The sequence below is a fragment of the Oryzias latipes genome, chromosome 4, assembly GCF_053564925.1.
Source record: "Oryzias latipes strain Hd-rR chromosome 4, Olatipes_Hd-rR_3.1".
NCBI lineage: Eukaryota > Metazoa > Chordata > Actinopteri > Beloniformes > Adrianichthyidae > Oryzias > Oryzias latipes.
This window is the reverse complement of record NC_136240.1, coordinates 12,597,901-12,738,404: the sequence shown is the minus strand read 5'-3', so window position 1 is coordinate 12,738,404 and position 140,504 is coordinate 12,597,901. Positions and strand designations below refer to the sequence as shown.

At 43.1% G+C, this 140,504-nt stretch overlaps 8 protein-coding genes across 14 annotated transcripts; 2 read left to right on the top strand and 6 right to left on the bottom strand.

The window, feature by feature from the left end:
• Positions 1 to 46,465: 46,465 nt before the first annotated feature.
• On the top strand, positions 46,466 to 49,740 carry LOC105353911 (uncharacterized). The gene has a single exon (XM_020702316.3). The coding sequence runs from the start codon at positions 46,601 to 46,603 to the stop codon at positions 49,373 to 49,375; it is 2,775 nt and encodes a 924-aa protein (XP_020557975.2). The 5' UTR covers positions 46,466 to 46,600; the 3' UTR covers positions 49,376 to 49,740.
• Positions 49,741 to 55,042: 5,302 nt separating this feature from the next.
• kcnn1b (potassium intermediate/small conductance calcium-activated channel, subfamily N, member 1b) lies at positions 55,043 to 64,412 on the bottom strand. 2 transcript variants are annotated; one of them, XM_020702315.3, is made up of 11 exons: positions 63,571 to 64,191; positions 61,437 to 62,460; positions 59,887 to 60,315; positions 59,708 to 59,803; positions 59,363 to 59,475; positions 59,057 to 59,227; positions 58,727 to 58,889; positions 56,916 to 57,026; positions 56,646 to 56,773; positions 56,480 to 56,549; positions 55,043 to 56,132 (listed from the first exon to the last, which is right to left on the bottom strand). In XM_020702315.3, exons 2-11 carry the CDS (start codon positions 62,451 to 62,453, stop codon positions 55,848 to 55,850), a joined length of 2,583 nt encoding a protein of 860 aa, XP_020557974.1. In that variant the 5' UTR covers positions 62,454 to 62,460; positions 63,571 to 64,191; the 3' UTR covers positions 55,043 to 55,847. The 2 variants fall into 2 exon arrangements, with proteins under 2 accessions (XP_020557974.1, XP_011472204.1); XM_011473902.4 differs by having other exon boundaries at positions 59,057 to 59,475; positions 63,571 to 64,412.
• Positions 64,413 to 65,574: 1,162 nt separating this feature from the next.
• Positions 65,575 to 68,325, bottom strand: ccdc124 (coiled-coil domain containing 124). Of its 3 annotated transcripts, none has more exons than XM_011473898.3 (5): positions 68,205 to 68,325; positions 67,533 to 67,699; positions 66,777 to 66,969; positions 66,200 to 66,305; positions 65,575 to 66,123 (listed from the first exon to the last, which is right to left on the bottom strand). In XM_011473898.3, exons 2-5 carry the CDS (start codon positions 67,689 to 67,691, stop codon positions 65,919 to 65,921), a joined length of 663 nt encoding a protein of 220 aa, XP_011472200.1. In that variant the 5' UTR covers positions 67,692 to 67,699; positions 68,205 to 68,325; the 3' UTR covers positions 65,575 to 65,918. The 3 variants fall into 3 exon arrangements, with proteins under 3 accessions (XP_011472200.1, XP_011472201.1, XP_011472202.1); XM_011473899.4 differs by having other exon boundaries at positions 67,533 to 67,702; positions 68,205 to 68,304; XM_011473900.4 differs by having other exon boundaries at positions 66,777 to 67,032; positions 68,205 to 68,295.
• An 864-nt stretch (positions 68,326 to 69,189) lies between these two features.
• On the bottom strand, positions 69,190 to 75,024 carry cluap1 (clusterin associated protein 1). The gene is made up of 13 exons (XM_004067742.5): positions 74,872 to 75,024; positions 74,519 to 74,596; positions 74,281 to 74,392; positions 74,032 to 74,116; positions 73,769 to 73,945; positions 72,850 to 72,945; positions 72,552 to 72,635; positions 72,299 to 72,432; positions 72,045 to 72,186; positions 71,694 to 71,766; positions 71,498 to 71,608; positions 70,397 to 70,446; positions 69,190 to 69,651 (listed from the first exon to the last, which is right to left on the bottom strand). The coding sequence occupies exons 2-13, from the start codon at positions 74,538 to 74,540 to the stop codon at positions 69,475 to 69,477; spliced, it is 1,263 nt and encodes a 420-aa protein (XP_004067790.1). The 5' UTR covers positions 74,541 to 74,596; positions 74,872 to 75,024; the 3' UTR covers positions 69,190 to 69,474.
• A 2,108-nt stretch (positions 75,025 to 77,132) lies between these two features.
• slc5a5 (solute carrier family 5 member 5) lies at positions 77,133 to 91,642 on the bottom strand. 4 transcript variants are annotated; one of them, XM_011473897.4, is made up of 18 exons: positions 91,520 to 91,642; positions 90,898 to 90,970; positions 89,780 to 90,196; positions 88,177 to 88,242; positions 87,955 to 88,006; positions 87,246 to 87,313; positions 86,963 to 87,117; positions 86,668 to 86,808; positions 83,091 to 83,220; positions 82,771 to 82,859; positions 81,430 to 81,542; positions 81,121 to 81,191; positions 80,596 to 80,682; positions 79,836 to 80,038; positions 79,619 to 79,716; positions 78,147 to 78,232; positions 77,969 to 78,061; positions 77,133 to 77,844 (listed from the first exon to the last, which is right to left on the bottom strand). In XM_011473897.4, the coding sequence occupies exons 3-18, from the start codon at positions 90,143 to 90,145 to the stop codon at positions 77,776 to 77,778; spliced, it is 1,887 nt and encodes a 628-aa protein (XP_011472199.1). In that variant the 5' UTR covers positions 90,146 to 90,196; positions 90,898 to 90,970; positions 91,520 to 91,642; the 3' UTR covers positions 77,133 to 77,775. The 4 variants fall into 4 exon arrangements, with proteins under 4 accessions (XP_011472199.1, XP_011472198.1, XP_020557972.1 ...); XM_011473896.4 differs by having other exon boundaries at positions 77,969 to 78,064; positions 91,520 to 91,641; XM_020702313.3 differs by having other exon boundaries at positions 77,969 to 78,064; positions 90,932 to 90,970; positions 91,520 to 91,637.
• A 2,540-nt stretch (positions 91,643 to 94,182) lies between these two features.
• Positions 94,183 to 113,206, top strand: jak3 (Janus kinase 3 (a protein tyrosine kinase, leukocyte)). Its single transcript, XM_023954186.2, has 24 exons — positions 94,183 to 94,327; positions 98,008 to 98,226; positions 98,337 to 98,454; positions 99,441 to 99,558; positions 101,276 to 101,421; positions 101,732 to 102,035; positions 103,158 to 103,280; positions 103,380 to 103,537; positions 103,612 to 103,723; positions 104,280 to 104,460; positions 104,714 to 104,838; positions 106,206 to 106,337; positions 106,430 to 106,517; positions 106,861 to 106,985; positions 107,107 to 107,239; positions 108,972 to 109,123; positions 110,161 to 110,311; positions 110,437 to 110,564; positions 110,630 to 110,819; positions 110,905 to 111,029; positions 111,202 to 111,374; positions 111,880 to 111,997; positions 112,073 to 112,186; positions 112,259 to 113,206. The coding sequence occupies exons 2-24, from the start codon at positions 98,022 to 98,024 to the stop codon at positions 112,376 to 112,378; spliced, it is 3,339 nt and encodes a 1,112-aa protein (XP_023809954.1). The 5' UTR covers positions 94,183 to 94,327; positions 98,008 to 98,021; the 3' UTR covers positions 112,379 to 113,206.
• Positions 113,207 to 124,719: 11,513 nt separating this feature from the next.
• On the bottom strand, positions 124,720 to 130,992 carry LOC101175309 (N-acetyllactosaminide beta-1,3-N-acetylglucosaminyltransferase 3). The gene is made up of 2 exons (XM_004067873.5): positions 130,854 to 130,992; positions 124,720 to 126,906 (listed from the first exon to the last, which is right to left on the bottom strand). The coding sequence occupies exons 1-2, from the start codon at positions 130,859 to 130,861 to the stop codon at positions 125,784 to 125,786; spliced, it is 1,131 nt and encodes a 376-aa protein (XP_004067921.1). The 5' UTR covers positions 130,862 to 130,992; the 3' UTR covers positions 124,720 to 125,783.
• A 3,382-nt stretch (positions 130,993 to 134,374) lies between these two features.
• zranb2 (zinc finger, RAN-binding domain containing 2) lies at positions 134,375 to 139,873 on the bottom strand. The gene is made up of 10 exons (XM_023954185.2): positions 139,711 to 139,873; positions 139,092 to 139,144; positions 138,866 to 138,974; positions 138,697 to 138,779; positions 138,538 to 138,614; positions 138,252 to 138,407; positions 137,877 to 138,031; positions 137,313 to 137,372; positions 135,265 to 135,414; positions 134,375 to 135,056 (listed from the first exon to the last, which is right to left on the bottom strand). Exons 1-10 carry the CDS (start codon positions 139,818 to 139,820, stop codon positions 134,999 to 135,001), a joined length of 1,011 nt encoding a protein of 336 aa, XP_023809953.1. The 5' UTR covers positions 139,821 to 139,873; the 3' UTR covers positions 134,375 to 134,998.
• Between the last annotated feature and the right edge of the window lie 631 nt (positions 139,874 to 140,504).

Genomic DNA, 140,504 nt, shown 5'->3' with positions numbered 1-140,504 from the left:
AATAAAAAAAGTCATCACACAAAAGAAAATTTCTGTGTTCTTTTGGGTTTTCTGTCCCGTTTTTATTTCGTTTTTATTTTTATTTCACAGCCAGCAAAATCCTCACAGAACACTCTAGACAGCTTCGGGCAAAGAGCTCGGTGGCAAACTTTCTCTTCACTCCGCTGAGCTCCGGGCCCTTTCGGTTCACTCCCAGAGCTGGCCCTGCACTTAATTCTGACCGCTCGAGTGAGAAAACAAATCTTTCCCAACACCAGCCACGCTCCGCAGAAACCTGTGTCAGGCAGGGTCGGCTCAGAAGAAGGCTGCGGTCTTTCGCACCACGAGTCACAAAGCACAGGGCTCCGCTTCTGTAGGGAAGTCCCCACTCGCTGGAAGGCTGCAGCTCGAGCCTCTATACGGAGGATCTCTACAGAGGCTCAGGCCGCACCCTCAGAGGCATGCCGAGCCTTTCGCGTCTGAGAAACAAAGGCAGCCCCCGCCCGCGAGTGAGCGGACCGAGAGACAGGCAGGATGCCACGAGTCACACGGCAGAGCGGTGTGTCAGGCAGGGCCGATTCATAAGCAGGCTGAGAGGGCATTCAGATGTGCTGCTGGAAGGGGAATTCCGCTGACAGACTCATAGTCAGACCGGAGCCTTTCGCAACGCGAGCCACGCTCCACAGGGCTCTATATCAGCCGGGGGCGGTTCAGAAGCAGGCTGCTGCGTTCCCAACGCGAACCACGCTCCACAGGGCTCCTTGTCTGTTTGAGAGGTGCACACTCCTAAGCAGGCTGCGATAGCTGAAGATGTGGTCCTGGAAGGCCAACTTTTTCTCCGTTTGGCTGAACTGCGGACCGTTTCTGTTCCACCCCTGGGTTCGATACCCAGGTCGTGTTGTAATAAAAAAAGTCATCACACAAAAGAAATTTTCTGTGTTCTTTTGGGTTTTCTGTCCCGTTTTTATTTCGTTTTTATTTTTATTTCACAGCCAGCAAAATCCTCACAGAACACTCTAGACAGCTTCGGGCAAAGAGCTGAGTGGCAAACTTTCTCTTCACCCCGCTTAGTTCCGGGCCCTTTCGGTTCACTCCCAGAGCTGGCCCTGCACTTAATTCTGATCGCTCGAGTGAGAATACAAGTCTTTCCCAACACTAGCCACGCTCTGCAGAAATCCGTGTCAAGCAAGCTGCAGAAGCAGAAGCAGGCTGCGGTCTTTCGAAACAGATGTCACAAGGCACAGGGCTCCGCTTCTGTCGGGAAGTCCCCACTCGCAGGCAGGCTCTCTACGGAGGCTCTCTACAGAGGCTCAGGGTGCACTCTCAGAGGCAGGCCGGAGCCTTTCGCGTCTGAGAAACACACGCAGCCCCTCCCGGGGGGAAATTCGTTTGGATTTTCTGTCCTGTTTTTTTCTAATTTTTATTTTACAGCCAGTGAAACCCTCACGGAACATTTGCGATAGATTCAGGCGTAGAGCTCTAAGAAGGACATTCTCTTCAGTCTGTTCAGCTCTGGGCCATTTCTGTTCCCTCTCCAGGGTGGCTCAGGATGTAATTCTGACAGCCGGAGTGAGAAAACCCTTTCCAAACACAAGCGTTCTAACTTTGAAGCAACCTCAAGGAAGCCGAGCCGCAGCGCAGCCCGCAGTCAGAGCCTGTCCCCTCTGACAGCACATGAAGCTCAACGGAAAGGCTTGGGGTGTGTGTAGGGAAAAATCCTGAGCGGCTCTGCGTGAAGTAAAGCCACTGAGCGCTGTTTCAAGGGGGGCCGAGGCAGAGGATGGCTGGAGCCTTTCCTGTCTGAGGCACACACGCAGCCCGCGCCTGCAGGGGAGGAGAATGAGAGGAAGGCTGGACCGCGCAGGGGCAGGCTAGATCGTGCATTGGCTGAGAGCAGCCCGCACGCAGACCCTCTCCCCTCTGACAGCACATGAAGCTCCGTAGAGAGGCTCAGGTCGGGTGAAGGGAACCGCACGAGCGGCTCTGCGTGGCTCAGGATGTAATTCTGACCGCTCGAGTGAGAAAACCCTTTCAGAACACAATCCACACACCACAGAGCTCTGTGTCGGGGGGCAGGGGGGCATCCTCAGAGACAGGCTGGGGCCTTTCGCGTCTGAAAAACACACGCAGCCTGCGCCTGAGAGTGAGCTGACTGAGAGACAGGCTGGATGCCACGAGTCACACCGCAGCGCTCTGTGTCAGGGAGGGCCGACTTTCTCCATTCCGCTGAGCTCTGACCGTTTCGGTTCCACCCTGGGTTGGATACCCAGGTCATGTTGTAATAAAAAAGTCTTACAAAATAAAAACAATTTCTGTGTTCGTTTGGATTTTCTGTCCTGTTTTTTATTTTTATTTTACAGACAGTGAAAACCTCACGGAATATTCGCGATAGCTTCAGGCGGAGTGCTCAAAGACCAACATTCTCTCCTTTCCGTTGAGCTGTGGTCCGTTTCTGTTCCCTCTCCGGGCTGGCTCCGCTTGTATCTCCAAATGTTCCAAATGTGAAGCAACCCCAAGGGGAGCCCAGCCCCAGAGCAGGCCGATCGCCTCCACTCTGACAGCACATGAAGCTCTATGGGAAGGGTTTGATGTGTGGCTCTGCGAGTCACATCACAGCGCGCTGTGTCAGGGAAGCCGAATCAGAGGCAAACTGAAGCGTGTCGTTGATGAGAGGAGCTCGCAGGCCAATCCTATCCCAGAACGAGCAGCCGTGTGGCAGCTCGGCTACCCTCGCAAACCCACGCTGCTCGTTTCCAGGGCGCAGACCAGATCGCGAAGGCTGGCCAGCGCTACGAGCCTTTTGCATCAGAAGACATCCCCGAATCACACAAAAAAAAAACTATAATGTTTGGGTTCTTTTCGATTATTTGTTCTGTTTTTATTTTATTTTACACCCAGTGAAAATCTCACACAACATTCACAGTAGGTTTAGGTGGAGAGCTCATAGGATTCATAAGAGATTTGGTGCTACAAGGCCAACTCATTTTTTTCCCCTTCCGCTGAGCTCTCGGCTGTTGCGGTTCCCTCCCCAAACTGGCTCCACATGTAATTCTGACAGCTCGAGTGGGAAGAAAAAAAAAAATCTTTCCGGACTCAAGCATTCTGAATGTGAAGATACCTCCAGAACGCCAAGCCTCAGAGCTTGCAGGCCAATTCTCTCCCCGTAAAGCTTAGAATCCCTGCTGACTCTGTTTATCCACTCGAACGAGGACAGAGTTGGCCTGTGGGCGCTGAGAGGCTTTGCGAGCTCAAACCAGCCCTGTTTGTAGGCCTTTCTTTGTGAATCGAACACGTTGGATCGAAATATCCGTACCTTCGCGTAGACCCCTCAAACCCTTTCAACAGTTTTGCTTCTCGAATGTTCACACAGACACACGCGCACACAGACACCTTTGTACGACAGCAGTTCTCAGTTTTATTTTCAGAGGACATACAGGGCGGCACAGAGGACAGACTCGCTGATATCAAAACAGAACAGATTTTCAGTTACTCGAGTGGGAAACGAGGCATCAGGTCGCGCTACCAGACAGCTCGATCCCTTTCACTGGGACGCGTCTGTGTCGCCGTCCCTTCCCTGGCGCTCGGAGCAAAGGGGGCAAAAGGGGACAGTGCAGCCTCTGCAGATGCTCTTTCCGCAGCTCTTGCAGGAGATCAGCGTCTTTGTGTCCTTGGAGCGCGGGCATATCTGACATCGTTTTCTTTTGCCCTCGCTGCGCGCGCTCGTCCCGCCGGCTTCTTGCATGCTGACCATTAGATCGTAGGCCGGCCTTGCGCGAGGAACACGCTTCCTGCGAAGTACGAGCGGTCTGACGAGATCTTTGCCCAGCTGCTCGAGGAAGATTCTCCTTCGGTTGCGGTTCCACGGCATCCAGTCCGGGTGCATTTCCCTCCATATCACGTACGCGTTGTACGCCGACATGTCTATCATGTTGTGGAACATAGCCAAGGGCCAGCGCTTGGTCATTCTCCTGCAGCTGTACGTGGCCAGCAGTTTGTCCAGGTTGTCCACGCCGCCCTTGGTTCTATTGTAATCCAAGATCATCTCTGGTTTTTTGTCCCTGCGTTCGTGGCATATTTCGACCCTCGAATGCTTCGTGCTAAGGAGCAGGACGTTTTTGTTCTTTTTGGGCACGTAGGAAAGGGCCGCGGCGCAGTCCGTAAAGGCGAACCTGGAGGAGAGTGCTTCTCGTCCGCGGGCCGACGCGAGCTCCGGAGGCAGTTCGGGTTTGTTGCTTTTGATCGTACCGAGCAGGGTGATGTTCCGTTTCAGGAGCTCGGTGGCGAGCGCGTACGAAGTGAAGAAATTGTCGCACGTGACGTTACGGTGCTCCAGTCCCCGGGTGAGATCCGAAACCACTCGGGACGCAAGGTTTGTCTCTCGAGCACCCGAAGCCAGCTTGCCCATGTACGGTTGGACCCTCCAAGCGTAGCTCGTCCTTGCGTCGCAAGCGACCCATAGTTTGAGGCCGTACTTGGTAGGCTTGCTGGGAATGTACTGTCTGAAAGAACAACGTCCTGCGTAGAGAAAGAAAAACAAAAAGGAAGAGTTAAGACAGACGCGAATACGTCAAGGATACCCTGAGAACAGTAAAAAGGGAGGCTGAAACCGCACCTTTGAAAGGAACCATTCGTTCGTCCACAGTCACCTCGGGTCCGATGTCGTAAAGCCTGGGCAGCCGATCGCACCACTCTTCCCACACCTCTCTGACTGCGGCCAATCTGTCCGAAGCGCTCCTAGAGGCTCTCGTGCTTCGATCGTCGAACCTGAGCGTCGCAGAGCGCTGGTAAAAGCTTCTAAGGGACATGGTTGCCCCGAAGATCGGTCGTCCGCACTCGGGCTCCCACAGGCTCACCAACGCTTCGCCTCGAGACCTGTACACCCCGGCCAAGATCAGCAGTCCCACGTAGGCTCTCAGTTCAATCTCGTCCATGGGTTTCGGAGTCTTTAAGGCGTGGGCCTTATCGGCGCTATGGCGGTTGGTAGCTATCAAAATCAGTCTTTCTACATTCGGAGTGAAAAACAAAAGAAAAGAAGACAGGATGTCTTGAGCCCCCTCCCTCGCCTCAGTGGTAGGCCCTGAGGCCTGGTGAGGAGGGGACGCCCGGACGCTCGACCGATCACGCTCGTTCGCTGACCACTTTATTTCACCGTTCTTGGAGGAAAATGTATCCGGGTACACGCTCGCGCTCTCTGCGGCTGGTTCTTCCTCTATGTCTTCCTCGGCGTCTTCCTCAACGGCTTCCTCGACGTCTTCCTCGCCCGATGACCTGGGGCCCCGGTGCTGTTCTTCCGTTTCACTTTGAGAACCATCGAGCTCGTCCACGTCCGTTTCACACTCGTACAAATCCCAATCGGAGGGTTCGTCGCCTCTGCCCTGCCCTTCCAATTCATGCTGAGGACCCCCGGGCTCGACCGCTGCCGCATCAGGCTCGAGGGCTTCGTCCCGCGGCGGATCGGATCGCCTGTCCTCGAGAGTTTCACGGCCGACCTGACCGTGGCCCCCTCTGTCTCCGTCTCCCCCGCCCTGCCCTTCCGAGTCGTGCCGAGGACCCTCGGGCTCGACCGCTGCCGCATCAGGCTCGAGGGCTTCGTCCCGCGGCGGACCGTGGCCCCCTCCGTCTCCCCCGTCTGAGTCCGAATCCCAGTCGTAGGGTTCATAGCGGCCCGGCTTCGGGGCCCCGCGCTGCCCTTCCGAGTCGTGCCGAGGACCCACGGGCTCCACCGCTGCCGCATCAGGTTCACGGGCTTTGTCCCCCGGCGGATGGGATCGCCGGCCCGCGCGAGTTTTGCGGCCGACTCGACCGTGACCCCCTCCGTCTCCGTGTCCCCCGTCTGAGTCCGAATCCCAGTCGTAGGGTTCGTAGCGGCCCGGCTTCGGCCCCCCGCGCTGCCCTTGCGAGTCGGGCCGAGGATGCTCTGGCTCGACCGCTCTTGTTCCCCGCTTGTGGGCCAGGGGCCTCGACCTGCTTCTTAGTGTTCTTTTGCGGCCTTTGTTCATCCTTAGCGCCGCCTATGACCTTAATGTACATGGAGGAGCAAGCTCGAGTACGCCAATCATCCTTTAGGTTGACACACGACGAACTCCAGCGGTAATTTAGAGATGGCTTCGAGAGTTGAAATCGACATTGTGTGGTGTAAATACAGACGTGCCCGAATGAAATAAAACTCTGAAAACTGCACTGGTGTGTTTGAATTTACTTTTATTGTTTCCATCGTGTTTGTTCGCTTATTTTTTTTCTTCTTCATTTTTTACACAGAAATTGGAATTGAAATGAAATACATCTCGCCCCTGTATCAACTTTCAAGACACAGACTCTGGGTCATCCTCTTATTGTGTTTGTTCGCTCGTTTTTTTTTCTTCTTCATTTTTTACACAGAAAATGAAATGAAATACATCTCGCCCCTGTATCAACTCTCAAGACACAGACTCTGGGTCTTCCTCTTCTATGAAACGCACGACTCCGTCGTGCACATGAAACCCATAATGGGGACCGATCCGGGGACCCTTCAGGGTCCACAGGTCGCACACGTATTTGAGCGTCCTGCACATGATTTCAAACTTTTTTCCAGTCCAATGCTTTGAGCTCGTAGACTTGGGGACTCCTGTGAGGCTGGCCAACTGTTCGCCCATGGCGCGAAACTCAAGGGACCTTTCGCTCCCTCCGCCATCCTCTCCGTCCCGGGACCACAGCGCGGTCACGAGCTTGGCGCACCAAGAGCTGAACTTCTCTCGGTTGCGTATCGCGCCACTCAGCAACCTTTTGATTCCCAGCCCCACTGGAGTGAAGCTGTAGTCTGTTCCGCAGAGGGCCATGAACAGCAAGTGTTTGGATCGGACGCTCTGGTCCTCCTGCGCTCTGGCTTTGGCTCTCAGGAACAGGTGCCTTCCGGAGCGAGCCAGTCTGAGGTAACGGGCGTGAGTGGACTCCGGGATTGCTCCGTCCGCGTAGGCTTTGGCCGTGCGCTTGAGCCCAGCCGTGATCTTTACCTTGGTCTTCTGGGGGTCGGATCCGATCTCTGGTTCTGCTTCGCCCTCGCGGTCGACCTCTGGCTCGCGGGGGCGCTTAGATCCCCGCTCGACCGAGCGTGCTGCGTTACCGAAAAGTTGCGACGAGGGCGCGTTCCCCGCGCCTAAGACTTTCGGGTCATCCGCGCCGCACAGGACCGTGAAGGCGAAGCGTAACGTGTTTGCGCTGCGTGTGCCGGGGGGGTACGTTTTCTGGCTCTCCAGTGCCAGTTCACTCAGTTTGCTCCTCGCGTCAGACTCGAAGAACGCGCTCAGGAAAGCGACGTAAACCGAGCCTCGAACACCGCCCCGGTACAAGAACTCGTACACTGAGAGTTTGAACGCCTCGCCCCCGTGGCTCTCCAGAAGGCGACCCAGATCGGCGTGTCTTTCCGCCGCGCCGTTGGGCAACAGGTGGTGCTCTGCGGAGCCCAGGTCGCACAGTGCGCTCAGCCAGTCGTCTGTGGCACCCGGCGCTCTGTTGGCGGTCCGTCGGACCGCTGGCTCGACAAGGAGCTCGCCGAAGGGCGATTCGTGCATGGCTCTGTCCTCAGTGTAGCTTTTGTTGTCCAACCTCAGTGTCAGGCCGGGCCGTCCGCTCGCAGCGAGCACGGCTATCAGATCTGTGTCCCCTGTGCACACTGTCACTGAGCCCGTCAGGGCGTTGGCCAACTCCACCATCAGCGTGTCGGCCTCCGTTTCTCGACACTCTGCGCAAGCCTTTAGCAAGCCCTGGAGCCGCTCGTCTTCCGGGCTCCCGAAAGCTGTCAAGAAAACTCCAGGCGTCCCCTCAGGCCTGTAGGTCTTGCCGTCGCAGTAGCTCAGATCCACGACGGAAAAATGGAGGGTCTCGATTTTGAAGTGGTCTGGCTCCGTGAGTGGACTGGCCCCCTCTCCCCCGCGCTCGTTGTGGAACGAGACCAGGTTGCTGGCGCGCTCGCCGGTGGTCTCGGCCCAGCGCGACTCGCCTACCGCCCCCGTGACTAAGAAAAAGCTGTCTCTCATGCCCACGTCGGCCAACAGTTTCATCGTGCCGTACTCTATCTCGGCCAGGTGAGCCTTACAGAACTTCAAGTGACCAGGGACCGTCCTGTTGGCCCTTTCTTCCCTCACGCTAGGCTTCTGCGCCCCCGGACCGTCTTTTACGAGCACGACGCATCGGCCGTGGGCCCTCTCTCTGACGTACCAGGATGCGAAATAGCTCGCCATCCTCGCGACCGACATCTCTGGTTCGCTCTCCCTGTAATCGCTTTCTCTGACTGTGTGTATGACCATGAGATGGTCTATCAGGATCCAGTCCTGCTGTTCGCTGGGTTTCTCGATTACTTCGAAAGGGGACACGTCTGGGTTGGCCAGCATGCCGTGGAGCGCTTGGTGCCTCAGACCCATGTCAGTTCTAGTTGTCCGTCAGTTTCCATCCAGCGCTCGAACACGCGGGGCTTTTCACCGAGTGTCATGCCTGCGCGGGAGCCGTGTTTGGCTCCGACGTGATGCGGACCCAGGACCCCTGGGGGCCCCGCTCGTCTCGGAGGAGGAGGGCGTTGGGTGCGGTGGACGGCCTTGCGATCCCTGATCGGGGTAACGTTTCTGCCGCACTCTGGCCTTTTCTCGGTTGAACATGACGTTCCTGTAACAGAGGTCCTTCGGGTCGAGGCTCGCCCCGCCGCCAGAGCCTGGCTTCGGACGGGCCTGCACTCTCACGTTGACACAGGTCGGCGTGAGGCAGTTGAGCACCTGCGGACAAAGGCACTTTATCCAGGGGAACTTGGTTCGCAGCGTCTTGGTCACGGAGGGCCTCAGACAGCTCCTTATGGTGACCGTGTTCGTGCCTGGCCTCACGATCACCAGGTAAGCGTTTGAGCGCTCCGCCACGCTCGGGTACGTGAGCGAGAACATCGTCCAGGTCAGCCACAGCTGGGCGTTGTACCGCCACAGGGTAGGGGCATCCAAAACGTCGCTGTTTCGGGTCTTGAGCTCTAGGAGGGCCACAGTGTCGGTCGTTGCATCGTGAGCCAGCAGGTCCACTTCCGTGTAGAAGGTGTTCCGTCCAGGCAGTGGCCCGCAGCCCCGGGTGCAGCCGTTGTGGTACGTGCTGCCGCCTCGGTCGGGCGTGGGCACGCCGGCCACTTTGAGGCCCGCGCAGATCGGCTTGAGGCGCAGGGCCTCGAGCTGGGCGAGCAGGAGGCGAGACACGGGCCCGGTCTCTGAAGCAGCCTTCTTTCCGTTGAACACGTCCTTGCACTGAGCGTCTACTGCGTTTCCTATGCCCCTGGACATGCGGCTCCTGTCCCAGGCGCGCCTGCACGACTCAAAGTTGAGAGAGCCGTGTGCCAGCAGGCGTCTCAACTCGCCCTCAAACTTACGGGCTGGGTCCTCAGGCGCGTTCAGGATGGCCAAGTGATGAGACAACCAGCCGAGCGGGTTTCGTCGGTCACGGACGAGGTGGCTAAGGAACCTAGCGTATAGGTCCACACATATCATGTTGTGAGATCGGACGCCTCTCCTGCGGCGCGCGATCGAATCCAAGGTCCTCGTGATGCCGCGTACCACCAGTCCTGCGTCACAGCCTTTGCCTGGAGGTCTCTTCTCGACCCTCTGAACTCGATCACGGGCCTCCCGAGCTTCATCGTATTAAATGTCTCGGGGTGGACCAAGACGCTGTGCGGCAGTAACCGTTAAAGGGGGGTTGGTAACCTATGCTGACTCGGCCCTCTCGTGCGCAGGACGCGACCCCGTCTGCCCACCTCTGCTGGGCGGGATGCAGCGGACCAGGTCCGGCCTCGTCGGAGGCTTCGATTCTTTGATTTCGTCCGGAAAAGAGATGTTGATGGGGAGGAAGTCCAACCCCGTACTGAGCGTTGCCAGGTTCAGGGGAAAGTTGGGGGCCGCCATCGCGGTCATCACCTCTCTCATTGTCGGGTTCCTCGCCTTGCCCAACAACATCCTCTACCTGATAGATAGCAGTCACGCCGTGAGGGGGAGCGCTCGGGACGTCTCCTTCGGCTCCTCTACGGCTCAGGAGAGGAGTAGCTACGATCACGCTTACATACACGGCGGCATAGCTGTGATAACCATGGGCTGTCTGGCGATGGTCGTGAGCGTGGTGCTGAGCTTTTTCGCGGCCAAGAGCAAGCGCAAGATGGACGACGCCGAGGACGGAACCAGGAGGCTCAACAAAGGCACCCGGACGGTGCTGGCCTGTCTGATCATGATGAATCTGGAGCTGTTCATGGCAGTCGTCTCTGGTTGCATGGAGCTCTTGTACAGGCCGCTGATTCGTGACGAACACAGGATGCACAACGTGGAGTGCGCCATAGCAGTGTTCAACATTCTCATATACGCCATGTACGTGATCACCATGGTGCTCACCTCCACAGTGCTCAAAGAGAGGCAAGGCGACGGGAGAAATACAGACGCCTTCATGTCGCACAACGCTCATCGAGACGGTCTAAATGCTGCCAAAACATACGGGGATGGCGACTACTATTCACAGTCCAGCCTGTTCCTGTGAAATGCGCTAGCAGTGAAAGGACTCTGTGCTGGCAGACGCTTTGAGTGTGTGAAATATAGTTTTTTTTTTTTAGTTTTAAAAATGCTTTTGCTTTTTTTTTACTGTTGCTTGTGCTACAGTAAACTTGCCTGTGAAACTCAATAAAAACAATGACGGGGTTGATGTGTTTTGTTTGTTGTTTTTGTTTCTTTCTTTCAACTATGTTTTCACTCCAGCAAGGCATGAGTCAAGTAAACTTTATTTATAAAGCGCTTTTGTGACAGCAGAGGCTGACCAAAGTGCTTAATGATGAAAGATAAAACAAGACAACGATCCAAAATGAACAACATAATACAAAAGTAATAAAAATCAGTACAATCACCAACTCAAACTAAGTTAAAAGCCAGTGAGAAAAACTGAGTTTTCAACTTGGATTTAAAATCATTCGAAGAATTGACCTGCCTAACCTGCATGAGCAGTGCATCCCACAAGCTGAGGCCAGCAAAGGAAAATGCCCCATACACTCTGAGTTTTCCCTGTGTCCTTGGCACATCCAGCAGCAGCTGGTCAGCTGATCTAAGAGGAATGCAGCTGTAGCAGCTCAGAGAGACAGGGCAGAGCCAGACTGTTTAAAGATTTAGAAACAAATAAAAGAATTTTAAAATGAACAGTCAGCCAGTGTAGAGAAGTCAGAACTTGAGTAATATGCTCTCTGTTCCACATGCCAGTTAACAAACATACAGCAGCGATCTTTGCCAGTTTGAGACAGGATAAGGACGAGTGAGAGATGGAAAGAGAGTTACACTGATCCAGTCGAATAGAAATAAAGGCGCGGATTACTGTGTCAAAGTGCTTTATTGATAAAAACAATTTGACTTTAACCAGCTGCTTTGACTGAAAGAAGCTGGATTTCCCCACTGAATTTGACTGAGTAAATCCACAGTGAAAATAAATTCAGGAACTTGACCCTCTTCGATTGCTGGAGGCCAGACCGGGGTGTACCTGTCTGGGGTCAATACCAAAGGGGGGTATGCGTTTTTAAAATGACCCCCCCTCCTTACTTTTTTTTTAATCCATGCTTTTCTTTCCCCCTAAGACAGCACAAGGGTTATCAATCTTACCTGTGATAAGCATGTAAAAAGGTATTGGTTTGTCAATATAACCCTTCCGCTCGCTTAGGTTGGCATGTGCTTTGGGGTCTGCATGACCCCGCTCCAAAAAAAATATAACTCCCTCCGCTGTTTTACAGGGCATAAGTGACCCCACGAGGCATTTCTCGGTGGCCAGCACGAAACCCATTCCCTCCGCTGTTTTACAGGGCATAAGTGACCCCACGAGACAATACTTTATTTTTTTTTCTCTCCATTCCCTCCGCTGTTTTACAGGGCAGAAGTGACCCCACGAGACAATACTTTATTTTTTTTTTCTCTCTCCATCCTCTCTTCATTTTCCTTACACCCCAAGACCACCAGAGGGTGGAGAGGGAAGGAGGGGGGGTATAATTTTTTTTTAAAATTTATTTTCATACCCCTCGCGCTGTGCTTTCGCTTGCATTCGACCCCGTATTATTAAAAAAAAAAAACCATTCACTCCGCTGTTTTACGGAGCTCAAATGACCCCAAGAGACAATACTTTTTTTTTTCTCCAGAAAAAAGCGTTCACTCCGCTGTTTTACGGAGTGCAAATGACCCCACGAGACAATGCTTTTTTTTTCATACACTCTTCATTTTCCTTACAGCGCACGACCACCAGGGGGAGGGGAAGGGGGGGGGGCATCAATTCATTTATTTATTTACATACCCCTCGCGCTGTGCTTTCGCGTGCATTCGACCCCTGTATTATTTAAAAAAAAGCGTTCACTCCGCTGTTTTATGGAGCTCAAATGACCCCAAGAGACAATACTTTATTTATTTTTCTCCAAAAACAAAAGCGTTCACTCCGCTGTTTTACGGAGCTAAAATGACCCCAAGAGACAATACTTTATTTTTATTTTTCTCCAAAAACAAAAGCGTTCACTCCGCTGTTTTACGGAGTGCAAATGACCCCAAGAGACAATACAGTATTTTTATTTTTCTCCAAAAACAAAAGCGTTCACTCCGCTGTTTTACGGAGCTAAAATGACCCCAAGAGACTATACAGTATTTTATTTTTTTCTCCAAAAACAAAAGCGTTCACTACGCTGTTTTACGGAGCTCAAATGACCCCAAGAGACAATACTTTATTATTTTTTACTCCAAAAACAAAAGCGTTCACTCCGCTGTTTTACGGAGTGCAAATGACCCCACTAGACTATGCTTTTTTATTTTCCTATCTTCATTTTCCTTACACCGCACGACCACCAGGGGGAAGGGGGGGGTATATTTTTTTTAAAATTTTTTGTCATACCCCTCGCGCTGTAGTTTGGGGTGCATTTGACCCCCGTATTTAAAAAAAAAAAAAAAAATCCCATCCGCTGTTTTTCGGAGCACCTGTGACCCCACGAGGCATTTTTTTGTTTATGGCATTTGGCAATTCCCTCGCGCTGTAGTTTGGGGTGCATTTGACCCCCGTATTTTAAAAAAAAAAAAAAAAAAATTCCAACCGCTGTTTTTCGGAGCACGTGTGACCCCACGAGGCGTTTTTTTTTTTTTTTTTTTTGGTGGATGGCATTTGGCAATTCCCTCACGCTGTAGTTTGGGGTGCATTTGACCTCCGTATTTATATAACCCTCCCACTCGCTCAGGTGGGCATGTGCTTTGGGGTCTGCATGACCCCCCAAAAAATCCGCTGTTTTACGGAGCTAAAAAACATTCAGTCCGCTGTTTTACGGATCGTAAACGACCCCACGAGAAATTTCTCTGTGGCCGGCATAAAAAACATTCAGTCCGCTGTTTTACGGATCGTAAACGACACCGCGAGACAATACTTTTTTTTATCATCCTCTCTTCATTGTCCTTACACCCCACGACCACCAGGGGGTGGAGGGGGAGGAGGGGGGCATCAATTTATTTATTTATTTTCATACCTCTCGCGCTGTGCTTTGGCGTGCATTTGACCCCATATTTTTTTCATCTCTTCATTGTCCTTACACCCCACGACCACCAGGGGGTGGAGGGGGAGGAGGGGATGAGGGGGGGCATCAATCTATTTATTTATTTTCATACCTCTCGCGCTGTGCTTTGGCGTGCATTTGACCCCATATTTTTTTCATCTCTTCATTGTCCTTACACCCCACGACCACCAGGGGGTGGAGGGGGAGGAGGGGATGAGGGGGGGCATCAATCTATTTATTTATTTTCATACCCCTCGCGCTGTCTTTTGGGTGCATTTGACCCCGTATTTAAAAAAAAAAAAAAAACATTCACTCCGCTGGTTTACGGAACATAAAGGACCCCATCCTCTCTTCATTGTACTTACACCCCACGACCACCAGGGGGTGGAGGGGATGAGGGGGGGCATCAATCTATTTATTTATTTTCATACCCCTCGCGCTGTCTTTTGGGTGCATTTGACCCCGTATTTTTTTTTCTTCATTGTCCTTACACCCCACGACCACCAGGGGGTGGAAAGGGGGAGAAGGGGGGCATCAATTTATTTATTTATTTTCATACCTCTCGCGCTGTACTTTAGGGTGCATTTGACCCCGTACTTTTTTAAAAAAAAAAACTTTCACTCCACTGTTTTACAGAGTATAAATGACCCCACGAGACATTACTTGGTGGCCGGCATTTGGCAATTCCCTCGCGCTGTACTTTAGGGTGCATTTGACCCCTGTGTTTTTTTTTTATCCATCCACTGTTTTACTGTGAGTGACCAACGAGACATTCTTTTTTTTTTTTCTCTCTCTTCATTTCCTTACCCCTCGCACTTGCTTAGGTTGGCGTGTGCTTTAGAAAAATCCCTTCCCCAGACACAGGGACACAGACACAGAAAGCTGTAGAACGAGCTCAGAGAACACGCGCGAGACAGATAGAGGGGGGAGGGAGGCATGCGGAGACCTCCGCTCTGTGAGGCCGACCGAGGCACGTTAGAGAAATCCCCTCCGCTGTCAAGCCAAGAGAACAGCCTGCATCGCTGTTTTTTTTTTTACATGGAAGGGAAACATAAATGACTCTCAACAAACAGAAACTTGGATGAGAGAGAAACAGAGAAAAGAAAAAAGAAAAAGACAAAAGAAAACCAAAAACAACAACCAAATCCTCTCTTCGAAGGAGTTCTATTCGCGTAGAGCGAAGAGAAGACAGCCGCTGAAATCTCACATCCAAAGCTCACACCAAATACGTGTGCAGAGCTCAGGTTTTGGGGCCAAGACAAAGGGAGCTACGGACACGGCTCATGAAAAGCTGCTCCAGTGGCCAGAAGGGAGGAGGGTGCGTGATGGTGCACTCAGGGGCTGCGGGCTTCTGGGACAGCAACAGACTCCACCTTACAGCCGCGAGGCTGTGTAATTGTTGGCTCATTCGTAAAGCTCTGAGGCTGTGTGGCTCTGTTTGCGAAAGGCTTCAGCCTGCCCCCACACAGGGCTCCTGCGAGACAGAGAACGCACTCTGCACACACTCACGAGCAGGCGAGAGAAACAGCAGGCCAGACGCAGAGGAGGGACCGTGCTGCCTGCAGCTGCGAGCAAAGACCAGAGTTTTTTTTTTTTTTTTTTTTGAGGAAGCAAGGGAACTCGGCCGATCAGCAGCTTTCTTCTGTGTTTCAAAGCAGGGAGGTTCTCAGCTCAGGGAGCGGGCAGGGCCCTGCAAGAAAAGCAGCGTCTCGCAGCTATGCCGAGCAGGATTTTCAATGTCACTAATCACAAAGAGAAAATAAAAAGGATGCTCGTTGGAGCATCGCTGGTTTTACACGCCTGAGTGTCTGCAAGTCACGTCCAAAGCCGCTCGGCTTCGGCTCATTCGCAGAGCTCTGTGAGCCTGCCCCCACAGAGGGCCCCTGAGGAAACAGCGGCAGGGAGGCCAGAGTGGAATTTCCCTCTCTGAAGACGACGTGTTTGCATTTTTACACACACCAAATACGTGTCCACAGCTCAGCTTTTTGTGGGGCCAGATCAGAGATGAGGGCAGTGGGCAGACACAGAAAGCTTTCCGAAGGGGCTCAGAGAACGCGCGCGACAGAGAAACAGAGAGACAGAGAGAAAGGGAAGAAGGAGGAAGAGGAGGAGGAGAGAAGGAATGTGAGGCAGAGACTGGGGAGAGGGGGTTGGAGACAGAGATGATTTGGCCTCGGCTCTTGGAGAATGACTGACTCGGACCGCCCCAGAGCCACACAGCCTCGGCGCTCTGTTTGCATTTTTACACACACCAAATACGTGTCCACAGCTCAGGAGAGAAGGAGTGTGTGTGACTGAAAGGGGCAGAGACTGGGGAGAGAGGGGGGGAGACAGAGATGATTTGGCCTCGGCTCTTGGAGGCTGACTGACTCGGACCGCCCCAGAGCCACACAGCCTCGGCGCTCTGCTCTTTCTCGAGAGGCCAGCTCAGGGAGGAAGAATGCAGCCTTACTCTCAGACGAGTCACACAGCCTCTGAGCTCTGCTAAGACAGGGGTCAGCCCAGGGGCAGGCCGCAGCCTTTCTTGGTGGGGGAAGAATGCAGCCTGTCGAACCAGAGCCAGCCGCACAGCCTCTGAGCTCTGCGAAGACAGGGGCCACGGCTCAGGGGGGAAGAATGCAGCCTTACTCTCAGACGAGTCACACAGCCTCTGAGCTCTGCGAAGACAGGGGTCAGCCCAGGGGCAGGCCGCAGCCTTTCTTGGTGGGGGAAGAATGCAGCCTGTCAAAGCAGAGCCGCACAGCCTCTGAGCTCTGCGAAGACAGGGGCCACGGCTCAGGGGGGAAGAATGCAGCCTTACTCTCAGACGAGTCACACAGCCTCTGAGCTCTGCGAAGACAGGGGTCAGCCCAGGGGCAGGCCGCAGCCTTTCTTGGTGGGGGAAGAATGCAATCTGTCGAACCAGAGCCAGCCGCACAGCCTCTGACCCCTGTCTTCGCAGAGCTCAGAGGCTGTGTGACTCGTCTGAGAGTAAGGCTGCATTCTTCCCCCATGAGCCGTGGCCCCTGTCTTCGCAGAGCCAGATCAGAGATGAGGGCAGTGGGCAGACACAGAAAGCTTTCCGAAGGGGCTCAGAGAACGCGCGCGACAGAGAAACAGAGAGAAAGGGAAGAAGGAGGAGGAGGAGGAGGAGAGAAGGAATGTGAGGCAGAGACTGGGGAGAGGGGGTTGGAGACAGAGATAATTTGGCCTCGGCTCTTGGAGGCTGACTGACTCGGACCGCCCAGTGGAGCCTCGCTCACGAGCGGGCGGGAGAAACAGCAAGGCAGACCCAGAGGAGGAAACGTGGTGCCTGCAGCTGCTAGCAGGGAGTTTTGAGGAAGGAGGGGCAGGGAATTCTGCCGATCAGCAGTTTTCTTCTGTGTTTCAAAGCAGGGAGTTTCTCAGCTCAGGCAAAGACCAGAGTGTGTCACGTCCAAAGCCGCTTGGCTTCGGCTCATTCGCAGAGCTCTGAGAGCCTGCCCCCACAGAGGGCCCCTGAGGAAGCAGCGGCAGGGAGGCCAGAGTGGAATTTCCCTCTCTGAAGACGACGTGTTTGCATTTTTACACACACCAAATACGTGTCCACAGCTCAGCTTTTTGTGGGGCCAGATCAGAGATGAGGGCAGTGGGCAGACACAGAAAGCTTTCCGAAGGGGCTCAGAGAACGCGCGCGACAGAGAAACAGAGCGAAAGGGAGAGAGGAGGAGGAGGAGGAGGAGAGAAGGAGTGTGTGTGACTGCAAGAGGCACAGACTGGGGAGAGAGGGGGGAGAGAAACAGAGATGATTTGGCCTAGGCTCTTGGAGGCTGACTGACTCGGACCGCCCCAGAGCCACACAGCCTCGTCGCTCTGTTTGCATTTTTACACACACCAAATACGTGTCCACAGCTCAGCTTTTTGTGGGGCCAGATTAGGGATGAGGGCAGCGGGCAGACACAGAAAGCTTTCCGAAGGGGCTCAGAGAACGCGCGCGACAGAGAAACAGAGAGAAATGGAAGAAGGAGGAGGAGGAAGAGAACAGAAGGAATGTGTGTGACTGCAAGAGGCACAGACTGGGGAGAGAGGGGGGAGAGAGACAGAGATGATTTGGCCTAGGCTCTTGGAGGCTGACTGACTTGTGGGGCCAGATCAGGGCTCGAGAGGCCAGCTCAGGGGGGAAAAAATGTAGCCTTACTCTCAGACGAGTCACACCACAGCTCAGCTTTTTGTGGGGCCAGATCAGGGATGAGGGCAGTGGGCAGACACAGAAAGCTTTCCGAAGGGGCTCAGAGAACGCGCGCGACAGAGAAACAGAGAGAAATGGAAGAAGGAGGAGGAGGAGGAGGAGGACAGAAGGAATGTGTGTGACTGCAAGAGGCACAGACTGGGGAGAGAGGGGGGAGAGAGACAGAAATGATTTGGCCTAGGCTCTTGGAGGCTGACTGACTTGTGGGGCCAGATCAGGGCTCGAGAGGCCAGCTCAGGGGGGAAAAAATGTAGCCTTACTCTCAGACGAGTCACACCACAGCTCAGACGAGTCACACCACAGCTCACCAGAGCCACACAGCCTCGGGGCTCTGTTTGCATTTTTACACACACCAAATACGTGTCCACAGCTCAGCTTTTTGTAGGGCCAGATCAGGGATGACGGCAGCGGGCAGACACAGAAAGCTTTCCGAAGGGGCTCAGAGAACGCGCGCGACAGAGAAACAGAGAGAAATGGAAGAAGGAGGAGGAGGAGGAGGAGGACAGAAGGAATGTGTGTGACTGCAAGAGGCACAGACTGGGGAGAAAGGGGGGAGAGAGACAGAGATGATTTGGCCTAGGCTCTTGGAGGCTGACTGACTTGTGGGGCCAGATCAGGGCTCGAGAGGCCAGCTCAGGGGGGAAAAAATGTAGCCTTACTCTCAGACGAGTCACACCACAGCTCAGACAAGTCACACCACAGCTCACCAGAGCCACACAGCCTCGGCGCTCTGTTTGCATTTTTACACACACCAAATACGTGTCCACAGCTCAGCTTTTTGTGGGGCCAGATCAGGGATGAGGGCAGCGGGCAGACACAGAAAGCTTTCCGAAGGGGCTCAGAGAACGCGCGCGACAGAGAAACAGAGAGAAATGGAAGAAGGAGGAGGAGGAGGAGGACAGAAGGAATGTGTGTGACTGCAAGAGGCACAGACTGGGGAGAGAGGGGGGAGAGAGACAGAGATGATTTGGCCTAGGCTCTTGGAGGCTGACTGACTTGTGGGGCCAGATCAGGGCTCGAGAGGTCAGCTCAGGGGGGAAAAAATGTAGCCTTACTCTCAGACGAGTCACACCACAGCTCAGACGAGTCACACCACAGCTCACTAGAGCCACACAGCCTCGGCGCTCTGTTTGCATTTTTACACACACCAAATACGTGTCCACAGCTCAGCTTTTTGTGGGGCCAGATTAGGGATGAGGGCAGCGGGCAGACACAGAAAGCTTTCCGAAGGGGCTCAGAGAACGCGCGCGACAGAGAAACAGAGAGAAATGGAAGAAGGAGGAGGAGGAAGAGAACAAAAGGAATGTGTGTGACTGCAAGAGGCACAGACTGGGGAGAGAGGGGGGAGAGAGACAGAGATGATTTGGCCTAGGCTCTTGGAGGCTGACTGACTTGTGGGGCCAGATCAGGGCTCGAGAGGCCAGCTCAGGGGGGAAAAAATGTAGCCTTACTCTCAGACGAGTCACACCACAGCTCAGCTTTTTGTGGGGCCAGATCAGGGATGAGGGCAGTGGGCAGACACAGAAAGCTTTCCGAAGGGGCTCAGAGAACGCGCGCGACAGAGAAACAGAGAGAAATGGAAGAAGGAGGAGGAGGAGGACAGAAGGAATGTGTGTGACTGCAAGAGGCACAGACTGGGGAGAGAGGGGGGAGAGAGACAGAAATGATTTGGCCTAGGCTCTTGGAGGCTGACTGACTTGTGGGGCCAGATCAGGGCTCGAGAGGCCAGCTCAGGGGGGAAAAAATGTAGCCTTACTCTCAGACGAGTCACACCACAGCTCAGACGAGTCACACCACAGCTCACCAGAGCCACACAGCCTCGGGGCTCTGTTTGCATTTTTACACACACCAAATACGTGTCCACAGCTCAGCTTTTTGTAGGGCCAGATCAGGGATGACGGCAGCGGGCAGACACAGAAAGCTTTCCGAAGGGGCTCAGAGAACGCGCGCGACAGAGAAACAGAGAGAAATGGAAGAAGGAGGAGGAGGAGGAGGAGGACAGAAGGAATGTGTGTGACTGCAAGAGGCACAGACTGGGGAGAAAGGGGGGAGAGAGACAGAGATGATTTGGCCTAGGCTCTTGGAGGCTGACTGACTTGTGGGGCCAGATCAGGGCTCGAGAGGCCAGCTCAGGGGGGAAAAAATGTAGCCTTACTCTCAGACGAGTCACACCACAGCTCAGACGAGTCACACCACAGCTCACCAGAGCCACACAGCCTCGGCGCTCTGTTTGCATTTTTACACACACCAAATACGTGTCCACAGCTCAGCTTTTTGTGGGGCCAGATCAGGGATGAGGGCAGCGGGCAGACACAGAAAGCTTTCCGAAGGGGCTCAGAGAACGCGCGCGACAGAGAAACAGAGAGAAATGGAAGAAGGAGGAGGAGGAGGAGGACAGAAGGAATGTGTGTGACTGCAAGAGGCACAGACTGGGGAGAAAGGGGGGAGAGAGACAGAGATGATTTGGCCTAGGCTCTTGGAGGCTGACTGACTTGTGGGGCCAGATCAGGGCTCGAGAGGCCAGCTCAGGGGGGAAAAAATGTAGCCTTACTCTCAGACGAGTCACACCACAGCTCAGACGAGTCACACCACAGCTCACCAGAGCCACACAGCCTCGGCGCTCTGTTTGCATTTTTACACACACCAAATACGTGTCCACAGCTCAGCTTTTTGTGGGGCCAGATCAGGGATGAGGGCAGCGGGCAGACACAGAAAGCTTTCCGAAGGGGCTCAGAGAACGCGCGCGACAGAGAAACAGAGAGAAATGGAAGAAGGAGGAGGAGGAGGAGGACAGAAGGAATGTGTGTGACTGCAAGAGGCACAGACTGGGGAGAGAGGGGGGAGAGAGACAGAGATGATTTGGCCTAGGCTCTTGGAGGCTGACTGACTTGTGGGGCCAGATCAGGGCTCGAGAGGTCAGCTCAGGGGGGAAAAAATGTAGCCTTACTCTCAGACGAGTCACACCACAGCTCAGACGAGTCACACCACAGCTCACTAGAGCCACACAGCCTCGGCGCTCTGTTTGCATTTTTACACACACCAAATACGTGTCCACAGCTCAGCTTTTTGTGGGGCCAGATTAGGGATGAGGGCAGCGGGCAGACACAGAAAGCTTTCCGAAGGGGCTCAGAGAACGCGCGCGACAGAGAAACAGAGAGAAATGGAAGAAAGAGGAGGAGGAGGAGGAGGACAGAAGGAATGTGTGTGACTGCAAGAGGCACAGACTGGGGAGAAAGGGGGGAGAGAGACAGAGATGATTTGGCCTAGGCTCTTGGAGGCTGACTGACTTGTGGGGCCAGATCAGGGCTTGAGAGGCCAGCTCAGGGGGGAAAAAATGTAGCCTTACTCTCAGACGAGTCACACCACAGCTCAGACGAGTCACACCACAGCTCACCAGAGCCACACAGCCTCGGCGCTCTGTTTGCATTTTTACACACACCAAATACGTGTCCACAGCTCAGCATTTTGTGGGGCCAGATCAGGGATGAGGGCAGCGGGCAGACACAGAAAGCTTTCCGAAGGGGCTCAGAGAACGCGCGCGACAGAGAAACAGAGAGAAATGGAAGAAGGAGGAGGAGGAGGAGGACAGAAGGAATGTGTGTGACTGCAAGAGGCACAGACTGGGGAGAGAGGGGGGAGAGAGACAGAGATGATTTGGCCTAGGCTCTTGGAGGCTGACTGACTTGTGGGGCCAGATCAGGGCTCGAGAGGCCAGCTCAGGGGGGAAAAAATGTAGCCTTACTCTCAGACGAGTCACACCACAGCTCAGCTTTTTGTGGGGCCAGATCAGGGATGAGGGCAGCGGGCAGACACAGAAAGCTTTCCGAAGGGGCTCAGAGAACGCGCGCGACAGAGAAACAGAGAGAAATGGAAGAAGGAGGAGGAGGAGGAGGACAGAAGGAATGTGTGTGACTGCAAGAGGCACAGACTGGGGAGAAAGGGGGGAGAGAGACAGAGATGATTTGGCCTAGGCTCTTGGAGGCTGACTGACTTGTGGGGCCAGATCAGGGCTCGAGAGGCCAGCTCAGGGGGGAAAAAATGTAGCCTTACTCTCAGACGAGTCACACCACAGCTCAGACGAGTCACACCACAGCTCACCAGAGCCACACAGCCTCGGCGCTCTGTTTGCATTTTTACACACACCAAATACGTGTCCACAGCTCAGCTTTTTGTGGGGCCAGATCAGGGATGAGGGCAGCGGGCAGACACAGAAAGCTTTCCGAAGGGGCTCAGAGAACGCGCGCGACAGAGAAACAGAGAGAAATGGAAGAAGGAGGAGGAGGAGGAGGACAGAAGGAATGTGTGTGACTGCAAGAGGCACAGACTGGGGAGAGAGGGGGGAGAGAGACAGAGATGATTTGGCCTAGGCTCTTGGAGGCTGACTGACTTGTGGGGCCAGATCAGGGCTCGAGAGGTCAGCTCAGGGGGGAAAAAATGTAGCCTTACTCTCAGACGAGTCACACCACAGCTCAGACGAGTCACACCACAGCTCACTAGAGCCACACAGCCTCGGCGCTCTGTTTGCATTTTTACACACACCAAATACGTGTCCACAGCTCAGCTTTTTGTGGGGCCAGATTAGGGATGAGGGCAGCGGGCAGACACAGAAAGCTTTCCGAAGGGGCTCAGAGAACGCGCGCGACAGAGAAACAGAGAGAAATGGAAGAAGGAGGAGGAGGAAGAGAACAGAAGGAATGTGTGTGACTGCAAGAGGCACAGACTGGGGAGAGAGGGGGGAGAGAGACAGAGATGATTTGGCCTAGGCTCTTGGAGGCTGACTGACTTGTGGGGCCAGATCAGGGCTCGAGAGGCCAGCTCAGGGGGGAAAAAATGTAGCCTTACTCTCAGACGAGTCACACCACAGCTCAGCTTTTTGTGGGGCCAGATCAGGGATGAGGGCAGTGGGCAGACACAGAAAGCTTTCCAAAGGGGCTCAGAGAACGCGCGCGACAGAGAAACAGAGAGAAATGGAAGAAGGAGGAGGAGGAGGACAGAAGGAATGTGTGTGACTGCAAGAGGCACAGACTGGGGAGAGAGGGGGGAGAGAGACAGAAATGATTTGGCCTAGGCTCTTGGAGGCTGACTGACTTGTGGGGCCAGATCAGGGCTCGAGAGGCCAGCTCAGGGGGGAAAAAATGTAGCCTTACTCTCAGACGAGTCACACCACAGCTCAGACGAGTCACACCACAGCTCACTAGAGCCACACAGCCTCGGCGCTCTGTTTGCATTTTTACACACACCAAATACGTGTCCACAGCTCAGCTTTTTGTGGGGCCAGATCAGGGATCAGGGCAGCGGGCAGACACAGAAAGCTTTCCGAAGGGGCTCAGAGAACGCGCGCGACAGAGAAACAGAGAGAAATGGAAGAAGGAGGAGGAGGAGGAGGACAGAAGGAATGTGTGTGACTGCAAGAGGCACAGACTGGGGAGAGAGGGGGGAGAGAGACAGAGATGATTTGGCCTAGGCTCTTGGAGGCTGACTGACTTGTGGGGCCAGATCAGGGCTCGAGAGGCCAGCTCAGGGGGGAAAAAATGTAGCCTTACTCTCAGACGAGTCACACCACAGCTCAGCTTTTTGTGGGGCCAGATCAGGGATGAGGGCAGTGGGCAGACACAGAAAGCTTTCCGAAGGGGCTCAGAGAACGCGCGCGACAGAGAAACAGAGAGAAATGGAAGAAGGAGGAGGAGGAGGAGGAGGACAGAAGGAATGTGTGTGACTGCAAGAGGCACAGACTGGGGAGAGAGGGGGGAGAGAGACAGAAATGATTTGGCCTAGGCTCTTGGAGGCTGACTGACTCGGACCGCACCAGAGCCACACAGCCTCGGCGCTCTGCTCTTACTCGAGAGGCCACGGCTCAGGGGGGGGAAGAATGCAAAGCAGGGAGTTTCTCAGCTCAGGCAAAGACCAGAGTGTTTTTTTTTTGAGGAAGCAAGGGAACTCGGCCGATCAGCAGCTTTCTTCTGTGTTTCAAAGCAGGGAGTTTCTCAGCTCAGGCAAAGACCAGAGTGTTACTTGTTTGTTTATATCTTTCTTTATTTTCCTTTACATATGTAAAATACATTTAAAAAATAAAAAAAAATACAGATTGCGAGAGGAGCAGGAGGGATAGACCAGCATTTGATGTATGTATGTATGAATGTATGTGTGTGTGTGTGTGTGTGTGTGTGTGTGTGTGTGTGTGTGTGTGTGTGTGTTGAAGGACGATAATCATTTTATTCCCATTTAGCTTATAATCTTGTTTATATTTACGCTGAACACTTTTATTGAAACTGCTGAAACTTTTATATAACTTTTGCATTATCTTAAACTAGATGTGGATTTTACTTAAATTTGTATGCTCATATTAGATCTGTTTTTATTAGTCACGTAGTGTATCGCTGAGTTTAATGTAGCATAACCCAAATGTGCACAATGAGAGCACGCAGGATGGAGCTGACAGGCTTCGATGAGCCAACTAGCGGAGACGGTGGCATGCTTCGGCTGAAACCTGGCCATCGGAGCATTTCAACAGTTTGATTTCTGCCTGAGGCCTCCAGCACAAGCCTTGTCTACAGAATCAATGTCTTTTCTCTTTCTTTTATCGTGAAGCCCTTTTCGCACCTTAAAAGAGTTGTAAAGTGCTATATGTATGAACAAAGTGTCATTCGTTCAGGTTCCCTTCAATGAAATAACAATATTTATTAAAATATAACTGCCTCATCCAGGCCTGTGTTTGTTGAGAGTAATTTCTGTTTCCCTTCATCTGCCGTATGAAAAACAGCGATGCAGGACAGCCTCCGGGCTACATGCTGAATTTGACCAACATGATTCCAGCTGGAGCTCCAGACTCTCCTCCTCCTCCAACATACTCCAGTTATGTTTTTCTAGTAACCGTAACGGCGATGCTGCTCTTGGTTATTTTCATCCTCACCTTGTACCCCCTTTACGGTCCAAAATGCAACACAGAACCAACGATAATGTAAAGATTTGTCTGAAATGTTCACTGATTTGTGCGTGCGTGTGGAGTGAGGAATTTGGAAAACAAATCTTCAGGCTTTGAAGCGATGGTCAGGGAACCAAGCGTCAGAGCTCTTAGGCGTATTTTCTCCCCGGACACGAAACGCTCCCGCTAGACACTGCGTCCTACCACCACAGTTCGAGAGGCCAACGCGGAGAACGAGGCAGGCTGAGGCGGGCTGCGGCACGCAGTGCCTAACAGCAGCCGGACTTTCCTGGAAAGTTCTGTTGGTGGAGCATCCCCTTCTGACTTACAGTCATAACGCCCGCTCGCACACACCCAAAAGCGTGCACACCCCCTGCAGCTGGTCACCGATTGGTCACCGATTGACCCTCACCCCTAAAAGCCCAGATATAAAAAACGTCGAGTTGACAGTAGCCTAGTCAAAAAGAAAATAAAACGTCTACTTATTAACGCCGGCAGAGAGCACAGTTCAAGGACACCTTAGAAAAGCTTAGGCGGTGCACTGCGTTCGACCCCCACCAGAGGCCCACCCAGATGGACATCCTCCTCAAGGCCATACGCTACGTGGAGGCGCAGCAGCTGCAGCAGGGGTTCAAGTCCTCTCTGTCATCTCAGCCATCACGGGAGGAAGGAGGGACGCGGGCTCAGACTGCTTTCTTAGACGGTCGTTCTTTTGCTCGGAGCTCTGATGCCAGGGGCTCAGTCGAGATTTCGCCGTCCTCCTCGGCTTTCTCATCCGTCTCGCGTCCGCCCCAGCGGCTGAAAACCGAGGACGACGAGGAGCAAAAGCCCCAAGGTGGAAGACGATGGGCTGAACGTTGTAAGAGAGCACGGTTCAGGGACACCTTAGAAAAGCTGAGGCGGTGCACTGCGTTAGACCCCCCCAAGAAGCCGACCAATATGGACATTCTCCTCAACGCCATAAGCTACGTTGAGGGGCTGGATGCACTGCTCCTACAACAGGGGTACATGTCAGCCTCCGCGCAGCCAGCTATCTCAGACGGTTGGTCTTTCGAGTGGAGCTCTGACGCCGGGGATTCAGCCACGTGGGACAACCTTCGCCCGGAGGCCGTCCAGGACCGGACGTCCGGCCCGGCCTCCGCGCAGCCCGCTTTCTCAGACGGTCGCTCTTACTGCGCCTGACTAAAACTGCAGAGAGACCTTCTCGGTAGTACTAGGACCGTCAGCTCAGAACGATGCCTTGCTTAATTTTTCATTATTTTTTTTTATTTTATTTTTTAATGAGACCAGGCTGGACTCTTTACAGCCATTCCCCCCATTCGTTCTGACATGCAAGATAAGTGTGTGTGTTGGATTATGTAAAGGAAATTGTTTTAGTATTATCATTGGTTTAAATGTGTATGCTTAAATGTTAACTCAGATTGACCTTTTTACCTTTTTAGAAAGATTTGTGTGTTCATCTGCTTCTCATCCCAGCACGGCTGAGGGGGTTTGACGACACACTGTCCTTAGCTGATAAGGACTGGTTGAAGTTAGAATGCACCAAATGGGTCATTATACGACACCCACAATGAACTTTTTTCTGTGTTTTGAAATTTTTACCTTATTCTTGTGTTCTTAATAAAAACAGCATGAGGACAGACAGAACCTTGGTGTTGCTCCACCAACAGAACTCTCCAGGAAAGTCCGGCTCGCTTCAAAGCCTGAAGATTTGTTTTCCAAATTCCTCACTCCACACGCACGCACAAATCAGTGAACATTTCAGACAAATCTTTACATTATCGTTGGTTCTGTGTTGCATTTTGGACCGTAAAGGGGGTACAAGGTGAGGATGAAAATAACCAAGAGCAGCATCGCCGTTACGGTTACTAGAAAAACATAACTGGAGTATGTTGGAGGAGGAGGAGAGTCTGGAGCTCCAGCTGGAATCATGTTGGTCAAATTCAGCATGTAGCCCGGAGGCTGTCCTGCATCGCTGTTTTTCATACGGCAGATGAAGGGAAACAGAAATTACTCTCAACAAACACAGGCCTGGATGAGGCAGTTATATTTTAATAAATATTGTTATTTCATTGAAGGGAACCTGAACGAATGACACTTTGTTCATACATATAGCACTTTACAACTCTTTTAAGGTGCGAAAAGGGCTTCGCGATAAAAGAAAGAGAAAAGACATTGATTCTGTAGACAAGGCTTGTGCTGGAGGCCTCAGGCAGAAATCAAACTGTTGAAATGCTCCGATGGCCAGGTTTCAGCCGAAGCATGCCACCGTCTCCGCTAGTTGGCTCATCGAAGCCTGTCAGCTCCATCCTGCGTGCTCTCATTGTGCACATTTGGGTTATGCTACATTAAACTCAGCGATACACTACGTGACTAATAAAAACAGATCTAATATGAGCATACAAATTTAAGTAAAATCCACATCTAGTTTAAGATAATGCAAAAGTTATATAAAAGTTTCAGCAGTTTCAATAAAAGTGTTCAGCGTAAATATAAACAAGATTATAAGCTAAATGGGAATAAAATGATTATCGTCCTTCAACACACACACACACACACACACACACACACACACACACACACACACACACACATACATTCATACATACATACATCAAATGCTGGTCTATCCCTCCTGCTCCTCTCGCAATCTGTATTTTTTTTTATTTTTTAAATGTATTTTACATATGTAAAGGAAAATAAAGAAAGATATAAACAAACAAGTAACACTCTGGTCTTTGCCTGAGCTGAGAAACTCCCTGCTTTGAAACACAGAAGAAAGCTGCTGATCGGCCGAGTTCCCTTGCTTCCTCAAAAAAAAAACACTCTGGTCTTTGCCTGAGCTGAGAAACTCCCTGCTTTGCATTCTTCCCCCCCCTGAGCCGTGGCCTCTCGAGTAAGAGCAGAGCGCCGAGGCTGTGTGGCTCTGGTGCGGTCCGAGTCAGTCAGCCTCCAAGAGCCTAGGCCAAATCATTTCTGTCTCTCTCCCCCCTCTCTCCCCAGTCTGTGCCTCTTGCAGTCACACACATTCCTTCTGTCCTCCTCCTCCTCCTCCTCCTTCTTCCATTTCTCTCTGTTTCTCTGTCGCGCGCGTTCTCTGAGCCCCTTCGGAAAGCTTTCTGTGTCTGCCCACTGCCCTCATCCCTGATCTGGCCCCACAAAAAGCTGAGCTGTGGTGTGACTCGTCTGAGAGTAAGGCTACATTTTTTCCCCCCTGAGCTGGCCTCTCGAGCCCTGATCTGGCCCCACAAGTCAGTCAGCCTCCAAGAGCCTAGGCCAAATCATCTCTGTCTCTCTCCCCCCTCTCTCCCCAGTCTGTGCCTCTTGCAGTCACACACATTCCTTCTGTCCTCCTCCTCCTCCTCCTTCTTCCATTTCTCTCTGTTTCTCTGTCGCGCGCGTTCTCTGAGCCCCTTCGGAAAGCTTTCTGTGTCTGCCCGCTGCCCTGATCCCTGATCTGGCCCCACAAAAAGCTGAGCTGTGGACACGTATTTGGTGTGTGTAAAAATGCAAACAGAGCGCCGAGGCTGTGTGGCTCTAGTGAGCTGTGGTGTGACTCGTCTGAGCTGTGGTGTGACTCGTCTGAGAGTAAGGCTACATTTTTTCCCCCCTGAGCTGGCCTCTCGAGCCCTGATCTGGCCCCACAAGTCAGTCAGCCTCCAAGAGCCTAGGCCAAATCATTTCTGTCTCTCTCCCCCCTCTCTCCCCAGTCTGTGCCTCTTGCAGTCACACACATTCCTTCTGTCCTCCTCCTCCTCCTTCTTCCATTTCTCTCTGTTTCTCTGTCGCGCGCGTTCTCTGAGCCCCTTTGGAAAGCTTTCTGTGTCTGCCCACTGCCCTCATCCCTGATCTGGCCCCACAAAAAGCTGAGCTGTGGTGTGACTCGTCTGAGAGTAAGGCTACATTTTTTCCCCCCTGAGCTGGCCTCTCGAGCCCTGATCTGGCCCCACAAGTCAGTCAGCCTCCAAGAGCCTAGGCCAAATCATCTCTGTCTCTCTCCCCCCTCTCTCCCCAGTCTGTGCCTCTTGCAGTCACACACATTCCTTCTGTTCTCTTCCTCCTCCTCCTTCTTCCATTTCTCTCTGTTTCTCTGTCGCGCGCGTTCTCTGAGCCCCTTCGGAAAGCTTTCTGTGTCTGCCCGCTGCCCTCATCCCTAATCTGGCCCCACAAAAAGCTGAGCTGTGGACACGTATTTGGTGTGTGTAAAAATGCAAACAGAGCGCCGAGGCTGTGTGGCTCTAGTGAGCTGTGGTGTGACTCGTCTGAGCTGTGGTGTGACTCGTCTGAGAGTAAGGCTACATTTTTTCCCCCCTGAGCTGACCTCTCGAGCCCTGATCTGGCCCCACAAGTCAGTCAGCCTCCAAGAGCCTAGGCCAAATCATCTCTGTCTCTCTCCCCCCTCTCTCCCCAGTCTGTGCCTCTTGCAGTCACACACATTCCTTCTGTCCTCCTCCTCCTCCTCCTTCTTCCATTTCTCTCTGTTTCTCTGTCGCGCGCGTTCTCTGAGCCCCTTCGGAAAGCTTTCTGTGTCTGCCCGCTGCCCTCATCCCTGATCTGGCCCCACAAAAAGCTGAGCTGTGGACACGTATTTGGTGTGTGTAAAAATGCAAACAGAGCGCCGAGGCTGTGTGGCTCTGGTGAGCTGTGGTGTGACTCGTCTGAGCTGTGGTGTGACTCGTCTGAGAGTAAGGCTACATTTTTTCCCCCCTGAGCTGGCCTCTCGAGCCCTGATCTGGCCCCACAAGTCAGTCAGCCTCCAAGAGCCTAGGCCAAATCATCTCTGTCTCTCTCCCCCCTTTCTCCCCAGTCTGTGCCTCTTGCAGTCACACACATTCCTTCTGTCCTCCTCCTCCTCCTCCTTCTTCCATTTCTCTCTGTTTCTCTGTCGCGCGCGTTCTCTGAGCCCCTTCGGAAAGCTTTCTGTGTCTGCCCGCTGCCCTCATCCCTGATCTGGCCCCACAAAAAGCTGAGCTGTGGTGTGACTCGTCTGAGAGTAAGGCTACATTTTTTCCCCCCTGAGCTGGCCTCTCGAGCCCTGATCTGGCCCCACAAGTCAGTCAGCCTCCAAGAGCCTAGGCCAAATCATCTCTGTCTCTCTCCCCCCTCTCTCCCCAGTCTGTGCCTCTTGCAGTCACACACATTCCTTCTGTCCTCCTCCTCCTCCTCCTTCTTCCATTTCTCTCTGTTTCTCTGTCGCGCGCGTTCTCTGAGCCCCTTCGGAAAGCTTTCTGTGTCTGCCCGCTGCCCTCATCCCTGATCTGGCCCCACAAAATGCTGAGCTGTGGACACGTATTTGGTGTGTGTAAAAATGCAAACAGAGCGCCGAGGCTGTGTGGCTCTGGTGAGCTGTGGTGTGACTCGTCTGAGCTGTGGTGTGACTCGTCTGAGAGTAAGGCTACATTTTTTCCCCCCTGAGCTGGCCTCTCAAGCCCTGATCTGGCCCCACAAGTCAGTCAGCCTCCAAGAGCCTAGGCCAAATCATCTCTGTCTCTCTCCCCCCTTTCTCCCCAGTCTGTGCCTCTTGCAGTCACACACATTCCTTCTGTCCTCCTCCTCCTCCTCCTCTTTCTTCCATTTCTCTCTGTTTCTCTGTCGCGCGCGTTCTCTGAGCCCCTTCGGAAAGCTTTCTGTGTCTGCCCGCTGCCGTCATCCCTGATCTGGCCCCACAAAAAGCTGAGCTGTGGACACGTATTTGGTGTGTGTAAAAATGCAAACAGAGCGCCGAGGCTGTGTGGCTCTGGTGAGCTGTGGTGTGACTCGTCTGAGCTGTGGTGTGACTCGTCTGAGAGTAAGGCTACATTTTTTCCCCCCTGAGCTGGCCTCTCGAGCCCTGATCTGGCCCCACAAGTCAGTCAGCCTCCAAGAGCCTAGGCCAAATCATTTCTGTCTCTCTCCCCCCTCTCTCCCCAGTCTGTGCCTCTTGCAGTCACACACATTCCTTCTGTCCTCCTCCTCCTCCTCCTTCTTCCATTTCTCTCTGTTTCTCTGTCGCGCGCGTTCTCTGAGCCCCTTCGGAAAGCTTTCTGTGTCTGCCCGCTGCCCTCATCCCTGATCTGGCCCCACAAAAAGCTGAGCTGTGGTGTGACTCGTCTGAGAGTAAGGCTACATTTTTTCCCCCCTGAGCTGGCCTCTCGAGCCCTGATCTGGCCCCACAAGTCAGTCAGCCTCCAAGAGCCTAGGCCAAATCATCTCTGTCTCTCTCCCCCCTTTCTCCCCAGTCTGTGCCTCTTGCAGTCACACACATTCCTTCTGTCCTCCTCCTCCTCCTCCTCCTTCTTCCATTTCTCTCTGTTTCTCTGTCGCGCGCGTTCTCTGAGCCCCTTCAGAAAGCTTTCTGTGTCTGCCCGCTGCCGTCATCCCTGATCTGGCCCTACAAAAAGCTGAGCTGTGGACACGTATTTGGTGTGTGTAAAAATGCAAACAGAGCGCCGAGGCTGTGTGGCTCTGGTGAGCTGTGGTGTGACTCGTCTGAGCTGTGGTGTGACTCGTCTGAGAGTAAGGCTACATTTTTTCCCCCCTGAGCTGGCCTCTCGAGCCCTGATCTGGCCCCACAAGTCAGTCAGCCTCCAAGAGCCTAGGCCAAATCATTTCTGTCTCTCTCCCCCCTCTCTCCCCAGTCTGTGCCTCTTGCAGTCACACACATTCCTTCTGTCCTCCTCCTCCTCCTCCTTCTTCCATTTCTCTCTGTTTCTCTGTCGCGCGCGTTCTCTGAGCCCCTTCGGAAAGCTTTCTGTGTCTGCCCACTGCCCTCATCCCTGATCTGGCCCCACAAAAAGCTGAGCTGTGGTGTGACTCGTCTGAGAGTAAGGCTACATTTTTTCCCCCCTGAGCTGGCCTCTCGAGCCCTGATCTGGCCCCACAAGTCAGTCAGCCTCCAAGAGCCTAGGCCAAATCATTTCTGTCTCTCTCCCCCCTCTCTCCCCAGTCTGTGCCTCTTGCAGTCACACACATTCCTTCTGTCCTCCTCCTCCTCCTCCTTCTTCCATTTCTCTCTGTTTCTCTGTCGCGCGCGTTCTCTGAGCCCCTTCGGAAAGCTTTCTGTGTCTGCCCACTGCCCTCATCCCTGATCTGGCCCCACAAAAAGCTGAGCTGTGGTGTGACTCGTCTGAGAGTAAGGCTACATTTTTTCCCCCCTGAGCTGGCCTCTCGAGCCCTGATCTGGCCCCACAAGTCAGTCAGCCTCCAAGAGCCTAGGCCAAATCATCTCTGTCTCTCTCCCCCCTCTCTCCCCAGTCTGTGCCTCTTGCAGTCACACACATTCCTTCTGTTCTCTTCCTCCTCCTCCTTCTTCCATTTCTCTCTGTTTCTCTGTCGCGCGCGTTCTCTGAGCCCCTTCGGAAAGCTTTCTGTGTCTGCCCGCTGCCCTCATCCCTAATCTGGCCCCACAAAAAGCTGAGCTGTGGACACGTATTTGGTGTGTGTAAAAATGCAAACAGAGCGCCGAGGCTGTGTGGCTCTAGTGAGCTGTGGTGTGACTCGTCTGAGCTGTGGTGTGACTCGTCTGAGAGTAAGGCTACATTTTTTCCCCCCTGAGCTGACCTCTCGAGCCCTGATCTGGCCCCACAAGTCAGTCAGCCTCCAAGAGCCTAGGCCAAATCATCTCTGTCTCTCTCCCCCCTCTCTCCCCAGTCTGTGCCTCTTGCAGTCACACACATTCCTTCTGTCCTCCTCCTCCTCCTCCTTCTTCCATTTCTCTCTGTTTCTCTGTCGCGCGCGTTCTCTGAGCCCCTTCGGAAAGCTTTCTGTGTCTGCCCGCTGCCCTCATCCCTGATCTGGCCCCACAAAAAGCTGAGCTGTGGACACGTATTTGGTGTGTGTAAAAATGCAAACAGAGCGCCGAGGCTGTGTGGCTCTGGTGAGCTGTGGTGTGACTCGTCTGAGCTGTGGTGTGACTCGTCTGAGAGTAAGGCTACATTTTTTCCCCCCTGAGCTGGCCTCTCGAGCCCTGATCTGGCCCCACAAGTCAGTCAGCCTCCAAGAGCCTAGGCCAAATCATCTCTGTCTCTCTCCCCCCTTTCTCCCCAGTCTGTGCCTCTTGCAGTCACACACATTCCTTCTGTCCTCCTCCTCCTCCTCCTCCTTCTTCCATTTCTCTCTGTTTCTCTGTCGCGCGCGTTCTCTGAGCCCCTTCGGAAAGCTTTCTGTGTCTGCCCGCTGCCGTCATCCCTGATCTGGCCCTACAAAAAGCTGAGCTGTGGACACGTATTTGGTGTGTGTAAAAATGCAAACAGAGCCCCGAGGCTGTGTGGCTCTGGTGAGCTGTGGTGTGACTCGTCTGAGCTGTGGTGTGACTCGTCTGAGAGTAAGGCTACATTTTTTCCCCCCTGAGCTGGCCTCTCGAGCCCTGATCTGGCCCCACAAGTCAGTCAGCCTCCAAGAGCCTAGGCCAAATCATTTCTGTCTCTCTCCCCCCTCTCTCCCCAGTCTGTGCCTCTTGCAGTCACACACATTCCTTCTGTCCTCCTCCTCCTCCTTCTTCCATTTCTCTCTGTTTCTCTGTCGCGCGCGTTCTCTGAGCCCCTTCGGAAAGCTTTCTGTGTCTGCCCACTGCCCTCATCCCTGATCTGGCCCCACAAAAAGCTGAGCTGTGGTGTGACTCGTCTGAGAGTAAGGCTACATTTTTTCCCCCCTGAGCTGGCCTCTCGAGCCCTGATCTGGCCCCACAAGTCAGTCAGCCTCCAAGAGCCTAGGCCAAATCATCTCTGTCTCTCTCCCCCCTCTCTCCCCAGTCTGTGCCTCTTGCAGTCACACACATTCCTTTTGTTCTCTTCCTCCTCCTCCTTCTTCCATTTCTCTCTGTTTCTCTGTCGCGCGCGTTCTCTGAGCCCCTTCGGAAAGCTTTCTGTGTCTGCCCGCTGCCCTCATCCCTAATCTGGCCCCACAAAAAGCTGAGCTGTGGACACGTATTTGGTGTGTGTAAAAATGCAAACAGAGCGCCGAGGCTGTGTGGCTCTAGTGAGCTGTGGTGTGACTCGTCTGAGCTGTGGTGTGACTCGTCTGAGAGTAAGGCTACATTTTTTCCCCCCTGAGCTGACCTCTCGAGCCCTGATCTGGCCCCACAAGTCAGTCAGCCTCCAAGAGCCTAGGCCAAATCATCTCTGTCTCTCTCCCCCCTCTCTCCCCAGTCTGTGCCTCTTGCAGTCACACACATTCCTTCTGTCCTCCTCCTCCTCCTCCTTCTTCCATTTCTCTCTGTTTCTCTGTCGCGCGCGTTCTCTGAGCCCCTTCGGAAAGCTTTCTGTGTCTGCCCGCTGCCCTCATCCCTGATCTGGCCCCACAAAAAGCTGAGCTGTGGACACGTATTTGGTGTGTGTAAAAATGCAAACAGAGCGCCGAGGCTGTGTGGCTCTGGTGAGCTGTGGTGTGACTTGTCTGAGCTGTGGTGTGACTCGTCTGAGAGTAAGGCTACATTTTTTCCCCCCTGAGCTGGCCTCTCGAGCCCTGATCTGGCCCCACAAGTCAGTCAGCCTCCAAGAGCCTAGGCCAAATCATCTCTGTCTCTCTCCCCCCTTTCTCCCCAGTCTGTGCCTCTTGCAGTCACACACATTCCTTCTGTCCTCCTCCTCCTCCTCCTCCTTCTTCCATTTCTCTCTGTTTCTCTGTCGCGCGCGTTCTCTGAGCCCCTTCGGAAAGCTTTCTGTGTCTGCCCGCTGCCGTCATCCCTGATCTGGCCCTACAAAAAGCTGAGCTGTGGACACGTATTTGGTGTGTGTAAAAATGCAAACAGAGCCCCGAGGCTGTGTGGCTCTGGTGAGCTGTGGTGTGACTCGTCTGAGCTGTGGTGTGACTCGTCTGAGAGTAAGGCTACATTTTTTCCCCCCTGAGCTGGCCTCTCGAGCCCTGATCTGGCCCCACAAGTCAGTCAGCCTCCAAGAGCCTAGGCCAAATCATTTCTGTCTCTCTCCCCCCTCTCTCCCCAGTCTGTGCCTCTTGCAGTCACACACATTCCTTCTGTCCTCCTCCTCCTCCTCCTCCTTCTTCCATTTCTCTCTGTTTCTCTGTCGCGCGCGTTCTCTGAGCCCCTTCGGAAAGCTTTCTGTGTCTGCCCGCTGCCGTCATCCCTGATCTGGCCCTACAAAAAGCTGAGCTGTGGACACGTATTTGGTGTGTGTAAAAATGCAAACAGAGCCCCGAGGCTGTGTGGCTCTGGTGAGCTGTGGTGTGACTCGTCTGAGCTGTGGTGTGACTCGTCTGAGAGTAAGGCTACATTTTTTCCCCCCTGAGCTGGCCTCTCGAGCCCTGATCTGGCCCCACAAGTCAGTCAGCCTCCAAGAGCCTAGGCCAAATCATTTCTGTCTCTCTCCCCCCTCTCTCCCCAGTCTGTGCCTCTTGCAGTCACACACATTCCTTCTGTCCTCCTCCTCCTCCTTCTTCCATTTCTCTCTGTTTCTCTGTCGCGCGCGTTCTCTGAGCCCCTTCGGAAAGCTTTCTGTGTCTGCCCACTGCCCTCATCCCTGATCTGGCCCCACAAAAAGCTGAGCTGTGGTGTGACTCGTCTGAGAGTAAGGCTACATTTTTTCCCCCCTGAGCTGGCCTCTCGAGCCCTGATCTGGCCCCACAAGTCAGTCAGCCTCCAAGAGCCTAGGCCAAATCATCTCTGTCTCTCTCCCCCCTCTCTCCCCAGTCTGTGCCTCTTGCAGTCACACACATTCCTTTTGTTCTCTTCCTCCTCCTCCTTCTTCCATTTCTCTCTGTTTCTCTGTCGCGCGCGTTCTCTGAGCCCCTTCGGAAAGCTTTCTGTGTCTGCCCGCTGCCCTCATCCCTAATCTGGCCCCACAAAAAGCTGAGCTGTGGACACGTATTTGGTGTGTGTAAAAATGCAAACAGAGCGCCGAGGCTGTGTGGCTCTAGTGAGCTGTGGTGTGACTCGTCTGAGCTGTGGTGTGACTCGTCTGAGAGTAAGGCTACATTTTTTCCCCCCTGAGCTGACCTCTCGAGCCCTGATCTGGCCCCACAAGTCAGTCAGCCTCCAAGAGCCTAGGCCAAATCATCTCTGTCTCTCTCCCCCCTCTCTCCCCAGTCTGTGCCTCTTGCAGTCACACACATTCCTTCTGTCCTCCTCCTCCTCCTCCTTCTTCCATTTCTCTCTGTTTCTCTGTCGCGCGCGTTCTCTGAGCCCCTTCGGAAAGCTTTCTGTGTCTGCCCGCTGCCCTCATCCCTGATCTGGCCCCACAAAAAGCTGAGCTGTGGACACGTATTTGGTGTGTGTAAAAATGCAAACAGAGCGCCGAGGCTGTGTGGCTCTGGTGAGCTGTGGTGTGACTTGTCTGAGCTGTGGTGTGACTCGTCTGAGAGTAAGGCTACATTTTTTCCCCCCTGAGCTGGCCTCTCGAGCCCTGATCTGGCCCCACAAGTCAGTCAGCCTCCAAGAGCCTAGGCCAAATCATCTCTGTCTCTCTCCCCCCTTTCTCCCCAGTCTGTGCCTCTTGCAGTCACACACATTCCTTCTGTCCTCCTCCTCCTCCTCCTCCTTCTTCCATTTCTCTCTGTTTCTCTGTCGCGCGCGTTCTCTGAGCCCCTTCGGAAAGCTTTCTGTGTCTGCCCGCTGCCGTCATCCCTGATCTGGCCCTACAAAAAGCTGAGCTGTGGACACGTATTTGGTGTGTGTAAAAATGCAAACAGAGCCCCGAGGCTGTGTGGCTCTGGTGAGCTGTGGTGTGACTCGTCTGAGCTGTGGTGTGACTCGTCTGAGAGTAAGGCTACATTTTTTCCCCCCTGAGCTGGCCTCTCGAGCCCTGATCTGGCCCCACAAGTCAGTCAGCCTCCAAGAGCCTAGGCCAAATCATTTCTGTCTCTCTCCCCCCTCTCTCCCCAGTCTGTGCCTCTTGCAGTCACACACATTCCTTCTGTCCTCCTCCTCCTCCTCCTCCTTCTTCCATTTCTCTCTGTTTCTCTGTCGCGCGCGTTCTCTGAGCCCCTTCGGAAAGCTTTCTGTGTCTGCCCACTGCCCTCATCCCTGATCTGGCCCCACAAAAAGCTGAGCTGTGGTGTGACTCGTCTGAGAGTAAGGCTACATTTTTTCCCCCCTGAGCTGGCCTCTCGAGCCCTGATCTGGCCCCACAAGTCAGTCAGCCTCCAAGAGCCTAGGCCAAATCATCTCTGTCTCTCTCCCCCCTCTCTCCCCAGTCTGTGCCTCTTGCAGTCACACACATTCCTTCTGTTCTCTTCCTCCTCCTCCTTCTTCCATTTCTCTCTGTTTCTCTGTCGCGCGCGTTCTCTGAGCCCCTTCGGAAAGCTTTCTGTGTCTGCCCGCTGCCCTCATCCCTAATCTGGCCCCACAAAAAGCTGAGCTGTGGACACGTATTTGGTGTGTGTAAAAATGCAAACAGAGCGACGAGGCTGTGTGGCTCTGGGGCGGTCCGAGTCAGTCAGCCTCCAAGAGCCTAGGCCAAATCATCTCTGTTTCTCTCCCCCCTCTCTCCCCAGTCTGTGCCTCTTGCAGTCACACACACTCCTTCTCTCCTCCTCCTCCTCCTCCTCTCTCCCTTTCGCTCTGTTTCTCTGTCGCGCGCGTTCTCTGAGCCCCTTCGGAAAGCTTTCTGTGTCTGCCCACTGCCCTCATCTCTGATCTGGCCCCACAAAAAGCTGAGCTGTGGACACGTATTTGGTGTGTGTAAAAATGCAAACACGTCGTCTTCAGAGAGGGAAATTCCACTCTGGCCTCCCTGCCGCTGCTTCCTCAGGGGCCCTCTGTGGGGGCAGGCTCTCAGAGCTCTGCGAATGAGCCGAAGCCAAGCGGCTTTGGACGTGACACACTCTGGTCTTTGCCTGAGCTGAGAAACTCCCTGCTTTGAAACACAGAAGAAAACTGCTGATCGGCAGAATTCCCTGCCCCTCCTTCCTCAAAACTCCCTGCTAGCAGCTGCAGGCACCACGTTTCCTCCTCTGGGTCTGCCTTGCTGTTTCTCCCGCCCGCTCGTGAGCGAGGCTCCACTGGGCGGTCCGAGTCAGTCAGCCTCCAAGAGCCGAGGCCAAATTATCTCTGTCTCCAACCCCCTCTCCCCAGTCTCTGCCTCACATTCCTTCTCTCCTCCTCCTCCTCCTCCTTCTTCCCTTTCTCTCTGTTTCTCTGTCGCGCGCGTTCTCTGAGCCCCTTCGGAAAGCTTTCTGTGTCTGCCCACTGCCCTCATCTCTGATCTGGCTCTGCGAAGACAGGGGCCACGGCTCATGGGGGAAGAATGCAGCCTTACTCTCAGACGAGTCACACAGCCTCTGAGCTCTGCGAAGACAGGGGTCAGAGGCTGTGCGGCTGGCTCTGGTTCGACAGATTGCATTCTTCCCCCACCAAGAAAGGCTGCGGCCTGCCCCTGGGCTGACCCCTGTCTTCGCAGAGCTCAGAGGCTGTGTGACTCGTCTGAGAGTAAGGCTGCATTCTTCCCCCCTGAGCCGTGGCCCCTGTCTTCGCAGAGCTCAGAGGCTGTGCGGCTCTGCTTTGACAGGCTGCATTCTTCCCCCACCAAGAAAGGCTGCGGCCTGCCCCTGGGCTGACCCCTGTCTTCGCAGAGCTCAGAGGCTGTGTGACTCGTCTGAGAGTAAGGCTGCATTCTTCCCCCCTGAGCCGTGGCCCCTGTCTTCGCAGAGCTCAGAGGCTGTGCGGCTGGCTCTGGTTCGACAGGCTGCATTCTTCCCCCACCAAGAAAGGCTGCGGCCTGCCCCTGGGCTGACCCCTGTCTTAGCAGAGCTCAGAGGCTGTGTGACTCGTCTGAGAGTAAGGCTGCATTCTTCCTCCCTGAGCTGGCCTCTCGAGAAAGAGCAGAGCGCCGAGGCTGTGTGGCTCTGGGGCGGTCCGAGTCAGTCAGCCTCCAAGAGCCGAGGCCAAATCATCTCTGTCTCCCCCCCTCTCTCCCCAGTCTCTGCCCCTTTCAGTCACACACACTCCTTCTCTCCTGAGCTGTGGACACGTATTTGGTGTGTGTAAAAATGCAAACAGAGCGCCGAGGCTGTGTGGCTCTGGGGCGGTCCGAGTCAGTCATTCTCCAAGAGCCGAGGCCAAATCATCTCTGTCTCCAACCCCCTCTCCCCAGTCTCTGCCTCACATTCCTTCTCTCCTCCTCCTCTTCCTCCTTCTTCCCTTTCTCTCTGTCTCTCTGTTTCTCTGTCGCGCGCGTTCTCTGAGCCCCTTCGGAAAGCTTTCTGTGTCTGCCCACTGCCCTCATCTCTGATCTGGCCCCACAAAAAGCTGAGCTGTGGACACGTATTTGGTGTGTGTAAAAATGCAAACACGTCGTCTTCAGAGAGGGAAATTCCACTCTGGCCTCCCTGCCGCTGTTTCCTCAGGGGCCCTCTGTGGGGGCAGGCTCACAGAGCTCTGCGAATGAGCCGAAGCCGAGCGGCTTTGGACGTGACTTGCAGACACTCAGGCGTGTAAAACCAGCGATGCTCCAACGAGCATCCTTTTTATTTTCTCTTTGTGATTAGTGACATTGAAAATCCTGCTCGGCATAGCTGCGAGACGCTGCTTTTCTTGCAGGGCCCTGCCCGCTCCCTGAGCTGAGAACCTCCCTGCTTTGAAACACAGAAGAAAGCTGCTGATCGGCCGAGTTCCCTTGCTTCCTCAAAAAAAAAAAAAAAAAAACTCTGGTCTTTGCTCGCAGCTGCAGGCAGCACGGTCCCTCCTCTGCGTCTGGCCTGCTGTTTCTCTCGCCTGCTCGTGAGTGTGTGCAGAGTGCGTTCTCTGTCTCGCAGGAGCCCTGTGTGGGGGCAGGCTGAAGCCTTTCGCAAACAGAGCCACACAGCCTCAGAGCTTTACGAATGAGCCAACAATTACACAGCCTCGCGGCTGTAAGGTGGAGTCTGTTGCTGTCCCAGAAGCCCGCAGCCCCTGAGTGCACCATCACGCACCCTCCTCCCTTCTGGCCACTGGAGCAGCTTTTCATGAGCCGTGTCCGTAGCTCCCTTTGTCTTGGCCCCAAAACCTGAGCTCTGCACACGTATTTGGTGTGAGCTTTGGATGTGAGATTTCAGCGGCTGTCTTCTCTTCGCTCTACGCGAATAGAACTCCTTCGAAGAGAGGATTTGGTTGTTGTTTTTGGTTTTCTTTTGTCTTTTTCTTTTTTCTTTTCTCTGTTTCTCTCTCATCCAAGTTTCTGTTTGTTGAGAGTCATTTATGTTTCCCTTCCATGTAAAAAAAAAAACAGCGATGCAGGCTGTTCTCTTGGCTTGACAGCGGAGGGGATTTCTCTAACGTGCCTCGGTCGGCCTCACAGAGCGGAGGTCTCCGCATGCCTCCCTCCCCCCTCTATCTGTCTCGCGCGTGTTCTCTGAGCTCGTTCTACAGCTTTCTGTGTCTGTGTCCCTGTGTCTGGGGAAGGGATTTTTCTAAAGCACACGCCAACCTAAGCAAGTGCGAGGGGTAAGGAAATGAAGAGAGAGAAAAAAAAAAAAGAATGTCTCGTTGGTCACTCACAGTAAAACAGTGGATGGATAAAAAAAAAACACAGGGGTCAAATGCACCCTAAAGTACAGCGCGAGGGAATTGCCAAATGCCGGCCACCAAGTAATGTCTCGTGGGGTCATTTATACTCTGTAAAACAGTGGAGTGAAAGTTTTTTTTTTTAAAAAAGTACGGGGTCAAATGCACCCTAAAGTACAGCGCGAGAGGTATGAAAATAAATAAATAAATTGATGCCCCCCTTCTCCCCCTTTCCACCCCCTGGTGGTCGTGGGGTGTAAGGACAATGAAGAAAAAAAAATACGGGGTCAAATGCACCCAAAAGACAGCGCGAGGGGTATGAAAATAAATAAATAGATTGATGCCCCCCCTCATCCCCTCCACCCCCTGGTGGTCGTGGGGTGTAAGTACAATGAAGAGAGGATGGGGTCCTTTATGTTCCGTAAACCAGCGGAGTGAATGTTTTTTTTTTTTTTTAAATACGGGGTCAAATGCACCCAAAAGACAGCGCGAGGGGTATGAAAATAAATAAATAGATTGATGCCCCCCCTCATCCCCTCCTCCCCCTCCACCCCCTGGTGGTCGTGGGGTGTAAGGACAATGAAGAGATGAAAAAAATATGGGGTCAAATGCACGCCAAAGCACAGCGCGAGAGGTATGAAAATAAATAAATAGATTGATGCCCCCCCTCATCCCCTCCTCCCCCTCCACCCCCTGGTGGTCGTGGGGTGTAAGGACAATGAAGAGATGAAAAAAATATGGGGTCAAATGCACGCCAAAGCACAGCGCGAGAGGTATGAAAATAAATAAATAAATTGATGCCCCCCTCCTCCCCCTCCACCCCCTGGTGGTCGTGGGGTGTAAGGACAATGAAGAGAGGATGATAAAAAAAAGTATTGTCTCGCGGTGTCGTTTACGATCCGTAAAACAGCGGACTGAATGTTTTTTATGCCGGCCACAGAGAAATTTCTCGTGGGGTCGTTTACGATCCGTAAAACAGCGGACTGAATGTTTTTTAGCTCCGTAAAACAGCGGATTTTTTGGGGGGTCATGCAGACCCCAAAGCACATGCCCACCTGAGCGAGTGGGAGGGTTATATAAATACGGAGGTCAAATGCACCCCAAACTACAGCGTGAGGGAATTGCCAAATGCCATCCACCAAAAAAAAAAAAAAAAAAAACGCCTCGTGGGGTCACACGTGCTCCGAAAAACAGCGGTTGGAATTTTTTTTTTTTTTTTTTTAAAATACGGGGGTCAAATGCACCCCAAACTACAGCGCGAGGGAATTGCCAAATGCCATAAACAAAAAAATGCCTCGTGGGGTCACAGGTGCTCCGAAAAACAGCGGATGGGATTTTTTTTTTTTTTTTTAAATACGGGGGTCAAATGCACCCCAAACTACAGCGCGAGGGGTATGACAAAAAATTTTAAAAAAAATATACCCCCCCCTTCCCCCTGGTGGTCGTGCGGTGTAAGGAAAATGAAGATAGGAAAATAAAAAAGCATAGTCTAGTGGGGTCATTTGCACTCCGTAAAACAGCGGAGTGAACGCTTTTGTTTTTGGAGTAAAAAATAATAAAGTATTGTCTCTTGGGGTCATTTGAGCTCCGTAAAACAGCGTAGTGAACGCTTTTGTTTTTGGAGAAAAAAATAAAATACTGTATAGTCTCTTGGGGTCATTTTAGCTCCGTAAAACAGCGGAGTGAACGCTTTTGTTTTTGGAGAAAAATAAAAATACTGTATTGTCTCTTGGGGTCATTTGCACTCCGTAAAACAGCGGAGTGAACGCTTTTGTTTTTGGAGAAAAATAAAAATAAAGTATTGTCTCTTGGGGTCATTTTAGCTCCGTAAAACAGCGGAGTGAACGCTTTTGTTTTTGGAGAAAAATAAATAAAGTATTGTCTCTTGGGGTCATTTGAGCTCCATAAAACAGCGGAGTGAACGCTTTTTTTTAAATAATACAGGGGTCGAATGCACGCGAAAGCACAGCGCGAGGGGTATGTAAATAAATAAATGAATTGATGCCCCCCCCCCTTCCCCTCCCCCTGGTGGTCGTGCGCTGTAAGGAAAATGAAGAGTGTATGAAAAAAAAAGCATTGTCTCGTGGGGTCATTTGCACTCCGTAAAACAGCGGAGTGAACGCTTTTTTCTGGAGAAAAAAAAAAGTATTGTCTCTTGGGGTCATTTGAGCTCCGTAAAACAGCGGAGTGAATGGTTTTTTTTTTTTAATAATACGGGGTCGAATGCAAGCGAAAGCACAGCGCGAGGGGTATGAAAATAAATTTTAAAAAAAAATTATACCCCCCCTCCTTCCCTCTCCACCCTCTGGTGGTCTTGGGGTGTAAGGAAAATGAAGAGAGGATGGAGAGAGAAAAAAAAAATAAAGTATTGTCTCGTGGGGTCACTTCTGCCCTGTAAAACAGCGGAGGGAATGGAGAGAAAAAAAAATAAAGTATTGTCTCGTGGGGTCACTTATGCCCTGTAAAACAGCGGAGGGAATGGGTTTCGTGCTGGCCACCGAGAAATGCCTCGTGGGGTCACTTATGCCCTGTAAAACAGCGGAGGGAGTTATATTTTTTTTGGAGCGGGGTCATGCAGACCCCAAAGCACATGCCAACCTAAGCGAGCGGAAGGGTTAATGGAGAAAGAAAGGATTCAGGTGGACATCTGCAGGGACACTGACGGCTTCGGGCTGCAGAGATCCTGCAAACCACCCATCAATGAATAAAACATGAATAAATCATAAATCAAACTAACGAATTTCCAAACATTTATAACGTTATCAATAAACATTCAGCTCACCTCTTCAACAAAGTTTAGTCGGTCTGCTGCTGCTGTGTGGCGTTCACCTGCTGCTCATCATGCTCACTTCCACTTAATATCGTAAATTTAATTTAGGACTTAAAATCTTTTAATTTTACTGTTTTTGGTGGCCCTAAATCTCCGTCGTAGAGCAGCCAGCGGGCGAAGCGATTTTTAAACGTCTTTTTAATGCTGCAGCCCATGCAAGACAGGAGGAGCCAGTGATGATGACGTTTGAGATATCTTTAACTGTCATTCTGCCTAGGCAAAACTGAATTACAGATATCTACAATTGTCATTTAAGATGTGTGACGAGTTGAATGTCGTTTTCAATGACGTCATTGCAGATATCTGTAATTCAGTTTTGACTAGGCAAAACTGAATTACAGATATCTCTATCGGTCGTTTCGACTAGTCACAATTACGTTACAGATATCTTGAATTACAATTCCAACTATCCAAAATGTAATTACGACTAGTCAGAAATACGTTGCTGATATCTACAATGTTCATTCCGGATAGTCAAACTTAGCCTTTTGATGTTAAAATGGCCTGCCATATCTGCGCGCTCTCTCTCAGAGACGGGAGCGCGCAGTTTTAGGCACGTCAATTCACAGGTTTCCAGCTGGTACAAACTCTGTGAAATAATAGATAATAGTAACTGATAGCGCTGGCGCAGATTTCTCTCTAAGCACTGCTACTACTGCACGCCTCTGGCATCGCATCGCGCCCGAGAAGGACTGGTCTAATGAAAAAAAAAAAACTATAATTAAAGATTTGTCTGCGAGCCACATGTGACCATCAAAAGAGCCATATATGGCTCGCGAGCCATAGGTTCCCGACCCCTGCACTAGACAGTGCTCTGAACCTTTTTTCTTCAATGTTTTGTGAACCTCACTGGTGTCCATGGATTACATGAAATCTTTCCACCTTTATCCACCTTTGTCATGGTAGGGAGAACACGTCAATGTAAGGGTGGGGTCATAAGATAGCACAAGGGTTAATATCAACAAAGGTATAAAACAAGGTTGCCACATTTCACCCCTTCTTTTGATTGCAGCAGCAGAAATGTTATCATTACAATGCCCATGTAACCCCTTTATTTTATTTTATTTTAATCTGTTTTATTTAAGTTTGTATTTTTCTGTATCGTTGTATATTTTTGTATTTAACTTTCCCTAATGTTGTTTACATTTTTCTATACCTGTTGTAATTGTAACTTGTTGGATACTTTCTGCACCTGCCATATAACTGTAAATCTCAAGTGTTTTTTCAATAAAAATAAATAAATTTGCGCACAGCGTTCATAGCAAAAATCCACAAAAACTATACTTCCGGGTGACTCTTGTGTGTCAGGCGAAATATATATATAAAAAAGAAAGAATTTAAACTTTCGTTAACAGTTTGCTCCATTTTTGATTTAATATTTGAATGGAAAATACGTGGATTATTATGGGACATTGTTGCTTGGACGATAAAATCCAGCATCGCTTCATTTAAAATAACTTTAAGTTCAAATGATGGACAAACGTTCTCATCCAATCAGCGTTGTCCCATAGTACCTACCTCTTTCGGTTTCGGAAATGTTTTTTACTTTTGAAAATTTTATTTTGTTTTCTGGAAATACATTTTATTTTCTGAAATGTTTTCATTTTTAATATTTAATTTTGTTTGCTGAAAATTTTTCCTCCTTTAATTTTTCATTTAGTTTCTAGAAATTAATTTTGTTTTCTGAAATGTTTTTTTTTTTTTGTTTGGTTTCTAAAATTTTGTTTTTTTATTTTTGTTTTCTGAAATGTAATACGGCTATATATATATTTTTTTTAAACAAAAATGCATCTAAAATGTACTTCCTGGACATGGGAACAAAATTAACTTTCTTTTCTAGGGCTATGGAGAAAGAAAAAAGGGAAATTCTGACTTTAATCTAAAACTTCAGACTTTTTTTTCAGAATTATGAACTACTGGTGCATGCGACAGGGTTTGTACGGTCACCTGGGAACGTTTTGGAAATTGAAAATGCAATTTTCTGTTAAGTTTGGCAAAGACATGAAATTTTAAAAATTCTAATATTTTGGAGGTAAAAACATTGAAAAACAAATAGTTTCACATGAAATTTGAATTTAAATAGTGGCAGAATTTCAACATCTAACTATTAATGATGGGAATTTACATAGCCATAAATCAAGTTTTCAACAGTTCAGCATGCATGGCACTTTCAACTTGCTATCAGACATAGATTGTCAAATGCTACGAAATGCTGGAAAATGTAGTTTTAACAACAAGTGGCTTTTCAAGAAGTATTTACTGTGGCTAATAAAAAGACCCTGACCAGAAATCTGGGTTCATATTTCACCAAAAGATCTGACAGATAAGAAGGCTCAGGACCGTTAATATTTAAAATCTATCAAAAAGATCTTAAAATCAATCTTGAAGCATATGGGGAGCCAGTGCAGGGATTTCAAAATCGGGGTGATGTGAGCCCACCTTCTGATCTTGGTGAGAAGAACTCATGTAGCAGAGTTCTGGAGAAGCTGAAGGTTCGTAACCCTTGTACTATCCTAGGCACTTTAACGTTAGGAGTTGGGTCATCTAGAACCACTAGACAGAGCTCTGAACCTTTTTTCTTCAATGATTTGTGATCTTCACTGGTGTCCATGGATTACATGAAATCTTTCCACCTTTATCTACCTTTGTCATAGTAGGAATAACACGTCAATGCAAGGGTGGGGTCATCTAAGATAACACAAGTTAGTTGTTAGTTTTTGGAAGACCAGCAAAGAGGACGTTACAATAATCAATTATACTGATGATGAAAGCATGCGTTAGAACCTCCATATTAGCAAGAGAGAGTAGTGGGCGGCCCTAGCCAAATTTATAAGACAATAAAAAACAATTTTAATGTCCTGCTTAATATGCAGACTCAAAGTTAGTTTAGAGTCAAAAATGATGCCCAGGTTTCTAACTGTTTCTGAGTAACTTAATGAAAGTTATCTTAGCTTCAATGGCTGTTTATCTCTTTTGGCTTTAGGACTAACGACTAAAATTTTAGTTCTTTCCTGGTTGAGCTGCAAAAAATGATTTGCCATCTATGATGTCACATCTTAAATACAGTCAAAACGTGTTTCTGTCGATCTTGTGTCAACAGAAGATGTAACTATGTACAGCTGGGTATAATCAGCATAGCTATGGAAGCTGAAGTAATGACGTCTGATGGCATTCTCCAATGGTAGCATATACATGTTAAAAAATGCTATAGATTGGTAATAAGATCAGTAAAACAGGAAAAATGATTGATATCTGTACAAACAAGTAGTAAAAAATGTGTTCAATATTTTTAGTGACTGTTGAAAATGGTGCAGAAGGGAAATCCTGTTTGAAACAGTAGACTCCTCATTTAATGTCTGTTTCACTGTTTCAGCTGCTGGACAGCAAAACAATTTTTTTTTTTAAAAAAGGTCAAAAAAAATTTTTTTACAGTGACATCATCAGTAAAGCTCATTCCTTTAAAGTGATGACATCATTTGACATCAGCAGATGGATTATGTCGCTTCCCATTTTAATCTTCAGAGGCATCATTTGACATCATTTGACATCATCAGCCTCCTGCATTTCATCCTCAAGTACGAGGCATTTTCAGAGCAAAAGGATTTTAGAGTTCGTGGGCAAAGACACGCAAGAGAAAGAGAAACAGGAAGGTTTCACATCTTTGGAAAACAAGAACTGAGTTTGAGTCCACTTTTTGAGATTTATTGACCAGTTCATTCAAAATGTCACACGGCGAGGAATTTCAGCAGATGGCCGTTTCCATTGAAGAATTAAATAACGTCACAGAGAACATTCTGCAGCAAAATGACACTTTGAGCAAACATCTGGAGAACATTTGCGAGAGTTTGCGGAAAAGGAAAGATTTGGACGCTTCATGCAAAGAATTGAAAAAGACACGGAAAGCTGCTATCGAGGAAAACAGAAAACTGGTGAAGCAGCTGGAGAGTCTAAGAGTGGACGTGGAAAAGCAGATCCACGTGGAAAATGTGTGTGAAAAAGAGAGGAAAAGAAGATCTCAGGCCTTGGAAAGTAACCAAGACCTGAAAACATTAATAGCCTCTCTTCAGACCAGACTTCAGCAGCTGCAAGAAATGGATCAAGAAATTTCTGGCGTGAAAGCTGAACGTAAACTTTTGGAACGGGAGAAGAGAGATCTGCAATCCCAACTGAAGAAACTCCAGAAGAAGACTGACCACAAAGCACACTTGGAACTGGATTTGAGAAATGAATTTGATGAATTCCAGGCTTTAAAACAACAAACTGAAGAACTGAGGCAAAACCTTCAGGAGTTGCAAGAACGAAATGAGGAACAAAAGACGATGGCAGACAACTATCCTAGCATGATAGAAGATAGGCGACGTCTCACAGATCTGAGGGCTCAACTGGAAAGAGAGATTTCTGATCAGAGACAGCAGCAGGAGGAAACACATGCACTGGCAGATAAACTGCAACACCGTGAAGCGTTGGAGTCTGAATATAAGGAGATGCAAGCACAAACTAATGACTTGGTGACAACATTCTTCACCCTTAACATAGAAGTTGCCGAGCTGCAGAACCAGGTTTCAAACATGGATGAGGTGCAGGAAAAGCTAAATGTTGAAAAGGAGGAAAATTTAAAAGCAAAGAATGAGGTTTCAGAACTAAAACAGCAGCAAAAGGAACTCTGTGAACTGGCTGTGCAATACAATCAGGCACTGGATGAACTAGGATCTCTTCGAGTGAAAACAAAGAACCTCAAAGATGAAAAAACCATGCTGACTGACCTTCTGAAACACCGTCAAACATTGGAGACTGAATACAATGAGATAAAAGCAGAAATTCGAGAGGCGGAAGCTTACAACTGTCAAGCTCTCGAGGAGGTAGATTTTCTGAAGGGGAAGCTGTCAGAGTTAGAAGATGTGGAGAAAAGAATTTTAAAAGCAAAGGAGGAAAAATTAAGGGCAGAAGAAAAATACGACCTTCTCTATAAGGAACTCCAAGGCATTCAAGTTCAGATCATGGCTCATAAAGGGAGCACTGCTGCTCTAGAGAAAGAAATCCAAGATCTCCAGAGGAAAGACCAGGAACTAAAAGAGCTCAGAGCTGAATTCAACAGATTTTCTGAAGAAAAGTCCCAACTTGAAGACAAAAAGAAGCAGCTTCAGGATGAAGTTTCAGAACTAAAACAGCAGCAAAAGGAACTTTGTGAACTGGCTGTGCAATACAACCAGGCACTGGATGAACTACGACCTCTTCGAGTGAAAAAAAAGAACCTCAAAGATGAAAAAACCACGCTGACTGACCTTCTGAAACACCGTCAAACATTGGAGACTGAATACAATGAGATAAAAGCAGAAACTCGAGAGGCGGAAGCTTACAACTGTCAAGCTCTCGAGGAGGTGGATTTTCTGAAGGGGAAGCTGTCAGAGTTAGAAGATGTGGAGAAAAGAATTTTAAAAGCAAAGGAGGAAAAATTGAGGGCAGAAGAAAAATACGACCTTCTCTATAAGGGACTCCAAGACATTCAAGTTCAGATCATGGCTCATAAAGGGAGCACTGCTGCTCTAGAGAAAGAAATCCAAGATCTCCAGAGGAAAGACCAGGAACTAAAAGAGCTCAGAGCTGAATTCAACAGATTTTCTGAAGAAAAGTCCCAACTTGAAGACAAAAAGAAGCAGCTTCAGGATGAAGTATCAGAACTAAAACAGCAGCAAAAGGAACTTTGTGAACTGGCTGTGCAATACAACCAGGCACTGGATGAACTACGACCTCTTCGAGTGAAAACAAAGAACCTCAAAGATGAAAAAACCACGCTGACTGACCTTCTGAAACACCGTCAAACATTGGAGACTGAATACAATGAGATAAAAGCAGAAACTCGAGAGGCGGAAGCTTACAACTGTCAAGCTCTCGAGGAGGTGGATTTTCTGAAGGGGAAGCTGTCAGAGTTAGAAGATGTGGAGAAAAGAATTTTAAAAGCAAAGGAGGAAAAATTGAGGGCAGAAGAAAAATACGACCTTCTCTATAAGGGACTCCAAGACATTCAAGTTCAGATCATGGCTCATAAAGGGAGCACTGCTGCTCTAGAGAAAGAAATCCAAGATCTCCAGAGGAAAGACCAGGAACTAAAAGAGCTCAGAGCTGAATTCAACAGATTTTCTGAAGAAAAGTCCCAACTTGAAGACAAAAAGAAGCAGCTTCAGGATGAAGTTTCAGAACTAAAACAGCAGCAAAAGGAACTTTGTGAACTGGCTGTGCAATACAATCAGGCACTGAGCAAACTGGGACCTCTTCGAGAAGAAACAAAGAACCTCAAAGATGAAAAAAGCATGCTGACTGACCTTCTGAAACACCGTCAAACATTGGAGACTGAACACCATGAGATAACAGCAGCAACAGACGTTGTGGAGGATGAAATCTTTGGCCTTCAAACTGAGGTTTCTGGTCTGCGGAACAAGGTTTTTAATTTGGATGATGTGGAGGAAAATGTTTCAAAAGCAAAGGAGGAACACCACTGAAGACCTGCTGGTTCAGGAAGAGAAGGACTTAGAACTCCAAACAGCACCAAAACAAAGCTCTGTGAAGGAGGAGGATCTGACCAGGGTAGAAAAATCTCTGCTTCTTCAAAAGAACATCCAAATCCTGGATGATCAGATTCTGATTTTGAAGTGGCAAAAATAAGTTTTCCAGCAAGAACTTGGATCAACGTCAGGAAGAAGAGACAATAAATGAATTCTGCCTGACCAAAAAAGTGAAAGATTTAACCTGGAAGACTTGAAAACTGGAAAGCAAGGTTTCAGATCTTACCTAAACCTGAGCGAAATCCAGAGTTTCTCTCCAACTTTGATCAGGAGAAAGCCAAAAAAAAAGACGACATTTAGAATAGGGACATAGGGGAAAAAAACTGACATGGGGTCAAAATGGTGGAAAGCCTTTATTTTTAGTACATTTTAGGACACAGAAAGGCAGAAACTAATGTTTAGAATAAGGTCAAAGGGAAGATAAAAACAGAAACGGGGTGAAAATTGGGAAAAGCTTATTTTAGTACATAGTAGGACACAAAAGGGCAGAAATATAAAAAATAAAAATTAAAAACGGGCTAAAAAATAATGTAATAAAAAGGGAAAACACTTTTTTCATTGGTTTCATAATCCTTGTGTTGGGATATGGTGTATAAATATGTGTGTTGTGTGCATGTGTTTGATGGAGGGAGGGGGGTTAACATAGAGTACCCCCATTAAGTCGCCTCCCTAACAAGCAATGTCACTTGTTAGAAGGGGGACCTGAGGGGGATGCACATTTTTAAAATGCCTGCCTCCCCCTTACTGGACAAGTGCAAACACAACACACACCATGTCCCGGCATAAAAAAAAGGTTAATTAATTTGTCAAAATCCATTCCGGCGTTTAAAAAAAAGGCAGACGCACTAATAAGTGTGTTTGTGTGGGTTTTCTCTGAGTACTTCAGTTCCCCCCACCCGACCAGAATGTAGTGTCTTTTCGGAGTATTATTAGTTAAAATTTGTCAATTGAAGAAAAAAAAATGTTGCAATTCTTTCTGCTGATTGAACATAAGAAACACAGACAATAAAACATTTTGAATTGATTTATTAGTTATTTAAAATCTGGCCGTACTTAAAATAAAAAAAAGGGCGACACACTAATAAGTGTGTTTGTGTGGGTTTTCTCTGAGTACTTCAGTTCCCCCCACCCAACCAGAATGTATTGTCTTTTCGGAGTATTATTAGTTAAAATTTGTGAATTGAAGAATAAAAAATGTTGCAATTCTTTTTGCTGATTGAACATAAGAAACACAGACAATAAAAAAATTTGAATTGATTTATTATAATAATAATAATAATAATAATAAATTTTATTTAGAATGTGCTTTACATTTTAGATAAAATCCCAAAGCGCTACAATGGAGGCAGAAATAAAAATGATTTACAATAAGAACAAGGTAAGACAAAAATAAAACAACAATGAAAGTACTAAAAAGCATTATTAAAAAGAAAAGTTTTTAAGCCTTTTTTGAATGTGCCAAGGCTTTGTGGGGCTCTGAGGGATTGTGGAAGATTGTTCCAGAGTCGAGGGGCAGCAGCCTGAAAGGCTCTGTCTCCCATAGTGGTTAGCCTGGTCCTTGGCTGATGAAGGCAGTGTGTGAAATTGGAACGGAGGAGTCGTGAAGTGGCGTGCAGGGAAAGGAGCTCACTGAGGTAGGCAGGGGCAGTTCCATGGACGCATTGGTAGGTGAGGAGACAGAGTTTGTATTGAATTCTGGAACGAATGGGTAACCAGTGAAGTGACTGAAGGACAGGAGTGATGTGGTCAAATTTGCGTCTCCTTGTCAGGACCCTAGCAGCGCAGTTTTGGATGTGCTGGAGCTTTTCCAGGCTCCTGCCAGGAATCCCAACAAGGAGAGCATTGCAGTAATCTAGTCTGGAGGAGACAAAAGCATGGATTAGTTTTTCTGCATCAGACTGGGTTAGTGAGGGGCGGAGCTTTGCAATGTTTTTCAGATGGAAAAAAGAGACTTTGGAGAGGTGACGTATATGATGATCAAATGTTAGAGTAGAATCGATTTTGACACCAAGATTTATCACAGGTGAAGAAAGTGGAATGTTGTGACCAGAGACCAGAATGCTTTTGGTGGAGGATGTTTTGATCTGGTGAGGGGTACCGATTAATATGGCTTCAGTCTTGTTGCTGTTGAACTGGAGAGAGTTTTCAGCCATCCATGCTTCTATCTCCTCGAGACATGCCTGGAGGGCAGAAGAAGTTATGGTGGGAGTGGAATTCATTTTTACATATAATTGTGTGTCGTCGGCGTAACAGTGGAATGAAATGTTGTGTTTACGAATGATTTGTCCAAGTGGAGATATGTAGATGGTAAAGAGTGAAGGTCCAAGAACAGAGCCTTGAGGAACTCCCCAGGTGACTGTGTGTGTGTGGGATTTAGCATTTCCCAGAGCCACATATTCTGTCCTGTTTGTGAGATATGATTTAAACCAGTTGAGTATGTTCCCAGAGAGTCCAACAGTAGTATGAAGACGGTTAAGGAGAATGCCGTGATCCACAGTGTCAAATGCAGCTGATAGGTCAAGAAGGATGAGTAGAGATGGGGAGCCCTGGTCCGCAGCCATGAGTAGGTCATTCATGACTCGGACCAGGGCTGTCTCTGTACTGTGAGCTGGCCGGAAGCCAGACTGAAATTTTTCATACAAGCTGTGCGTTGAGAGATGATGGTGGAGTTGAGCGGCGACAACTTTTTCAAGAACCTTGGACAGGAATGGTAGGTTGGAAATGGGTCTATAGTTTGCCAAGTTATCAGGGTCCAGTGCCGGTTTTTTTAAGTGTGGTCTAATGATGGCGGTTTTGAGAGCAAGGGGAACATGACCGGCTTGTAGTGATTGGTTAATTATAGTTGCGATAATTGGACTGATAATTGAAATGTTGTCTTTGATCAGGGCTGTTGGGAGGGGGTCAAGTGAGCAGGTTGAGGATTTCATAGTCCTTAAGATGGCCTCAACTTCTTTCTGTGTAGTGGGTGTGAATTCAGAAAGGGGCCTTGGAGCTGTTGGTACAGTCGTGTTTTCAGATGAGGTGGGAATAGTAGTAGTGGGCAGGAAGTTAGATTTTATGGAAGATATTTTGTTGGTGAAAAAATCCTTGAATCTATCACAGCTGCTGACACTAGCGTCACTATGGGTAAGTGTGGGGGGCTTAAGCAGAGAGTGTATGGTGGAAAACAGCTGTTTTGAATTTCCAGTGTTGCTATTGATCTTGTGGGAATAGAACTTTTGCCTGGCTATTTTAAGGGCTCTACAGTAGAGTTTTTGATGGTCTCGATAGGCCTGTTTGTGTACTGTCAGGTTGTTTTTTATGAGTCTTCGTTCCATGGTTCGTCCAAGTCTTTTAAGAATTCGCAGTTCCTCTGTGTACCACGGGGCTGATCTAGTGAAAGAGACGGTTCTTAGTTATTTCAAATCTGGCCGTACTTAAAATAAAAAAAGGGCGACACACTAATATGTGTGTTTGTGTGGGTTTTCTCTGAGTACTTCAGTTCCCCCCACCCAACCAGAATGTAGTGTCTTTTCAGAGTATTATTAGTTAAAATTTGTGAATTGAAGAAAAGAAAACTGTTGGAATTCCTTCTGCTGATTGAACACAAGAAAAAAAGACAGTAAAAAAATAGAATTGATTTATTAGTTATTTAAAATCTGGTCGGACTTAAAATAAAAAAAAGGGCGACACACTAATAAGTGTGTTTGTGTGGGTTTTCTCTGAGTACTTCAGTCCCCCCCGCCCCAACATAATACAGTTCCTGTAAATTTTTTAATAAGTTGATCATTTATTTTTATTATAATTAATTTAATTTCTAAAAATAATAATAATAATAAAACATGAAAAAAGTTGAAAAGAAAGAATTGCAACATACTAAATTTATCCCCTCCGTGAACCGCCACCTTAACGTGGTGGAGGGGTTTGCGCACTCGAGTGATCCTAGAAGCTAATCTGTCCAGGGCTAATGCTAATGGCACGGTGTCCCTCAACAGACAGGCTCTAGTTGACGAGTCAGACTAAGAGCGGTTCAGCATCCCTAAACTGAGTCAGAAAGAACAAGGTCCAGTTGCAACACACAGATTGCAGTCAGGCCAAGCCTGGAGCTTAGGCTCGCAAATGAGGGCTTGGTGGCCGGGGCTCTTCCCATGAACCCTGGTCGAGGCCGACCCCGCAAAAAGACACAAAATCACTCCTGCCTGGGCCAGGGAGGCCCAGGGGGGAACTCTGCTGGCATGCGGTCCCTGGTGGTCATAAACATGGTTCATTATGGTGGCCGAGAGGTGCAAGACACGCTTACATATAAGATACAACAACAACAAATCAAATACTGAAAAACACCACAGTAAATCATGAAACACAAAAGCAAATCATGAAACACAACAGCAAATCATGAAACACAAAAGCAAATCATGAAACACAAAAGAAAATCATGAAACACAACAACAAATCATGAAACACAAAAGCAAATCATGAAACACAACAGCAAATCATGAAAACACAACAGCAAATCATGAAACACAACAACAAATCATGAAACCCAACAGCAAATCATGAAACACAACAACAAATCATGAAACCCAACAGCAAATCACGAAAGAAATTACAGAGTTCTCTTGAGACACAAAAGCAAATCCAGGTGCAAATTACCAAAAAAGAAACAACAACCCCGTCACAAATGCCCAAAACCAGAAACACAACAACAACGGAGGCACGGCTACTAACAGAAAGGGACGTAATACAAAACCAATTGTGTATGATTTTTTAAAGTTATTTATTAGTGTTTTCTTTCTGTGGACATTTTAAATGCATGAAACAGTCTAAAAGCATTTTTTTAATTGTATTACTACAATAAATTACAACAATGTTTAGCAAGGTAAAGTGTTCACATCCGATAGCAGCTGCTCGCTTTCTTTAATTTTTCTCTCTATATTCTGCTGTCGTGTTTTGCAAACGGAAAGGCAATACCCTTAATACCGGAAGTGATGCAATAACTTTACCTTGCTAAACATTACTGTAATTTTTATAGTAGTAATACAATAAAAAAAATGCTTTTGGACTGTCTCATGTATTTTAAATGTCCACATAAAAACTGTAATTAATTAATGTAAAAAAACCAAAAACAAATTTATATTATGTCACTTCCGAGACTTAGGACGTTCCCTTTCTGTTAGAAGCCGTTTCTCAGCTTTCGTTGTTGTGTTTCTAGATTTGCTAATTTGTACCGAGATTGTTTTTGTGATTCTGTATTTGGTACTTTTCACCCGGATTTGCTTTTGTGTTTTAGGACTTTGTAATTTGTTCCGTTATTTGCTTTTGTGTTAGTATTTGTTTATTTGTTCTGAGATTGTTTTTTTTTTGTTTGTTTGTACCAGGATTTTTTGTTGGTTGTATCTTAAATGTAAATGTGTCTTGCACCTCTCGGCCATCGTATTAATGAATTGTTGCTGCATTAAAATAAACTATGAACAGAACAAAAAAGATTTTTTGACTGTTATGTGAATTACTTTAAAGATGTGTGTATTTAAACATAATAATAAAAAAACCTTACAGACCATAAAATGTTTTGTAGCATTTTTCTCATGATGTGGAATATATATATAAAAAAAAAATTAAGATTAAAACTGCATTTCTGAGTATTTCTTTATTCAAATCGTGGCGACTCCATTCCATTCCCCTTTCAAATCCTATTTTCCAAGTTGTGTGTTGACTTATTTTTTTTTTTCAGGTAAATGTTGATTTGATCTGAAATAAACTTATTACGCAGTTGACAATCAGGAGCAGATGAAGAAATGCTGTTGGAAAACACTTGTAGTTGTTTGGTACAAACCATAATCGGCGGGGCACAAGCTCTCTGCTTCTATTCTGATGCATCCACCTGCAAACAAATAAATCCATGCACATCTTTGTTTTCCTCGTCTGAGCTGGCCGAAAACTTTACAGCTTGTATTGTTCCAATATTTGTTTATTACAATATTTGTTACACAGGTATTTTTATGTTGGGATTGTAAAGGACTTTAAGCCAGCGGGGGAGAGTATAAACAAATGGATGATGGGAAGTCGAAGACAGACTCACTGCGCACCAACAGTTCTGCCCACAACTCATATATGAATTTCTATTGAACTACTGCCGCTCTGCAGGAACTATGTACTAGAAAACAACACAGGATTTCTGAGTTCAGATGAAAATGGCATTTTCGTAACTAAAAGACAACTGGGAACAATTTGAAAATAAATCAAAAGATGATTGGAATAGGACTTTAAATTAGAAATAAAACAACTTTCTGCATCACAAATTAGTAGTAAAGTATTGCCTTTCAGACATTTTGTGATTAAATAACTTTTTTTCCCACTTTAGAAGGGGAGCTGTTTGGAAAATTCAGCTCAGGGAGAGGAAATATCCCACCCTAAAAAGAACCCGTGAGGCCTGTCAGCTGTATGTTGTGTCTATGGGGGTGAACTCTGGACAGAGCTGTTTAGCAGGCGCTGAGCAACACTCAGTGCTATAGGAGGATGAGAGGAAGTGAACGCGGCCTGCTAAATCATCCAAGAAATCTTTATGCAGCTTTGTTATTTCTTGGGAAAGAACCACAGGCAGTGACTGCATGTCAAGAAGGAGGGAGTCCAGTTTTTCTTCTAAAACCACGACCCTCCTGTCCAGCTCGCTGCTTCGATGCTGCAAATCCGACACCAGATCATACATCATGTTTTGAGTCTGGGGGGAGAAAAAGAGACCGTGCACTCATGATGAGTTCAGCATCAAGAGTCAGACAAAAAAACATAGCTGGTTTCAATCTTGTGAATTGGTGTAAATTCTTTGAGTAGAAAGTCAAATCAATACTACAACAACTATTAGTACTAATGACAGTTAGGTTGCAGTAATAGTTTAAAATACAAATTTATGTATTCATAAAACAATATAAAGTTCTATTGTTTTGAAGCGTACATGTAAATAATGAAATCAAGAATATAATAATTACAACAGCAATTAAAATTGATTGTTTTTAACAAATTAGGAAAATACAAATGTTTGATTTACGAAAGAAATTTGCTTTTACAAACCTTGGCAACGTCAGCAACTGTATTGGCCTGGTCAGTCAGCTTTCTTTGCTCCATTTTGACTCTTCGCAGCCTTAAGGTGAACACCAGGATCACTTTTATTAAAGATAACCTACAGAGGATAACTGGAGACTCTGATGTGCTATACATGCTGCTTATTGGCACCTACTGGTGGATGGCCTGCAGGAATTTCCGCTGGTGGTGGCGTACAGTGGCGTGGTCAATCTTTTTAACCAGCTTGGTGTTTTTGTAGATTAGCCACGTCTCCTGCAGTACATTTGCTGCTGTATTTTTTATCTAAAAGAAAGGGTTGTTAAGGGAACAAAAATATTTCGAATTAAGCTAACCTTTAACCAGTGTGTTTACACAACTCAAGTTAGTACCAGTACAATATGAACGTGACTACATACTACAATGGTATTTGTGTGTGGAAACCAACCTTTTTTAAGAGCTGAGTGTCCATCATAAAATTATGGACGTGTTTTTCAGCCCTGGTGAGCTCAGACTTCCTGGCAACTACAGCCACCACTAAGGCTGTACAGCCCGCCCCCTGGGGAGAAAAAGGACAGTCACTGTAGGAGGCAGTGAAGGGAAGTTTCCTGTATGTTCCAAGGCAACATCTGCAGAGGAAGACCAAACTAAGATTACAGTTTAAACCTTCATACTTTCATTACAGAAAAAAACAAACAAGTTTATCCATGAGGAATCTCCAATATACAGATATGAGTGTAGGAGAAGCAGTTGTCAAATTTGGCTTTAATTATACTGAATTATAAAAATTTGAGCTACACTCAGCTTTGAAATATGTAAGGTTGGATTTTTGTGCGCTGCCTTCAGATGATTTCTGTTGTAAATTGATGTTAATGGAACAAACTCAACAAAATTGCACTAAATGAAACATCAAAAAATGTGGCTGACAAGTGATGCAGTTACATGCATAGTTGTACGAAAAATTTGACAAATTCTTTGTATTTGGGATATAAAACAAATCCAATATGGGAGCCCACAATACAAACAAGAAAGTAAACAGAAACTGCAAACAGACCATTAGAGCAGTGTTTTTCAACCTTTTTTGAGCCACGGCACACTTTAACCTTGACAAAAATCCCGCGGCACACCAGCATCCAAAAAAATAGATAAATAAAAAAAAAGAAAAAGCTCAGTCTTTATTGATCTACAGCCGCTCTGCAATCTCACATGCATTTTTGTGATAATTGTTGCAGAAAACGCTGGAAGCTGCAGCTGTTTTTTCTAAAAGATGTATTAAAAATTAAGTCAAAAGATTCAAAAACTGTTTGATGTGTGTTCGTTGTTTTAAGACGTTAAGAGGAGAGACTCATTGTGCGCTAAGACAGTCACTTTACTGCATCATGGGAGATGTAGTGCCCGTAATCCGCCGACCGCGGAAAGACCAGCGTCTTTGAGCTTCATGATTCTGTTCACTTGTTCCAGTCTGAAACCAGATTATGTGGAAAGCTACACCGCTAAAGACGAGCTTTAGCTGGTATTTTTGTTAGAACAGAGAGACTTTTTTGCGCTAAATCGAAACAAGGAAGTGAATACTTCCTTGCTTCCATCCTCTCTTCTGATTGGTCAGACTGATGACATGTGATTAAGCCTTCAAGAATGATTGGTGGAGACAGTTAAAGGGGCGGGACTTTTGCTTACACAGTTATAGCTGCAGCTAAATCGCGGTATCCCATTATTCTTATCAAAATGTCTTTAATAGAATCATATAAACACAAAGAAAAACTAATTTTATGATATTTCATATTCTTAACTTCTCAGTGTTTTATCAGGGCCTGTTTGGATGAACAAAGAGCTGATTTCCTGGAGATTGTAATAATTGCTTTTAGATCAGTTAATGAGGGCAATTTTCCACGGCACACTTGACCATCTCCCACGGCACACTAGTGTGCCGCGGCACACTGGTTGAAAAACATTGCATTAGAGCATCAGCCGGAACATAAAATGACAACATTGGCACGTTGCAAATGGGGTTCAAGAAGCCTGCAGACATCTCAGTGTTGAAAGTCCCAACCAGAGAACATTGTTGAGACACAAAGAATCACCACAAAAAGTGTGTTGTGTGGTGACAAATTAAGATGACAAATAAGAAATTGCTTTTTTTTACAACAGAGGGATGTGGGTGACATAAATGGTACATGGCGTATAATTAAATAGCGCTTTGCTATCTTCCTTGAAGGAAAATGAATCCAAAAGCCTGAAGTGTAAACACTGAAATCTCACCATAATTCCTGTCAACAAGCAAACACCTTTTCCACAGTAGGTGTGTGGGACCATGTCTCCATATCCAATAGACAGGAAGGTGATGGAGACCAGCCACATTGCTCCCAAGAAGGTGCTGGTTACTTCCTGTGTGTCGTGATACCTGTTGAGATATGACACCTGGCTGCAGGCAGCCACTGTTTTATGAGATACAGATAGACTGAGAAGAGAAAAATGCTCTGATAAAAAATGACTACTAATGTCACTTTCTTTAAAAACATGTTAATCTGCCAAAAAAAAGACATGATATTTAATGTTCAAACTAAATAGTTAAGAGATTTTTTGTCATACCTCTCACATATGCGCACAATCCAAGCTGCAATAATCCAACAGGTTACACTGAAGACTAGCAGCACTGTGCCGGGGCAAATGGTCATTAGGGTCTTCATGACGAAACGAGTGTTAAAGTTGATCTTGTTCAGCGCCCCAATGCTGCGTGAAGAAGCATCTGTGAAAAGCTTGCTGTGGAGCAGCATCACCCGGCCAATCAGGTACAGGCGCAGGAACATTGGCACAGAGAGGATGATGTCAAAATCATCATCAGACGGGGATGAGGTGTAGTTGAAGGCCAGTCGAGCTGTCCATGAAAACACGTACTGGCCTGGAATGGGATGAATGGCACAGACAACGAGCTCCAACGCAATGAAGAGGATCCGCTCCAAGGTCATGGCTATCCTCCAATCATCCGCACCATTATCCACCATGAAAAGCTGAAACACACATGGAAAATAAATGCCGTTTTTCCTAATAAACAAAATGTTTATTAGTCATGAAATAGAAATGATCTTACATTGTTATGGAAAAGACTTAAAGTTCCCAATATAATTTTCTGTCATCTAATTTATTGTTTTGGTCATTTTTTTTTTGTATATTTTTAATTTTATTTCGTTTTTATTCTTACCCAAACAACAAAAATGCCATAAATAAAGTTGTGTATTTTACCTGAATTTCCCTTGCATGGTACATCAAAATGAGTCCAAGCAGAAAGGCCGTAGAAACACTGATTAGGCTTTTCAGTGTGTAAGAATACGTGGATTCCTGTGTACAATGGAAGCAGAAATGTGAATATTGTGAGTGCATTGTGTTGTAGACACCCAAATAGATACACTATGGCAAAATACCTTGCTATAAAAGGCTCTGGAGAGCTCAGTTTCAACAACCATGATGATTATTCCAAACATCCCACAGACCAAGGCGTAATCGCTCAGCTGTTTTCGCTTCCCAAAGAGAGCTCTCCTTAGACCCAGCCGGTAGCTTATGTCCTTTGTCTTCTTCTGTGGGACGCTGCCTTCCGGTCTGACCTGGTTCCTGCTGTTGGCCTTCCTGGAGTCTTCCCTGATAACTTTGGAGAAGGCGTCCTCTAGGATGGCACTGTGGAGAAGCTGTTGGCCTGCCTGAAGATCCAACAGGCTCGATCTCAAAGTGCTGTGGCTGCTGAACGGTCGCACCACGTCTCCGTTTATCGAGCTGACAGTTTCTGAGGTGTCAGGAAGTAGAGGGGAGTGTGTAGGGGGGGTCAGTTTAGATTCACTGAGGTGATGAGGATTTGTCTGAAAGAGAAGGTAAAACTGTAATCATGCCAAACGATGGGGAAGAGGGGAATCTGGAAGCTTACAGAAGTGTTCTGTGAGACTTGGTCAGTGTGCCATGGGAAATAAATCAATTTTATCTAATTGGCCAAAAAACATTTATTAATGTCAGGATATCTGTGCTATGTTCATCCAAACAAGCTTAGGTTTCACACTAACTGAGCAGAAAAGATCATAAAAGGCTTTTTTTCTTTGCATTTATTTGATTTTAATTTAAGATTCTTCCAGAAGAATAACAGAATAATGCTAATAAAGACTTAAGATTTTGTTTTTTTTCCTTTTTAGTTGTTGGTGTGCCTACCTTGTAGTGCATTTACCTTACTGGAAACATATTGGATGTCTTTGAGATGCTATCAATGAGTTACAGTGTCCCAAATCTTTCAGTACAATAGTTTCAGTCTACTTCTGAATTGTACACATTGTCCTAGTTATGCCATGAGAACTACAACCAAGTTCTGATTCTAGAAAAAAGCCCATTTAAAGACCTACTCAGACCATCTTTTGAGCTGTTTTAAAGTGTTCCCAGTGGTATTTTGATTAGGATTGTGAAGCTTTTAGCCAAAATCAAGAACCCTGTGTTGTTTTCTAGGGCATCATTTCTGCTGTAGTTCATTAGGAATTCACCCCGGAGTTGAAGGCAGAACTGTTGGCACAGAGTAACCCAGCCCCTATTCCCATCACCCATAACTGAAAGCTGTTTAAGCTCTCTCCTGCTGGCTTACAGCCTCTCACACCCTCAGCCTAAAATTACCGGTGCAACAAAAATGGCGAGCAATAATGGAGCCATTCAGGCACGTGGAAAACAAAGACGTAGATGGGTCTACTTATCTGCAAGTGGATGCAACAGAATGAAGCAGGGAGCTTGTGACCTGCACAGCACATTTTCTACATAAGAAATTTGATCCCCCCCCCCCCCCCCCCTAACAGCTCCTGATTCACAAAGATTTGAATAAAGAAATACTCAGAAATATAATTTTAAGCTTAATTTTCTTTATACATGTCCTCCATCATCAGAAAAATGCCACGAGAACATGTTAAAAGCACCCAAAACACAATTTTCATTGAAGTGGAGAAAAATGTACCTGAATTTGTCTTGTTTTTTCCTCCAACAACTCCTGGGTCTCAAAAGAGCTACAATGGCTGACTGAGAAAGACTTGATGCTTTTCTGACTGACCGGCGTCGTTGACCTCTTCCCCCACTGACAGCTGCTCTGACGGCTGTATGGAAGATGGCGGCTCTTAAGCACAAAGGTTGGATCTCCTGGTGATTTGATTTGGTCATCTGGTACTGAGCAGTGGGCTTTTTTCCTTAGAGGTTCCTGGATTACCAGTGGTTCTTTTCCAAACAGTTCTCTCCAGTTAATGTGAGCGCTGACCGCAGGCTGCTTATGCAGCTTTGCATTGGTGCTGGAATAGTCAGTGGAGTTCATAGGAATGTTAAACAAATTTGAGCGAGTTGTTTGGCTGCTGCAGGGCTGCTTTTTTGGGCTGAATTGATCAGGTCGGCTTGTATCTTGTGGACAGTTTGTTGCAGGCTTGCAACGCTCTGGTGTTAAAACCCTGTGAGTAGTTAAAAGGCGTGTGTCTACAAACTGGGAGTGACTCGATGAATGATTTCTTTTTTTTGTGAACCTTGCAATGCCGTCACAGTCTGTGCCCTGCTTAGACTGACGCTGAAAACCGGGAGAGACCGAATCTTGGGGAACATCGGGACAAGCACAGCTACATCTGTCGTAGTTTTTCCCCACAACAGACCCTGTTATTTCCACTGACGGCAGATCATTTCCCACTCCGCCAACCTGGCTGCAGAGGAGCAGCCAATCCTGATCACTCAGCTGAGATAAGGTGAGGCTCTGAGTTTTCAGTGGGGACCTCTGGACCGGACCTCTTGGGCGACTGATGCCATTCAGTCGTTCAGCACAGCACTGACTCTTCTCCTGCGGGGATGAAGACCGGTCCCCTGAGGTTTCTGGGCAGGAGTCCTGCTTGTCCTCAGGACCTCCAGACACACATTGTTCGTGGTCTCCATCATGAAAAACCTCGCCCGTTGACTCAGTTCGTCGTGTTGCATTACTGGGTTTGACTAGAATAAGCCTCATGGCATCACTGCAAAATTTAAACGTTAAAAAAAAATTCAAAATAAAAAACAATAAGAAGTAAATGAATGATGAACTGTGCTGCAAAATCAACAAACACGAAAATTATAAAGAACAGAAATTCCAGATGAAAATTCAAGCTATTTAACAAATAAGTAAGAAAACAGAACAAAAAAAGCCCTAGGTTCAAGTGGAGACTGTGAATCGAACCTTTATTTTAAAGCTAAATGCACAGAATAATAAAAAAATAAAAAATAAAAAAACAGTTCCACTTTCAAAGTATTACTGCAATACAGTTTATGTTTGCAGTTTTAAAGTCATATAAACTATAAAAAATGTAAAAATATAAAATGTCTACACATTTTTTACCTTATCATAAAAATAAGTATTTGTCTTTGTGTAAACAAAAATACTTGCTCCAAAACAAAAAGAGAACCTCGGCAGATTAACATTTCTCTAGTAACACTGACAAACACATGCAGGAGACAGAAAACAACATGTAACCCGTTAATTTGCATTAAAACGTCTTTTATGAGCCAATATATCTCATTATAAATTATATATCTAATGTCCTAAAGCATCCTCTTTGTTTTTTTAAGGTAAAACAAAGATTTGTTTGATTTCAGACTGCATTTTCAGGAGGCTGTCAATGGAAAGCTCTCTGTCAAAAGCAGATGTGCCCCCCCTGTTCATTTACCAAGTGACCACAAAACCTCAGAGAAAAACTGATTATCTCAATCAAGAAGAGGAAAAATCCTTATAGTTTTCATTTGGAACAATGTGACGATAATTTGCTGCCACGTTAGTGTCCAGCAGCAAAAGCTATTTTTAAAATTTGCTTTGGTTTTCGGCCCAGAATTTTAGAGTAAAGGAGAAAACTTTAAACGTTTTAAATTAATCTGAATTTACATTGAAAATAGTTATGCAACAACTAAAAAGATTTAGCAAAAAAATCAACAATTAACTACTGAAAATACTAAAATGTTTAGTATGTAGGTTTTCATACTTACACATATTTTGGGGCTTAACTGAGGGACAAATAAATGGTTTTCTTGTCTTAAGGTTCTCACCATTGCACCTGACTAAGAAAAGGAACAAATTGCCACCAGGTGATGCTTACCTTCTTCCTCCATGTCCTGTTTTGTCCAGACTCAAAGAAGTGGGCTACAAACAGAAGGAGCTCCCTGTTTCCTGAGCACGTCTTAAGAAGAGGAGAGTCTGAGTGGGTGTTGGACAGCGGCTTGCCTCCTCCCAGCCTTTATCAAACACTTGATAAAGGAGCTTAGGTGACGCTTTCCTTTGAAAGTAATGATTAGAATTCAACATGAAGGAAGGGCCAGGCGGCAGCAGCTGGCTGGCGAAGTGTCACCATGCAAATGGAAGGGAAAGGTGGGTAGGGGTTGCAGATATAAAAAAAACAAACCCTAAACAACCTGCAACATCAGACCTGCGTTTGAGCCGACCACCATCACAAAGAGCTCAAAGGCACAGCTATAAACTGGGACAGCGTGTGTCGGTTAGAAAGGTAACCAAATGGCTAGCTTTCATTTCAAAATGGAAAGCAGAAGGCCAGTTGAACTTGCCATGAAAGCTTTGTGGTTCAAAGGCCTTTGCACATGCTCTTATCTCGGCCGCCACAAGACCCAGTGGGACAAAAGTGTCCATTTTGAAAAAATGAAAATAAAAAACCTTGATCTGATGACTCAAGCCTGTGAATGGCGGGGCACGTCAGCTGCATCCTACAAGATCTAACAAACGCAACTGCAAAGGGCCATCGTGCTACAAGGTGATGTGATGAAATGCATAAAGAAAAGCTAAAATTATCAACCCAGTGGAAAGAATTTCTATGGATTTCGCTGATTTGACTTCCAAAACAAATAAAACGAATCCACTACTCATTTAAACAAAAAAAAGGTTGCAATTGCTGTAAATCCTCCCCCAAAAATGCCGGCTTGTATCGACCCCGTCTGACACGTTTTCATGCACTCTTGACCCTGTTTGCTCTGCTGCATCAGATAAACCAGGGAGGCCTGCTGCCTCAGCAGCGCAGAACATGCTGGACAGGGAACGCTTTTCATCAGGAGCTGAACTGCTCAGTGTTATCTGACAGCACTAAAACAGAGTAACTGAACTTGATCGGATTTAATAATCCCCTTTCGACTCAAAGAATTCATCAAAGGCGCAATTTTAAACCATCTAGCAACTGGAGGAGTTTAAATTCTTAAAGTAAATGAGTAAAGAAACTGCAACAACATTAGCACACTATAAAGATGTGAAAACTAAATCCTATTAATTTGCTGTTTACTAAGGATTGCCCATTAATGTACGTTATTTTGTGTGTTTTTTAAGCTCTATCTTAAATGTTTAATTTATAAATTTTCAAAGTCAGTGGATTGGCTGAGACAGCTTGTTTTAAAATTTCTGAAAAGAAATTCTTCAGGAAAAACATCTGTTGACTCACATGAGGAAAAAGACCATCACTAACATTTCAGAAGTTGATGTTTTACATGAATTTTTTTTTACCCGAATAAAAGGTTTTCTAAGCGCCGGAAAGAGTGAAGCCGGTGCGTCTGAAAGCTACGTACACACGTGATGCATGTTTAATGTGCATGGTGATGGTGTTCACACTGGACAAACAGGGAGGGGCTTCCTCTTTTTCTACTGTTTGCTTGCACGTCTGTCTTGGTGAGAAATGTTGAAGCGGTGCAAATCTAGTAATTTCCAGGCTTTTGTGTTTCACACTTCTGTTCCCATACAAGAAAGACATGGTGTCGTATAATTACGGCCAGGCATAAACCGCTATCGTTAATTTCTCCTCCACGATCAATTTTCAAACGGTTGGCACATCCGCAATTAAAAGGGACGCCATCCAAACATCACCACCAAATGCGAGTCACTGATTTGTCAAAGATCAACCTGGTTTAACTTTCAACACGCGTTCAATGGTCACGTTTTGTATGTGGTACCCAAAAACGTTTGTAGAAACTTGCGTACCAGCATGTGAACGTTTTGAACGCGGAAGCCCGTTTAGAGTGGCCGCTTAAACGCGCGTTGCCGAGGGCGATGTGAACGTAGCTTCACATGCATTTGATGACCATCGTACACAGTTAAAGGCAACACAAGATGCAGATGAATGATGATGTTTAATAAGTTCCTTTCAAAACATCAGACCTCTCATCTCCTCACAAGTGCTAAAAAACAGTTTTAATGAATGAGGTTCTAATGTGCTTGACTGCAGGTCACGTGCACAAACAGGATGATTAGTTAATTTTATTATGAGAAAAGCCTCTCCTTAATTGTGGAACAAATGATTTGAGTCTTCTGGCACAGAAATTGTTTATGGATTCTTAACACTGAAGGTCTCATGAGTGATAATCGCTTTTCCATATTATTACTTTATCCAATGGGAAGTCCCCAGTGTCCATAGGAAAGCAGGTTTCTAGCAGAGTTATGTGGGGAAGATTGACTTCACTTTGAATTGTAGGAGGTAAAACGCTGGTTCAGGGGGTTCTCTGGTGATTTGGCCCACTCCTTCTTCAACTGTTGCTTCAGCTGCGACAGCCTCATGTTGGGATTTTCTTGTTTTAGACGTGGCATGTTTTCTTCCTCGTAGGCTGCAAATGCTGATTTCATCCTGCGCTCTGGATGGCGGTCAAGATCCTCAGGCCCCGTGCTGAGAAAAAAACAAAAGAAAGACCAGTTATAAATGAATGCCAAATCCAAAGGAGGATTGTTCATGTGACTGGTACCTGAGCACAGCAATGGCATCCTCTATTGATCTGGCTTCAACAGTTCCTTCTTCAGGGACAATTCTGTTAATGTTCTCTTCCAATGGAGTTTCCAAGTGGCTTTTTTCTGTGGAAGAATTGTTTTTATATAATTTAAAACAGCAAACAATGTCAAAGAAGGAAGAAAGTCCCAGTTTGAATATACCAGACATTTCGTGACAGATTTTCAGTCTTAAGTAAACTAAGGCCGAATTCGAAATGCTCCCCTATCCCTCTGGCTCCTCCTGTAGGGGCATTTGAAGCTTCAGTTATGTCCAAAAGAGTTTTTTTTTTTTTTTTAAGGAGGAGCGACTTATGACTGGCTATCCCTCCCCTGGAAAGATGATCCGCGACAAGGAGGAGAAACGCTTCTCTTCACGTGGGTGAAACCGATGTTAGGTACCGGTATTTTCCAAGCGCTGACATAGATAGCCTGCGACTATAGATGATGTCATCGAACATTTTTTCCCCATATCTCTTTCTTTGGAGGGATAAACGTAGGGATAGGGAGAAGCCGTAGGAAAGCAATTTGGATGTGGCCTAACAATCTGAACCTTACCTCTGGACTTAATCGGCTCTTCCACCCCCCGCTCGTTCTGAAGCGTCTCCTCAATTTGGGCACGTGTCACTTTTCCACCAGATCCATTCTCTTTCTGAGATTTGCCTCTGATTTTAGAGCTTTCCTCCTCTAGTAGTCGCTGGTTTTCCTTTTTCCTCTCGAGAAGTTCCAGCCTCCTTTTCTCTTTGTCATCCTGCAGCCACAATAAATGGTTCCCAAATTGTGCCAGAAATCCCGTCATCTTTCAGTGCTACAGCTACACCAAAACAATACATCTTTATTGTACAAAAACATGGAATAATTTTCTTAAAAGTTGTACAATTTAGAAGGTTAAAAAATTTGAATTTATGAAAAAAAGAACATTTTCTCAAAAAGAAATTACTTGATCTCTATATCGTGGTGAATTTTAGAATGTTTTATTTACATTACATTTACAATACTTTTTTTTTTAAACTGCAGCTTGTTAAAAACCTAAATATTTCCTTTTTGTAGAAAAATGTTAAAAAATGAACATGCATACAAACATATAGCCAAAGCTTTGTTGACATTCCTATGAAACAGAAATATAATAACACATAAGCACAGTTGAATTCTCCCACACATCTAAATTCCTTTAAGGACATGGCAGCTGTCATTCACTATAAGTTGACTATATATTGATAACCTCCAAAACTTGTGTTCTAATGGAACAATAAGAAATCTTGTTGGTACGGTCCCACATGTATACCTGGCTCTTGGTCGTAAAGGTCGGCTCACCTTTCTCTGTTCTTTTTTGAGAACATGTTTGTCAGTTTCCTGCCAACGGGCATCGTCTTCTTCCTGCTTCTTGCGGGCATCTGCAACCGCCTTGGCCTCAGCCTTGCGGGCTCTGGCTGTAACCGCCTTAGAATTTTCTCCTAGGAACTTCTTTGGCATCTTAACTGCTGCTTAGATGAAAGAGAAGATGATGCACATAGGCATAGGGACAGTTTGAAACCCACACAACATCCTCCTTCTCAACATTGTTTGACCTTGTAGTCATTGTGTAATATGTTTAATGCCATATTCTATGACAGAAGGGAGTTTAATACGAATTGATGAAGGTAATAATAACCAGAACTTTGCAAGCAACAGCAGCTAGTATCTGTAACATCGTAGTAGAGATGCTAAGATAAGAAAAAGTTAAGATAAGAAAAAAAAAACTTAAAATCTGTACCAACTAAAAATAACGACTATATGTAAAGATTAATCTACAACTACGGAGATGATAAAATAGAAAGTAACTCCTACTCCAAATGTCAGGAGTGCTAATCAGAAATGCTAACTAGCACTGTTTAGCTTCTATGAATATGGCTAGCTAAACAGCACTGGTTTGTTTAAGGAGTAAATCCTTCCATTTGCAGGTTAACGTGATATAAATAATGCACTAATACAGACACTGTCACTTACCAGAAAGAGAGGAAAAGCAACTCGTGAGTTTGCGAATGTTTTGTTTCGAAGAGGCATCCGCTACCTCCTCCCTGCGATCGTCGCGCACGATGATGACGTCACGAAGCTAGGTCGTTTTTAGTGGACATTTTAAGCAATCTATTCTTATAATGTATTGTTATAATTTTTTTTACTGTATTCTACAAATTTTTAATACATTTTTAAAGTACTTCCTGACAAAAAAAAGAAAAAACAAACAAAAAAAATATTTTTCTGCAATCGATGTTATCCTGCAAAAAACGTATAATTAAACCCACTAAAATCTTTTTGGCAAATTTTCTGTGATATTATCTTTAGTTACAAAGAAATGTATGGTCCCCTTTTCTTTGCTTAAAACGTATATTGTTTGGTTTCCATCAACAGGAGTTAAGTTTTAATCAAATTTTTCCACTCTAATTTTTACATGTATAAATGTACATTTTCCAACTAAATCTCAATTATTTTTTTTAAATACATTTTTGCTAAATAAATTACTTTTTCAAAAAGTTTTAAAACGTCCTTTATTTTACAAAATAAAATTGTTTTAAAAAAAATTGTAATGTTATGTCAAACATTGTTTTACACACTCATTCTGTACTTTTATTTATTCTTACTGGCATTTCATTTTATGTCATTCTTTATTTATAAGTTTGCATTAATGTACAATGTATATTGATATCTTTGGACTTTACCTGATATTTACAATAAGCATCTGGGGAAAAAAAAAACTTGCACTCATTCATGTTTTGTAATTGCGTTTATACTTATCGGTAATAAATTTGTAAAAAAAAAAAAACTGTATTCACACTGATTTAAGTCAAAACGTTTTGGAAATATTAATAATTAAGTCTTTCTGTGTCTATTGTAGTGGGCACAAAACAAAAAAATAGACAATGTCTATAATAAGTACAACAAATAATTAGATAAAGGCTTTTTACTTTTCCATCATAAAAGGAAACATCAACCATTTCTTTATTTTTTTATGTATTAAAAGGCTTTAAAATAATTTAAGAATTACAAACAGACAACAAAACTACTATGCAGTTAGGGATTTTGATAGTTCATACAGTCAAAAACAAGAGCTACATCATAAAGTGAAGAGAAAATAGTCTCAAATCCGTTGAGGCTATTTTCACTCCACATATATGCTGTAAATAACAATGTTTATACGTTTGAGATAAGCTGATATCATGGTCCAACTTAAAATACAAGTTAGAAACAGACAAATTATAGAATTTGGTGAGCTCTTTTCTTAAAAGTCATTATCACTTTCATCCAGCAGAGCAGGCCTCACTGCTCCAATTGAAGGACGGTTGTTTCTAGACATGGGACCTTCGAAACTATCATCCTCCAAATCCTTGCTCTCCTCCTCTCTTTCCTCATCTTCCTCATCATCGTCGTCGTCCACATCGATTTCACTGTCATCAGTCTAGATTAACAGGGATAAAGTCATGAGCAATAGTCTGTTCTGAGCAGTCAAATCTAACAGGAGAAACTCGACGGGTTCTGCACACAGGCTGTAGAATCACATGGGAATCTATGCTTTGATTATTTAGCTAAACACATAACCAGGTCAAATGTTTCCACTACTTTAGACAGGACACACTAGCCTTTTAGCGTGAACAGAAAACTCAAGTCATTTAAAGGAAAAATCCACCTTTAGCTCAAAAGTGAGAAGTGTTGGTGCAGCTCGTTCTGATGATACTCTGATGTTTTATGGAAAAAATGCGACAGCACCTTTTCTCTTATTCAAGCTCTTGTCTGCAAAGCATGTTCAATGAATATTACTGACATTTTTAACTTCTGTAAGTAGTATAAATATTTCCCAACATTTACTTTGAGGATTGATTTTTCCTTCAAATACACAAGGAGCTGGAAAAAAAACATAAAGTGGGCGTTTGTCTTGCACAAACCTTTCCTTTCGGGTGTTTTTTGAACTGAGGGACTGATGTTTTGGACACTGGTAAAAATACCTTATGAGATATGAGTAAACATTAATGAAAAAAGACTAAGTGGTGAGGTCAGCAGAAAACACAGGATAACTGGACATCAGGTAAAGTTGAATTACCATCAAAAGTTGCAAAAGGCAAAAAGCGATAAATCCTTTGAATGTTGGAAGTCTCAGCCCATGGAATGAATATGAAGGAAGCAATGTGAGTAAGAACATCACTAACCTCATCGCTGTCACCACCCTGCATGTTACCAATAAAAAGTCCTCCTCTCCCTTGTTGGAAAAGAAAAAAAAAGCATTTTTGAGAACCAGAGTTTCATGGATTTTCTGGATTTTTTTTTTTACGTTTTAGCTTTAAATTTTGGGATTAAATAACTTTAAGACAAGGTCCAAATTCCCTCACTACTCCATAGCATCCATATAGTGTGGGACTGGATTTTAAAAACAGTTCGGACATCATCCTCATGTGTTTCTTTTAAACGGCAAATGTGACATCATCAATTTCCAGAAATTCTTCTTTACAAATACTATTTATGAATCCACTGGGTTCTGCTAAAAAAGACTTGAATGATTTATAAAAAATGAATTTGAATATGTTTTTTCACATGAAAAAAAACATTCAAATGCAATGCATTGTGGTCTACATTTGCCAATCTAGTGAGCATTGATGCACACTAGTTTTTTGCAGAGACTTCCAAAGGGCACTGAATTTTGGAATTGTTTTCGGACAGCTCACAAAATGGTGATTTATCGCACTCTTTAGTGCAATAAATAGTGAGTAGTGAAGGAATTCAGACACAACTTAAAAGTGAACTGATAATGGTAAAGATGGTCAAAACTATCTCTAAACACATTCTGTGTAAAGCACAGAGGAACACTTTAAACAGAGATTTTTTTAATGCTTAAAATAATAGAGAAAATTTCCTTTCTGCTCACAGTTCTAAGGTCTCTTTATATATGTCATCATCTTAGTTTTCATAAAGTTTTTTTCTGCAATTGAAAGGCTCCACTTCTCCTGCTTCAAAGCTCAATTACGCTTAAGCTCAATCAAAGGTTAAAACTATAAAATATAAGGCAATAGAGTGCGAATGGCTTTGTTATTAACAGACAACCTGTACTCTTTTGGTGGTTGGTGTATACTTTTTGCACTGTGGGAGCTGGGATCATGGGGTACAGTCTCTTTGACATTTAGCAGTTCAACCAAGTTTTAGAATCCAAGTTTTCCTTTGAGAAAACCTAAATGAACGCTTTTTTCTCCTTTTTTAAGGTTGGTTTACTATGTACACGTTGAGAGATTATGTTCTTCTTCAAGCTGTCTGCTTACCAGTCATGAGGCCGTTTCTCATGGGCCGCGGCTTTGAAGGCCGAGATTCTTCAAGGTCGCTGTCGGAACCTTCATCCTCAATGACGCCCAAGTCAGAGTCTTCATTTGTCACTTCAGAAGAAATAATCAAGAAACTGCTTTGAGCTAAAGATATTTGGGACATGGGACTTTGCTTAAAGTGTGTGTTTGATCTCACAGGAGCCCCTCATCAGGTCAAGTTTCTCCTCTCTCAGTTTGTGCTGCATTATCCTCAGAGTGTTTTCAGCTTCCTACAAAAGAGGCGACACAGACCATGGAAAGTGAAGCACTTTTAATCATTTTCTGCAGAAAAAAACAGATCCTTCTGCACTCAAAGAACAGTTATCTTTTGCTTTTATTATCTTTGTCTAAAAAAGTAATGGAAGAAAAAAATATATTCTGGTTTTCTAGCATTAAAGAGACAGTGTCACATTTGACTGAGGCAAACATATTTGAAATGTTTATTATTAATCAAAAACTCAATTTAAAAGAAACTAATGAGAAGCCCTCAGTGCTTCTATATCCGTACCTCAAACCTTTCCTTTTCTAGTCTGTGGTGTTCCTCCAGCTGAGACTCCAGAAAGCTGAGGTTTCGGAATTTCTTCTCGTAAAGGTCATATTGCTTCTTCAGCTCCTCTTCTATCTTCTCATATTCATCCATGAATGCTGGCCTGAAGGAGAAAAGGAAGAACAATTATCCTTCTATAAAACAGGCTGCATTTGGTAAATAAAAGAATCTGTCATTTCTCTTCTAGTATCTGTGCTCTTCATCACACCGCAGACCTGACACTCTGCAGGGTCTGGAGCCTCTTTTGATGCCTCTCCAGATCCTGTTTCTTCCTTTCTATCTTGGCATCTAAACTGGCTTCATCAGACACAACATTGTTCAACATGTCTTTTGTTTTAGCCACATTTTCCTAGAAAACAGAAGAAAAAAAACTGAAAAAGTGAACACAGCTGATGAAATGCTTTTGTTTTAAATAGTGTAAGCGGACGAGGAAAAAGAAAATTTGTTTCAGAAAATACGTCCACTAACCAAAACGTCCTTGGTGGCAGCTCTCAGGGCCTTTTCGGTTTCATTTATGTCGAGGGGTCGCGCGATGGCGACAGTTCTCCTTTCCTGTGAGAAAGAAGCACAAATGATCTTAATCGTTACTGGTGTTGATATATTTGTCAGAAAGAAGGATTGCAATTGTTTTTGAAAGCTGTTTATGAAAACAAAGACACATCATGCCATCATCAAATATTTGTGTTACATGGCTTCTTTAAGTAACATAGGCAACAATAACAGACAAGTGAATGATATTAAAAAACACATATTGTGCTTTTCTCACCCTTAAGTCCACCTCTTTTCCTAGTAAATCATACAGAGAAGCTCCCGTGGTTGTGACCTCAGATGCCAGCTGACGTGCTGCTTTAAGATCTGAAATCTAAAGCAAAATCAAAAATGAGATTCTATGATTAACAGAATGAGGACAAAATGTAAACACTGCCTGCTACAAAACAAATTAAATAAAAATCGATGACACCAATATGATTGAAACTGATTCAGACAGACATAAGAAACCAAAAGTAAGAACCTTTCACATCACTGCATCAACTAAAACCAAAATTGAAACCAAGAACTTTCATGGATGTCAGGTTTAATTTCTGATGCATTTATTAAGTTAGTGTTAAAGGGGCGGAGCTACAGGGGAAAGGGGGGCAGCCTCCCCCCAGCAAAAAGCTTTGCCCCACGCTTGCTCTCCCCAAATCTTTTGTTGTCATTATCGACGATTAAGAACTTATCAATACAAGTTTCTTTAGGCATTGGAAAAGCAATTTTTAAATGAAATAAAAACAATAATATTAATAAAACTGTTAGAAAGATTGATCCTTTCATTTGTATTGGCCTTCCACTGTGGTGATTTGCCAGCTTTCCAAGTTTTCTGCCCACCTCCCACCACCCATTTCTAATGTCCTAGCCCCGCCCCTGTAGTGTTGCGTCAATAAACTTTCACTGTCATCTCGTCCCATGACTTTCAAGGATCAATAATAATAGCTTTGAATCAAAGAAATTTAAATTATTAGACACTAAAAATGCCCAGACACCAGAAATGTGTGTGGATTTCAACAGAACACCTTCTCGCATTACTAAATGATCCAAACCTAATCCACGGTGGGTTTAAACTGCACACTTACATGATAATTGTGGTTTCTAAAGAGGAAGTAAAACAAATGTAGTTTTAAATCTAAAAAAAAAAATGAATTCACCCGTGAGCCAATGTCCGATCTGAACTTGTTGTCATCCTCTGCTCGGTCTTCCAGTGCCATCTCCTTCGTTTTCATTGCACTGTGGAGAACTGAGGAGATCTTCAGCATTTCCTTGACTGCGTAGCCATCTGCCTGATAGAGGCGCTTGGTGTTAAGCTTGATGTGAGCCTTTGCAGCCTACAACACAATGAAAGGATGGATAGCAGCAGCCATCAAGAGTGGGTAATCCAGTTCTCAGCCTAGACTGGGAGAAATGGTGTTACCATAAACTGAGCTACAGTCTTTATAAAGAAAATCCTGTCTGCTTCTGTGTCCACGTCTGTGGGGATTTCATTGTGAGGTTCATATCTGATGAGAGAAAGGAAGAGAACAAGAAAATAAAAAAGACTAAATCAATGCAAAGACACTAAAGTGCCAATTCAGTCCACTCATGATAGTTGAGAGGCAGGTTAACCGTTTGAAGGTGTATTTCAACCTGGTTCCGATCCATTCTGAAAGTTCATCATGCCTACCTCTTCACGAGCCAAATCAGGATTTCGGCCACGAGAGGAAAGTTAGGCGTTCTGAAATTCTCCGTGGATATCCGGCGCGGGTAGCCTAAAGCCGTCAGCGTTTCGATGAAATCTGTCAGACATTATAATCAACTTCACTTATAGTATAAAAAAATAAAAAATAAAAAAAACTTCACTTATAGTTCAGAGACGGCAGTTATATATATGAAATGTTAAGATGACACAAAGCAAAGCTTACTTCTTAAGTCTCTGAAGGACATTTTTGGGTTTAAAAAAAAGAAGATCCGTGTTGTCCTTTTGCCTTGTTTGTTTGTACCTAAAATATTATGTTAAAAAAAACAATCAACAAGTATAGGTTTAATATGAGAATAATATCAAGGACCGAAATGTTAATACAACGTTAAAATGCAGTCTAACATGCGGTGTTAGAAACTGTGTTTTTGTTTAGAATATAGTCATCTGACCTGTCCAAACATCGATCATCATCTAGCTAGCGATTAGCATAACTGTGATTCCGCAGTCTGAGCGTCAGCTAAAAGCTAACTATCAACAATCAGTGGCTACTTGTTGTAAGTTAACTCGCAATCTTACCTTTTAAATTTCCAGTTAGGTAAATCTGAACGGACCTACGGCGAACCGTTATCCTCAATTTGACCGTCTCTGCCTCTAAAACCGTCTCTACGGAAACAAAATTTGGACTACGGAGAGCCAAAGGGACCAAAACACTGGTTAAGCGATATTGAAAGGCAAAGTTGAGGACGTTGGTTTCGCTCATAAAACTTTGAGAAGTCGTCACTACTGATGCCATACAGAGAATTTTCTAAAAAATAAATATTGTTTTCTGGTGGTCCCACATATTAAAAAAGTGCTATATTTCTAATAGAGGGTTCATGTTTTGCCTGCAGCAATTGGATTGCAGGGTCAAAGTGGGAAGAAGACACAAACTACTATGAATGTGAATGGTTCAGAATAAATAATGTCTTATACGGCCCCTCATAACTATAGCCTAGTGAGTACTTCTCATTATTAATGACAAAACTCAACGCAGAAAGATGCTGAGATTCAGCAACTGATTCCAAATCCCCACATTCCGGGATGTTCATAAAGATCAGTGGAGTTTCTTTCGGGCACTGGTGATCAGCTTGGGGCCAACTATGAATTGTTGTTGTTGTTTTATTTTTTTCTCCAATTTTTTTAAAACATGAAAATGGGTTTTAGACTCCCATTTCCCTATTTTTAAATGGCTTTATGGAAAAATAAATTTAATAATTGTTAATAACATAAGGACACCAAATTGTTGTTCTGTTTGGTAACAATGAAAGAACAAAAACTGATATTGCAGAAACATTTTGGTCTTGGGTGAAATTCTTCTAAACTTTCCATTTATTCACAAACTTTGTCACTCACTCAATCCGCCCTGAGACAGGTCAGCGACCTGTTCAGACTGTAGCCAGGTTAAACGGTGGCAGCTTTGCGACCCCAAAAGGAATGCAGCGGGTTAACGAAAAGGATGGATGGATTAATTGATGGTTTTTACGAACTAGACACAAGACAATAGATTAAGAAAATACTACAAGGACAGTGCAATATGCACATCAACAATCAACGTTTACACTGCAGAGTTTTCCATTATCTGTGCAAAGAACAGAAGAAAATAAGGGCAGTTCCTTTAAAAGATTAAATGTTCTTGTAGCTTCATATTTTGCAAGTCTTTTATTGCATAGGGTAATGAATTGGATCATTCACACCAATGAACGTGGAATTTCCCCAAAAATAATAAGAAGTTCAATAACAAAAGTGACATTTTTGGATAAATAAATAAAAACGTTATTTAAATTTGTCCGCAGTTCAATAAACGTAAGGCAGACGATATGGTTGATGGCCACAAGAGGGCGACACTTCCCCCTTTTCGGCGTCGGCGTGAGTCTCTGGTCTGATTTCCTGACGCAGAGCATGATGGAGCAAACTGGCGAGCCCCCACACAACGACAGGCCGGCCGATAACGAGTCTTCCGCCCACGGGCTCCAAAGTAAACGGCTAAAAGAGCTGGAAAATGCCGCTCTGCAGACGACTTTAATAACGCAGATGGAGACCGAATCTGGGGCGGACGCCGGGAGCTGGTCGGAGCAGCACGCCGGGGAAGGTGAACAGTCGAACGGCCTGCCCTTGAACCAGCAGCGGGCCGCTCTGAAGCCCAGCGCGGACGCCGAGATGGAGGAAGGGGAGCCGGAGACCGACGTGTCCAAGGAGCGGCTCGAGCAAGAAAGGACGCTGACGGACCACTTAAACAAACGGCTGCTCGCCTCGTTTCTGGAAAAGTTAAACGAGAGGGATCTGGCGCTCCCCAGTGTCCAGCGGCTTGACTGCGCCGTGGCCGACGAGGACTCAAACAGGGCCGCGGAGGAGTGGTGAAGGGTCGGCCGGAGGAACAGTAGCTGCAGGCAGCGACGTGGAGGAGGCGGCCGAGCCGTTCAGGAAGCACAATATCTGCTAATTTTCTCATCGATTTTGATCTTCAAAGAGTTTTGACGACATTCTGTTTACTTCTGCTTAGTCAAACATCTGTGACTGGTTCATAAAATTCAATAAATGATCTTTATGTGATCTGAAATGCTTTTGAAGTCACTCCTTTCAGCAGCCATGATGGATGCAGTTCCAGGTCCACCAGCAGGTGTCAGTGTGGGGCAACTAAATAACTTTTTCTTCAGGATGGGGCAAACATGAGTAATTTCTTTCTTTTCCCCCACAAAAACTGTACAAATTCATGTGGGGAAAAACTGGTTGGATTTCTGTACATTCTGTCATACTCCTGGTTGGTAAATAAACAAAAGTTAAAAATGCTGCCAGAGAGCTGTTGTGGAATATAATTTATTCATCACTGTTGCAAAAGTTTGTCCCATGCCATTACAGAACATGACAATTGTTACAAAAAAATCCTCAAAAGTCACTTGAAATCATAAAAAACAAGTTAATGACCATATAGTTTATAATCAGGCTAAAAATAGGTTTCTTTCTAAAAAATGCTGCCAATTTTTGATGTCAATGTATTTTGAGTGACTTCCTTCCTGGGCGTCGATTCACTTGAGCCATTTCTAACTGCATGTCTAAACCTGTTGTGGTTGTACAAAGTTTCCTACGGCTTCACATTTCCTGCTGCAAAATAAAAAGCTCTGAGTTGCTTGACTTTTAAGATAAAAGTATGAAAGACTGGAAAAAAAAAACCTTCCGGCTCTTTAAACATGACCTTCTTCATCATCCAGGAGGAGGTACAATGCAGGGACAAACAGAATTTAAGGTATATATTTTACTTCATCAGATGTTAGAAAGATTTTTAAAGTGCATTGGAGGCTACGGAAGAGTTCTGTGAAAAAAGCAGTGACTGAAACCACTTAAATAAAAGCTCAGCTACAGCACAAGGCAGAAAGGCCCAAATGTTTCAATACCTCAGAAAATTAATGCCATTTAAGTTTATTTTGTGATATTCTTTAACTTTGCTCACAGGACATTGTCTTTGTGCAGGTTTATAAGAGACACCACCTGTAGATTCTCTGACCCCCTGTGACTCTGCAAGAAAGAGCACAGTTTTGCTTTTCAAACAAACTTTTCCAGCACATGACCCGATTCAGTTCCAATCTCTGAAAAATTGATCAATCTTTCACAATCATCGAAAAATGTGCTTTTTCTTTACCTGGTTATTGTACATTGGGCTGGAAGGTGCCTGCTCTGTTTCCCAGCATGCATTTTGTTGAAGGCAAGGTAAGGCTTTGGACATTGTTTCAGTCTTCTGACAAGAATAGAAAGCACACATATAGATAGAATGCCATTGCTCTTTGATGGTGTTACATCCACACTGATGAATTACTAACCCTGCGCTCAGATGGGATATTTTCTTTGTTTTTGTTCAGATCCCACCACAGCAAACCTTCTTTAATTAGACTCCTCTTGGTTGGCCCTGTGTGAACACAAAGAAACCATCAGTTGCTGTGGTTTTATAACATTGATAAAATAATGTGAGGCCATAAGCTTTAAGAGCAACACGATCATGTTCAATCACTATATGCCACGTACAGGTGCTGCAGGTGTTTGGGCTGTCCGGCCCGTTTAGGTCATGGACAGTTGCGGCCACATCTTAAGGGAAATGGAGGTGTGTTTTAAAGTTCCCTTGTGGCTGGTGTGAGCACCTTAAGAGATGTCATGACAATGGAATGATTGTTGAGAGTTTGGTATGTGAAGTATTTGTAGGAACTTGTAGGAAGGAATAATGTGAGTTGCATGCACTTATACTTTAGGGGTGATGCTGTCCTATGGTGTCCTGATGCCACATTCTAGTCATAAGTAAGGTGGCTTCTTACTGACCACATGCAAAAGCTGCACGCAGGATGTTCAGGTGATGTGTATATAAATAATCGTAGGATGCCTGCAGGACAGGGCTGGCCAACCCTGCTCCTCAAAAGCCACAATCCTGCCTGCTTTCCAGCTCTCCATGACCAACTTTCCGCTGATTAGCTGACTCAAGTGATTCCAATGTTCAGGTAGTCAGAATTTAGGATTCCAGGGAGAGCTGGAAATCAGGCAGGATGTCCACACAAACTATGTTCTGATTGTCGTACGCACTGATGCTGAGAAAAATAATTAAATCAATAAATAATATTAAATGTAAATTGATCTGAAACAGTAACAGAGCAGCACCAATATACATGTACTTAACGTTTTTAGTCTGAAGAAATAGGTAAAAGACGTTGTGCTGATTTGTTTTCTAAATGATGGATTGTTCACCCATGATCTCATAAAGTGCAGCTGTTTTCCTGCATTACCTGCTGTCTTTATGTCAGATACTGACACCAACTAAACGACAGGCAGACAAAGAATACATTTATGGAAGATAAAGACACGTCATCAAAATAACTACAATAGTTCATAAAGAATGACATTATTAGCATGAGCTTAGGAATCTAAAGGCACGCTCCTGGTGTTGCGCAATCCAGGCTGCGCTTGCAGCTCTCCGCTGCCCAGTTTACAGCCTGAGCCCACTACCCCTCCCCTTTCCTTCTTGTGTGTGACAGGAGACAGGAGCAGCTGCAGGGATGGCAGTTCACAGTTACAGGCTGTTACAAACTCTGTCATATAACAGATAATAGGGAAACCAGCAGTGTCGCAGATTTTTTCCAAGCACTGAGCTGCTGTCACCACCGCCCCCCGTTAAATTTGCACCCCCCCAATTGCCCATATTACCTTTGCCTAAAACCGCCACTACTGCGTGCCCCCTATTTGAAAAGCACTGCATTATAGTGACATTTAGCAATTACTAAAAATCGAGATGTTTACTTTTTTTTTTTACCTGTTGCATAGCTTATTATTAAACCAACAATTATAACTGAACTGGTGGCCATGGCTCCAAAGTAGAGGTAAGATATGGAGTAGAAGTTCTTAATGCCCCTGGGTTTGTAAAAAGGAAAAAAATAAACAACAGGTTAAGTTTTTATGACTGCTTTTGATTTTTTTTATGTACACTTAGGTTTGCTTCAAGATTTTATTAGAAAATTAACGTCACTGACCCTTCCTCTTTGGGATGAAGTGCAGTGGAGATGGAGAGCTGGTCTTGGTTGGAAATGCTGCTCAGGGTGATGTTACTGGGCTCACAGCCTCCAGAGAAGCTTGGAAGGACACCCATTGTTTCCTCAGTAGGTGGGTAAAGAGTTGAACCCACAGCCAGCCACAATGAAACGCAGAATCCCACCGCTATCCCAGAGAACGCTCCCTGCAGGAATGATCAAGACTTGTTCAGCAATCTGAGTCCCAATCCCTGACTAAATGTTCATTGGTGCAACAAGCTCCAGCCTGCTCTTTGCATAAGAAACAAAGCTGACTGTCTGTTCTCTTCACAAGGTTGCATTTATTGAATTGAATTCAGCATATTTTTAAGAATGTGTTAAATATTTAAAACAAACCAAAACAATATATCAAGAAGAACCTGCACAAATATGTGACAAATAATAGCATTTAATAATAATAATAGCATTTGGTGGAAGTGAAAACAAAAGGCTTATCTCATCAGTCAAAATGAAAAACTAATAATAACTGAAACTTTAATTTAAAAACTGTTTGTATGACAAACAAAACAATACTTGGTCATTCTTGCTTTGCATGTTTTCGTTTATTTTAATCTATTCTCGCCCCCTCCAAAATGAGGGACCCTAAAGATTTGTCAGGAGAATGAAGAGAAAATCTAAATAGAAACTTAGTTTGTTTGTTACTTTAGTACTGTGCTTTTTCCCCTGACAGTAAAATACTAGTAATTATACAAAATGTTCCCACCAGCTTGTTAGAAGCCGGGACAAACATTCCCAGGATGAATACACCCAGGACTGGACCACTGACTACACCCATGACAGTAAAGGAGCCCTGAAAAGAGAGAAAACAAACAGTGCTTTATGCAATCAACTATATATTTGCCAACATGAAAACATACTGTGATGTAATTTAGTTTAGACTGATTATCATATGTGCAAAAACCAAGAAAAAAGCATGGCTGTTTTTAAATAGTAAATTTCACACTTCAACTGTTCAAACTTTAGCATAAAAACACGTTTTTATTTGTTTAAAGTGTATCTTGTAAATTATAATGAGTGAAAATATCTAGTCCATTGATTGTACAGTTTTCTTTTCAATTACACCAACTACTTAAAAAATATATATATATATTTTACATGTTCCACTTATCAGAAAACTATCCAGGATGTACCCCACCTTCAGCTGACAGTGGGTGTGATAGGCTCCAGCAACTTTATGAAAGGGAGTAGGGGTTTTAGAAAACAGATGGACTCTGATAAGATATCATACCTGCAGAACCCCCCAGTCCAAAAAAGAACAGAGAGACGCCACGGTGATGCAGCCAGCTCCATATAGTAATGCTAGGAGAAAAATAGACAGAGGACGTTTTAAGTATAAGACCATTAGAGGGGATGGACATCACAACAGTAGGATTTGAAAAAGATGTGGAATAGAATTTAGTCCCAACACCACTTAGAAACCATTTAAAGCAGGCATCTATTTTACTAGTAAAATGCTTTACAATGTGGGGCCAGGTTGTCTTTATAGAAAAACAATAAAGCAATTTGAAACTTCAATATTAAATGAGAATCAACCTACACAGTCCTTTGGAAACAAGAACAAGTTTCCTCTGTGAGGTTTGGAGCAGATGCGGATGCAGCAGGTCCTCCATGGTCACTGCAGCCATGGCGTTTATGCTTGTGGAAGCTGTGCTGTGGGGAAGCAGACTTTGTCACCAATGGCTGGAGCAGCTGGAACTTGTTACACACAATTACACAAACGGATTCCTGTGTTGTACTCATTCATCTTCTAAGATGCTCTGAGTCCCCCAGACCAGGGGGACCTGAAACAGAATCCCCAATAGGGGACCTTTCTGTGTGGAGTTTGCATGTTCTCCCCGTGCATGTTTGAGTTTTCTGGACTCCGGCTTCCTCCCACTGTCCAAAAACATGCTTCATAGTGTAATGGGAGGCACCTGAGGGTGTCGCTGTGCCCATGGTGCAGAGGGTATAATAGTAAGTTGATGTGTGGTTGCCATGGTTTCCTGTGAGGGAACTGGTTAGCTCACAGAGCTGCTTCAATTGGCTTGAGGCTTAAGTGCGGTAAGAGTGTTTTTATCTTTACCTGTGGCTAATGTTTTAAGCAGTGGTTGATGTTTTTATTTTAATTTTATGACAGGTTCACGGCAGATCCTGTTTTACCGGGGGTTTTATGGACTGGGCGTGAGGTTTTGCGACGCACCAGGTATATACGCTCTTATCTATGACGGCAGAGGTATATTTTAAACAATGGTTAAAGCATTTTTATCTGAAATGTTTCAATATGGTGTGTCTTCTGTTTTTAGTGTTGGAGCACTGTGCCCTGGTGTCCTGTTTAAGTTTATGCTTTGTTCGTCCACTCCTCACAGGGCTCTCTCAGCATGATTGATTAATCAAGTGCAGGAGTGGACTACTTCTCTGAACTCTCTCTACTTCTCTGACTGAGTTTGCTGTGCCTCACAGTTATCTTGCATGTTTGGATTTTGTTATTGGTGTGCATTGATTGTGATTTTTGTTTTTTCTGCACGTTTGCTGTGGTGTTATCGGTACGGTGTCAGGCTGTTAAACTACAAATGATGGTGCCTCTGTATTAATAAAAACTTTAACCTGCTTCACGCTAATTATCCTTCTTTGCTCGGTGCAACAACAGGTTAATTGGTTACTCTAAATGGTCTCTAGGTGTGAATGTGAGTGTGCATGAGTGTGTGATATGCGGCCCTGTGACAGAATGGCGACCTGTCCAGGATGTCCCCTGCCCTCGCCCTCGAGTGGCAGGGATAGGCTCCGGCAGCCCCGTGACCCCGAAAGGGACAAAAACGGGCTTAGAGGATAAATGAATGAATGATAAAACTAATTTCACAAGACAGAGTACAGAATCTTTCCTTTGAAAAGCTTAACATACCTCAGAGTCCCGCTGTATGCACAGGCAAGGAAAAGCCCTGGAAATCCTGGATGATTTTGAAATATCTCCAGGACAAAGTATGGCATGTACTTCATCATTTACGTGACAAGAGAAAAACAAGTTTAATTTCTTGTAGGACTTAAACTTAACATAACATGTTCATTTAAAATAAAAGACTAAAAAAATGAAAGCGAAGCAGTGGTAATAAGACCATTCTTGTAATATCTATATTAAAAAAAAGCTATTCTGGCAATTTTCTTGCATCAGCGTTCAGAGTGAGAGTCATGTTTTTTTTCTTTTCAACAGAATAATATGATTACCAGATCAGGAGCCGAAATCTTCCCAGATTTCAGTGGGTCACAGTTGTTATAGTAAGCAAACATGACAATGCCGCAGGTCGCTGCACTGCTCACTATGAGACACAAACCAACCTGGTTCACAAGCAGGGCCCTGCAATCAAACCACACGTTACTGCAGAGTCACATTTGGTTTATTCCCTCCTGATGAGAACAGTAAACCAACAGATCTGTGAGGAAACTTCCTTCGTCTCAAACATAACCAAGAGGCTGATGTGAATTCGAACACTTTTTAATGTCTTAAACGATTGTTGTGGGCAGAACTCTTAATTCTTGCCACATATTTTTGGCAAGTTGTTAATCTCAGGTGTGCTAAGTGATGGTTGTGTGGAAGTTGTGCAAATTAAGTGGTCAAAAAGCAACAGAAAAATGCTGGACTGTTTAAAAGCAGAGTGTAGAACTTATCTGTGCCAGCAAGCAAAATTACACAGTTTGCAAAAGCACCTCAGCAAGGGCTGCACGGAGGTTTAGTGGTTAGCACACAGTGACAAGGCCCTGGTTCAAATCCTAGCTGGGACCTTTCTGTATGGACTTTGCATATTGTGCTCATGCATGCGTAGGTTTTCTCCGACTTCCTCCCACAGTCCAGAACGAGAATTCATCAGTAGATTCATGGTTCTCCAATGCCTTTAGATGTGCATGTGAGGGATTTTGTGGCATTGCGATGAACTGGCAACCTGTCCAGGGTGTACCCTGCCTTTGCTCAACAGTAGGTGGGAAAGCCTCTAGCTATCCCACAACCCCAAAAGTGATTCAGCAGGTTCAGAATATAGACGGATGAATGGATGCACCTCAACCCAGCCAGAAATGAAACAAGAAATTGAACAGTCAAAATTTAAAATGAATCCACAGTAAAGAAAAAAGGTAGATACATGACAGAACAGTTCAAAGCCAGAGGCAGGACCGGTGTAAGACGGTTTCTTGTAGGGCAGGGCGATTAATTGATTAATTCAAAATTGTTGTTTAAGACGATTTGCTTTTGGGAAAATGGAGATTTTATTTTCCCAGCTCTCTGCTTTCCTGCGCTTCCGTTTTCGCAAAGCAGAGATGTGAAAACAGCAGCAAGCAAAGAGGAGCTACTTCTGCAAGGCTGAGAATAAAAAGACAAATCGCGTTCCGCGTGATGCGCCCCTGACCCCCGTAACTTCTGCTAATTGCCTCTGTGTCCTGTTTTGGGTGCTAACGATCTATTCCGTGTGTCACCTACATGTAATCACGGACCGGTTTAAAGTCAGACTATATTTTCACAGAGCGGACTTTAAGACATGGCGAATAAATGCAACAATATTAATTCATAGAACATTTACAAAAACTGTATTTTATAAATATATTAACAGGCATGAATCCACTTTGTATGGAACTTTGTTATTAGCGCCTTTCTAACTTTACAGCGGTTACTATCAATGGAGAGAATCCAAAACACTACCAAGCTTTTAGGCTGTTTTTGTTATGATTTCATGTAAAAATGAATCAACTGGAGGCAAAATTAGGAAAAAAGTGCTTTTTCTGTGCAGACTACAGGTGACTGGCTGAAACTCCTCTTCTCATGGGTGCGTTTTTTCAGCAAGAAAACTAAAACAATTCATTTGTGATTGAAAATAAAACATTTAATAAAAAGTGTGAAAACACCAAAAGCAAAGAACCAAGATTAAAGAGATAAATAATAAGATAAAATTTGGATTTTTTGTTAAAGTAAAAGGAGGGAAAAAGAAATTGATTAAAACCGAAAATCAAATTTGGAATGAAAAAATTGTAGATTTTATTTTTTGGCTATATCACCCAGCTCTGTTGAGTTACGGTAATCCAGATGAGATGAAATGAAGTCATAGATTAGTGTCTCAAAGAGCTGCTGTGGTAGAAATGGCTTCACACTCACTTCCTTCATTAACTGAAAGACGCTGGACTGGCAACAAAAGTCAACATTTTTCTCCATTTTAAAACCCGCAAAAAGAAAATAATTTCTCCTACAAATACAGATAGATGTCCAGAAACATCTAAGACTTTTTAAGTGACTTCAAGCCTCAATACATGACCTACAATATGTCTTTGTTATGTCAAATTTGAAAAAGAAATGAAATAGGAAATAAGCAAACTTTTTTCATGAAAACATTTCTTGACATAAAAAAAATCTGATGTTACTTGACTTAACTGAATAACATTCCACCAGTTACTATAAGAACGTTACATCATTCTAACAAAAAACAATCAAACAAAAGATTAACACATTTTTTTCCATCCTGGAGGGCAAAAGCAGAAGGGGTTTAACATTGAATTAGCAGTCTCATGTATTTCACAATCAAATCTTATAATGACATCATTGTTTGAGGACATCTGGGTCACTGCACACATTTTTCACAGCAGGAATTGGTACAAAATTAAAATGAAGTGACATAACATGATGTGCAGAGTTCACATGGAACAGCAGGTGGGACTGTGAGTTTTCTCAGCCCCCAGCACAGCGGGAGCAAATCTCAGTTTTTGTAGTGTTTTGTAGAGGAAAACTTGCAGGGTGTTTGTTTTTTACATCCTCAAGCACCTTAAGTTTTCAAACCTTATCACAGGACCTGTTCAACTTCAGCAAAAAGGTCAGAACAGAAAGTGTTAATGTGCTGAGGATGTCAATATAAATGAAATCTGTGAGCGGCATTGTACAGCCTGCAGGCTCTACCTTCCCTCACGGCTCTCCCCTGACTCGCCTCTCTGGCTGAGCGGCGGCTACACACCCCTCACTCTACCCCTTTGCCTCAGCCATCCTGGTCAGGGCAGCACTTAACAAGTTTTTGTTGGTTTTAGCTCCATAGCAACCATTTTATTTTTTAGTCGCCAGGTGGTAACGATCAGGTCTAGGTATTTTTTAGAAGAATCAGCTGAAGTAATTTTTTGCATTTCCTTGGCAATAGAGGCAACACCCTGGACATCCTATCATATATCATATAGTTTTGTTCTACTTGATCCAACAATTTATGAATTAAATTTTCACAATACTCCGTCAAAAGATATTTAAGCAACAGGGAAACGCCACTTTTACGTGCTCAACACGCTAACGCCATTAAAAACAACTTATGGTTTTCAATTTTTTTTCCCAAGCAGGTTCCCAACGATGCTCGAGAAGTAATGAGAAGATAGAGGAAAATGCCTACGTGGACTTCCAATTTTAATTTTTTTTTTTTTACTTTAAATTTGTAGATAAGCCTTATTTTCATTAAATTTTCAAGATGTTGGCCTCTTCCAGAGGTCAAAGGTCACTTAAACTTAGGCTGTGGTTATAGACTTCAGCTGTGTGAAATTTCTACTGAAATTCTTCTGCTGTAATTTTTTTATATTCTAATTTTTTTTTTTTTGGGGGGGGGGGGGGGGGGGACATCATTCACCATGTCAAAAATTAATTTTCAGCAAGTTCAAGGTGCATACAAATGTTGGTGAGATTTTGAGACGGTGGTGTTTCTACTCAGAGGACCATTAAGAAAGAAGAACCGCAAAAACAGTGTTGTTCTTGCAGTCCAGGACCGCTGTGGGCCATAACAAGCAAGTTTCCACTCACAGTTGGGCATCCCGCTCCGTCCGGCAGGAGATGTACCGCTGGACTTGAGCTTGGTTGACCCCGTACATTGACAACCAAACCATCGCACCCCCGACAGTGAGGCTCCAGAAGGTGTAGCGCTTTCGTGGGTCAACATCAAAACTGGAAAAGAACAGCAAGAACTGTTTGCACAAAATGATTTAAAACGGCGTCCTTTAAACTTCTCCCACTGTTTCATTGAAAGTACAAAGATGGAAAAAAGAATCACTAAAACTTTTCAAAAATGAATACAATGATGTTTACGAAAAGTATTTACTCATTGAAATTTATACGTGATCCATTATTGGCAATCTCCAGAACTCGTGCAGGTCCACCAACCAGAATTGTGCCACGGATGTAAATTGCAACAAAACCCAACAACATCACCATGACCTGGAAGACGTCAGTCCAGATCACAGCCCTCATGCCACCCTTCACAGGGAGATGAGGAAAAAAGAGTTTAATGGAAAATCTCTTTTCATACTTTTAGAATGTCATTTTATTCCCACTAATCAGTCTAATAGGTCAAGGTGTCTTCATGGACATGTCAAAGTTCTTACCAGTGTGGTGTACAACGTGCAGATTATACCAGTGGAAAACAGAGACACCCACATGTTAAGCCCCGTGGCTGCAAAAGAAAGAGTTCAGAGTGAAGTGCTAATTTTTTTCTATTAAAAACAGAACAATGGTTCATTGCGAAACTCACAGACTGTACTTTCATGTTAAGCACCTCTGTTAATGAGCTTTTCTTGGGCTCAACGACATGTTCCAAAAACAACTTTTTTAGACCCATAATACCCTATATGATGCACATAGAGGTGAATAGTGTGACCTGCAGCAGGATTTTTTAAAACATTTTTTAGCTCTATTAATAACATTCTAAGTATCAAACATCAACTTATGGACAATATGGATTTGCTGACATGCCCAACAAAAATAATGTACTAAAGCAGATGTTTATAGTATAAAATAAAGAAGTCACATAGTAGAGCACGCACAAAATTATTTTTTCATCATTTATATTCAAATAAATTCACTTAAGACAAAATGTTTTCAGCGTTATATCATTTTGATTTGTTCAAATGACATACCAACAGCTGCATTTTAACAAAAGCCAGGATTTAATACACAGACGAGTTGCAAAAGTATTTAATAAATAAACAATGTAAAATATAAATATATTTTTTATATAAGAAAACTACAAATGGTACTTTAATTTTGATATTGCGCAAATCTTTCAATAAAGCAGTTCATTCTGCAGTTTCCTACCTTGGTTCAATATCAAAGCAGGTGCATAGATGACAATCCCTGTGTAAAGCAGCTGAGAACAAACAAGTGCAAACAAATTCACGTCCGGAAAATAGAAGAAAAACAAAACTAGGAAACAGAAAAAGACCTCTTTGCTCCAGAATCTTGTGCAAAACTTTTAGTTTTACCTTCAACTGCATTTTAATCTTTGACTCAGAAAGGAAAACAAAATCCCAGCCTCACCGTTGCTACCAGAAACTGGAAACTTCCCAGCAGCTGCATCCCTCTGCCAAATCTCATCTCCAGATACTGTGACAAGCAGATGGTTGGTGTCATAACATCATAGACTTTCTGAGCACATATCTCTCATCCCTCTTCACTTCCTTTTTTTTGCCCCACAGGTGGATTTTTTAATTACAGTCTTGTACAAACTGAAATCTTCATGTCTTTATGGGTTCATGGAGCAGGAATACAACATAAAGACAAACACACAGTTGTCAGCCTGGTTTAAAATACTGTATAAATTCCTTTAAGTCCAATATAAATTAAAAATAAAAACAACAGCAGTTTCAGTGGCATAATAGTCATTGAACTAGTTGGCAAAAATAGACCACAATACATTGCGTCAGGACATTATTTACCAAAAAAATGTATTTAAATGTATTTTTTTTGTAAACCATCAACGTTTTTATCTTCAGAAGACAGTGGACTCATAAATAATCATCGCAAAATGCTCATTTGAATTCGATTTTAACTTTGTGAAAGTGATGATGTCATATCCCCTGTTAAAAAAGAAAAGAAAAAAGTTGTAAGGTTGGTGTCCTAATTGCTTTTAAAATATACAGCATTCCATGGTACTATATAGTTTTTTAGTAGTTAGGGGATAGGGTGGGAATTAGGACACAACCTAAAATTCCAAAATCCAGTGCCTTAGAAATTTCCCAGAAGTCTCTGCTAAAGACCAGTTTGCATCAATGCTCATTAGATTGGCAAATATAGACCACAATGCATAATGCATATTAAACATTTTTTAAAGTGTTTAAATGTATGTTAATAAACCATCCATGGTTTTATCATTAGAACACAGCAGATTCATAAATAGTCGTCGTAAAATGCTTGTATTAATTAGATTTTCACTTTGTGAAATCGGTTATGTCATATTTGCAGTTTAAAAGAAAGAAAAAAAGAGCATTAAGCATTGGGTCTGAATTGGTTTTAAAATCCAGGGCACTTCATTGTTCCACACTTTATCCCTTTTTAGTAGTAAGGGAGTAGGGAGGGAACTCTGACATAGTCTCAGCCTTTAATTTAGCTTTTTACTTTGACCGTTTTTCATGTTGTGTGTTACCTAGCAGATAGCATAGATTCAAAATGTTGAGTGTTGTTCCTTTACTTTAGTTATCAGTTGATACACAGCCTATTTACATGTAATTTACCTTCACCTAACACTACAGAATTGTTTGAAATTCTTTGTTCCTCTTTGTAAAGTAATACATTCAGCAATTTGATCTTTCAAACCAAATGAAAGCAAAGAAATAAACTATTTTTCACATTAAAGTAAAATTATCTACGGGGTTAGCCCACACATTGTAAATTAAACTCATCACTTATAATATCATAAAAGGGCTTCATTTAATCAAAATAAATAGTAGGAAAGTTGGCAGTTTTAATTCATTTGTTTTTTACTTCACGAAGAGGAAATAGTTTGATTGTGGAAAAACACAAAAACACATTTTATTTTATTTTTCTTAACCTGAGGTAACTTCTACTCGATCTTCATAATGGAGTAAATTTATGAACGATTTATAAATTACTTAGGGCAACAAAGTGGAACCTCATTTGTGACCTGATTCGTGCTGGTGATGCCCAGGCGAAAGAAAACCGGCAGGAACAGGTAGGCTGTCAGCAGGGAGTTGATGGTTTGTCCCAGGCACATATAGAGGAATTTAAAACCGTAGCGTAAGCCTTCAGACGGAACACCCAGAACCTGGACCGCTGACATGAAGCTGGCACAAAGCGACAGTCCGACAGGCAAAGCAGGCATACTTTGACCTCCGGTGAAGAAATCCCTGGCGCTGGCATCAGCTGATTTCTTTTTCAGAGCCTGGAAAAGTCCTATAGCCATAGAAATCAGTAGCATTGCTACAAAAACAACGTAGTCCAAAAGGACAAAACCCTGACTAGTTGACTTATTGGAAGATTGATCCTCCATTGTTTGACTTTGATGTTCTCCGTCCTTGTGGTTTAGTTTGTGTGTTTAGATCTGTCAGAGAAAGCAACAGTTAGATGGCAATCAACTGAATGCTCTGAGCATTTGTAATATACCTTAAGACCCGCTCTGATGAAAATCGTGTTTTTAACATTTTCTTGTGGCATTTTCTCATGCAAAATACAAAAAATTATGATTAAAATTGAATTTCTGAGTATATCTTTATTTAAATGTGTTGTGAATCAGGAGCAGATGCAAAAAATTCAGTTTGAAAACGATCGTTTTTGGTATTTTGTAAATACAACGGGCCAGCTACAAACTCCCTGCTCCACTCCGTTCTGATTCATCCACTTGTAGACGACGAGATCCATGTACGTCTTCCTCGTCTGTGCTGACAAAAGGCTCAAAACTATATGACTCCAATATGACCCACTATTTTAGTTGCACCGGTGATGTTAGGTAAGGGGTGTGAGGGGCTAGCATGTAAACATAGAGCTCTCAGTTATGGATGACGGAAAGGGGGCCGAGTTGAACTGCTGCTTCTTTGCAAAAACTATGTCCAAGTGCAAAAAATAGATTAAAAGATGATCGGAGTGGATTTTTAACTAAGAAAAAACACCAACACAGACTTTTTTTGCTTTAAAATTCTCTGTCATTGTCAAAGATATACTTTGATTTTAAATATATTATATATTATATATTGAAAAATAAACTACTAGTAATATTTATACTATTAGTAGGAGAAAATAACACACATTTGACTGGCAAGCAGTCCAGGGTGCCCCTTGCCTTTGCCTTGAAGTATACAGGGACAGGTGCCACCAAACCCTGCACAGATCAAAACAGAAACAGGGCATGGATGGATGGATGGATGGATGAACGAAAGAACACGATATTGTAAATCTAATTAATCTGGTTCCAAAAAAATCTAAAAGACAATAAGAAACGACATTTATAGTTTAGATGTCAGAGATTACAACAAATATAATGTATTTTTTAATATTCATATCCTCAGTAAAACAACCAAAGCGTATTCCAAGTTTAGATGCATGTTTTGCATTTCACTTTAAAGTTAAGGACAAGAAGAAAATGCTATAAAGGTTGAGAGTCTGCCTTTTAGGAAAAACTGGTTAAGAGAACATACCCTTTCTTTTTTTAAAACAAAGGCTGGTTAGAGTTTGTTTATGACATCAACATATGTTGTGTTTTTTTTAAAGCTATGTATGAAATAAAAAAAAAATGATCTAATGCACCGAGTCTTCTTTTTACACCAATATGTTTTTTTAATTGCTTTTGTAATTGCCTTAGTTTCAGATTAGCCCCAAATTCAGCCTTAAGACGACAAATGAAAAGCTTTAAACATCTAGTCAAACTTACCGCAGCTTCACAGGTTACTTCAGGTCCTTCCAGTTGGAGAAAGAATGCGCTGACAAACCTCTTCAGTCCCCAACAGATGCTTCACATCCATACACCCTCTCCGTTGCACGTGTGTCTTTGTGACGCCACAGCACATTATAATAAATTCCTTGCAGCCTGGCTCTTAGGTGTGGAAGCTGAAAGGGTTGGTGTAAATGTACAATGGGACTCTGCAGAAAGTAGATAAGCAGAAGAAGTGGGGCAGCAGCAACCTGCAGCAGAATAGAACAGCCGGTTTACACAACACAAGATACTGTATAGCACTGAGATAACGTACTAAAGTAAAAGCAGATTTGTAGTTTATTGACCTGTATTTGCTTTTAAAAGAAAGATAGCGAGCTGTGCCAGTAAAACCTCAGCTATATTTAGTCTTTGATGGTGGACCTCGCAGAAAGAAAACACTTGAATTACCAAACGTTTTTGCTCACCTGCCTTGACTCACATATGAACTAAAGTGCCATCCCATTCCTAACCCATTGAGTTCAATATGATGCAGATCCTTCCATTGCAGCTACTACAGCTTCAACTCTTCTGGGAAGGCTGTCCACACGGTTGAAAAGTGTGTTCATTGGAATTTTTGACCAGTCTTCCAAAAGTTGGTGGAGAAGGCCTGGCTCTCAGTCTCAGCTCTAATTCATCCCAAAGGTGTTATCAGGTCTGTCAGGTTCAGGTCAGGGCTCTGCAGGCCAGTCAAGTTCATCCATACCAGACTCTGTCATCCATGTCTTTATGGACTTTGCTTTGTGCACAGGTGCATAGTAATGTTGGCGCGGAGAGACAACTTTTCCCACAAGGTTGGGATCACAGAATTGTCCAAAATGTTTTGGTACCCTGAAGCATTCAGAGTTCCTTTGACCGGCACTAAAGGGCCAAGCCCAAGTCCTGAAGAACAACCCCACACAATAATTCCTCCTCCACCAAATTTCACACACAGCACAATTCGGTCCGGAATGTACCATTCTCCTGGCCACCTCCAAACCCAGACTCATCCATCGGACATTATCTATACATGCAAGTTGCATTATTATTCCAAAAACTTACTGGTACACATATCACACACACAACATTCATACGTTCCATTTTCATGACAACCTTTGAGGTGGCCGCACAAGTCTCGGGGGAAGAGTATGACACACCTGCACACCAATTGAGATGCGGCCGCTCCTCTCTACGACCTTCAACGGGGTTCCGGACAACCCAGAACCTTCAGCAACCAAACAGGTCAATGCCTTATACAGTTGCATGTGACCAAGCAGGGATGTCAAACTCCAGGCCTTAAGGGGCCGGTGTCCTACATGTTTTCCAACCAACCTGCCATTGAAGCTCGTTACTGGCTGAATACAGCTGATCCAGGTAATCAGCAGCAGATAAGGCATGATCCAGGAAGAAAATCCAGAAGGAGTCCAGCCCTTGAGGCTCCAGCTGGATTTCAAATCTGTTGAAAAACAGATTTAGGTCGCATGCAGTACAATGATGAACAGATCATAATAGAATGCATATTAAAAAAAATCTATTTTTTTAAATTTTGGAGACAAAAAACACTTGTGCTGGATCCACATGCAGCGCACAGGAGGCAACAAGCTGATGAAGTTTATTCACATAAACACAGAAAATGAAAAGCACTGTGGGTCCTGGAAGTCCTAATGAAAGCTGGCTTTAATATGAAGCACACAAAAAACAGCAGTGGTGGTTGTAGAGCAGGTTGTACCAAGGCAGAAACATGAGCACAGTTTAAAAAAAGGTGGTTGAGTAAAAACTGCAACAGGAAACTGCTGCTAAAAAGTGAAACCACAGAATTCAACTAGCTCTTTTTTCTTGTCTCTGATGAATTGATATATTCTAATTATTGCAATAAAATGCTGATGTTTAAACAGTTCAATACTTTTATCTAGAAAGGTCATTGAACTTTGCGCAAAAAAAGGCAAAGCAGAAAACAATACGTTTGGGTCAAAATGTATTTGAAAGCAGGGACCATGCATTTTCATTGGTTATTGTACGTCACTGTGTCATGCGGAGTACCTCAGTGTTCAATTTTTGGACTTCCTGTACAGGTTGAGAAGCAAATCATTTAGACCAACAACAAGTTTCTCCATATTAAAATTCAAACTCAAAATTCTACTCTGGTGGCTGTATTCACATGTGGCGTCATTCTGCCCTTCCTCTGCATCTTACTTAAACTTTGATACTTATGCTTTGTATTATAGTATTTTATTTTTTATTGTTGTTTATGTTTTTTATACTTTGCATTCTTTTTCCTATTTGTATTGCTTTATTGTCACTAAAGCTTTTGTGCCGCTGAGATTATTATTATTTTTTAAATGAAACACAAGTAAAACTGTAAAACCTGCTTACTCTAACCCTACATTGACAAGAGAGAAAGAAGCTGATTCAAAAACAGTTATTGAATTGCTAAAGTTACATTTAAAAATACTGGATCTTTGACTAAATTGTAAAACAAGGCACATATTGGTAACTTCCGGGGAGAAATACAAAATACAAACTATTTAACATTTTGTAGTTCAGTCTGATGTCAGAGGTGAAAAAAACAGTTGACTAGAAGCGCCTGTCAAACGCCATGTCAAAATCAGGAAATCATATGAACTTCCTGTCAACTCACGCGCCCCCACAACAGAACAACTGAAAGCACACTAGTTAAAGAGGAAGACCTGCTCTAGAGAGACAAACTCGCAAAGAATAACATTATTTACCTATATTTAAAGAGACCAGCTAAAGAAAACAGCCTGGAAAATCACAGGACACTCTGAAGTTGTGAGTATAAAAGCTGTTTATTCTTATTTTTCATCAGAGTTCGCTTTTCTGAGTCGCACTAGACTGCAATAACTTAGGTTAAATGCTTGTTCTCTTATAAGAGGACTAGAAATGTTCAGCTATTAAAGAATATAGACAGCCTACACATTTACCTCATTTATTTTTACACTTCCCTTACCTTTGGTAAACAATGTGTTTTTACCAGGAACCCTAATCCTGTGTGTAGAACAATACAGGATGTAATGACATAGTGAATACATATGTCTTTAGACTGTTCTCGATTCGGACAAGGTAGTTTTATGAGTTGCAGAGGAAATTCCCACAATTCTTCAGTGGAAATTACTGCACGCAAAAAAAACTACATTAATTTTTGATGTTATCTAAAATAAAATAAAAAATTAGATAATTTAAGTCAATCCCTTCGTTTTTGTCAGCATCCCTGCAGTGACGGCGGACACCATTGGTGTATTGATGTGTGCAGCTGTGAGTTTATAGCACTTTTAAGAACTTTGGGCTTTGTAGAAGGTTTAAAAGCACCCTATGAGTATACGCCACTTATCAAACTTACGCTTCTACCACCCACTTGCCCTTGATGTAGGGTATTTCTTAGTGATTTCCACAACTTGTCCATAAGTGTAAATATGTATCTCAGAAAAACAGTTTTAAAAAGTTTGGGATTGGTGGCCAGGGGCCGTGTTGGGTGTTTGGCGTGAGTTGGGGGGGGGCTTAGGGTCCTGGGGGCCAGCTACCTTGGCCAGTGTTTTGCCCGTGCCCTGCTGGGTCCTGCGCGGTCCTTGCCACCGCCTTGGCCTGGCGCCCCGGGGGTCAGTGATGCATCCACAACCAAGAGGTAAAGGGTTTCATATATTTCATTTTGCTATATTTATTTATTTGGCTCTTGGTGTGAAGGTCTTTTTTATTTTTTTATTTGGGGGGTGGGGGCGCCCTGGGATGGGGGCATTGTGCTGGTCCCTCAGTTATGTCAGGGGCATGAGTTGTGGTGCTGGACCTCCTGTCCTTTGGATGCAGCACTGGGTCCCTCCCTTGGTGACTGTCTCTCTGCACTGGCACTGGCTTGGCCTCTGTAAGCGGCTGGCTGGTCACCTCCTGGCTGCACGGTCGCCCTGGGAAGTGGAGACACCAACTGCGGCTGGCTAGGGGGCCAGTTGCCCAGGGGAAGCCCTCTCTCCTAGGTTGTTCCCATCCGCCTACTCCTTCCTGCTCCCACCCTAACAAATTATGCACACACACACCTAGGGCTCTGGGAGTTGGATGGGTGGGTCATGCCGGCGGGGTTTACCGGGGGCGGCTTTCTTTGGGGCCTCATCGGCATCCGCCCTCCATTCCACTTTTACTTGCATATTAGACACCTTCATTCATCTAGGGCCTTGCGGGGGTGGGCTGGTGGAGGAGGGCATGGTGAAAAACCCGGACCCGTCTCTCACTGGTCCGCCCCACAATTTTAATTTTCACTTTAGACACCACACACTGTATGTTGGCATCACACACACAACAAATACACACCACACAGAGGGACCCCAGAGTGGGAAGGCTCTGCTGTTTGGCAGCAGTGGGGCCTGCCACCCCACTGGAGACCTAATTTACCTGCAGCGCACACACTTCACACCCACACCACAATGCATAGGTGGGATAGGGAGGAGCGGCTGGTTTTCACCCGCCTGGGTCCTCTCAAGGCAGTCTGGCTTGTGGGGATCATGTTGGCCGGGGCAGTGGCCGGGCATGCTGCGCTGGGGGGTCGGTCAGCCGGCGGGGGTTACTGTGTGGTGACGAGGGGGGCAACCAGAAGAATATATGTGTGTGAGAGTGCATGGGTGGGACAGGGCCGGTGGCTACCTTGCGGGGGCCTGTTTGGGCTCTGCCTCCCCTCTGCAGGGTGGGGAGGGCACCAGGGGCGGATACGGGAGGAGAAGTTGAGGAAGGTGTAGGGTGAGGGGTGTTGTAGAGGATAGTGTAGTGTCTGGGGGGGCAGGGGTGGAGCTTCGATTGCGTCGTCTTTGGGCCGCCTGTATCGGGCGCCTGGGCCTGCTCTGGCCTGTGGTGATGAGACTCCAACTGGGTGGTGGGCGGCCCCTGGGTCTCTGGGTCCTGACTCCGTCTTTTGCCCGCGTGTCTGCATCCAGCGACTGGTGACCCCAATGGCTGCCGTCGGGTCCGACTGAGTGAGCTTGCCCTGCTCCGCTATGCTGGTGGGATCCCCGTAGGGGGGGCCTCCTCTGCACCTGGACGGGTGGGTGGGCAGCCTCCCTTGCTCATTGCTCCAAGATCTGGGGTCTCCTGCCCCCTCTCTCCTGGTCTGGCCGGTCAGGCTTGGGAGGATCTTGTCCCCCAAATGGACACATGGTTCACTTTGGCAGCATGCTTGCATCTCCACCCACACGTGCACACTGTCACACTGCTACCTGTCGGCTTTATCCCTCCCTCCTAACCCACTGACACACAGTTTATAATCTCACCTGCAATCTTCTAATCAGATGTCAACCAACCTACTGCTGCACCACTGTAAAAAAAAAGAACACACACATATATATATCTATATATCTATATCTATATCTATATCTATATCTCTCTCTCTCTCTCTATATATATATATATATATATATCTATATCTCTCTCTCTCTCTCTCTCTCTCTCTCTCTCTCTCTCTCTCTCTCTCTATATATATATATATATAAACTTAACGCCCCTCTCAACCCTCTGCAGGTGGTTTCTCACACAAGCTCGGGTCCTTTATATATATACACACACAAGTACCTAATATATAATGTGTTAAACAATGTGATTAATAAATAAAAATTATAATAAAACTAAAACAAAAGGGGCTTATAATATAAATACACCTTGATTACCAAGATCTATAACCCCATATTGTAATAGTAAAATCTGTCCAAAACAAAAGGCCTTTAGCTCTGATCTGTTTGCTCGGTTGTTGGACAGGACAAGTTAAGAAAAAAACAAAAAAAATTGGGATTTTTATTTAACAATTTTGGGGGATCTGACCAAGAAAAAATTAAACTTTTGCTAAGCATTAAAGTAATACACTTTATGTGTTGTTTTAACCTATCCAAGTTGATGAAATGACAGAATGTCAAAAAAAATGAAAGGTTGCGGACAAGACAAATCATCCCCCTGATATTCTCCGAATGTGGATCTCTGGTTTTCTGAGTCTGAAAAGAACAAGCCTAAGTTTGTGGGCAGCCAGATCAGGTTGTAAGAAGAGATTAAATGTCTTACATGCAGCAGTGACCCAATACTACCTGCTGTTGCAGAGTACCGCTGTGTCAGAAAGGCTTTTGAATGGAGCCTTGTTTCTAGCTAATTGCTTCAAATCCCTTTTTTAGACTCTAAATGGTCTATACTTGTGAATCGTTTAGACAAAAGATCAAGAGGCTGGAAAATGGCTCCGTCCCCTGCATTTAAACTGCCTACGAATGAGTTACATTGGACATTCCAATAAAAAAAAATCATTTTTACTGCTTTTGTCATTAAATTTGAACTGAAAATTAGTTAGAACTATTTCCATTATATATACTCCAGATTCATAGTACTGCTTAAAGCCCACTCGGTGCTGACTCAACCTAAACTGGTTCAATTGATGTAAATGGAGCTTTCGTCACACACCTCATTGTAATACTTTATGAACTTTATGGTCTGTTGATTAGAGCTGTCGTGGAAAATGCCTTTGAATAAGAGGGAGGAGGACTCTACCCCTTTGGTGATCAGAGACCGGGGAGGGAGTCAGACGTCCAGTTCCAGTGTGACCCCCGGTTTACAAGTGCACCTCTACTACTTTCCTGACACAAAGGCTGGAACGACAATACACATTTCCTCCAAACAGATTTCTGCTGAAAATGTCTGCATCAAAGCAGGAGAGATATGCGGTGAGATTGAAGAAAATAAATAAAATAAAAAGAGGCTGGTTCAAAGCTTCTGATAACCATCATCGTCAATGACTAAATGCTGTTTCATTATACCTTTGTTTCCCCCCCAGGAATCTTACCTGTGTACATTGACCTCTTTGGATTGACATCTGCAGATATGTCATTTTGGTATCCTCCATCGCACATGTTTGACTCAGATGAAAATTTAGAAGTCCACTTTAGAGTCAGGTAAATTACTCTAATATCAAAGCCAGAGCACAATATGATGTGTGGTATATTTGTTATCTTGGTTGAGTAAAAAATATATAAAGCAAATAAACATTTTCAGCTTTTAAGATAACATTTCTAGACGTACAACATCTCCCGGGACTATCAATTGTAATCCGAACATTCACCAAACTCTTGCTTTAGTTAATGGTGCTCTGGTTCAGTTGCACTTTAGATATTAGACTTGACCCAGACACATATTTGATTTAGCTTCAGCTCTGACCCTAACCATGATGTTTGCAGATGACACTGTGATCTATAGTGAAAGCAGGAACATCTACAGAGGAGGAGGTTTGTTCTGGAAATAAGAGAAATTAAAGTCAGTTACAGAAAAACAGATTATCTTTGTGTGCATGAAACAGACTGAAGTGGAGCGGGGAGATTAAAGGGAGCAGAGGGGAAGAAAGAGGACTTTAAGTACTAAGAGCAAGAGGAAAACCAAAGAGGAGGTTCAAGGATGCAGTGAAGGAGGACTTGAGGGTAATTGATATGAGTGGGGAAGGTTAGATGGAGAGGATTTGCAGTGGTGACCTCTGAAGAGAGTATCTGAAAGAAAGAAAAAACAGTCGTCTCAGCACTGATGCCTCAAAACCAGGAAACTCTGTTTGGGTCCAGTGCGTTTGCATTTGCTCATGTGAATGCATGGCCGTTCTCCAGCCTCCATGGAAAACAATAATCAGGTTTAAATACAATTTAAAAATGATTACTTCCAATAAATTATACTTAAGGTACTTGTATTCTGTTTTTACAATTCATCATTAGTTTCTATCTTGGAAGCAACTTTTTTGTCATTTTTGTCTTTATTTAGATTCAGCAGGAAAATATCAAGTTGCTCCCTAGTACTCGCCTGCAGTGAAAGACAACACATCAGGAGACTAAATGGATTTACGTAACAGAAAATTTGCAGCTCTTAATCAAGAGTAAGAGTTATTGTCTTTCTTGTCCAGGTTTTTCTTTAGAAACTGGTTAGGTCAAGGATCAAGAGCATCATGCCGCTACAGTCTAACAAGAGACAGAATCAGTCCAGTGCTCGACTACAACGTCATTGATTATCTTTTTGCTCAGGTAAAGTACAAAGTCATATATCTGATTGACCCTGTTTGTCAAGAAATTAAGTTTGTTCATTGTCAAAAAAATTTATTAAAAAAGAAATCATAGTAAGATGTCTTACATTCAGTTTAGACTATTTGAAACTGGTTGGAAAACTGTATACAAGGAGTTATGCCTATACTTTAAAATCTTTCTGACTTGATGTGTAGCAACGATTATTGGTTTTACATGACAATATGTCTTGATGATAATCAATAAGTAGGACAGATCTGTTACAAGAATGTGTCATTCCTTTAAATGTTTTTTAAAAATATATTTTCTGAGCATTATCAATGGCACTCCATTCAGTTACTTGATAAATAATCTGCACGTGATCTAATAAGAACCGCATAATGGCAGCTGTGCAAAAAAAAAATTATATATATATATATATATATATATATATATATATATATATATATATATATATAATTATTGTTATTATTATTATATTTTTACTTGTCCTGTCCAACAGCTAAGCAAACAGATGAGAGCTGAAAGACTCCTGTGTTGGACATATTTTAATGTTACAATAAGGGTTGTGAATCTTTTGGCACACTAGGTGTATATTTGAATTAAGCCCTTTTGTAATTTAGGCAAAAATATATTTTTAAAAAGATATAACATCATTAAGGCCTGTTCACACCGGGACGAATTTCGCCGGCGATTTTCGCCGACGTTTAACGCCTCGTGACTAAACAAAGGGCACCAATGTGAGTGTGCACACCGACGCGAAAAAACGGCAAGCGCCAAAGCGTCAAAAAAAAAAAACGCCTCGGGTTCGTTTTTTTTTCCCGACGCGTCGCGTCGAAATCTATTCGACCAATGAGAATGGCGCTTTTGCCAACGTGTCTGGAGCTTCTGAAGTTACAGTAAAACACAACTTGGGGGCGCTCAAACACAAAACTGCCTTGCTGAGCACACATACCAGCGAAGAAGTTAGACGCCAAGTAGCGTCTACACTGCCGCGAAGAAATAATGACGGACATTCTTAAATATCCCCGAACCAAGCACCAGTTGGAGCTACTGATGCTTGAAATATTCATGTTTTCTTTGTATGATTCTGACAAGCGCGTAAATACTTGCTCTCTTCTTCTGAGTGAAAAGCGACTTTAAGAATCGTAAAGTTGCGCAGCGCCACCTTGTGTACAGGAGTATTTCTGTTTACATTAAGCGCCATCTAATGTCAGGGAAGGAAATTGCATGTTCGCTCGCCTCATCGGCAGCGAAAATCGCCTGGGTGTGAACACAAAAGACGTGGCGAAAAACGCTGGCGAATAATAACGCCTGGCGAATACTCGTCCTGGTGTGTACGGGCCTTTATCTAACATCTTTTTTCATTTTTCTTTATATTCTAATCAATGCATTATTTGATATCTATGTGTTCAATCAGATGCCATAAAAACATTCTTGAATGTTTTTTAATGTAAAGTAGGCTAAAAAGTGAACAGATTAGCACAAATGCCATAACAACCGTCAAAGAAAAACAAAAAAGTTAACAAAAGGTGTAGCTATATAAACTTATAGAAAAACTTATTATTATTATTACTTATTATTTCCACAATCCAACACAAAATGGTTAATCTTTTCTTTTTTAGTTTTAGGAATTCACCTCTGATGTCATGAAAAAGGGCATAACAAATCTGGTTGGGGGTAAATGTGACACTCATCATTGTGTATTTGTTTCACTTAGATGCGCAGCGATTTCATCTCCAGCAGATGTGGAGTGGAGCCACCTTTGAGTGTCCAAGAAGAATGTCTGGGCCTTGCTGTGTTGGACCTATGGAGAATGGCAAAAGAACGCCACCAGAGCATAAGAGAGCTCTGCAAAACTGTCAGGTGAGTCAGGAACAGGAGCTTAAGGAATAAATCATATATATATATATATATATATATATATATATATATATATATATATATATATATATATATATATATATATATATATATATATATATATATATATATATATATATATATATATATATATATATTTTTTTATATATATATTTTTGCTTTAGTTTGTCTTTAGATCACAGAAGAATAACATTTAGTAACATCCAGTAAACTACAGAAGTTAAATAACCAAGTAAAAACAAGACTTTTGCCAGATTGTGGACATTATTTCTAATCAAATACTCTTCTTCAGCTATAAATCTTGTCTTCCCAAGTCACATCGCCATGACATCCAGAAACGAAACCGCCTGGACCGTTACAGAATCAGGAACACGCTCAAGCGCTTCTTAAAGAAACTTGGAAACTGTTCAGTGGATGAGTGCAGTTTAAAAATCAAATACCTGATGGAACTGGCTGGCATTGAGCCTTCGATGGGAAGTGAGACCTTCCATGTGAGCCATTTTTCTTCTCAATCAAAGGCGCCATTCAAACTTGTGCGGGTCACAGGAGACACAGGAATTCAAACCAGTGGAGATGATGATTCTGACGGCCCCCCGGTAAGACAAAATGTTGTAGATGGGTGGAGAAAAGCACAATAACAAAAATGTACTAACTCTAGAATTATGCAAAAATTTAGACCCAAAATATCTCTAAAAACCTTAAAAATAAATAAATAAACTAATAAACAAAATTGGAACTCTGTTGTGAAATGTGAGGAAAATTTTCCTAAGAGTTGATGTTTATCATTACAAAACATTTATATGAGTACAGCTGATTGTCAAATCAAACCCAATTTGTTTCAATTTGTAACTGTTTCAAGTGATTTATTTAAGTGTTTTCCAATGAAACCAAACAGAGTAAAAAGGTACATTTTCTACTGCAGATTCCAGATTTTTTCTTAAATCTTTTAGCATTTTTGATTGCACAACCACTTCTACTTTGAAGATTTACTCAATTTAATAAATGTTAACTAAAAGGTAAAAAGCCGTGAGTTTTTTGTCTTCTGTGTTTAGGTGGGAAAAAACATCAGAAACTTTCTTCTATGAATTTATGAATACATGTCCTTTTTTCATTTTATGAAATTGGTCCACGGATTGGTGAAACAGTAGGCCATTGAAAAATGGACCTGTCTTTTTAAAACTGCAGGAACTACTTCGTACTGAATGGATGACATTGATACACTCCAGCTTTGTCTTTAATGACCAATTATGAAATATATATATGAAATATAAGGCATCTGAGACCCACTCCAGTGGAAAATATGTTTCTGGTGTTTTTAACATGTTCTTGATGCATTTTTCTGACAATAGAGGACACATATTAAAAATAATTAAGATTAATGTTGCTTTTTAGAGTATTTATTTATTCAAATGATTGCAAATCCGACAAATAAAAGGCAGTTTGAAAAATATCGTATTTGTGACGTAGATACTAAACTACAAGCTTCCTGCCACAAGCTCTCAGCGAGAGGGAAGGAGTTTTTTGACTAAAAACAACATGAACACAGTTAAAAGACCACTGGGAACATTTGTCTCAAAAGATGATCGGAGAGGGTTTTTAAAATTGTACGTCACATAAACTATAAACATCTTTTATACAGAGTCTCAGATGCAGAATAAATAAGGAAATTATTTGCTTAAAAATGAACCCTAAATCTTTTTAACTTCTTCTGACCTCAGAAATGGGAGACCTTCTGTGATTTTGGGGAAATTATTGACATCAGTATAAAGAGGGTTTGCCAGGACCAAGCTTCTCAAGACAGCAGAATGGTCACAATAACTCACAAGGACGACAGATGTTTGGTAAAAGTCTGAACGAATGAAGAATTACTAAGATTCCTGCCTGATTCCTGCCCAGTTTTTCCTCACTGATTTTGGATGAATGTGACTTTTTTTCAACAGGAAGTAAACTTTAAGAGTCTCAAGGAGGCCTTTTCCTTTGTGTCTCTTGTGGATGGCTACTTCAGACTGACCACAGACTCAAACAACTTTTTCTGCCAAGACATTGCACCTCCGAGTATTCTATACAGAAACAAAAATGACTGCCACGGCCCAATCACGTAAGTCATTTGAACACGAGTGTTTATGTGAAATAGTTGTCATATTTTTAACCATAAAATGTCTTCCACATCAGTTCAGAGTTTGCAGTGAACAAGCTGAAAAAGTCAGGGTGCAGAGGTGGCACCTTTCTTCTTCGACAGAGTCCCAAAAACTATGGCAAATACTTCCTCACAGTCTGTGTTCAGGTAGGAATGCATGATCATACTTTAAAAGGTGAAATCATATTTCATTTGCACCAGATATCGTTTATTTCTTGGATAGTCCAGTTTGTTTGGCATGTCTGAAAGCTCAGCTAAGCTTGTATGAGCGTCCTGCAAACCGGCAAACCTTGGTCTGCTTGAGAGCAAGGGTTGGAAGAAAACTTTCAAGGTGAAGGTGATGTGGTGAGGAATCAGAGGATAGCAGGACCAGCCAGTTTATTAAACTAGTTACCCATCCCGCCCCAAGTGAGCAGAATTTGGAACCGCAGGATCTTTTCAAGCAGTTTTGTTATCTTTGGTCTTTGGTTGACAACTGAGCGTGCTGTGTGTTAAGGCAAAAAATAAAGAATAAAAACACACAAAGAAGTAATTATGATGAACATTTGAAAAGGGTCCATGGACTATCCTCATTTTAATGCAATCATACTTTATAACACCTTTTTTTAGCTTCTATAACCAAATCCCATCAAGTTAAGGGACTGAAGTTTCAACTGAATACATATTTCTAAAACTTGATTGTTTTCTTTGTTTGTTATTGCAGACCGAGCTCGGCTTAGATTACAAAGACTGTCTAATCATTAAAAATGAGCACTACACCCTCCCTGGTGTCCAGAAGTTCTTTTCCAGCTTAAAGGAGCTCACCAGCTATTATCAAATGAACATGCTGCTGTTGGCTGAGATACCTGTCAAGTTAGCTCGCTGCTGCCCACCTCGGCCCAAAGGTATTGCTCCACTCCCACATCAACAGGCTGTTTTCTATCATTTTTCAGAAGTCTTGTCATTTTTACCCATCAAATACTATTTTACCTTAAGTTTTCAACATGCAGAGTAAACGTACCGACCACTACAGCCTAATTCACGGTGAATTATTTATAATGAAGAATCAGCTAATGTTTTTTTTCCTCTGAATTGAGTATTTTTGAATTGTTTTTTATATCTTAAAAAAATACGTCTTGCCTGTTTTTGCTTTTAAAGAGCTCACCAACCTGATCATCATACGCAACAGCAGCGCTGTTGAGGTTCAGGGGTCGCCGATACCAGACAGGAACAAGTTCAGCCACATCCAGTTCCAGATGATCAAATATGAAGACCTGAAATGGGTGAGTGTGTCAATACGGCCCCATGGTCAATTCATTCCGACATTTAAACACACAAGACCAGAATTAAGGGATGCCTTTGGCAGGGAACTCACATAAAAAGCAGGGAGAGTTTCAAACAGTCAGAATTTGGATTTAGGAATTGTTCTCCAACTTCACGAACATTTACCAGCCAACCTTTTTTTTATTCCTCTTTAGTCTTGATAATAGTAAAATATTAATGTTAAAACATGAAGGGGTGTACCCCTTTTCTTTCCCCATACATCATACTTTGATTACATTAAGTGTTATTTTCTGCAGACTCCTGATTAATAACAACACTTCCTGATTCCTCATTTCTGTCCTCTAAGGATAAACTGCCTCAGTCCTGCCTGCTGCGAAAACAGCTAAACTATTTTGTCAAAACAACTCCAACCCCAGAAGACCAAGATCCTAAAGATCAGCTCTCCCAGGACAGTCAGTGAAGCTCTGTGACAAAAATTTGGAAAAGTTGGAGACCTTCATGTATCTTACCATACGCAACATAAAAATTGTACATCATTAGTACATGCGTGGAACGGTCATGGAAAGCCACAATTTACGTATGCATCTCACAAAAATCCTGCACAACTGCATAAGATTTACGTAATAATTGTGTATAAGCTACATGAAATGCCAATAAACTGCATAATTCTCAACCAAACAAAAATTTTGAACAGCTTAAGACCGAATTCAGCTAAAGACCCATCAACGGATATCATACATGCACACAGCAATGAATGACATACACAAGAAACACTTGTGAATTATGGATATCACTCATGTATCAAGACAAACAGAAATTCCATGCGTGGAAAATGCGCAAAATGTACATATTGGGTGCGTGACACGGCCTTAACATCAAGTCTGTTCTTATGTACAGAACTGAGACAAAAATAACTATCAAGAGAATGCAGACTTTTATCAATTCCTGTCGAAAAAGAATCCCTAAGATCCACTGGCTGGGAACCATCAGCAACAAAGAACAAACCAGTGGAAGAAGAGATCAGAAGGAGAAGATGGGGTTGGATCTGCCACACCCTAAGGAAACCAAAATCCAGAATCTCTCAACAGACCTTGACCTGGGATCCCCAGTGGTAGAGAAAAAGAGGAAAACCCTGCAACCCGCTTGGCTCCTTTGAGTCCAAGATTTCCCAAAACCAGGATGTGGAAAACACAAATGAAACGAGGCCATTTTGGGGGAAGGAAAAGCTCTCACAAAGTCTCACTCAGAAATAGTTCAATCCTGAATTTTGACCTTCAGATTCTAATATTGCACTGACGACAGGCTGTTTTTATTTATGCAATAGGCAACTCGAAAGCCATTTTTTTGATCAGATTTTCTCTTTTAGGTTGAAAGCCTTGGACAGGGATCCTTCACACGAATTTTTAAAGGTTACAAAACCTACACACTTGACGGGGAGAAACACCAGACAGAAGTTCTCTTGAAAGAACTTGATGCTGCTCACAAAAACTACTGGGAGGTTAGTTTCAAAAGAATGTGGATAATAAATGGATTAGTTGTAGAGGAACACACCTACTGCATGATGTTTTATGAACGTCCTCTTTCTTCCAGTCGTTCTTCGAGGCCGCAAGTTTGATGACTCAGATTTCACACAAACACCTCCTCTTTGTGTACGGTGTTAGTGTTCATGGAGTAAAGAGTAAGTTGCAATATAACGTTTTCTGTTGGTTCATTTGAGGGCCGCAAAGAAACATTTCATCCCATGCTGTTAGATTTTTCTAAACTAAATAATTACTAATGCGTTCAAATGATAAATACTAGATGTTTTTTGTGTAATTCAAACAAAGTCTACTCCTTCGTTTGAGTAACTGTAAACCACTAAACTGAACAAGCCAAGTTAGTGCGGATGAACTGTTTCATGGAAATGATATAAAGTTAAAATGGGGACACACATCCAGCTGACTCTCTGTTCTCATGAGTGACCGTTTAAGACCCTCTGTTGGAAGTACAGCTGTGGAAACAGATCTTGCTGTGTCTTTCAGACATCATAGTGCAGGAGTTTGTCAAGCATGGGGCCCTTGACCTTTATTTGAAAAGGGCGAGATCTGTGTCAGTGAGCTGGAAACTCAATGTGGCCAAGCAGCTTGCGTGCGCCCTCAGCTTTCTGGTAAGAAAAACATCTCAAGTTTGTGGGGAGATTTGTTTTTTAATGTTGTAAACTGTGAAATAGAGGCAAGAATGTTTTAAAAAGCAACAGAAGTCCAAGGTGACATTCGATGTTGTTGCAGGAGGAACACAACATTGTTCACGGAAACATTTGTGCAAAAAATCTGCTGCTGGCGAGAGAAGGTGACAAGGGCAGCTCTCCCTTCATCAAGCTGAGCGATCCCGGCATTAGTGTGGCCATGCTGGACAAGGATGGTAAAGCCCACATTTATGTTTAATTACATTTGTTTTATTTATTTATTATGTTTTCTATCACTGCAATGAGCCAGAATTAGCACAGCAGCTATTTTTCATGTTGTTCCTGAACAGGTGTTAAAATTCTTTGCCTAAAAAGCTAAAAACAACAATTACAAATATCAATAAACATGATGTACCATTAAAATACAATTATGTTACAATCAAATAAAGATTTTTTCTTTAGACCCAAAATATCTCTAAAAACCTTAAAAATAAATAAATAAATTAATAAACAAAATTGGGACTCTGTTGTGAAATGTGAGGAAAATGTTCCTAAGAGTTGAGGTTTATCATTACAAAACATTTATATGAGTACAGCTGATTGTCAAATCAAACCCAATTTGTTTCAATTTGTAACTGTTTCAAGTGATTTATTTAAGTGTTTTCCAATGAAACCAAACAGAGTAAAAAGGTACATTTTCTACTACAGATTCCAGATTTTTTATTTAATCTTTTAGCATTTTTGATTACACAACCACTCCTACTTTGAAGATTTACTCTATTTAATAAATGTTAACTAAAAGGTAAAAAGCCGTGAGAAGACACAGAAGACATTTGTCTTCTGTGCTTCTAGAAGTTATTTATTCTGAAGCTTGCTTTTCTGCATCAACTGTCAAGAAACATGGGTGCTTCTGTCAAAATAAGTGCTCATGCACGAACAAAAAGATATGTAGTTGTTTATGTATTTCTAATGTCTTGCTTTTTAAAATAGCTGTAAATGTTTGTTGTATTTAACCCTAGTGCTATCCTAGGCACTTTACCATTGGGAGTTGGGTCATCTAGACCCACTAGACAGAACTTTTTTTCTTCAATGATTTGTGATCTTCACTGGTGTCCATGGATTACATGAAATCTTTCCACCTTTATCCACCTTTGTCATGGTTGGGAGAACACGTCAATGTAAGGGTGGGGTCATCTAAGATAGCGCAAGGGTTAACGGGGTTCCAAACAACAACAAACAAATGATTAAAGTCCCCCTCGGATGAAAATCATGTTTTTTGAGTTTTCAACATGTACATGTGGCATTTTTATTGTGAAAGAGAACCAAAAAATTTTGCATTTCTGAGTATTTCATCTTTTAAAATGCTGTCAATCAAAGTGTCGCAAAGATGCTTTGTTAAAATTAATGAGATGTTATGATGTCACAACGGCCCAGGGGCTCCCTGATCTGCTCAGATGCGAGAGAAGAGAAGATGGCACATTGCTGCTGCGTTGGCCGCATGTATTCTAATTGCGTCCAAGGCGGGATTTTGTTGTTGGGCTGCACGTATTTAAATACGCTACGTTGGCATCACTAGTGTAGCCTTAACTATAATGGAATTCAAGGCATTTTTGTCAAATTTCTGATTTGTGTGTCATTTTATCAAACGGCAGGGTCTGGTACACACATTTGTTTTGTCATTCCACACATTGTTCAGAGAGTGTCTCTTTATTGCTACAGATAAACTTTTGAGAACAGAGACTGTCAGTCAGTGCCCCTAACCCTGCCCCCCCCCCCCCCCCCAGCTCAGCACCAACGGTCACCCCCATGTAGAGAAGATTTTGGAAACAGTGGCCTCAGATAAACTTGAAATATGGTTGTGTAAGACATTTAGGTTGTTAGTTAGGTTTGGTTAAAAAACTAAAACTAAAACTAAAAAATGTCGTGGGGGACTGTAATACTCTCTTCTCTCCAACACCTTTTCTTCAGTTATCTTGGACCGGATTCCTTGGGTGGCACCGGAGGTGCTTGAGGCCCCAGAAAACCTGATCCTGGAGTCTGATAAGTGGAGCTTTGGTGCCACTGTGTGGGAAATATTTAACAACGGAAACTCCCTGCTGCAAGGCTGGAACCTAGAAAAGGTAAAACCATTACTGGAGGGAGGACTCAACTGACTGTGTGTTTTACTGAGTTGACCTATTTCTAATTTTTCAGGTAAAATGCACGTCTAAACAGTGAGAGGACATGAGATCTGTTGAGGTCAAAAATGACGTCATTGTTTGAGCTTTCTGATGGTGTGGATTATCATTCGATCGTTTAGAAAATCTTTGGCAATTGTTTAAAGAGTGTTTTGGAAAACAATTCAACAAGATCCTAGGTTAATTGGTTACTCAAAATTGTCCATAGGTGTGAATGTGAGTGTGCATGGGTGTGTGATATGTGTGACCCTGTGACAGATTGGCGACCTGTCCAGGATGTCCCCTGCCTTCGCTCATGAGTGGCCAGGATTGGCTCCAGCAGCCCCGTGACCCCGAAAGGGATAAACGGAAGAGGATGAATGAATGAATGAATTCAACAAGAAGTGAGAGCGTTTAAGTGCTATCTTAGATGACCCCACCCTTACATTGACGTGTTCTCCCTACCATAACAAAGGTGGATAAAGGTGGAAAGATTTCATGTAATCCATGGACACCAGTGAGGATCACAAATCAATGAAGAAAAAAGGTTCAGCGCACTGTCTAGTGGGTCTAGATGACCCAACTCCCAATGGTAAAGTGCCTAGGATAGCACAAGGGTTACACTCAGATTATTCATGTTTGTCGCTGCCACTCAGTGGCTGCAGAGAAAAGTGCAGTTCCATCACAAAAACGGTTGAATGTTATTTTGAAAAAGATCTATTGAAGTCTCAGTTTAATCATATTCTATGTCAGAACAATAGTTCTCCAAGGTTTTGATTGAGCTTTAGAACGACTTTAGATTTTTCCTATTTTTTTGGAAAATAATATTTGGTTGTAGACGTAAAGCATTATTGCAAAACAGACATTTTATGAAAAAAGTATTTGGAAAAGTACTTACCAAAACAATATTGCAATGAAACAAATATGGATAAATCAAGCTTTAATAAAGAGCCTGAAGACAAGCTTGGTTGTTGCATATCATCTGCTATTTGTTTGTACAGAAGCAGAAGTTTTATGAGAAAAGGCACCATCTGCCCCCCTCCCAGTGGACAGAGCTGGCAGATCTCATAGATCAGTGTATGGACTACGAGGCAGCGTTCAGACCTTCCTGTCGCAGTATCATCCGTCAGCTCAACAGTCTCATCACATCAGGTAACTGTGCATTCACCATTTATCATAGTAAGTAAAAATAAAGAGAGAATTTCTAAGAACCAAAAGTTAACTGTCTTGGAGTCATTTCATGCAGCTAAGCAACACGTCACTGTGTTTCACGACAGACTATGAGATACTTCATTCCACTGAGCCGGTAACGCAGAGTCCAATGTTCAGAAATCTCAGTCCTGATGAGCTCGAGCACCCTCTGTTTGAGGAGAGACATCTATGCTACATCTCCCACCTGGGAAAGGTAAAGAAGCGTCATACAAATCTGTTTGCTCTTTTGTTCCTGACCTAATTGTGTGACTTGTCCAGGGAAACTTTGGCAGTGTTGAACTTTGTCGTTACGACCCTCTTTGTGATAACACCGGCGAGCTGGTTGCTGTGAAGAAGCTGCAAACCAACAAGCAGTCGAGCCTGGAGGACTTCCAAAGGGAGATTAAAATGCTTAGTGCTTTACACTTTGACTACATTGTCAAATACAAAGGAATCTGCTACAGCATGGGTAAGACAATCTTTGTTCTTTTTTCAGCAGAGATAACATTTACCCAGACTTAGAACTTTGTTTGCATTGGACTTTTGCTTTGCAGGACGCCGCAGTATGAGTTTAGTGATGGAGTACCTACCATATGGCAGTCTGATTGGTTACTTGGAGAGGAACCAACACAACATCACGACCAGGCGGATGCTGCTTTTTGCTTCTCAGATCTGTCAGGTGAGGGTCGGAGTTACAATCTTTAAATGAAGAGTTTCGACTCTAGTGAATAGAACGTGGTTAGGTTAGGTTTCAAAATAAATTCTCAACAGCTTATTTTCCAACAGCACTTTTGTACTCTAAATGAAGTTGACATTTTTTTTGGTTTTTCTTTTATCTAAAATTTTCTTAGGGGATGGAGTACCTGCAGAGTCAGCGTTATGTCCACCGAGATCTTGCAGCCAGAAACGTCCTTGTTGCAAGTGATTCTCTGGTGAAAATAGCAGATTTTGGACTGACAAAGGTTATTCCCTCTGACAAGGAGTACTATCGAGTGTCACAGCCCGGAGAAAGCCCCATCTTCTGGTATTTATATTCCACCTTTAGTAAAATATTTGTAAGAAGAAATCATCTTTGACAGTCTTTGATTTTTCTGGAGGACATATTCAAACACCAACCTAATATTACTGGTGCAACAAAAAGGGTGAGCAATACTGAAGCCATCCATCTGCACAGTTTAGAGCCAGATACCAGCTCAGACAAGGAAAAAGAAGACGTACATGAATCTATTCAGCAGGGAGCTTGTGGCCCGCCTTTCGTATTTTCTACATAACAAACACAACCTTTTTGAAACAGAATTTTTTTCTGCTCCTTATTCACAACGATTTGAACAAAGACATATTCAGAAATGCAATTTTAAGCTTAATTTTCTTCATAAATGTCCACCATCATCAGAAAAATGCCACAAGAACACGTTAAAAACACCAAAAATATAATTTTCATTAGAGTGGGTCTTTTAATTTTTTGCAATTGAACCTCTGCTTCTGTGCCTTTGGACCCATAATAGTGATGCTCCTGTCATTTAATGCAGGTACGCCCCAGAGTCCATCAATGAGTGCAGGTTCTCACACAAATCGGATGTGTGGAGCTTTGGAATTGTTCTCCACGAGATCTTCTCCTACTGTGACCCAAACTGCAACCCAAAAAGAGTAAGAAAGTCAAATATTATTGTAAATACCTTGTTAAACTCATTTCCAGATTGTCCATAATGATTGTTTGTTTAGCTCTACATGCAGGAAATTGGACACAACATGCAAGGTGCATCCATTTCAATGCATTTGGCAAATATTTTGAAAAATAACTGGAGGCTGCCAGCTCCTCCAAACTGCCCACCCAAGGTAATTCCACTCTGCATAACCCTTTGACTTTTGAGGACTTTCTTTTTTTAATTTTATGCATTCTGACTACAGGTCCACAGCTTGATGCATCAGTGCTGGTTGTACGGCTTTGATGAGCGTCCGTGTTTCTCCAGCCTGGGAAGCCAGATTGAGAGCATCATGCAGGATGAAAGAGAAAACCTTAAAGGCTGAGAAGCTGTTTCCTTACAGAAAAGAAGCAGAAGTTTCACCGTTTTGTGTCCACATGAACACTGGATATGCATGTTTGGTGTACATCAGCCACTAAAGCAGAAGACAAGTTTTTTTTTTTATCATTTAGTCAGAAATATATTTTTTGACAATTGACTGAAATCTTTAAGTTTTTCTAAGTTTGCAATTGCTATGCAGTGCAGGTTTGATATACTTTTATTTTTGTATGTAAGTTTTCATTTCTTAGACTAGCGCTTGTTACCAGATACATTATCATCAGTATTTTTTAGTAGTATAAAAGTGTTTATTTTACATATTTACATCAAAGACCAGAAAAATTGATTGAAAAACTAAAAATGTTTGAAAATACCTCGAACACCTTGATGCCTACTCTGCAAAAATCTGCATCAGCTCCAAAATTATCTTATTATAATTTGAGATGACTATAAAAAAAATATTTTTGTTGTTTTTTTTAATATTACATCACATGAAAATGGAAATAGAACTTCCATTTCTAAAGCCTTCTTTAGTGTTTTGTTTCTTCTACTGTTTTTCATAGTCAATAAACATATTTATTTACATTTTTTGCTAAATATAACAAATTAATGTTGATGCTTTTTAATTTTTTTAAATTTCTTTCTTTTCACAGGGTATGCAAAAGTTCCCAAAACCCTTAAATTAGGATGGCTATTTCTTTTCTCAATGGGTTTTTATATTTTTGCTGGTTGCTTGTGTACTATCTTTGCAAAACATATTTGTAGAATACTACAATCAACTATTTGCTTAAACTTTGAACTCCCTTATTAAAGGAATAAAATAGGAGAAGAAAAACGCGTTACTGATTTTTGTAAAAACAAAACCATCCCTGGTGGAGGTCTGGGAAGGGTCCAAGTGGAAAACTAGGTGGACAGAAACCTGATTTAAAAATTAAAACTTGAAACCCCAATCCTAATATGATGTACAAGTGAAACATTTGAAATTTTTTATTTATTTATTTTTTGTTTAAAAAATGTAAAGCTAAATTTCTCTCTAGTTCGCTTCTTGGAATCAACTCACAGGAGATAACTTTATCCCAGCAAATTATGACTATCATTTATCGTTAATATTACAAGAAATACAAGGGAATGTGTCAAAAACATAAGGAAGTGGCTGTTTGGTAGTAATTAGGGTGGGGTTAGAGTTACGGTTAGGATTGGGGTTAAAACCTGTGTGAGCACTGCAGCGATGTGCATTTAAGCACATGGATTACACAAAACAAACACTGTTTTAAGGGAACCCATGCATATACTTCAAATGCGATTGGAACTTGTCAACCTCAAAGAAAAACTGCATTTTACCTCCGATACTCACTGGAACTGTTTGCCAACTCCCACACCTCAGGCTCTATCGACAAAAGCGGCCTGTCAGCCAGTAACGAGCTGTCACTTTACGCTCCATCAACAGCTTGTTACCCCCAACCACCAAGCAGAGTGGTGCACATGTGAAAGGAACAACCAAAGCAGGAAAAAAAACTAAATAGCAAGCAGGCCGAAACGACCAAGGAAAGATGAAACTCTTCCAACCTGGTTTAGGTTTGCCATCTCTGACAGAAGATTTGACACAGCAGCTGTGACGTCAACAAGGAAGAGACAGCCAAGCTTAAACAAATAATTTAGAATTCAACATTCTCAGATTTCCAACTACTAAGTTAAACCAAAGCATAAGATGCAGCAAAACCAGAAAAAGTCAAATACTCATTACCGTAAAAGGTTTGCACAGCTATAACCCTTGTGCTATCCTAGGCACTTTAACATTGGGAGTTGGGTCATCTAGACCCACTGGACAGAGCTCTGAACCTTTTTTCTTCACTGATTTGTGATCTTCACTGGTGTCCATGGATTACATGAAATCTTTCCACATTTATCCACCTTTGTCATGGTAGGGAGAACACGTCAATGTAAGGGTGGGGTCATCTAAGATAGCACAAGGGTTAAGGCTTACTAGGCCCCAATCCTGTCTGTCTTTGTCAAACTCCTCCAGTATGTGTTATACTCATCGAGTTGAGGCAGCTGACATTAGATTTGATTTTTCCCCTTGCAAAAAATCAGTGCAGCCAGCTGCAAGGTCAAACATTTCTCTATTTACCTGGTCTGTTCTCACAGGGTGCAAGCTGATCTTTCAGTCTAAACATCCGATTGGTGGACCACAGCTCTCATTACGTTGGTATTATATCTCTTAATTTTAAATGCATACATTACATTTTGTGTTATAGTTGAAAATTTTAACTGCAGGAAGCAGGAGTCGACATTTTTCTACCTTTTTTTCCCATTCATGATGTGAAAAAGCAGATGAAGTTTAAATATAAATATCAGCTGAGGGCAAAACAATGTTTTAAAATCTTTGAATTCTCTGAAAAAGGACTGAGATGAACCATGAACCAAAAACTTGACTGACTGCATCTTTCAGGCAGAACAGCACAAAAATGCAAAATGCGTGAAAATGTAAAACCTATAAATTATTTGATTAACAAAAACCTACCAATGTAATGAAGCTGTAAATAAAAAATCTAAATTTGCATAAGAGCTTTGGCTGAAGTTCGTGACTGAGAAGTCAAACAAACAGAAATTCACAGTCAACATTTCATTCATCCTCTGCTGTACCTGAAATACACACCCACAAAACGTATGATAAACATAGAGGAATCTCTCTGAATGAATGGATCTGATGGACTTAAAACAGCCGAGGACTCAGAAGATGCTCAGTCAAGATAGATATAGTACCAAAAAAATACAATACATAAAGACATAAGCACGTGCCACAATTATCATATGTGGAAATAAGGGATCAAAATTAAACAGATATAAAAATAAAAGAGCTGACATAGAGGAACAAGGAACTGCACAACCTTCCATCCCCATATTCAAAGCCAACAATGAAGTAGCAGAGGTTGCACTTCCTCAAATCACCAAATGGGGTTTTAGGGCATAGGTAAGCAATTTCCTTTTGACTCTAATGCTAAAAAAGTCCAATTTATTAATGCACAGTCTAGTTTTAAATGCTTTATATTTATAATGCTTTATTCATAGTATACTAGTTTTTCTTAAATAACCCTTTTTCTTGACAATCTCAAGATTCTGCTGCTGAGCAGACGCAGGAAAAGATCTAATTAAGACAAGACAAGGTTAAGATACGTTATTTCAGTTTTTTCAAAAAATAAAAGAATAATTTGTGTTCACATGGGATTTTTAAATACATTTCATCAAATCAAATGAAGCTGTTCAGTCTTGTTTCAATCTGACACTGACATACTCACATTTTAGCCATGTTCCTATTAAACAAATGCTAAAAAAAATCTTTTTAAAAAGTTGTTTCCAGGTATGTTTTCAAAAAGAAACACTGACAAATTCTTCTTGCTGGTTTCAACGAAAGGGATGGTACAGGAACTACTTGCCTCATTAATTTGTTGGAATCTAAACCGAGAAACATAGATATATCTCAGGTTTGCCATGTGACATAATATTTGAGCAATAAATTCAATAACATCAAGCAAATAAACAAAACAAAAAAGCTGCATCTACCATCTGCAGCACACACAAATAAATGTGATAGGTCGCAACACAAGTGATAGAAGGAAGTCAAAGGAATAAATGTACAGAAATTCCACGCAACACTGATTTTATTTCAAAAAATTGCAGACGGTGGAGCAGCTGGAAAAGCCTGAAGGAACAAACCTACTCCCTGAACCGTATGAAATCACGAAACCAAAAAAACCTGCTGGACCGCGTCTTATCTTTCACTCTTCTCAGGGTTAATACAGAGCAGGCAAATGTGAGGGTTGCAGGAAAATTCAAAGGTGTTCTATTACAAATGCAGCTTAATTCAACAGCCTGTCCCTGTCATGAAGCACTATGACTCTGCTGAACCTGGATGAGCTGGGACCTTTTAAGTTTGCTTTGCAATTGTTGTAGCACAAGAAGCTCCATTTAGTTTAACAAATTTTGGGTCTCAGAGTAACACGGAACAATCCGAACATAAAGGTGTTTTTTAGGCACTTAACCTTTCCACTGTGCTCTCTACAAATATAGTGTCACTACAAGAAAGTGGGCGTCATTTCAGGCTGGTACTTTTTTGTTTGTTTTTGCTTTGTTTATTTAATTAATTTCAAAGTGATTAAATAAATAAAAAAGCATCATAAACAGAAGTACAACAATAAATCACAATATTCAAAGTTCAATAGAAACTCTGGATGAAAATGAAAAATGTATCAGGTTCTAGACCATTTTATCAATTCAATCCAAACTTAAACTTATACAAACAGTATTTTTTTTTTTTTTTACAAGAATTTAACCCATGCACTGAAAACAATCAATTATGATCTAAAGTTTTTAGGGAAAAAAGTACATATCACTGAATCTTGTTAACCCTTGTAACTATTTATTATATCACACTTAAATTTGCTTTTAATTTTTATATAGATTGACAATTTGTAACCATTGTGCTGTCTTAAATGACCCCACCCTGACATTGACGTGTTATTCCTACCATGACAAAGGTGGATAAAGGTGGAAAGATTTCATGTAATCCATGGACACCAGTGAGATTCACAAATCATTGAAGAAAAAAGGTTTAGCGCACTGTCTAGTGGGTCTAGATGACCCAACTCCCAATGGTAAAGTGCCTAGGATAACACAAGTTAATGGCTTCCATGCAGTTATTTCATATCTGAACCCCTCCTGAATGTAAGCAGCTGTTCTTCCAACTGGTTTCATAAATAGATTTCAGACTTTATGATCTCTTAAAGCCTCATTCCGATTATCTGTTGATCTATTTTAAAAGCATTCCCGGTTGTTTTGTCATTATGATGATGCAGTTTTTAGCCCAAAAAAAAAAAAAAAAAAAAAAATTGGTGTTGTTTTCGAGGACATAGTTTCTGCAGAGCGGTAGGAGTTCATTAGGAATTCACCCCTGAGTTGTGGGTGGCACTGTAAGCCCACCCCCATTTCCCATCATCCTTCTGTTTACATGCTCTCTAGCTTACAGCCCCTCACATTCCAAACATAACATTGTGGGTGCAACAAAACTGTTGAGCTGCAGAATGGAGCGGAGCAGGGAGCTTGTGGCCTGCTGATTGTAGTACCTACATCACAGCTACAAACATTGGAAAAAACTGGGTCATTGGGTCTTCCAATGGAAGAGTTTTTGGATGCGCTTTGTTTGTTTTTTGACCATAATTTTAATTATTTTGAAATCAACAAAACGTTATTTTCATTTGTTTAACAGTGAGTTAGTGACAGAGTTTGCTGTTGTTTTGTGTTTCCCCAGACCTCAACACACTACATCATATATGGAAGGGTGAGGGAACAGTACAAAGTGTACCATAATGTAACCCTTGTGCTATCCTAGGCACTTTAACATTGGGAGTTGGGTCATCTAGACCCACAAGACAGTGCTCTGAACCTTTTTTCTTCAATGATTTGTGATCTTCACTGGTGTCCATGGATTACACACGAGAACACGTCAATGTAAGGGTGGGGTCATCTAAGATAGCACAAGGGTTTTAACTGACTTAACCCCTTTACGTCTATTGATGCAAATATCCATCAAACCACTGAATTAGTTTAACTTAGCATCTACACAAAAAAGTACAAAAACACGAGTGATTTTTTTATACATAAATTCAGGGTTTAAACAATGTTTAACTTGTGAAGATGTTGTCATTTTATCGTCAGTTAGTTGCATCTGTTTGGTTGTTGATGAATCTTCCTATAACCTGCAGGGTCTTTGCTCTGCAGTGAAGGCATCAAAATTCAGAATTACCCTTTGGAGTTATCACTGAGATACATTTTCCAGCGAGGAGAGGATCATCATCAGTTCAGTGTGGTCATGTTCTGGCCTTCAAGGCAGCAACATGATATAAGTCATGTTTGTTTCTCTTTGTTGGCAGCTCATTTTTCCTGTTTTCAGAAAACTGAAAAACAAATGCTGGCTAGAGGGAAGGAGCTGGGATCAATGAATGGCACTATTTAATAGGAGCATACATGCTTGTTATTAGTTTTTTTTTATGTCTTTTACAGAAAAAAATGGAAGAAACTGTAGCCTAGATAGTTGATGCCCTCCTTAATGTTACAAAGATCTGTGTTGTATGAATTTCATTAAGACATGCAGTACTGACCAAAAGTTTGGACACACCTTCTCATTCAAATGAACGGGAAGGTGTGTCCAAACTTTTGGTCTGTACTGTATTTGACAGTTGGTACTTTGATTAAACACCAAGAGCGATGTTTGAAACATGAGTATGTCATGGGAATTTTGTTTGCCAAACCTGTTGAGATCTTTTCATTGCGTAACTGTATTTAGGACTTTTTAAAACACTAGTTTGTCCATGTTTTAATCAGAAATATTGCAATTGTTTTTATAATCTTATTTATAATCAAATTCCAAAGTTAGATATGCTATGTCTTGTGGTTGCACAATAAGGTTTAATACAGATCATTTCATACTTTTAGCCTCTATAAAAGGGAAAAGGATGAGACCTTAGTAAAAAAAATTTAACTTATGGTATAGAGATTAGTCATCTGAGTGTCCTTCCTCATAACCCCATCTTTTCAGATCACTTTCTAATTACCTTCCAGTTTACATTTGAACATGCAACTGCCCAAGTGAAAGAAAAAACAGTTTAGAAGGACCTTATCTGACCGTTTGAGTTTAAATTCACAGTTAAACCAATAAAATGGTAATGGTGTATACTTATATAGTGCTTTTCTACCTGCAAGGCCCAAAGGGCTTTACAGTCACAGACCCATTCACACACTGGTGGCTCCGCTGCCAAACAAAGGCACGCCTACCACCAGAGGCAAGGTGGGGCTCAGTGTCTTGCCAAAGGACACGTTGACTGCGCATCGACTGTGTGCAAGGCGGGAATTGAACCTGCAATATTACGATCATGGGTTGACTGCCCTACCGCTGCACCACGCCTGCCCCTGAGCATGTTCCTAAGGCCAATACTTAGTAACATGCTGAGCAAATACTTTGAGAACAGCTCCCAAAGCTTCAGTCGCAGTTTAAACGACCAGTTTGTTAATGATGCCTTGCAAGTCTTCTGGAGAACACTCAATGTTGTTGCCCCTTTGAAACCTTAGCTTCTTAGACAAAACTGAGTAGCACTGTGGTTTAATGCTAAAACATGTTCTCTTAAACAAGTAACCTGTAAGTTGGAAAGAAAATGGTGCTGCACCAGCTTTGAGCAGTCTGAACACACTACTCATGTGTTAGCTTCACCTCATGGAATGTAGAATTAAGTTCAAAATCCTCCTGCTAACCTATAAGGTATGACCCCATCCTGTATTAAAGATCTCATAGAGCCTAACCACCCAAACAGAACACTTCGCTCCCAAAATGCAGGACTGCATGTGGTTCCTATTATTTCTAAAATTACAGTACTTATGGAAAAAAGCTCCCAGCTCATGTAAGAGAGGCCAACAGTTTCTACATTCAAAGTTAGGCTTCAAACATTCCTCTTTGGACAGGCTTATTGTCAGACTAGCTAGTAATCAGAGAATATTTAACTTACTGTTTACATGTTTGAATTAAACTATGTGACCAAGGTACCGCCAGTGCAGAGTGGAGCCACCAAAACAAAAATGGCTGAGACAATAAAAGCTTATAAAAATTTAATTTTAATGAACAATTTAAAATCTAAAAGTGCAGTTTTACTCCGATTATCAGTACACAGATAAATAAAAGGGAGAGGCAGGAATAAAAACAGGAAGGCAGAGCCGACCGCCCGTGCAGGAGGGGAGGGGAGAGGCCGTGGACTAAGCCAGTACGCAGCAGCGCACCTCACTCCACTCCGTGCTGAGAACACACACACACACACACACACACACACACACACACACACACACACACACACACACACACACACACACACACACACACACACACACACACACACACACACACACACACACACACACACACACACACACACACACACACACACACACACACACACACACACACACACACACACACACACACACACACACACACACACACACACACACACACACACACACACACACACACACACACACACACACACACACACACACACACACACACACACACACACACACACACACACACACACACACACACACACACACACACACACACACACACACACACACACACACACACACACACACACACACACACACACACACACACACACACACACACACACACACACACACACACACACACACACACTATAAGAAAAACGTGCAAAAGAAACTTTCCACTACACACTAAAAGGGAAACAAATACAGTGAGGGAACTGGCGTGAGGAAGACGCTGCCACAAGGGGCCCCCCCCTCACCAACACCACACACACCGGCGCCCGACTCAACAAAAAGAAATCAGAGTCAACCACACAATAAATACAGCACCACTTTAAAACACATTAAAATGTATAAAAAGGGTGGGTAAAGAACACGCAGTGGCTCATGACATCAGCAACACATCCAGCCGCTTACAGCATCTAGTTAAAAGAGCAGAACAAAAATGAGTAAAAGGTGTTCTACATTCTCCAACAAGAGGCACTTCAGCCACTGTCTGTCAACTCACTCCCTGTTCCTTATAAAGGGGCAGACACAGCTGAACTACATCCCCAATCAAGCAGGCATGCACCTGTCACAGGCCGACCTGCCGGTTACATTTATAAAATTAACAATTAGGTGTTAGCAGGCCCGCTAGAAATTAGAAGCTGGGGAGAGCGTGGTGCCGTATTCTGTCCTCTATCATTTATCCATCATTTAGCTCTCTGTTTTCATATGTTGTCCCTCTTTCCCACTCCCCTCCGGGCTTCCAGATTTCATTTGGCTCGTCCGTGCTCCTGTACTTGGCTGTGGACCTCGCCTCTGGCTCGTCTTGTGGCCCCAGCCGTCCCCCAACTCCAAATGGATGAAGCCCATCTGCTGCACTATGTAAACATGTAGTTTTAGAGTTAGATAAGCTAATTCTTCTCTAGGAATTCTGGTATATCTGCTGTCCTTCCTGGTGGAAGATCCCTCCTTCATGTGGACACCTCTGAGGTTTTTTTATTTTTTGCTTGAATCAATTTTTTTGGTTTTTCCCTACCGCGAAGGAGGGTCTAAGGGAGGGGATGCCCTGTTGAATTTAGTCTGTTTAGTTAGTTAAGTTTAGAACTTTCCTGTTGAATTCTATGTCTACATGATCCTTTTGATTTCATGTTTATTACACAATTACCGGTATGAAGCCCGTTGAGACGACTATTGTTGTGATTTTGGGCTATATAATTAAAATGGAATTGAATTTAATTCAAATGAAGAGAAAACCTTAAAATATAACCTTTGGTCATAAGTAAAAACAAAAAATATTAAACTAAGAGAAAAACTTTTTCACAGAATGAAATAAAAATCTGACTTTTAGCCACTTTCCAATTTCCTTGTATTTCAGGTTTGACAAACAAAGCCTTTTTTCTCATTTTTGAAAATATGTAACAATAAAATTGACATTTTGGAAATAATATTTTGCATTATTCTGTAAATATGTTCCTTTCCAACAACAGGAAAATTCAACAACTTTAAGGAACAACATGGTTAGAGGGGCATAAAAATAGTTGACAATTACAAAGTTGTTCCACTTAACCCTTGTGCTATCCTATGACCCCACCCTTACATTGACGTGTTATTCCTACCATGACAAAGGTGGATAAAGGTGGAAAGATTTCATGTAATCCATGGACACCAGTGAGGTTCACAAATCAATGAAGAAAAAAGGTTCAGAGCACTGTCTAGTGGGTCTAGATGACCCAACTCCCAATGTTAAAGTGCCTAGGATAGCACAAGGGTTACACAGATGAGAGGTTTGTACTATTCATCATGAGCTGCGTTTCCATTGACTATGAATTTGCGGAAATCGGATTTGCAATAAAAAGTTGCCTAATGGGACAACGACAATTTTGAAAAAACTTGCATTGATCAAATAAAATAAAATATTTGCGCTTGGGGGAAGGGGTTTTTGAGGCATGCAGAAATGGACACATTTCACAATACTGCAGTGGAAACACTTTTTAAAATATTAAATGAGTCAGATAGCGATGGGGATGCACTTCTTAGTAGGAACTGGCTGCCTTTGGCACTACACAGTGGGCGTCACAAGAGGTCCAACAGCATTCAGAAACTCACAATGACTGATTTCTAAAGAACTTATGATGTTGCAGACCTGTTTGAACAAGTTTTTGCCAAAAACAAGACATCCAACATTCCAGAAAATCTCCCTCTGCCTAAGGATCTCTTCTTTTGGGGTTTAAATAATTTTGGAACAATGAAAAAACAGACTAGAAATACACAAGGAAACTGGTCAATGATATCCCCCCGCTTAAGGCAGCACATGTCCAAGCCCATGGAAAGTTCTCCAAAACCATCTGGATGATTCAGAGGAGGCCTGGGAGACTGTCATGTGGTGAGGTGGGACCAAAGTGAAAATCTTTTTGCAGAATCTGTGATTAAAAAAATACATTTATTGCCTCCCTGAGTCTGTGTCTGGTAGAAGAACATTAGCTGAACAGAAAGGAAAACAAAACCCAAAAAAGAAAATTCAAAAAGGCACCAATCACACAGAAAGAGTAAATGTGCTGTGGCTAAGTTTAGCTCAGATCAGACAACTGCACCAGGCATATGCAACTCTGATCAAATGTAAATGAGAATCGAGCAGAAAATGTCCTTAAGGTTATTTGATCCTCGCAGTTTCTCTGCTACAGCTTGTTCCACTTTTCAAAGGAGGGGACCTGAGATGAACTCACCACAAAACTGCTGCTCTGAAACCAGGAAGTTAGGCAACTTTGGTTTTTAAACTTATGTTTAAACTAATCTCAGTTTGAAAACTGTTATGAAGTTCTGGGTGACCCAACATTGTGGCATAGTGTACTTCAAAATATTTATGCTGAGAATATTTCTATTTCTAATATTGCTATTTCTTTGAAAGTTATTTTGTAGGAAACTGCTCAGAGATAAATGTGAAACTATCTTGGCACAAACCCACACTCTTTAGTTCTGCAGTGGAACCCAGCACTAACTTCCTGTGACTGATGATCTCATGATTGCTTTCCAATCTCATGGAGCAGACTTAAAGTCACACAAAACAACATGAGTAACTAACTAACACGTACAATTTCTGTGAATTTTTTTGTTTATTGTGAAAATATAGAGGGTGCACGTAACCAACAGGAGGATCAAGTAATAGGAACAAATGAATGGGAGGAGGGGGGGAGCATGCATCCAAACTTTCAGTTCTCTTCCAGCTTCACAAAAAAGAAGAACTTGAGGACTGCTCGTTACAAAGGTGAGAAAAATACACAAGAAATGCAACCCAACATGACTTAACCTCATGTTTGATCAACATTTACACCCTTCAAATTAAAATCCCAGTAAAAGAGCAGCAGCAGATCCATGCAGGCTCGCATACCCATAGAGGAGAAACAATAAAATACAGAAGTATAAAAAGCAAGTTGTTTGTACAAGAGATGACGTCATATTTCTGGCGTGAGGCATCAGAAAAGGTTGCGGTATAAAACATAAAGTGCCTATCCCTGTTTGGTAAACATGAAGAACAATGGGTTAGGAGACGTCTTTATTCAAATAATCGCAAACTTGCAATGCTGCAATATTCATATAATATATATTATTTGAACACATTTATACGACACTTCAAACTTTACTATGAATTAGTGAAATAAGGTTCCCTATTGTTATCCGACACGGGTGTCGGATAACAATGTTATGTAAACAAGAAGTTAGTTTACTTTGAATTGTCTGTTTCCACTGAATAATTTATTAATTATTTGTGGTTATTTATCTGTGTTAATGACCAGAAGAGAACTTGTACCTGCAACAGCAAACCTTTTAACGTTATGGTTTTGCGTCCTGACACTTCCTGAAAACAAAAGCAGATCTACTGCGCCATATTTCTACACAGCAGTATTCTCGGACAAGCACGCGTTTTTCGTTTGGGTTACTCAAAAGTATTTGTTTAAAGTTGCTTTGAAATAAAATGCAGCAGAAACCTGTTTTTTTTTCTTGCAGTTTTTTTTTCTTTTTCTTGTAGCTTTAAGAAAAGGAGATATATTTCTTCCTGAGTATGTGGACTTTCGCAAGGCTGACTTACATAAAGGATCCACAAACATGATTTGGCTTCACCAGGTGGATTTTCCACCAGCTTACTTTCCACTCTGTTGACTTATATGCAAATAACTGTCAAAATACTATTCTTGTTTTTTAAAAAAAAGTGTAGTAGTTTGTAATGTAAAAAGAAAAAAATCTACACATAGAGAAAAAAAAATAATGAATGCAGTTTATTGTCGACTACGTTTTTTCAAAACATTGTTTAACAAAATTCCTCTTTAAGGCACTAATATTTTTTTTTTCTTTGTTTCTGACTTTGCACATCCACAACAACAATGATGTCAGGTAAATAAAGTCTTTAATATGACAATTTCTAACAATACATTGAGCTCTCAATGTAAAAGATTTTTACAATTACGGAAATACAATCAGAACATTTTATATTTCGGCTAAATAAGTGATGTTTAAAGCCAAATAATGAGTGGGGTATCTGATAATAACAATGATATCACAATTAAACACATAGATTTTAATTTCTGGCTTAAAAAAATATTTCGTGAAAGTCTGACACTCATTTGCAGGAAGGTGTTTCCATAATTCTGTTATAATTTAAGGGGTGAGATGATGATGTTAGGTTTAACGGTCTGGCAATCTACTTGTCAGTTCTTCATAAAGACTTTGTTTGAGTCAGAGTCAAATCCTTCATCTAGATTAGTCAATTTCCTCCTCAATCCTGTCCTTGCATTTTACACTTAGACCATTTAGGTCCTTTCATAAGCAGCTCCCATCAAGTTTGACGAAGAGCATTGTTTGAACTGTTACCATAAGCTATTTAGATTTCAATCAACTTTTCTGAGACAAACAGTTCATATGATTTTCCTTCAAGAAGAATTCACAGTTTGCACAGTGCAAATAGAAGAGGCATCGATCTGACTCACAATGAAGAGCAAGGTAGCACTCTACAGACCACGGTTCCATCATTGTCCAGTGATGGTCCACTCCAGCATTGCACTGCAACGTTCTTGGGGATGGTCATAGCAGCGGCTCAGCAGTCCATTCAATGATGCTCTCACTTAAGTTTTCCAATATCTCCAGTGGATGTTTAGAGCTCTTTCGCTTTGGAAGTAACAGAATGTTCAATAGTTCCTTGTCCACCCTTTATACAACTTTGTACAAAGAAAGCTTTGTTCCAACCCAACATCAACTAAACAGGAGAAGTCCCCAAGCCCGTTATCTTTTTACATACAGTACTTTGTGAGTTTGGTACTCTTTACCCAGCTTCAGCAGATAAGGTTTGGGTCATTTACTTCTTTCCACATAATATACATCTGATAAGGAAGAAATCTGTGTAGAAGAAGTAGGTCTCTCATGTAGCAAGGTCCACTGTTCTCTGGTGTATTCATGGGCAAATTTATTCCCAAAGTTTTTACCCCGAGATGAGAAGAAGGTTTAAGACCTGCTTTGAACAAACACATTCCCATGTAAGCATCATCGATTGGATGAAGAGGTATTGTCTGAGATGTTTTGTAAATCACTGATGCTGTGTAGGCGGACAGTAGGAAGCCCCCACCTCCGCAGTAAGGTTCATACTTATTGGACTCTTGTATCAGGACTGGGACATAATACTTGCTCCCAGTCCATCTAACAGGCTTCTCAGTTGTGAGCAAATGGCCAGTAAAAAGGTGTTTCAGTCCATAACTGTTATTGATGCTTTGTAGATACTCAATCATGTTGTCTGTGTTTGCAAAAACATCATCATCACCGTTAAAAAGAAAGCGAGCTTTTGGGCATTTTTTTACCAGCCATTCCAGGAGGAGGGTCTGCTTTAGCGTCAAGTTGTAAAACGAGTCAGCAAAGTCCCACTGGAGAATATCCTTGTTTTCTTCATTTTCCATTTTTAGCAACTTGTTGAGTTTTTGTTTCTCAAAACCAGCACCTGAAGTTCCAGAAATGAAGACCCTTCGAATCCATGCTCCCTTGTACATCCTCTCTTGCGCCCAAGTTTTACGCAGCACTTCTCTGCGTTCGTAGTTCTGTGGCGAGCTTTTAATGACCAGCAAAAGAAATGGCTCTGTGTCACCGCTTATTTCACCGCATTTGTCAGGATTGTCCAGCAGCATGGGGAAGTGGCGACAGTGACGATAGTGGAGAAAGGTTTTGTAGATGTCAGGGAGAACGTCGAAACCCGGGAGATCGGCAACAGACGGGTTTTTTTCACATTTTTGCATGGGAGGGGTTGTAGTGAGGATTGGTTTTGTTGTCCTCAACTGAGACTTTTCAGTGAATTCAGGTTTTGAAAAAGAATTGGTTGTGATCTCACCAAATGTAATAACGTAAACAATGGACAAGACAGTTAGCAGCAGCAGGACAGCCTTTGGTATGGTGCTTCCTTTCTTTGTAATCCTGCAATTAAAATTCACAAACCAAAAAAAATAGTTAACATCATAGTGAAACACTGGTGTGTCCAAATGAATTTATCAGTAAATAACAGAAATGGGACCAAGTCATTGTTTTGCAAGTCATAAGTAAGTCTCAAGTCTTTGTCCTCAAGCCCTAAGTCAAGTCTTGAGTCAAAGTAGGCAAGTCTCTAGACAAGACCAAGCCCTACAAGTCAAGTCCAGTCGTTTCAAGACCTTTCGACAACAGAGAAATAATATTCACACAGACCATGATTTCTATATTGCAATGTATTTATTTAAAAAAAAGCTTTTGAAAGACTTTTCCTCTGTGTGTGTGTGTAGCTATAGGCGCACATTGCCTATAGCTAAAACTGCCCTTGAGCTCATCCTACCCCACTTCAAGAATCCCAAATTGTCTCTCTACAACAACACCCAGTATGCCCTGTTAAAAATGTAACACTAACAGTGAGTTAATGGTCTCATTGATTTAACTATAGCTAGCAGTTACTTAGCCGTTAAGCAAGTGTCTGCCTTTATTCAAAACTTACCTCAAGTGTTGGACAAAGTTGAACGCTGTTAAGACTATGTTCGTTATCTTTGAGCCACATATTCTACAAACTGTTGTTTTTGGTTGACAACTTCATAATTTTTAAACTCAAATGCAATCAAAACAAAGTGAACCTCATTTGATTGGATGTTGTGAGGATGATGCACACATACACAAAAAGGGGGAGACTGATCAACATACTTTTAGATTTCTGTGTTTTTGGAAAAGTAGTAAGTCTTTTTCCATCAAAATGCTAAAGACAAAGTGAATTCACAATTACTGCCATGAAAGACCCATTTCAATCCTCTTTTGATCTATTATAAGTACTCCCAGTGGTCTTTTTCATAATGATTATGCCGTTTTTTAGCCCAAATGTTAAAAACCCAACTTTTTTCGAAGACATAGCTTCTGCAGACCGGCAGTAGTTCATTAGAAATTCAGCTCTGAGTTGTAGGAGGGAATCTTGCCACAGAGAGACCCCACACCCAGTTCCTCTCCTCTTTGCTGAGAGCTCTCTGTTTACAGCTCCTCACATCCCCAATTTAACACTACCAGTACAACAAAATGGAGAGCACTATCGGAGCTATCATGCTGTACAGTTCTGAGTCAGATATCAGCTCAGACGAGGAAACGACGTACATGAATCCATTTGACTGCAAGTTGATGCATCAGAATGAAGTGGAGCAGGTAAAACATTGCCTGCCTATTGTAGCTTTTATGTTCTAGACACAACCTTTTTCCAATGGCATTTTTTCGTCTGGTCCTGATTCACAGGGATTTGATAAAATAAAGGGAACTTTGAGCTTGATTTTCTTAATACAGGTCCTTCATCATCAGAAAAATGCCACAAGAACAGGTTAAAAACATCAAAAAGACAATTGTCATCACAGTGGTTCTCTAAAGTCCAAGTCGAGTTCTAAGTCTTTTTAATTTTGTCAAGTCGAGTCTTAAGTTTTTCAAATTCTTGATTCAAGCCATATGACAGAAGTCCACACCTCTGGAAAATAATGTCACCTTTTAAATTTGTCTAAATGGTGTGAGTTTGCTTACTTTACTTTTTAATACAGTTTCTCTTTATTTTTTTGTGAATTTTATCATTCATGTTCCTTGATGTCAAATGGAAACTTGTGTCATTTGTAGTCTTAAGTAGGCGTTTTCCTTTTTGTCTGTTTTCACAGCGGATTTGGACAATGCCAGAGGATTCAGTCAACCATAACAGCCTAATATAAAGCAGTAGAGTAGCATGCCATCTCTCTGACAACCTTCTTTGTGATGTTCATGGTCAGGACCCCGTCTGCCTGCATTCCTGTCTGTTTTGGTTTATATCCACTCGCTTACACTTTAACCTTGTTGCCATGGCAGCTTTTCTTACACATTTTAAAGAGCAAATTTCTAACTTTTCACCAACTGCCCCAATGTCAAAAACGATTTCACGTATTGGAAAAAGTTTTTTAATCAAAAATCTTAAATTGTTTTCAGTTACCAGCTGTACACAAGAATTGACACAAAAGACTTTTGAGTTTTGTGAGGTAGTGAGCGCTAACTACCAAGACCAGACATGTTTTTACTCTAAAACTCAACTCTAAATAAACTACTATAGTGATACAGCATGAGAAAAACCTGGTTTGGTTGTTTCGGATACAACGTTTAGACCAATGAGTTATATTGCTAGAGCACCGCCGTCTTGGTGAGGTCAAGTCACTGCTGCAGTGGATGCATGTGAACACATTTTTTGCAATAAAATGCCTGTTCATTGTGCGGGTTTCAACTGCCAAAATCGAAGAAATTTGTCCACGAAGGAGGAAGGCATCACATTTCACAGGTAAGTATTATAATTTTTTTCTTTTAATGCTGCAGGGGCATCATTAATACTATACATGTTGACATGCATGATGCTGCAGGGCTATTATCAACATGTAAGGATGATGTCCGTATAATTTGCTGTTGACATAAATGTACATTTTATTTTGTTAAATCTATATACAGTATACTAGGACTAGACTATTATAGTAATATAGATTTATACATTTCTGACTCAGTGACTGAACTTTTCTTGCAGGTTTCCAATGGATTCAGACCTAAGGAAAAAGTGGGCCTTAACAATAAAAAGAGCTGACCCAGATGGATCCCTGTGGTTACCAACTAGTAATGCAGTCTGGCTATGTTCAAAACATTTTGTGGAAACAGATTTTGATAAGACTGGCCAGACTGTTCGCTGAAACCCAACACAATACCATTCTGTGTAACACCAAATTGATCACTTACATGAATTAGTAAATCTATTGTTTTTCTTTATTTTTCTTATTTTTTCAAAGGGTAAATCTGTTATTGACTTTTGGACTTATTGTTGACTTGATTTATTATTATTATTGAATTACTATTGATTTCGTATTATTATTATTTATTATTATTATATAATTATTGACTTATAATGTACATATTGTTATTATTTATTATTATTATTGACTTCCTATCGACTAATTGTTGGGCTTTTCTAAATAATTTAAATTACATTTAAAAGAGGTCTAAAACTTCTACATGTTTAAAAATTATTTTTAAAAATTATTTGTAACAGTTGTTTTTTTTGTAAGAAGTCCTGCAACTATGCATTTTTCATTCAAGTTTGAGCTTTTAAGGCTGCCTGTTTCTCTTATTTAACAACAGCAAATGATGTATATATATAAATGATAAACATATATATTATATATTTACATATATATGTATACATATATAAATTATATAAAAGCTACTCAGATGCCACCAAAGGCTATAGAAATCATTGTCATGTGGGCGTCGTCGACCTCACCCAGACGGCGTCGCGCTCCGCCACCGTCGGCCAGGCTTCCCAAGCGGGCGTGTCTCCTCTAGCGACATAACTTACTGGTTTAGACTGACAATATAAGGAAAGGATGAAAAAACTGCCTGGTTTTCTGAATGGTATACATAAAAATATTGAAAAATAAAGCTATCTGGATTCTGATTCTGAATGCCAAACTAGGTTTAAGTGTTAAATATTTAAGATAGATTTGTAACAGATTTTTAGAATTCAAACTATAAAATGAAAGTATCAGGTGCCACAGGAAGTGTATTTCTTCATAATTTCTTTCTAGTTTTATTTTACTGGCCACTTTTTAAGCTGATTATATACTATATTTAGAAATATATATACATATATATATGTATATATATATATATTCAGAAGAAAACTTATGGTGCAATTACTTACATTAGATTATTTCCGGTTTTTGAAAAAAAAAATCAATTTTACTGCTATTAAAACAACCTTGTCATGTTAAAAAAAATGCTATTAAAGTCTAGATAAACATAAGAGAAACCGCCGTGCTCATTTACACTCGCCTTAAATAAAACCTAATCACTAAAAGCATTTTTAAACGAAGACTTACCCAATCATGGCTGCTTCTTCTCGATGATCATTCGTTGACCTGCTGGGAAACAGATGCAGCAGAAGTGAAGGAGGAAACGCGCCTGCGGTTTTCTTTGTGCCGCAGCTCAGCGAACATCGGCTCCTGACGTCACGACAAAAGTCATCCCTCCGCCTCACCGTGTAAATACATAGAGGACGCGACCTGGAGGATTGAACCTGACTAACAACATGGCAACTTCGGTGATTACTGGACAAACACAGAAAACACTTCCTTAAAAATGTAGTCCTATTAAAAAGTGCAAAAGTCTATCATTAACAATTATTAAATTAAAACTTTATTCAATAAATTTATTCGTAGACATTTTTAAATCAACTAAACATTATATTATGTCAATTCTAAAATAAAAAAATACAATTAAAAGATACTTAAGCAAAGACAAATAATTAATCTCTATAATTGTAAACTAGTGTTAATATGTTTTCATTAAAAGTCTGCATTGAAATATTTGATTAGGGCCTTAAAGTTTGATTGAACACTCAAGAAAAGAAAAACTTCATTTGTGCAGACCTCTTAGCATTTTTCTGCTGTCCACAGCAGACACAGTGACTCACAACTACTAATGATTAAATAGTTTTAATTGGCAAACATATCTTTGATCTTTGAACTATTTTTTTATGCTTTCAGAAAGTTTTTATTGGCAAGTCTTTCCTGGTTGGTTCATTTACTTTAATTTTACAACCTTTCATTTTGTTAGGTGTTCTAGTTTTTGCCCATTTCTGTAAAAAACAAAACAAAAAAAGGCCATAAACATGCCTATCTAAAAAAGATTCGTTTAGCAGACATGATTGCGGTGTTGCTATGAATTGCACAAATGCAAAACATCCTATTGCCATTCCCCTTTGAAAGTAAAGTCAGAGTAAAAAATGTCTCACTTAAACCAACTTTTTGAAACTAAAGAAAAAAACAGAAAACCATTAAATATTTAAAAAAAAGACAAGAAAGACATAATATGAGCAGAGGATTCAAAGTTTCTGAAAGTGTCACATTTTTATAGGGCAAAAAACAAGACATGTCCTCCATAAAAGTATTATTATAATACTAATAATATTTAATTGTGTTTTTTGGCTGCACAGTGAAGTAGTGGTTAGCGCTCTGGCCTCACAGCAAGAAGACCCCCAGTTCAAACCCCTAAACTTGAAACAGAACACCAGTGGGGGACTTCTGCATGCGTGGGTTTTCTCCAGGGACTCTGGCTTCGTCCTGCCGTCCATAAACATGCTTTATAGGTTAATTGGTTACTCTAAATTGTCCAAAGGTGTGCCTGGGTGTGTGATGGTGACGTTGCAACAGACTGGCGACCTGTCCAGTGTCCCCTCCCTCTGCCAAAAAGTGCCCGGGATAGGCTTCAGCCGCCCCCCTGACTCAGAAAGGGAACAAATGGATTAGAAGATGAATAAATAATATTATTTTGATACTGACTCACAACACAAAATTTTACACTTGGAACTTACGTTTTGTCAAGGCACAATAAAGCTTTTACAAAGCCATTGACTTTCTCTAGATGATCACAAAATAACTGTTATTTGATAATCACACCACTTGTCTCTAATATGTTCCACAGTCATTTCAATTGCATCAAAATACTATTGTGGCTGTTGCTCATTTGAATAAGCAAAGTGGAATTCTCCTCTGCTCTTTTTTTCTCTGTTAAAGCATGTGTAGTAACAGACACATCCATTTTAATCATCACAACTCAATTTTGGACTAAAAAAACATTCTTTTTTTTGGGGAGGGGGGGGGTGTTGTCAATCATACTGGCAAGACATCACCTTTTCCTCCTAATTTACATTTAAACGCATGTCATGTGCAATTTTGACGTTTTAAAATATGCCACTGTACCTGTTTGAGAACAGCTCAAACAACCCTTAAACAAACCCAACTATATTTGGCTTTTAAAAGAAAATCCTTGTAATAATTTAGAAAAATGCAGGGATCAATGCATGTTTTTAAAAACTTTTTAGAAGGTTTATTGCCATTATGATGATAATTTTTGATGCTTTAAAAGCCTAAATTAAAACATCAGATTGTGAAATGAAATTCTTTTATAATTATATCATTTTATGAATCCTTGACTCATTTTCTACTTCTTTAACCCTTGTGCTATCCTAGGCACTTTAACATTGGGAGTTGGGTCATCTAGACCCCACTAGACAGTGCGCTGAACCTTTTTTCATCAATGATTTGTGATCTTCACTGGTGTCCATGGATTACATGAAATCTTTCCACCTTTGTCATGGTAGGAATAACACGTCTAAGTAAGGGTGGGGTTACCTGAGATAGCACAAGGGTTAAAAGTAGGGCTGCACGATATGAGGAAAACTCGCGATATGCGATATTGGTGATTAATATTGCGATAACGATATAATTTGCTGTTTATAAACAAATAGCAAAACAACCAAAAACATAATTTACATTTCACTTCAATAGTTTAAAAATTATACTCCAAATGACCCTTGTTGACGTAGGAGGCAAACATGAAACATAAAAGGGCTCATCTAATTGATCAACAACGTAAACGGGTCCTTCCGATTGGTTAAATGCATAAAGGGATTCATTTCATTTGTCTGCCATGAGTTTGTTTCAGCACATTTAAGGTAACCATTTATTGCAATTTTCGCCATCTTGTGCGGTATGCATTTTGCACAGCTTAATGTTGCGATAATGATAAATTTGCAGTAGAGTGTGCAGGCCTAGTTAAAAGCATGTCTTACTAACCGTATGATCTGTCAATCAACAACAATGGCGCTATATAGATAGCACCATTGTTCTTGGCAGGAACAGGAAAAACCTGACTTAACTCTTATCGTCCATCTTATTAACCCTTAAAAAAACAATTAAGCTCTAAGGGAAAATCCCCATTTTAGTTTGCTCTACGTCATCACATTAGTGGCTGTCCTCATTCCAGTTTACCTTGGTTTATCTTCACGCTTGAGATTTCTTTCTTCTTGAAATATTTTACATGGAGAGCCGTCGCAAACACAAAGTAGCCTAACAATCCTTAACCCAATGCTTGGGACGCTTCCCTCGTCTACCAAAGAACTGCAGAGACTGTGAAACCTCAGATACTACTTTTAAATCACCTTTAAGTCATGAAATGCTTCAACTCGCACATTTTAAATGGTTGAAACATTTTGATTGACACAAATTCTTTCTGTAAATATTTCAAAATGAGCAAATCATTTGACATGTTTTTGTAAATGTAGGAAACAAAGAAAAAATATTGAAAAGGTAATTTTATTCAATAAAACTCACGATTGTTTCATAGTGTAACATTACCTCCACATTTAAAAACGAGGTTGCTGCCATTTTGCAAACCTAGAACCCCATTGTGCTCCTTGATCCAGTTTCGACAGAACTTGGCAAACTTGATCATGAAGCGGCGATTCTACTTCTAACAAAGGTGTTTTGTCAGAACACACCTGTAAATATTTAGAATAGCCTTCCATCATGGAAACAGAATTCACAGCCATCACACGAAGCAACACTGACAGTTTATTTACATGGGTACATTTTAGCCATTTGATGAATTGCAGTGTCACATTTCTAACATAGGTGTCAATTTTCTTACTCCTGATCTTTAGCAACTAAAAAAAAAAACTTTTTTCCAAGTGACAAAAACTTTAAGAAGTGTTAATATAGGCCACAAATTTAGAAATAAAGTACACTTGAGTATGAAGAAGGTAAAGTAAAGAACCTTGTGCTATTAAGTTATTCAAAATTAAAATACTTACCTTGAAGAAAAAAAAACAATATAAAAAGGTCAAAACATATTCCTATTCTAAATTGATATTTCAGCTGTTTAAATTTTTCTTTTAAAAAAGTAATCTGAATACACAGCCCTGCAGAAGTATTCTAGCAGGAGTGAGTGCACACAGTATATTTGACTTTTTTTTAGTTCATCTTTTTAAGAAACAGACATGTTTATTTGACACCCTTTGACACAAACACTTGTGATGTGTGATCTGAATTGGGAGAAATGCGGATAACGATGGGGGAGAAAAATCAAGTTGCCTCTGTTTCTGGAGGGCGGTAAGACTTTATAGAGGATTTCTGCAACACAACATGCACTTCCACCAAGATTCCTTTTTTGGTTCTAAAGAAACTCATTTCTTTTTTGAACTGGAGCCAGAATGGGAGGATCCGGATGAATGGCCGCTGTGCCTGCAATCACACAAGCATCATGGGAAGAACAACAAGGTCAGCGGGCTTTACTGCAAACAGACATGTATCCATGAAGTAAGGTCACCAGGGCAATCAAAAGGCAAAACTTCAAATTGCATTTAATTCCTTTTACATAACTCCCAAAAAGAAAGCCAACAAATGGCTGATAACTATCAGTGCCATTGTGGTATTCCACAGAAACCCAAACCTTTCGGACGAATGGGATCTAGAGCGCCTCCTTTTTCTCCCGCCAGATGAGGACCTGGAGCGGCTGCGCTTCTGTCCCCCCTCGGGTGAGGAGGAAGCCGATCGGGACCTCTTCCGTGGAGAGGAGCCCTTGCCAGACCCGGAGCTGGATCTTTTGGAGGAATAAACCAAGCACTTGAGTCAGTAAAGTTAATGGTCGTCTCCCTATAGCGGGTATTTGTCACGCTTCTCTAGTTATCAAGACAGATGCAAACTAAAGATGCCAAGTGTATTTCATGAGTGGCCTCAAACCTGGTTTTAATCTACCGAAATTTTTATGTCACGCTTTGTCTTGCATACTTTGGCAGGGAGTGCGACTTATACTTAGGAGTAACTTAAAAGATTTTTTTTAAACATACAAAGGCTCATGTTATTTTCCCATTAACAGCCACTAGAGGGCACTGTAGGTGTGTGTATATCCGTATTTGTCTACGTTCACATTGCAGGCTGAAACGACCCAATTCTGTTTGTTTTTGCCCCAATGCACCTTTTATCTAATCCGATCATTTCAAACGCGACCCAGGCCACTTGGGTATGTGGCCCTGAATCTGATACGTATCCGATCTTTTGAAATGCGACCTCCGTCTGAACAGCCAGGACACATGAATACGACCCTTACGTCAATGATATGCTACAAACGTCATGATTCTGCGTTGAAGTAGACGGGAACGAGAACATAAACATTAACCATGGCGGTTGATGCTGCTGAGACCAGTCAGTGGAAGGGAAGCGGTCACCGATTTGATTAATATTTGGGGTGACAGGTCTATTCAGGCCAAACTCCAGGGCTCTTATCGCAACCGGGCGGTTTTAGGAAATATTTCCAGCAAAATGGCAGAACCCCCCCCCTCCGACCGTGGTCAGACGCGGGGGACTGAAGGCGGATCCTCCTTCGGGTTTCACTTCCCTGTTCGGACCCTCAGATTCTCCAGAGCGGGTTAATAAAGAGTCAATGGCAGGTCTGCTGGGGGAAGCCTTTTTTTTTATTACTGTTCTCCTTCCTCCGTAACACACAACAAATGCGCCCCCCCACTGCCCCTCAGAGAGGAAAGAGCTCTCTCCTACACACAAACGCGGAAATGTGAACGGCCTAGCAATTTTCTTTTTGATTTTTTCCAAAAATCGGAATTGAGCATTAAGCCCTACAATGTGAACGTAGCCTATGATACTCAGAGCAAAGCAGAAGAAGTGTTGTCCAAAACAAACTGAGGAGAATCTGATAGTTCTGAAATTTATATTTTTCTAATTTGTGTCAAGATATTATTGTAATTTTTTCCCTCGTGGAAAAAAAACCCTGCAGCTCCTGCAGTAGAAGGTAAAACTCACCATCCTAAAAAAAATTTAAAAGACTGAATGACCTTAGGAGGTGTGTTTACAGATGTTATTCTAGACATCTTAAAAATAAATAAACCTGATCTCTCAATACCATCTGTGTCTTCCATTCATTGTAAATGAGATAAACAGCCAATGCTTTCATGTAGCAATGAGGCGTCAAATCCATGAAAACATTTCTGGGCACCAGCAAATCTGAAAGGACGATGGACGTTAATTTGACGTGTGAAGTGTGAACGCAGCATCACGCTGGGCTTGGTGGAGTTGTTCAGAAAATACACAACTTTTCTCCCATAAATGCAACTTATACTCCAATGTGACTTTCCTTTCTTCTTTGTTTTGCATTTTTGGCGGCTGCGAGCGACTTATGGTCCGAAAACACGGTAAAACTATTTTATTTTAATATTAATATCCTCATGGACTAACCAGGGATCCCCCCCCTCCCCCCCTAAGAGAGGCATGATAAATACCCCAAACATGTACCTGGACATTTGAACTGCAACACAAAAAAAACCCTGATACTATTTAGAATTTAAAATAATTAAACTAGGTCTTTGTTCAAATAGAGCTGAATCAAGTGGAGAAGCCAACTGCTACATTTGGAACTCAGTGATGCTGTGGAGCTTAATGCCCCTCACATACACTCTCCGCGGGGAGAGTGCATGTCACCTCATTCACCTGGAGCGAGACCTCGAGTGAGATCCAGATCTGGAACTCGAAGAGCTTCTAGACCGAGACCTGAAATACAGAAGCAGAAACAAACCCTTTCCAATATTTTTCCAGATAAATGGATAAAAAATGAACCAAGACAAAGGCATTAACATGTAGAACCACATATTTCATAAATGTGTATAAGATTTAGAAAAAAAAAAAGAAAAAAATCTCCCGTATGACAAACATGCCCTTGAGAAACAAACTGTGCCCAACCACACACACAAAAATCCTAAATAAAGGCCTGATGTGATGCTTATGGTCAGTGCACAGAAATGACAAAAAACAAAACTATAAAAGTCTCACTAGAAATCTCAAAATAGCAGTCATCTATTTAAAATTAAGTTAGAGACATAACTAGATCTACTCGAGTTTCTCATAATAAAATCAGGAGGGTTTAAAAAAAATGGCAATACAATAAATGGGGGGGAAAAAAATCATACAAAGAAATAAATACTCATTGATTCAGAAGAAAAATTGAGCTGATACTGACATTTTGCCTGGAGTTACCCGTGACCTGTACCCTTTTACCTGGACCTCGACCGAGAGCTGGAACTGGAGGAGCGTGAAGATGAGCGGGATGATCCAGAGCGGCTGCCTTTTTTCTTAGCTGGCTGTTCATCTTCATCGCTGGCAACCAGGTCATACTTGGACAAGTCACCATCGTCCTCATCATCATCCTCATCCTGAAGAAAAGTTATTTTTCATCACATTAAGGTATTTTGATACATACATACATATATATATATATATATATATATATATATATATATATACATATATATATATATATATATATATATATATATATATATATATATATATATATATATATATATATATTTTTTTTTAAATTATGTCAGCAACAGACAACTCTAAATTCTTAAGTCAAACCAATGATCTTACATCTAACTTGTATTTGGACAGATCACCATCCTCATCATCTTCTTCCTCATCGTCTGGTTCCTCTTCTTGGACTTTAGGCTCTTCTTTCTTTTCACTTTGTTTTGACGAAGACTGTGTGCTGCTCTTTCCACGATACTTTTTCTTTTTCCTTCCAAACTGGCAAAAAAAAAAAAAAAAAAAAAAAAAAAAAAAAATCTCAACAATATGTCATTTGACCATTTTAGGAAGGTATCTATTTTTTTACTTTCAAAACTTTTTGGGTAACTGAATGCTTAGTGTTACTCACCTCATCATATTCACCATCAGATTCCTCCCTTTCAATGTATTCCACATTCTCCCTTTCATTGAAACCTCCACCATAACCTTGGAAAAATATGCAAAGGACAAATTTTCTCTATAACAGGTCTTTAAAAACTTGAACGTTTGTATTAAAAATTTGTCGTACCTGTTCGTTCTTCAAGCTTGGCATATTTTGGAGTGTTACACATGTTGCATTCGGATCGTCTGGCCCAATTCACATTGCCACAGCTTCGTACAATGATAGTGTATATTATTATTCTTTATCTTAGAAATGTAATCATTGAATATAATGAAAGAAAATATTGATAGCATACGTCTTGCACTGCCAGTCATTTGCACTGAAGAGACCTCTGCTCTTCTCAGCAAGTGTTTTCCCGATTTCTGTCCCTCCGGCTTTCATCATTTTAGCCTCTGTTGTTTTTTCTGTAGAAAAAGAAATGACAAACTTGGATCCCAGACCGAAATACTTGCAGACAAACAGGCTGCTTAATAATAAACCAAGTATTTATAAGTAATTATAAACAGTGCACTAAAATGTACCTCTACCACATCTGTTGCAACTTGTTCTTCTCGCAAAGTTCACATTTCCACACCTGAAACGGCACAGGAAGAGCATTTACACAGGGAGTCCAAATTTAGCAGCTTGATTGTCTGTCCATGATCATGTGCTTCAAAAGTGGCCTATCAATGGTCTTAATGTAGATCACTGAGGCTGCAAATGCCTGTATATGACCTAAATAATCACAATCCAATGCAAAAAATGTATGCATAAACACAGTAGACTGTTAATGGCACTTAAACAACACAACAGATCCGAGAAAAAAAGACACAAGCTACAATTTAAGCTAATGCTAGCTGCATTGCTATCTATAAAAATCTAAAGAAATTTAGACATCAGTAACCATTGACATATATAAAACATAGCTAACATGTAAGTGTTAAATGTGCCTAATAAAATATTCAGACTAAGAGAGACTACGAATGTCTAAAAAACATCCTGAATCGTGATTTTTATTAAGCTAGTCTGTGCTAGCATTAGCTACATGCTAAAGGCCTAAGCTAAGTGAGGTCAGCCAGTTAGCACGACTTGCAAATTAGGCAGACGCCGACGGCTTAAAATAGGCTCTACGGTGAAAAAAAAAATTGCATTTGCCCTTACTTTTTATCAGGACAAATCCAGTCCCCATCGCTAACTCGAAAGCTCTTCCCTGACATATTTGTGCCTTTTTGCGCCAGGACAGCGTGCTCAGGATCTCCGTCGGTGTTCATGAAGCAGCTGCCGAATGTCGAGCCGACGCCTCCCTCTTCTGCTGCCTTCACGTGCATTTCAGCGGGTGGGAAAGTTTACTATTCAGCAACGAAGAAATGCTTCTAATTATCAGCAGTTTTATTGTATATGTTGTCAAGTAACAAAGTTAAAAATTTTAGAACGACCAACTATAACACAAGAAACACACCTTATTGGTTATGTTACTTTAAATAGCTTAGGGTTTCAAGGTGATCACATGTTGTGCTATAACTGAAGTGCACATGCACCAGAATTAACACAAATTAGAAATTTGTATTCCTTTAGGAGAGAGAGGTTATTGGGAGAGAGACTGTGTGTGAGTGTGGATAATAAGCCTTCTGAGAAATAAGAAATGCAGACTCATTTTTTTTCTTTTTTTTAAATAAAAAAATCCATCCTTTTGAAATGTGGAAACAGCTTTCCACTGGGATGGACTGGTCCAGGGTGTACCCCACATTTGCCCAACAGTGGCTGGAATAGGCTCCCACAAGGAGAATTGATGGATGGATGGATGGATGGATGCAGCCTTTTGGGATTTGATTTTCAACATATAGACTCCACACTAGATGGCAGTCAACGCACACTTTTTATTTTTGATTTTCTCTCGCACATTGATTTACCAGGTCTTTTTCTGCTTGTGTGAAAGCGACTTGTGTGCTTGTTGA

Excerpts from the sequence above, each read along its gene's own strand:
- LOC105353911 (XM_020702316.3), top strand. The coding sequence starts at position 46,601 with ATGTCACACGGCGAGGAATTTCAGCAGATGGCCGTTTCCATTGAAGAA.
- kcnn1b (XM_011473902.4), bottom strand. The coding sequence starts at position 62,453 with ATGAGGCTTATTCTAGTCAAACCCAGTAATGCAACACGACGAACTGAG. Across the intron at positions 59,804-59,886 it reads CCAGAGCCTTTTATAGCAAG|GAATCCACGTATTCTTACAC; the intron begins GTATTTTGCCAT and ends CATTGTACACAG. Across the intron at positions 56,550-56,645 it reads TTCCTGCAGGCCATCCACCA|GCTGCGAAGAGTCAAAATGG; the intron begins GTAGGTGCCAAT and ends GTTCACCTTAAG.
- ccdc124 (XM_011473898.3), bottom strand. The coding sequence starts at position 67,691 with ATGCCAAAGAAGTTCCTAGGAGAAAATTCTAAGGCGGTTACAGCCAGA. Across the intron at positions 66,970-67,532 it reads TCAAAAAAGAACAGAGAAAG|GATGACAAAGAGAAAAGGAG; the intron begins GTGAGCCGACCT and ends TTGTGGCTGCAG. Across the intron at positions 66,124-66,199 it reads GATGCCATTGCTGTGCTCAG|CACGGGGCCTGAGGATCTTG; the intron begins GTACCAGTCACA and ends TTTTTTTCTCAG.
- cluap1 (XM_004067742.5), bottom strand. The coding sequence starts at position 74,540 with ATGTCCTTCAGAGACTTAAGAA. Across the intron at positions 74,117-74,280 it reads CTGATTTGGCTCGTGAAGAG|ATATGAACCTCACAATGAAA; the intron begins GTAGGCATGATG and ends TTCTCTCATCAG. Across the intron at positions 71,767-72,044 it reads TAGAAAAGGAAAGGTTTGAG|GAAGCTGAAAACACTCTGAG; the intron begins GTACGGATATAG and ends CCTCTTTTGTAG.
- slc5a5 (XM_078945849.1), bottom strand. The coding sequence starts at position 90,145 with ATGGAGGATCAATCTTCCAATAAGTCAACTAGTCAGGGTTTTGTCCTT. Across the intron at positions 88,007-88,176 it reads TCCAGTTTCTGGTAGCAACG|CTGCTTTACACAGGGATTGT; the intron begins GTGAGGCTGGGA and ends GTTTGTTCTCAG. Across the intron at positions 82,860-83,090 it reads AGATTTCGGCTCCTGATCTG|TACATGCCATACTTTGTCCT; the intron begins GTAATCATATTA and ends TAAATGATGAAG.
- jak3 (XM_023954186.2), top strand. The coding sequence starts at position 98,022 with ATGCCTTTGAATAAGAGGGAGGAGGACTCTACCCCTTTGGTGATCAGA. Across the intron at positions 106,518-106,860 it reads TAGTGTTCATGGAGTAAAGA|ACATCATAGTGCAGGAGTTT; the intron begins GTAAGTTGCAAT and ends TGTGTCTTTCAG. Across the intron at positions 106,986-107,106 it reads CGTGCGCCCTCAGCTTTCTG|GAGGAACACAACATTGTTCA; the intron begins GTAAGAAAAACA and ends ATGTTGTTGCAG.
- zranb2 (XM_023954185.2), bottom strand. The coding sequence starts at position 139,820 with ATGAACACCGACGGAGATCCTGAGCACGCTGTCCTGGCGCAAAAAGGC. Across the intron at positions 139,145-139,710 it reads TGGATTTGTCCTGATAAAAA|GTGTGGAAATGTGAACTTTG; the intron begins GTAAGGGCAAAT and ends GTGCCGTTTCAG. Across the intron at positions 135,057-135,264 it reads AGATCCCATTCGTCCGAAAG|GCACAGCGGCCATTCATCCG; the intron begins GTTTGGGTTTCT and ends GTGTGATTGCAG.